The 109,075-nt window shown below is 38.5% G+C and overlaps 2 protein-coding genes across 2 annotated transcripts; one reads left to right on the top strand and one right to left on the bottom strand.

Annotated features, from left to right (window-relative positions):
* Positions 1-876: 876 nt before the first annotated feature.
* Positions 877-19,617, bottom strand: OPN3 (opsin 3). Its single transcript, XM_026669320.2, has 4 exons — positions 18,701-19,617; positions 6,166-6,485; positions 4,596-4,847; positions 877-3,143 (listed from the first exon to the last, which is right to left on the bottom strand). The coding sequence occupies exons 1-4, from the start codon at positions 19,071-19,073 to the stop codon at positions 2,880-2,882; spliced, it is 1,209 nt and encodes a 402-aa protein (XP_026525105.2). The 5' UTR covers positions 19,074-19,617; the 3' UTR covers positions 877-2,879.
* Positions 19,618-30,919: 11,302 nt separating this feature from the next.
* On the top strand, positions 30,920-103,964 carry WDR64 (WD repeat domain 64). Its single transcript, XM_087965184.1, has 28 exons — positions 30,920-31,070; positions 32,125-32,255; positions 37,267-37,369; positions 40,793-40,896; positions 42,969-42,998; positions 44,348-44,458; positions 46,413-46,630; positions 49,283-49,417; positions 49,838-49,917; positions 55,093-55,232; positions 60,109-60,235; positions 68,267-68,415; positions 68,854-68,977; positions 69,437-69,609; positions 71,842-72,021; positions 72,310-72,437; positions 74,267-74,359; positions 77,550-77,640; positions 81,856-81,895; positions 82,862-82,998; positions 84,029-84,134; positions 85,405-85,466; positions 86,434-86,543; positions 88,266-88,454; positions 90,528-90,627; positions 91,809-91,889; positions 102,187-102,279; positions 103,735-103,964. Exons 1-28 carry the CDS (start codon positions 30,920-30,922, stop codon positions 103,843-103,845), a joined length of 3,297 nt encoding a protein of 1,098 aa, XP_087821310.1. The 3' UTR covers positions 103,846-103,964.
* Positions 103,965-109,075: the final 5,111 nt, after the last annotated feature.

Below are 109,075 nucleotides of genomic sequence, written 5' to 3'. Positions count from 1 at the left end.
GCAGTGCTGATCTCCAGCCTGTTCAGAGTTCAAGCCATTTGGTGGTGGTAGTGGTGATGGCAGTGTTTGGGCCATTCAGTGGCGTCGGTGCCGCATGGCCTGAACACTGCTGCCGCCAAATGGCTGGAACTCTGAATGGCCCAGAGCTTGGTGAGGTGGCAATGGCAGCAGGAGTGGTGGGGAGTGTGAAAATGGGAAGCCTCCGGCCACCACCAGTTCTGCACTCTGCCAATTCACCTGTTCTGACCGAGGCTTCCCCAACATTACAAAGCCAACTCCTTGTCCTGATAAGCCCTTTTTATTTAGTTTACAGTGAATCCCTCTCCAGCAAAGTCCCAGCCAATAGTCTTTCAAGATATTTCACAATTAAAGACCTTTATCAGGCTTGGAAAGTTGCCAGGCTCTTTCGCTTGGCAGGCGGGCACGCACCCGCAGCTCGCTTTCCCAGCTCTGCCCAGCCTGCACGGCTCTGGCGCGGCCCTGGCGGGATGAGCAGAGGACCCGGCGGGGAGGTGCTCACTGCCTTGGCAAGAGCTCCAGGCGCTCTTTGCGCTCTGCCTGGCGCCAGGCAGGGATGGCGGCTGGGCGCTTCTCCCGGGGTGGGCCGATCCTGCACTGCGGCCCTGGGAGATTCACCTCCCCATGTGGGGTTGGGCTGCCCTCTCGGGCAGGGGAGGCTTTGTCGTACTGGTAGTAGGGCATCGTTTCTAAAAGAATTGGCTTTGCCTTCGAAGGTGAAGGGAAGGTGGCGACAGGAGCACCTGAAGCCGAGTGTCTCCGCCAGGCTCCTGTTGCAGGGAGGAACCCTGGCTGGCCGTGCGTGGCTGCGCCAAACACCGCGGCATTGCTCTAAATGCCGCAGCAGCACGGGGAGAAGGGAAAGCAACGGTGGCGGAAGGTCTCCCGATACGAAGTGCCCCACCAACGCCGAAGTCAATGCAGGCAGCACCATATCTGGGTATGCAACAAAAGTACTTCCTAACGGCAAGCCCCCCCGCCACTCCCCCCATTTTGCATGTTTAATATAGGCCTTAATTTGGGGGGAGGGGCTTAATTTGATTTTATGCCTATAAAACATGCTGGGACTTCCTATTGGGGGAGGCCGTATTGTTGGAGAAACATGGTAGAAATTACTGCAACACAGGCTGACACATTGAGTGAGGTAAGGAGAAGGGAATTCTTATTCAAGTTTGGCACATTTTTTTCCTGGATTCAGCTATTTGACAAAAAGAAACAGCTGACAATACTGTACAGTATTGACAGGAATCAAACATGAAATACTTTATTATTCTAACATATCCTGTCTTCATATGGTAATGTGTTGTAGAGATAAAATTGAATAACTCACCTGTAATTTAAATATAAAAACTTCCAGAACATGTGCAAACTCATACTGAAGGCACATTGTCAGCTTTGGAATCTGGGTTTTTCTGGAACGCTGACAGATATCTCCGAACACATGATTATTGCATATAAGGGCACTTAACCTAATGCGTGCTAGTTTTAATAATCAAGATCAATCTCAAAAGTTAAAATAAAAATACAATAAAATTCTTACCTTTGCACAGTATTTAGACGTATAAAAGATAATATAGTACAGCATTGTGCCCATAAGCTACTTCATTCTGCTGGTCCAAGCAAAAACATGGGAGGGAAATGTGTGCTGACTCCAGAGTAACTTGCTTACATGACTACAAGACAACCACCCACACTGACTGTATAGTCCTCAGATGCTGTTTGCTCATGTGACAGCGGTCGTAAGCATGCGTTGCTTGTGAGGTACCAAATGTTGCTCATGTCACCACAGAGGCCTTGTGATTGCTGAAAATAGCTGCTACTTCCAAAGTAGATGAGTGCTGGTTTCATGATTCCAGAGGCCTTATAGCAATTAAATAGATATTAAGCAAATGGTTGCTCCATGAGGATTACCTGTACTGGATTGGAGAATTAACTTTCTACAGATTCTCATAAAAACACATCCATTTGTGACTATGGTTCTGGAGATTCAGAATGATGGTTTCTACCGCCAATGAAAATCCTTTCCTTATTCTCCTGATTAGGAACAATAAAGTAAGGGTATTGAGTGTCATTTGGCTTTTAACCTCACAAAATTACTGATTTCCTGGATTTACTAGGGCAGGCCTCCCAAAGTTTATTTAAAACATGTTTCAATCACAAAATGATTTATTGAATTACTGCCCAACACCACAGGAAGAATATCAATTTTCTAGTCAGGATTCCTGAAAGTTATAATCTGACATGTCTGGAAGATACCAAACTAGAGAAGGTTGGTCCATCTACAGGACCATCTATTTTCATACCAAGTGGCTGTGGACATTTAAGAATACAGTGCTACAGTCTGAAAACATTCATCAACACCGTCAAGCACAATTTTAATTAAGAAAATACTGGTCATCAAATGTGTCACATTTTTTTACCTTATGCTGTTTTTAACAGTGGAAAACATGCGCACCATGAGGCAATTTTCTATGGCAATTGATTTCCTCTACTTTGTGCATGTTCCTGCATCTACATGAGTCATAAACCAGCCTAGCAAAGTCACAATGGTGTATTTCCTACAGGGGGTTGAAGGTAATTTAGAGACAATAAAGAAAAAATAGGTTTAAAAATCTATCTTTCAGGCATATGTCACAATCTCAGGTGGTTACAACAGAGCTTTGAGTCACCGATACTACAATTCAGTACAATTCTGCAGAATACCTCATTAAGGTTTGTAGGGCTCCCCTCCTTGGCCAATTATTATAGAAATGCACAAAGAAAAAGTATTTCATATAAGATAGTACTGTCTTGCAAATTGTGCCACTCAAAGTTTTGTAAACAGATGTCACCCTAAGTTAGAACAATTTCTGGGCAATCTGCTATAAAGGCTTCACTTGGATCACATTTGCTTTTGTGCCTGTGTCTTTCGAACTGTCATCTATTTCTTGCATTTCATCATTGGTGATAATGAAAATGACAGAGGAAGAGCTGAATGTCACTTTCTTCTTGGGCCTGTCCCTCGCCTTCTGTGGCCCAACAATGGGCCTTACTGGCTTTTCACTCCTGGTTGCCGGCTTTCCTTTTAAAATCCTCTGAAACCGCAAGAGGTGAACACAGACGAGCTGCATAAGGCACTGTCGAAACTGAAAGGAAAGAAAACTCCACTGAAAATCTAATATTTGGATGGAATGAATGTAATATATTTCAGAAACAGGGTGACATGAGGATGACATAAAATCAGCCATGAGTTTTTGGTAAATTCAAAAACATGCTTGATACACAATCAGATGAAGGCCGATCAGTTAGATTTCTATTAGCATCATTTGACTACTGGCAATTTTTAAAAAAACTATACAGCTCTCTATATAACAAACATTATTTGTTCCATTCTGGATTAACTTTATAAACGTTGTCTTTTTAGCTGATGAATGTCCCTCTCAGACATTTTGTAACGTTCACCCAATTCTACAAATATTTGCAATAAGCATGGAGGCTAATCTGCTTCATAAAATTTGAACAGCACAATAAAAAAGAGTAAAAAAGAAAGCTGAAATGCCCTTGGCATTTCCAGGGAAAGCAGGGAAAGTCTCTATTTTAATATCAGCAGTCCTTTACCCAGGACTGCTGATAGAATAAACTGACATGGTGTAAAAAAGTTTTATGTTTCTAAAATTATTGCCCTCAATGTCCTATGTTGTGATTCCTTGATTATTTTTCGGCAGCTTTCAAATGTTATGTGTCTGTGTGTGTGTGTGTGCAAAGAAGAAAGAGATACACCTACAGGGCTTGTTTTTTATTTTATCTGGAGATGGTAACATTAAAAAAAACATTTAAAGAATTGCTAAACTTGCTAGACCAGCACTGCATTGTTAAAAAATACTCTACGTCCTACTGCTTAAATCACAAATTGGAAAGATCCATTGCTTCCATAACCAACCACTCTGGCTGTTTCCTTCCTGGAATCTACCATGAAGCCCTCTGCCAAACTGAATTAGCTAAGATTCTCCCTTTGGAATAACTGGTAGGGAGTTACAAAAATGAACTATAGAAATGGAACTATGGAAAATGGGAAGTGAATTATGATAAAAATATATATCTGGGAACAGAAACCAAAGTAGTCCTGATAGCTGTCGAGTCATCCTGAATTCTAGGAATATCTTAACATTTTTTTCCTCTTTTTTAGAGGTCAATGCCCTGGATTGAAGAATGGCAACTTGGAGCTTCCACTAGCCCTGTTTCTACTTAAGATATGATGGACTACAATTTGGATCCCCACCAATATGTCTATTGACTTATGGCTTGGGAGTTATAATAGGATGGCAACTTAGGGAGAAGGTTAAGCAAGTCAAACCAACCAGTTTGTGATGGGGTGAGATTGTCTACTAGGAATTTTGTCTTGTTATTTCCCCCTTTCCATAAAGAATCACTTGATTTGAATCAAAACAAAAGCTAATTTTGTTGTTTATATACTTCAACTATCAGAACGGAACATGCGTTTGTAAAATGAAGTATTAGTTTCTTCTAACATTTGAGAAAGTTGAGAAAAAAGAACTGAATGTGATTTTACCATTATTAGGTTTCTTTAAGTGACTTACCTTTCTATTCATGAAAATAAAGATAATTAGGTTGTAGGCAGTGTTTGATTTGGCAAAGAAAGATGGGATAATAGCCACTGTTGGAGTTATAAGGTGACCATAACCATAGGCTATTAAAAGAGAAACCACAGCATATGGCATCCAGCAAAGAAGAAATGTGGTTATCATTAAAAAACACATTTTAGCCACTTTCGTCTCATATCTTAAGATTTTGATCACATGGACAGTTTGCAAGCCTTCCACACAATGAAACTGGAAATGAAAAGAAAAAGATTAAAATACCTCATTTAGAATTCTAATCATATTTCTCTCTCTTGAAAAAATTGAGATCTTGTCTTTCTGCCACAATGTATAATGGGACTTTTCTTGGGACAGGCTATCACAGTGTGATAATCATCACTTAGAATGGTAAAACAAGTCTATGTGGTTTTCCAATCAGCCAATTTTCTCCAGGCCAAGAATTTATTTGAAGAAAACATTGGGCTGGATGCTGGAATGAAGGACTGGACAAAAATCACTCAAGATTCTTTTTCTCTTAATAAGATAGCTCTGGATTGCAGTGACTGGATTTATGAATCAGGCTAAACACAAATAACATTGCAGTATTAAATAAGACACTCTTAAACACATTTCATTTGCATCAGGAGGACTGAATTATTTCTATATATATTTATATGCTTTGATCTTTATGTGTTCCTTGGGAGCGTTATTTCTCATTTATCACTGAACAAAACAGAACTTGGCTATAGGAAACATGTCAGAATTACTTTTTAGCCATCTGGCATCTTCCAAAAACTATACCATAATTTTCCAGCAAACATGGTCTTTGGCCACCTTGCTGGTAATTATAGTAATAGCACTTAGACTTATATACTGCTTCATAATGCTTTACAGCAGGGGTCTCCAACCGTGGCAACTTTAAGACTTATGGACTTCAACTCCCAGAGTTCCTCAGCCAGCAAAGTTGGCTGAGGAACTCTGGGAGTTCAAGTCCACAAGTCTTAAAGTTGCCAAGGTTAGAGACTCCTGCTTTATAGCACACTCTGATCAGTTTACAGTTCACCATATTGTCCCCAATAATCTGGGCCCTCATTTTACTGACCTCGGAAGGATGGAAAGCTGAGTCATCCTTGAGCGGGTCAGGATTGAACTCCTGGCAGTGGGCAGAGTTAGCCTGCAATACTTATAACCACGGCTCAGCAATAGTTTTGGGAACATTCTCAGAGTGATAGAGAATCAGGATACACACAAGTTTAATAAAGTATTAGTATTTTCTCAATTATTTCTTCCATTTCTTTTTAAGACAGTAAATTAACAGAACCCCCATGCCACCTCTCCCAAAATATAATAAAATATATACAGATCAAATTCAGCTATCATTTTTAATATCAGGAAAATATGTGGGGTTGTACATTGTCAGAAAAACTAAGACAAATTATGAAAACATATATATAAGTAATAGCAGGCACACAATAAACACTTTGTCATGTTCTAATCAGTGTTTAGCCATAAACATTGTATTTGCTTACTGAAAAAGTCTAGAGGCAAGCTATTGGTTTAACAAACTCACCATTCGTACTGCATGAAGAATATGCCCATAGCAGAAGACCACAATTCCAAGTGGTACTACTAGACAACCAAAAAAGAAAAAGAGAACAAAGGAAGTATCACTGGGTTCTCTTGAACTCCAGTCGACTGAACAACCTAATCCATGAAGTTCTAGTGTGTAGTGGTTCCAGCCAAGAAGAGGTGCTCCTGTCCAGGCTAAGGAATAAAGCCAGATATACGTGATTGCTCTCCAAGACCACGAGAAATCAATCACTCTTGCATGTACTACTCTAATGTACCGCTCATAGGCCAAGACAGTGAGAGTCATAAGCGAAACAATTCCTGCAGGGAGATATAAAACAAAGCAAGCATTATACAATAATTTTTAAATCGTCTGGTGTAACTGTCCTGCATACAAACATATGGATTTCTAGGCTTATTTTATTGTTCTATACTTATCACTCTATATGCACAATAAAATATATATATATATATATATATATATATATATATATATATATATATATATATATATATATATATATATATATATATATATATATGGATCTTTGGTTATTCGGTTTTCTCCCGCGTAAGATTCAAAGTATCTAGGCAACGTTCGATGAAGTCTCATTCATCATCTTCAGGCTTGCTTCTTCGGCTCTGTGCTTCTCAGAGTGATGTGATAGATATATATATATTTATATTTCCCATTATTGGGAGAGCTGCAAGCCAAGAACATCATTCACTAATCACCACCATAGAGTTAATTCTTGAAATCAAATATTGAAACATCAGATCACCCTTTTCTCACTCAATGCCCTCCCAAAATGTTGGGAATGCAACTCCAAAGATTCTCTAGTCAGAAGTAATTTCTTAACAACTCAGTTAATTAAGAACACAATTAAAATACATGTATTTCAGAATGTCTGTGAAATATTGCAGCTTACTAATACAACAGATACCATTTACAGCAGCTTCAACTGATATATGTGAACATGAATTTAGGTAAACTCTGGGAAACAGTGGGCAGGGAGCCTTGGTGTGTTATGGTCCATGGGGTTGCGAAGAGTTGGACACAATTTAGTGACTGAACAACACCTGATTTACTGGATTACAACTAACCAGTAGCCGTGGTCATGAAGAATAACGTGAATTGTAGTCTAACAGCTAGGAAAAGGTTCCATTTTGCAAATATCAATTAGAAAAATTGAAGGTGGTTCATTTCTTGACATAATGAATGTGGAAGGTGGTAGGGTGACTGCATGTAACATTTGGGGGCAGGGGAAGAGCAGCGTTATATACATTCAGCCTGCCATTTTTTTTTTAAAGAAGTACATACATAGCTGCCACCCCAAAAGACTTGCCAAGCATCTCAAGCCTTGTCACAAAGGCCAGCTCCAGCATTTCCATCTCTATGCTAACTGAAGAACAATTTTTTTGACATTCCATGTATTTCTTTGAAGCTGATGACGATGTTTAATTTATTAACAGAATCCTTTTCCCTCGATGTGCAGATCGGTTCTATATACAAATTCTAATTGAAAAAGCACATTTCACTAAAGCCACAATGAATCAAACCCCATTACATGTTAGAAATTAAATCTTTTTTGAATTTGTCAATATGGGCTAACTTAAGACTGGTGAATGCCCATTTTACCATAACTGTATGATACATATTAATTGGAATAGATAGAAATCAGAGAAAAATAAGTAATCTAACAGTGGACATGTTGGGAAGGGAGAAGTTCTATATTTAGGTTTGAATGATAAATATATCAACGAAGAATCAATGGATCTTTTATTTATTTATTAAACACATTTATATGGTTTTCCAACTCAGTGACTCTGGGTAGCTTACACCAGCTGTCTCCAACCTTTGCAGCTGGGGGGTAGGAGAGAGGGGAACTGGACTGTGAAGAGTGGTGGGCCAATGCGCATGCACGTGTGCATGCAGCCCTTGCGCAAGTGGGCCAGTGCGCACACACACAATTTGACTTGCACAAGTGGTGAGCCAGCCTCAGAGGTGGTATTCAGCAAGTTCTGACCAGTTCTGGAGAACCGGTAGCAGAAATTTTGAGTATTCAGAGAACCGGCAAATACCACCTCTGACCGCCCCACCCCCAACTATTCTCTGCCTCCCAAGTCCCAGCTGATTGGCTGGGTCTTCTTTAGTTGCCCTGCACAGGAGAACAGAGCTGGAAAGCAGGCTAGTGGGGTGGGTGAGGGAATGGAGATTTTGCAGTAACCTTCTCCTGTCACGCCCACCAAGGCACACCACACCCACAGAACTAGTAAAAAAAACTTAAATCCCACCACTGGCCAGCATGTGATTGCCATTCGTGCAAGTTGAGCTGTATGCACACACGTGTGCTCGCTCTGGCCAGCCACTTACACGGCCCAATTACAAAAATGCCATTGGCTCAGTAGTGGCCTGTGAGGTTGCAAACCACTGGCTTAACATTGTTAAAAAAAATAACTAAATAAAGATAGCTTATACTTAGTGAGAGAATACGTGTTTTGTTAAATAATTTAATCTTCACAAGATTTTCTTTAAGTACATACCCTTAATGCCCCAATGCTTTCCAAAATTTAGGAATGCAGGAGATAAAAATAGCTTATTTTTAAGCAAGTACAATGTTCTAAAAGCTTCAGTGCAGGCTATGCCCTATTAACTTTTCTACATCAAAATCAGCAGAGCTTCTGTTTTGGGCTTCTGAACTTGCCCAACCTTTAAAAGATGTCTCCATCAGCAACTTTTAAACTTTTTGTTCTATCATTTTAACTGCCTCTCCTGTACGCTTTCCTAGTTGTTCTAATTAGACTCTGCTTGCAATGGACAAATAGCAGCATGTAGAATCTTATAACTTTCCTCCTGCAAATAAAGCATTTTTACATTGTACTTATTTTAACTGGAATGAATCTTTGCTTCCAGAGGATTCAGCCTAACTATTCATACTGCCCAATGCAGTCATGGTAGAAATCATATCCAGAGATTTAGTCCATGAAGTTAGCTCAAATTGTTTAAAAGGTCTTGCTTATGGGTATCAGATTCTTTTGAGCTAACTAGGTAGTACTGGATCTATATTATAAACTTAGCCAAAATTCAGACATGATAGCATGGCATGAATAAGATCCTAGCATGTCATTTATTCAACTAAAATGGTTAAGCCAACCATAGTTAAGCAAGAAGTTTGAATCAGTAAGTACTTTGAAGTACCTGAAGTACCAGTGATTTTCCTAATAAGTTAAGTCTGCTTCTCTTTTATGTGAATTTTCTATTTCTCTAATATCAAGCAAACCAACAATCTTTCTACATTTTGCTTGGAAAATCAAAGCTTTTTTTGAAGCTGAAACTATGTCAATACTTTTAAACTTTATGTTGTTTATAACTCTGTTTGCATGGCACGTAAACACAGAAATATAATTAGACTTGGGACAAAGGAAGTTGGCTTTTTATTTAGAACAGCCCCACAGTTTTTTTGGGTTAAAATAATCTTCTCCAGTCAGATAAGTTTTTGAATGAAGAAGAGAGTCTTAGTAAAGTTACTCTCTTCAACTACAGGACACAAAAAATCAGAGTGGCTTTGTGACAACAGGACTATGTGGAAAAAACTAACACTGCTAATTTTTTGTCACAAATAAGCCCTTAAAACCAATGGTGGGATTCAAAATTTTTTACTACCGGTTCTGTGGGCATGGCATGGCTTGGTGGGCGTGGCAAGGGAAGGATACTGTAAAATCTCCATTCCCTCCCCACCCCACTAGCCTGCTTTCCAGCTCCGTTCTCCTGTGCAGGGCAACAAAAGAAGACCCAGCCGATCAGCTGGGACTCGGGAGGCAGAGAATAGATTGGAGCGGGGCCAGTCAGAGATGGTATTTGCCGGTTCTCCAAACTATTCAAAATTTCCGCTACCAGTTCTCCAGAACTGGGAAGAACCTGCTGGATACCACCTCTGCTTATGTCCCACTTGTAACTGCAAGGAAGCAGGCATGAACACAGCCATGGGCACTGGACCCATTTGCATATCCTATATTCTGGAACTACCAGATAACATTCCATTAGGGTGTTTCAGCTGTAGGATTCAATGTGCAAATACAATGCAGAAATTAAGTCCAAAACCAATTTTATACATTGATGATTCTATATAAAGACTGGCTTGGTTTTTGTTGACAGCGGCTAGGATTGTATTTGCTAAAAACTGGAAAAATGAGAAAATGCCATCACAGGAGGAAATCATTAAGAAAATATTGGAATGTGCTGAAATGAGTAGATTGACATTTGAAATTAGAGAACAAGAGGATAAACAATTTTATAAAATTTGGGATCTTTTCTATCAATGGTTAGATAATAAAATACAGTAATGAAATATGTAGATTTTTAGAAAATAATAAATATATAAAGATGTACTTCTTTCTTATTATATCTAAAAAATGATTTTAGGATAGATTTGGGATGATAATATGAACTGTTATAAAGTAAACTATGATTATCTTGTAAAACATAAATGAATTAAAGTATAGTCAAATGATTGATTAATAATGATACTAAGGTATTTAATTTTTGATTGAAAATATGAGATTATATGCAATGCAATTGTAATTGAAGACTATGAAATGGAAGCACAAAACAATTTGTAAACCAACCGGCACACTGTATGTACATATATGGAAGATAGCTTGATGTTTTTATGTTTTGTTTGTTTATGTTTGTTTTTAAAAACCAATAAAAAAAATTTTTTTTAAAGACTGGCTTGGTTTTTATTTAAATAAAAATGTGTATATTTGGTTTCCTTCGGGATACTTATCTGGATTCATGATTTCCTAATGGGGTCTCTGAACTAGGCCACACATCTGGAATAGGGTAGCTGATAATTGCATGTCAGCTTACAGCTGAGACATTGGCTATGCCTATCTTAGAGAAGTCTCTGGATAGAAATGACAGCAGTTTTCAAGTATCTGAAGGCTATCAGATAGAGGATGAATAGAGCTGGAAGGGACCTTGCACCTTCTAGTGCAGCCCAGTGCTCAAGCAGGAGAACCTGTACTATTTGAGATAAGTGGCTGTCTAATCTCTTTTTAAAAACCTCCGGTGATGGAGCCCTCATGAATTCTGAAGACAAGCTATTCCACTGGTTAATTGTCCTCGCTGTTAGGAAGTTTCTCAATTCCAGGTTGCTTCTGTCTTTGGTTAGTTTCCAAACATTGTTTCTTGTCCTGCCTTCTGGTGCTTTGGAGAATAATTTGACCCCCCTCTTCTTTGTGGCAGCCCCTCAAATACTGGAATACTGCTATCAAGTCGCCCCTAATTCTTCTTTTCTTTAGACTAGCCAATCCCAAATCCTGCAGCCATTCTTCATGTTTTAATCTCCAGGCCTTTGATCAGATTAGTTGCTCTTCTCTGAACTTTTTCCAAGGTCTCAACAGCTTTTTTGTAGTATGGTGACCAAAATTGGTTGCAGTATTCCAGGTGTGGTCTTACGAGGGGTTTTTATAAAGCGGTACTAATACTTCACGTGATCTTGATTCTACGCCTCTGTTTATGCAACTCTGTTTATACATTTGTTTAATGTTGTTTCAGAAAACAGAACAAGAAACAGTGAACATACATTGCAAGGAATGAGATTTGGTTGAACATTGCCACAAAAGGGCTGTAAAACACGGCAATAAAAAGCTATGGGACATATTTATATAGAGGCTTGATGGAATCTACAGTTATAGTTTTGTGAGCTGGACAAGAGAAGATGACTCCCAATCCTTACCTTTCCATGATTGTTTCTGGCATTATTATAGATAAATGAAATTAATTCATATGCACCTAAACAAATAAACAGGAAAATGTCTAGAAAAAAATGATCTGGAATGAAAAGCAGATATTATTACTTCAGGGCAAAAGAAGGTGTGAGGTGGTGGTTTATGATCTGTCCAACCTCTTCCTATCAAATGCACTTTCTCATGGCTACATCCGTGCAATATACTAGCCTATGTTTAAAAATTAAGTGGCTCTCAAATATTAATGCAATATTTAAAAACAAATGTCAACGTTGCAACACCTGTGCCATCTATGCAAGTCTGTTTAAAAGAAATTGAAATATTTCATTTCAGTATCTTAGTCAAGCTGATTCAAGGATACCTGATGTATGAGTCTGATCATATGGCAGCTGATTACATAAAAATAATAAATTGATACCTAGAACAATTTTATTTAAGCTGCAAATCCTTTTAGTGTGGAGAGGCATGCAAACAAAAGAAATACACTTGGATCACTACCACAGACTGATTCTATCAATGGGATTTATTATAAAAAAACATTATTGCTTTATATCATCATGACTGTCTCTTGGCACTTTAAGTTATACAACACAATTACACATCTTTCTTGAAAATAGTTCAAGTAAGTAAGTAAGTAAATAAATAAATAAATGGACATTTACAAGAAACCACTCACATCCTTCATTAAAGGTTGAGTGCATGCGAAGGATTTCTACAAAGTTGTATTTCACTGGAGAATTCAACTGTGCAAAATAATTTGTATAAAAGACACCATGGGGAATTCATTATAAACTTTTGCTCAACCTGTGTGACTCCCTTATAAGTTTTTGCCAGAGAGTTAAAGTATTTCTAATGTAGATCCTGAGAGCATGCAGGGTTATAGAAGAGTGGCAGAAATGTTCATTCTGGTTCTCTTGGGAAGTTTCCTCTATGCAGGAACTGTACTATTGGATTTCACTCTTTGATTTCTGTATTGTTAAATTAATTTGCAGTCTTCACGTAACATGTATTCATAGACAATATACCTCTCTAATTATATTGCTTGTTGATTTATCTCTCTAATTACATTGCTTGCATTCATTCCCTTAATATTTTTATATCTCTGGTAAGAGATACTAAAAAGGCAAATTTTAATCAGCTGTCCTTGGTTAATTCTTGATAATATAAGTTATTGGAAGATCCTGGTAACTTGTAAGTTAACTGCTCTATAAATTCAAGCATCCATAGACAAATATCAACAAGCTTTTAGATAAGATTTATTTATTTATTTACTTACTAGGGTTTCAATGCCACTGTAATCCAGCTCATAAAATCACCACCAGTAAGTAGATTAAAAACAATACAGCAAAATAACCAACGGTTGATTAAAACAAAACAAAAAACCCCAATTATAGTACAGGTAGACCTTAACAACAATTGAGCCCTAATATTCTGTTTCTAAGCAAGCCAGTTGTTAAGTGAATCACAACCCAATGTATGACTTTATCCATCATGGTCATTAAGTGAATCATGTGGTCATTAAGTGAATCTGACATCCCCATTGATTTTTGCTTGTCAGGAATTCCCTAGGAAGGTTGCAAATGACACTCCCATAACTCCAGGATGCTGTAACCATTGTAAATACATGCCAACTGCCAAGCACCCGAAGTTTGATCATGGGGGGATGCTTCAATGGTCATAAGTGTAAGAACCAGTCATAAATCAGTGTTTTCAGCATTGTAACTTTGAATGTTCCTTAAACAAATGGTTGTAAGTTGAGGATTATCTATAAACTTTGTGCCAAAGCAGTAATGAAACATAAAAAACATACAAAACCAATTCTACTCCCAAAGCTCTTTGGAATAACCATATATTAATGGCTTTCTGGAATGTGAATAGGTAGGTAGCTAGTTTACTATGGGTGAGGCATCCTTCCAGATAACACTGTCTTAAGGAAGTGTCCTAATGAAAGCCCATTGTTTCAGATTTTACTGAATGGGCAGAAACCGCTAGCACACCTGGTCCCAAAGATACCCGCGTTCCAAGCCACTGTCCTGTTCTAGACTCAGCGAACACAAATTGTGTTGCAGATTGTAACTGTGGTTTATGGATGGGATTGCCATTCAAAGAACTGAGCAGTCACACAAGAGCTCCATAAGAAATACAGGAAAAATAAGATCTTGCTTAGTAGTTCAGGTGTAGCACCAATTGTCCAAAGAGCACCCAGGGTCCAAGAAATCAGTCCAAAATCACTGCCATTAAAGAAAAGAGATGTTAGAAGGCAGGTAACCAATGGCATGCAGACCAGGAGAAAGGAATGAAGACAGTGTTTAAGGACTGTCAGTTTAAGATTCAAATACTAGAGGGTTCCAGCTATAAGGCATAAAATCCAAAAGCAGAGGGAGAAATGTAGATCCGATATTGAAGAATTGTTTCAAGTGGACAGTAAAATCCTAAAAACTGACTGACAGCCTGCTGACAACAATTTGTTGGATCAGGCCCTCAGCTGTTGACTTAAATTTGTCAGAGCAGACTACTGCACCTATGCAAGTGAGAAGTTGCACATTAAATTGTCTCAGGAATATAACTGGTGACAATTGCAGATTCAAAGCAGAGATATTATACCCCCCAAAATGCTATATTTTGGACTCACTGACATTCCTCAGTACAGTAGTCTTCAAGGCAAGATTACCTAACAGCACATTGTTATTTTTTCAAATAGGAACTCAGTAAGGCATGGTAAGGAGTAAGGAGACTATGGACAAAAAGTCAAAAAGGAATAATACAAATTACAAGCCTTTGCGGATGACCTGGTATTTATTATTGAGGACCCCTTAGAGACAGGAAATGAGCTGATTAAAGAATTGGAAAGATATGGGGAAATATCTGGCCTTAAAATTAATAGACAAAAAACTAAACTTTTGACTAAGAATTTGATGAAATTACAGAAAAAAGTATTGGAAAGAATAATGGGACTTCAAGTAATAAAAAAAATTAAATATTTAGGTATCTGGCTGACTGCACAATGCAATACAATAAAAGAGAATAACTACACGAAACTCCTAGAGCAAACAAAGATAGATTTAGAACTATGGGTCAAATTACAATTATCACTATTAGGAAGAATAGCAGCAATTAAAATGACTATTTTACCTAAATTTTTATACTTATTCCAAACAATCCCCATAAAATTAGAGAAAAACTTTTTCAATGAGATGAATAAGAGTATGGCAAAATTTATATGGCTAGGGGAAAAAAAACTAGAATCAAAATGAAAGACAATAGAAGCACAGATGACTTAGGATTGCCAAATTGGGAACTTTATTACAGAGCAGCGGTGCTAATTTGGACTAAAGAATGGATTAATCTAAATAAAAACAAATATTAAGTTTAGAGGGCCATGACCTGCAAAAAGGATGGCATTCCTTTTTGTGGGATATAGGAACCAAAAAGCAATTATATTTCCACAGACACTTGATTAGAGATTCATTAATACAAAATTGGATTAAAATTAAAAGGAGACACTATATGAAAATTCCGATTTGGCTATCCACAATGGGAGCTTTGACACATCCCAATGTATCTATGATACATCCCAATGTAAATGACTAAATATAAAGATGTTTTAGATGAACAGGGAAAATTAAAATCGAATCAGGATTTGCAAAAACAAGGGATACATATTGACTGGTGGCCGTATCTTCAATTACAAACCAGACATAAAAAAGACATAGAAGATTATGAAATATATACGGAATTACAACAATTGGATAAGATTTTAATAGGCCCCAACAAAAAAAAAATACAAAAATTTATAAATATTTATTAGAAGTAGAATTAGAAGAGGAAATTGTTAAGGGATGTATGACAGCTTGAGCTCAAAATATAGGACATAATATAAATTTAACAGAATGGGAAAGTATATGGAACCAAAATTATAAATTAACAAAATCCTCAACATCCAAAGAAAATATTTATAAGATGTTCTACAGATGGCATCTACCTCCAGCAAGACTGACGAAAATACACCCCAACATGAATCCGGCATGCTGGAAATGTGGTAAGAAACAGGTACTTTCTATCACACGTGGTGGTCTTGTTAAGAAGCCCAAAAATATTGGCTTAAAATAAAACAATGGTTGCAAGAAATTCTTCAGGTCTTGGTGTGTTTGGGTCTTTTCCCATGTAAGATTGGGAGTATCTTGGCATTTTATATGGGAAATTACAATCTTACACGGGAAAAGACCCAAACACACCAAGACCTACATACCTGTACCCGTGAAAATCTACAAAAACATATACATATTATATTATATTACACATCTTAACGGCTGCCAGAATATCCTATGCACAATGTTGGAAACAAAAATGTTTATCCCATGAACTGATCATTCAAAAAATTATGACCTGTGCTGAAATGGACAAACTGACCCTAATGTTAAATGACAAGGATGAGTCTGAATACTATAAAATTTGGGATATGTGATATAATTGGATAAAATTAAGACAGATAGAAAATGAAGAAATTTAAGATAAGCAATTTACTGAAAATTGTATATATATGTATAATATTGTATATATTTATAAACATGCACAAAAGATGGAAATGGATGAAATGGATGTTGCAGAACAGTTAATGTTAAGATTAAGTTTTTGTTTTGTTTTTAAAAGACATAAAAAAACAACAGTTTATTCTAAAAAAATACGATTGGAGGTTTTTCCCACTTCGATATTTAAAATTGAATAGAAGTCTTAGATTACATCAGGTGAGACCAGGATACTGAAGGCAGACGTTTTTTATTATAATCTTCTCTTTTGGCAACATGGCTGTACTTTGTTTCTTATTTTAGAGTCATCTTTGTTTCAGATAAATATCACATATTACAAAAGAGATGAAACAAGGAAATAATGAAAATGGAATATGCTTGTTCAATATTTCAATTAAGCATTCATCAGAAAGTCCATCTGATTTTCTGAACTGTTTTCCACACCCCTGGGTTTCTTCCACCCACATTAAAAATTTATTTGGATCAAATAATTCCACTAGTTGCATGTAGCTGACAAGTTTTGGTAATGACAGCCTAAATGTTTGAAACAGGAAGGAATGGTGGACAGCCACAATAATTTGATGATGGAACACAAAAGCCCCATAGAAAAGATTGTAGAAGGGCTTTATGGTGAACTTAGAAACAGCAGCTAGTGCATATGGTGTTAGGCAACCTTCCAAGTCTAGAATGCTCTTGAAAGACTGGACTATAACCTCCATATCATACACAATTATCCAAGATAATAAGGACTAACACAACATGAGGTTGAAAAAAATGGTGTACAGTGTATGTGATATTAGAGCCTGGCACAATGACTACAAACTCTAGCCATTACAGGAAAAAGTCAATAGAAGAGAGTACTAATAGGATCTCAGAGTAGACAATATTATAAGTATCATATGATTTATTCTCTGTCAGTTGGTGGTGATTATAAGAAATGTTTGGAAAATGACAAGTTGGTGAGAGATCTATGAAGATGCACAACTCCAAAGGTTTGTTCCACAGACTGATATGACCTGCATAGCACTGTTGTGGAGCAGATTACAACTTCCATGTTGATTCCCAAATGAAGAACAGGTGTGTCTGATAAATGGACACTGCTGCCCTGATTGCTTTATGCCTGAAGCCATATAGTGCTTGCTTGATGGAACACCAGCAGTCTTTCTTTCACTAGGTATGAGAGACTTCCCCAAGGTGAGGAAACACCTGCATTATTAGAAAATGAGATGTGAAATGAAACTGAATGATTAATGATTAAGCTGAATAGGGGCTAAGTATAAAAGGGGGATGATATGAAGCAAAGATATACACAAGAGAACAGTATGAGAGACAGCAGGATCAGAACTGGAACTCCCAGCTTAACCAATAGGTTCCCTTCTTCAAGCAGCTTTCCAAAAATTCACACCTGCTATTTACAGTGGCAAATTAGCCTAACACTTGCTTTTGTACATTGTAGAACGTCTGAAAAATGGTAAGAAAAATAGCTGTTCCCACCTTCAGCCTATACAACTGGCAATCTCAGTTACTCCAAGGCACGGCTGTGATAAGGCTATCCTGACGGATTGATCATGTGCCACTCAGTGGTTTTTGACTCCTGGAGACCCCATAGGTTTTCTCAGGAATGACCTATGAATGAACTGGGTGATTTAAGTAGAAGAGATCAACTAAAGCAGGCAGGCCAGTTATCTTATGAGGAGCAAGTAAGAGGATAGAGTAGAATGAACTGGAAGGGACCTTGGAGGTCTTCTAGTCCAGCCCTCTGCTCAAGCAGGAGAACCTACCATTTCAGATAAGTGACTGCCTAGACTCATAAAAATATCTAGTAATGGAGCACTCACGATTTCTGGCGGCAAGCTGTTCTACCGGTTAACTATCCTCAATTATGAAGTTTCTCCCTAAATTCCAGATTGCTTCTCCCTTTGATTAGCTTCCAACCATTGTTTGTTGTCCTGCCCTCTGGTGCTTTGGAGAATAATTTGACCCCCTCTGCAACCCTTTGTTATAGCTACCTTGATATTAAAGAGAGGCTCGATCTGAACCCTTAAACCCTGACTTGTCAACATTAGCACTGACGCGCATCCGAGCCCATTTCGGCACTGAAATAAGAAAACTTTGCCCCGGCGCAGAGGTTCACTTTTTTTGTATATATTCGCGTCCTTCCAAATCTTGCCCCGGCCCCTCTGCACGAATTCACAGAGGGACGGGCGGCGACCCCAGAACAGGCTGGAGCTCAGGGCTCCCCAATCGGGTTCCCCTTACCGAAGAGGCTGTTGCTGAAGCCGTCCCACATGCAGCCGGCCTCGTCCCAGGCCCAACCATTCCTGAGGCAGGAGAGGAAAGTGAAGCTGACGCCGAAAAACGACACCAGCAGGTCGCTGAGGCTGATGTTCACCAGGAAGAGGTTGGTGGGCGTGCGGAGCCGCTTGAACTTAATGTAAAGCCCCAGGACCAGCAAATTGTTGCACAAGCCCACGAAGCCGATAGCGGCGATAAGCAGGGCTAACAGATGGTAGGTGCTGGCGCTGAACGGCCTCCCCGAGTCCCCCGCCGCCTGCTGCCGTCGCCGCTCCAAGTCCTGTTCCCCCGGCGTGGGCTCCAGGCTGCTCGCGCGGCTGTTGTTCCCGGAGTACATAGCTCGAAGTGGATGCCGGGGGAAACTCCATTCACATGCTGAGGGCTGCTGAGGATCGCGCGCAAGATTTGCAACCCGCTCGAATCTATTGGAAAAGCGAGCTCCCGCAGCCGCTCGTTACTGCCGCCGTCCGCTCCCCCGAGCACTTCTTGGCGCCAAAGGCTGAGCGAAGGAGGAGCGAACCCTTGGGAGAGAGCGTGGAAATCCGGACGCGATTCCCCTCCCACCCCGCCACCCCCGGCGCGATCCGCCTCGTTAATGGCAACTGAGCGATCAACCGTGCGTGGACGAAGAGGGTGACAGGAATGGAAAGGGAAGATCTTCGAATAAGGCTGCAAGGACGGCACCGTTGCAACTCCTTTGCGCAAGTTGGGCACGATCGCCGAAACGCGAGGAAGGGGAAATTGCCGGCGCTTGCGCTAATAAAAGCGAAACGTGTGACTTGGTGTTGACGATTGCTTGTCTTCCCCCGGGCTGTGAGGTTTTTGAATTGCTAACATTTCGGGCATCTGATCGTGCGTAATGATGATTGGATCTTCCCAATCTACGGTAGTAGTTTTGCAACTTGAGGCACGACGGCTTCCCTGATTGTCAGCAGTGAGGCAAATGGAATTGTAGCACTTCTTTGTCACTCCAGTTTAGTAGTCTGTACACAGACTATACACAGACAAAAAAAGTTGTGTGTGTGTGGGGGGAGAGTCCATTAGAACGACATGATCTTCCTTTAATGGAAAAGAAAATCTTTAGATTGAGCTGTCGGACGATTTCATGGTGTCATCTTGGCAACAGTATGAAAGTGGCATGGCACTGCTTTCCTGGAATGTTTTTGATTTTTCAGGGGAGCTCAAAGTTTTGGTACCTTTGATGCTGTCTCGTTTAAATAACCAAATTGGCTTATCCAGCTTAGGTCTGATTCCAGACAAGGTCAGCAAGGAGCGGCCAACTATTAAAATAAGTCCCCTTTAAAGCCATCCAGCCATATGTTTTGTAGTAATAGCAAGCCATATTATGAATTGCTATATTTTTCCCATCAATTTTTCAGTGTTATTGGCTAATTCCTGGATTTTACCATTGATATAGGAAAAAAGAAAAACTTACCATATAAGTATTTAGAATTCCACATATCTAGAAAAAGTAGGTGTTTTGCATAAAGCTAAACATCCTAAAGATGAGTGAATCCATCAAATTTGATCTGATCAAGGTTTCACACTTTCCTAATGATAAATTTAATGTTTAATCAAAACATTGAATGCATTTTTGTGAGCCATTTTCCTTAACAAAACCCCTTCTAGGGGAACCTTGTTTCCTCGTACCATGCTAGCATTTCAAACTGCATCAACAAATAAAGAAAAATGCAGATGTTTTATAGAATTGCATCTTAAATCTATTTGGAAATTGAGTAATTTTTTGAGTAATTTTTTTTATGGCTTGCTCCTTCATTTTAAAATTCCAAAATGCAACTTATTGTCATACTAAAGTGTTGACATAGCCCAGAGTTTTTCATTGAGTGTTGTTCATGTCGATGAGATGTGACTTTTGTCCCCTTGTCGTAGCAGAGAACCATAGAGAGCAGAGGCACAGCCATAAGTCTCCAGCCGAGTGAACTGAGGCAAAATAACCCGGTGAAGCATTTCCCAAACTCCAGAATTAGAGCCTTCTCTAGTTTATTGTAAGAGCCAAAGTAAAACCATCATTTTGCACTAGTTCTCTCTCTGTGTTTCTGTGTACATTTTGGTGGGTTTGGAATTAGGGGGACGATGCTTCCAGAATAGTTGGTGTAATGAGTATTGAAGTTTTCAAATCAAACTTTTCCAACAGAGGTTATATGAATACATCTATGCCTTTTTCTTGACAACAGTATGCAAGAGGTTTGCCTACTGGGATGTTTTTGATTTCTCACCCCTATAGCCCCGATATTCCCTGTGTTTAGCTTCTGAGCCCAGAGAAAAACAGCCATATCTGCATAAATATATGAGCACAATAGCAATATTTTTTATCTCTTCCCTAATTATTCTCAGCATGGAATTTGTTTCTTGTTTTTGGTTGGGGGGGAGGGATACAACAGATACATATTATTTAATAAAAGCACCAAGATAAATTTTTGAGTCACCCATAGACATTTGGGCTGAATTAAATTTTTACATTAACTCAGATTTTTTAATGAAGGTTATGTTTAACTATATACATTGTACCAGTTCCATTCCCATTAAAAATGAAAAAGTGCTAAATCTCAATAAAGATCCTTGTGTAGGGGGGAGTAGAATATGTTTTTGCCTGTCATCATTACAGTAATATTTTCATTTATTCCTACTTTTGTTTTCTGTTCCTTAACAATTAACTATTCATAAGGTAACTTTTCCTCTTACCCAGGGACTGTTCTGTTTATTTAGGCATCTTTGAAGATGGATCTTATAAAAAAGTAAATCTTTTTTGGATTTCCCTGTAACTGTGTTACTAAGGTGTATGTGTTACTAATAGGTGTAACATCCTATTTTGGACACATTATGCAAAGATCTAGCTTTCTGGAGAAGGCTCTAATGCTGGGAAATGTGGAAGGAAAGAGAAAAAGAGATCAAACAGCAAAGTGGATAGACTCGGATACAGAAACAAAGGGTACGGTATTGGAAGAGCTAAAAGACCAAGTAAGGGACAGATTATTATGGATCTCTCTGGTTGCTAAGAATCAGCAATGACTGGATGCATATAATTGTCCAAACTTTTGGATTGCCTGGGTCACATTGAATAAGGAGGAATTATCTTGGGCCATATATAAAATATGTAAAATAGTTAATGTATATAAATCACAACTTTATTATTTTTATCTATTTATTATCTTGTGGGGTGCATTACTGTCTGTTCAAGGCTGCCTGTGGGCCATGGGTTGGACATGCCTGATCCAGGAGGTAGTATTCAGCAGATTCTCACCAGTTCTGGAGAACCGGTAGCGGAAATTTTGAGTAGTTCAGAAAACTGGCAAATGCCACCTCTGAGGTGGAGATTTTACAGTATCCTTCCCCTGCCACGCCCACCAAGCCACGCCCACAGAACCAGTAGTAAAAAAATTTGAATCCCACCACTGGCCTGATCTAAGCAAATGTTTTCTATCCTTATACCTACAATACTGTTCTGGAACTGAACTTTTTTCCCTTTTTTAAAATTGCTATCACACTACACATTGGTATAATACAGAGGCTAATATTTACATTATATTATTTACAAAAGTCTAGGAACTCTTGGAGGACTTTTTTTTTTATTGAAAATGGATGAAGATGAACTGAGGATTTCTGGATTTACTGATTAAAAATAGCTATAAATGGAGAGAAAGGAACTACATTATGCACTTTTGAAGGTGGGGAATAGCTGTAAACAAGACCAGAAGTTCCTTCATTAAGGGTTTTTCTTTCATTGTTTTCAACTTTTTCTTTATCTTTTTTCTACTTCTATATTTTTCCATATTCATTTTTAGCTTTTTTAACAAAATAAATGCTTAATAAATACAGATATATGCTATTACCTATTTCCAATTTTTGCTAAAATGACACATTTCCACATAAACATTGGATTGGGATTTAAAAGATCAATTTCCTTGAAAGTTGCAGTGCATGTCATTTAGCCTAATAAGTGCTTTTCTGACTGTTCTTACAGCAGGAATCTGGATTAATTTATAGTTATTTTTATTTTGTGGAGCTCCATGTCACAGAATTTCTGAATGTCATATCTTCAAAGATGACATTCAGAACTTGGAGCTCTACAAAATAAACAGTAAGACAAACTCAGCACAAAATATTTGATGTAAAAAAACATACTCTTGAAACACTTGTTAGTGCTATACGTTTCCCGCATCCTATGTCTAATCTCTGTGAGTATGGGGAAGATCTCTCGAAGGCTCAGAAAGAGCACATCAGGGAATTGAGAGGATCATTGGGAATAGTTTTGGGTTTGGAATTGGCTTTGTAAAATACTCCATGTTTTACAATTGTTCTTATGAACAACCGCCCTATCACCCCCGAAGAAGGTTTGCCGCTTTACCATGCGGTATGCGTTTGTTGCCGACGGCACCTCCAGTTAAATCTGGGGACTGTCTGGCGCTAGTAATACTTTGTCAGAGGATAAGAGTTTACCTTTAAGGGTTCAGGTGGATGCTGTTACTGCAGCTATTCAAGAAGCAAAAGAATAGAGGGAACTATCAGGAGATGATTTGGTGGAGTTTGGAGTAGAAGTTCAACTTAATCCAGTGGAAATTGTCATGGATGCTGCATTAAATCCACAGCGGGAGTGGGAAGCCTTTACAGCTCAGAATTTTGAGGGAAGTTAAGCAAGCAGCAAAAGAATATGGTGTTAGAACGCCATATACTCAGGCATTGTTAGAAGCAGTTGGTTATGGAAATAAAATGATTCCAGCTGACTGGAAAGCTCTGTTGAATATGATTTTAACTCCAGCTCAATATTTGGTGTTAGATCAGAAATGGAGACAGTTGGCAGTCCAGAGGGGAACAGCAAATGTTACCCCAGATCAGCTTTACGGAGCTGGTAATTTTACAACAGTGGAACAACAGAGAGATGGTATGCCTGAGGAAGGGTTCATTCTTCTCCCACAAATAATTTTTCAAGCCATAGGGTCTCTCCCTGACGGCGAAGGTGGTGAGAAGACCTTTACTAACATCAAACAAGGGAACAATGAACCTATGAAAATTTCATTAGCAGACTGAAATTGGCTATTGAAAGACAAATTGATAATCAATTCGCCCAGAAAGAGTTGCTTTTTAAGTTAGCAGTAGAACAAGCTAACACAGATTGCAGAAAGATCTTAAATCCACTGGTAGCAAGTGGAGAGAGAAATCGTAGATTTGATTAATGCATGTAGGAAGGTTGGGAGTCAGTCTTTTAACATGGAAACTTTAGCTCTGGCTTTACAAACAGGACATGCTCAGAAGGGGAATTGTTTCAATTGTGGGAAGCCTGGACATTTTAAAGCGCAATGTCGGGCTCCTGGAGGGGGTCAAAATCAGCAGAATAAGAGATCAATGGGACAGGGTGTTCGTCCCTAAATCAGTGTGCCCAAAATGTAAGAAAGGATACCATTGGGCATATCAGATGCTCCTACAGTTTTTACTGATGGGGGGAAAGTTTTTGGTGCTTGTGTTTGGAAAGATAAATCTGGAATTTGGCATACAAAAGTGACTTCAGAGCAGAAGTCTGCCCAGCAGGCAGAACTTGCTGCTGTAGTTTTGGCTTTTCAAAATTTTCACAATCAGGATTTTAATTTAATAGTGGATTCATTGTATGTGTATAATTTGTTACCCTTTGTAGCAGGTTCTTATTTGTCTCCTGGAATATCACCTGATATTTTAAGATTGCTTTTGTTGTTACAAGGATGTTTGGAGCAGCGTGTGAATGTGTGTTTTGTTGCTCACATGCTACGCTCAAGACCATGTTGACTAAATTAAATAAAAAAGGAGGGAAGCTCCTGGGGCTTCCGGCCATTCAAGATCAATTAAATCTAGCTTTATATACTTTAAATTTTTTAAATTTGTCTGGTAACCCTCTGAGAGCGCGGCCAGCAGGCATTTTTCTTCTCCTTCTACAGATGCGGTGAGACCTCGGGTGTTGGTGCGGTTCCTTCCGGATCCAGCATGGTTTCTGCTGAGCTGATAACGTGGGACGTGGTTATGCAGCAGTTGAACATCTTGGTCAAATTCGTTGGGTTCCTGGTCGGTGTGTTCGGCCTGATCATTCGCAGGCACCTGTGAAGGAAGTTCCGGAGGAGCAGGATGGCGCATCTGTGGTTCCTGATCCTGCTGATTCTGCCTAATCTGTCCTGGGCTGCTCGGGTGCGGAGAGAGCAGCGACAGCATGTTCAGCGTGCCGGAGATTTGGGCGATGATTTGTGGACAGATAATAATTACATTAAAGATTTGCGCTCAACTGCCAAAAACTTGAACATCACCAATTGTTGGTTGTGTATGCACCTTCCTGGGAGAGTGGGAGAAGGACTGACTCTACATGGAGTTCCATTTAATCGGTCTACTTTGCAGACCGGAAAGCATAACATTTCATATGCCATGAACTTCACAGTCAAGGTGAAGACTGCACTGCAGTCTCCAGCACATTTATGTTTCCAAAACATTACAAACTCACAATTCTTGGGGAATCATAGTGTCTGCAATTACACTATTAAATGGACAAATGGTTCAGAGAACAACATAACTTGGGTAAATGGGAAAATGAGTCTGACGCATTTGGCCAGTATCAATATCTAGACATGAAACAGCTGATGCAAGCGGCAAGTCAACAAGGTTATGTACAGCTGGAAGGGTTTTGGTTTTTATGTGGACTGTGGGCATATCGACAAATCCCTGCAAATTGGTCAGGGACATGTACTTTGGGGTTTGTCATTCCGGTTATCTATAAGTTAGATACATTACCTCCTGAGGTTCGGATCCGAAATCATCGGAATTGATTCGGGTCTAACCATGGGAGGTAATCTATGGACACAAATTTCTCGAGGTCTTATCCCGCCTTTGGGAATTGCTATGAATTATAGGGATATTCATATTTTAAATAATTTTACTGTTGCTATGTTTAATGATACTATAAAGAATATTAAGATGATTAATGTAGAAATGTCTGAAATTCGTAAAGTTACTTTGCAAAATCGATATGCTTTAGATATTATGTTAGCTGCTCAAGGAGGAGTTTGTGCTTTAATTCATTCACATTGCTGTGTTTTTATACATAATTATGAGCCAAACATTACAAAAACTGTTCAGGACATGGAAGATCGTATTGCTCAGCATCAATCTGGAGCTGATGGGTTTAATGCATCATTCTGGGACAGTCTGTGGTCCTGGCTTCCTGATGGATCATGGTTTCGCTCCTTATTGCAAGGGGTTGTTATTATTATTGCTATATGTATCTTATTATGTTGTTTTATTCAATGTATTCCTAATCTATTACAAATGTGTACCTCAGTCTTCCGGCGTGTGGGATCAGGTCATGAAGGAACTGTGTACTATGCCACTAAAACACCCCCTATCTTTGAATAAATAAAAAAGGAGGGAATGTGGTAATATATTTTATTAATCATTTTATCATTTTCTGTAAGGCCTTTGTATAACTAGCAGTAAGTCTAGGAAGATGTGGGCATTCTTGGTGGGGGTAGGAGTATCTTTGCTCAGAGTGCCTCATTCTGTTTTGATTCTGCCAGTTTAGAAGGAATAGGAAAATGGGTGAAAGTTCAAGGTACACAGTTGTGCTTTCTCATGGGACTTTCCAAACTTTCCCATGAGACTTTCCGTGGCTGTATGATCTCATCCTAGCAAGGTAACATCTGGGACTTTCCAAGATTGTGTGTTCTCATGCTGGTGAAGTAATCTCCTGTTGAGGTCATTGTTTTCTGAATATGCAGACTGTATTTTGCTTGTGTTTTTTCTCAATAAATACTGCTACCTGAGTTCTCTCAGGGTTGGCATTTTTCTCAGAGACAGTTCCCTGTGTCTCATTTCAATGTCAAACCACCATAGTGGAGATTTTACAGTATCCTTCCCCTGCCACGCCCACCAAGCCACGCCCACAGAACCGGTAGTAAAAAAATTTGAATCCCACCACTGGCCTGATCTAAGCAAATGTTTTCTATCCTTATACCTACAATACTGTTCTGGAACTGAACTTTTTTCCCTTTTTTAAAAATTGCTATCACACTACACATTGGTATAATACAGAGGCTAATATTTACATTATATTATTTACAAAAGTCTAGGAACTCTTGGAGGACTTTTTTTTTATTGAAAATGGATGAAGATGAACTGAGGATTTCTGGATTTACTGATTAAAAATAGCTATAAATGGAGAGAAAGGAACTACATTATGCACTTTTGAAGGTGGGGAATAGCTGTAAACAAGACCAGAAGTTCCTTCATTAAGGGTTTTTCTTTCATTGTTTTCAACTTTTTTCTTTATCTTTTTTTCTACTTCTATATTTTTCCATATTAATTTTTAGCTTTTTTAACAAAATAAATACTTAATATATACAGATATATGCTATTACCTATTTCCAATTTTTGCTAAAATGACACATTTCCACATAAACATTGGATTGGGATTTAAAAGATCAATTTCCTTGAAAGTTGCAGTGCATGTCATTTAGCCTAATAAGTGCTTTTCTGACTGTTCTTACAGCAGGAATCTGGATTAATTTATAGTTATTTTTATTTTGTGGAGCTCCATGTCACAGAATTTCTGAATGTCATCTCTTCAAAGATGACATTCAGAACTTGGAGCTCTACAAAATAAACAGTAAGACAAACTCAGCACAAAATATTTGATGTAAAAAAACATACTCTTGAAACACTTGTTAGTATGTCTAATCTCTGCTTTGTAAAATACTCCATGTTTTACAATTGTTCAGTGCTAAAACATTCTTAACACAGAATATAGATTAACTGGTTTCTTACAGGACAGATGAATGATTTACAAAACAAACCAGAGGTGGTATTCAGCCAGTTCTGACAGGTTCTGGAGAACTGGTAGGGGAAATTTTGAGTAGTTTGGAGAACCAGTAAATACCACCTCTGGTTGGGCCCGCCCCCCTCTCTTCTCTGCCTCCCGAGTCCCACCTGATTGGAGTCCCAGCTGAGGTCTTCTTTTGTTGCCCTGCACAGGAGAACGGAGCTGGAAAGCAGGTTAGTGGGGTGGGGAGGGAATGGAGATTACAGTATTATTCCCTTGGAGTAGGGTGGAAATGGAGATTTTGCAGTATATCCTTCCCCTGGAGTGGGGTGGAAATGAGGATTTTATCCTTCCCCTGCCACGCCCACCAAGCCATGCCCACAGAACCAGTAGTAAAAAAATGTGAAACAAACCACTGCTTTAACTGCGTTTTCCTTTACATTAGCCCAAGGGTCTTCAAACTTGGCAAGTTTAAGACTTGTGGACTTCAACTCCCAGAATTCCTGAGCTAACATGACTGGAGGAGGAATTCTGGGAGTTGAAGTCCACAAAGCTGTCACGTTTGAAGACCCCTGCATTAGCCCTTTCTAAAGGCTGCATTGTACTTCACTATCTGCCACATAAATCATGTTGGTACTTTGTTTTTTAATTTGTCTCACACGTTTATTCTTGGCTAAAGTTGGAACACTGTAAGTATATGCATCATAAGTGCTACAAATTCTCAATAGAATTAAAGCCCCCTGATTTCATTGGTGCCCTCTTGTAGATAAATGAGAACAGCAGTGGTCCATGAGTTACATCCTGCCTGCAGGTTGGATGTTATTATTGGGGAGAATTGAAACTCAAAACCTCATTGTTCCCTTGGATACAAGAAGAAAGGAAATCAAAGCATTTTGAATGGACTTGACGACTGCTATTCTTTCTCTCTATTGAGTATTCTCAAGAAGGGAGACTATTTGTGCCAGTATTTTGAACTGTTTGTTTGCAGAGCACTTATGAAATTAGACTGAGGGTTGAATGAACTTCTTGGGTGATAGATTTTCACCCCTAACTCTAATTATTCTGAATTAGTAGTAGCAAAGCTCTGAAAGGCATATTTGCTTTTGTGCCACATTTCTCTCAACTTAAGAACTATCATGGAAACTATCTATTAGTTATGAGAGGAAAGAGATACCAATATTTTTTTCTCCAATTGGGTACATTTTTATACTGAAGAGAAATTATTATGGCATGTTAAATATCAACAATAGAACTCCATTTAACATTTGGACTGAAAATTCTTTTACACAGATTTTAGTATAAATCATTTGGCTTAGCATTAAAACTACCGTCCCGTTAGCTAGATCAATAGCAATAATACACAGACTTATATACCACTTCATAGTGCTTTACAGCCCTCTCTAAGCAGTTTACGGAGTCAGCCTATTGCCCCCAACAATCTGAGTTCTCATTTCACCGACCTTGGAAGGATGAGAAAAGGATGAGTACATATATGAAAGGATGACATATATGAAAGATTCTGAAACTAGTTGAAATGCACATACATACAGATGCTAATATCCTCATACGTTTCCCCTGTTTAAATGAGTAGCAGTAAAATTTGTGAATAAATAATATAGAGCAACCTTGCCCAGTCTGGTGACTTTAATACATAGGTACCTGAAGAGGGTAGAAGGAAGGGAAAGTGACAATGACTATATCATGATGGTACATAATCTGTGTCACTTGTACAATGCCATTGCATAATAATTTAGTATCATTGCAGTTGTTCTTTCAAAGGTGACAAAGTCTGAAACCACTAATTAATACACCCGTATGCTGCAAGACCATGACATGAAACGACCTATATGCATTATCAAAATTATTTCATTTTCCCCCTTTTAATTGTCAAAATGACACTGCAGGTTGTGAGAGTTCTGACTTTTTATAAAGACCAGGGTTCAGGGAAGAAAACTAGGTGAGATGCTCCACAGAAGATAAAGAGGAGACAGCAACTTCAAAGCAGTTGCATAAGACATAAGAACATGGCTTGTAGGCCTTGTAGACTTCTGGGGAAGGAAGTTTGAAACTCAGGTCTTTCATTCTATGGGCTTGGATGTGCTGCTCTATAATGGGTTGTTCTTGTATTATAATTAGGAAGACAGTTCAGTATAATTCTTATCACTTTGTAAGATTTCCTTCAAAGATAGGAATCATTATTATTAGAAGATAGGTTGTGCTTCACTATTAGTCTCTACAACACAACCACCATGTACTTAACAGTACTCACCAAATCTAATCTTCCATCACTGAAACTGGTTGGAATTAAATACATTATTGCTCTCCTCTAAACCTTTCCACCAGATCATTATTTACTTGCTTAGGTTTAGAGGAAAAATATTTATGATAAGATTTGACTGGCACAGTAGTTAACCATCAACCGACTCTTGGATGCTTATAGAGGAACCATAAGATAACTATGATTGGAGAACACATGTTGCACAAAACAATGGTCTTATTTATAATTTGTGGATTATTAAAAAAGCTGTGGTTGAGTTCACCAATTACATAAATCCTGACATGTAAACCACAATGCCTAGGTTTGGGTAACATACTAAGTCAAAATAAAGTCAGCGACATTATGTTTGTTATCACAACATAACAGTGGTTAATTAAACCATTATTTTCTCAATCCTGTTTTCTCATTTTCCCTGGCTATTGATCATGCTGGTTGATGATAGTGGTTGTAATGCAGCTCATCTGGAGGATATTAGTTTGAAGAAAGCTATGAAAACAAGACACATTCTTTTATTTCTACCTCTGCATTATATCAGCTTTCCTTGAGCTGAGGAATTTGCAATTCCCAGTATTGCCAACCAGCACAGCCAAAGCCTATTCTGATGGAAGCTATTACCCCGATACATCTGAAGGGCAGCCATTGGGAAACATTGTACTGTAGTAAATTATTTAATTTAATCTACTGTACCGTGGCCTTCTTTATTTTTCTTGCATTACAGCAAATGGTCTACAACTGTATTACAAACAAGGATGTTATCTCTTTGCAATTGCTGAAATAAAATTAAATACATTTTTACATGATATTTCCCCTTAAACAGCCAATTTGCCTTTTGAATTTCCTATCATTTATCTTTGCCCTGAAGGTACACTCCCTTATGGCCATCAGCTTGCCAGTTTGGTTTGTGATCTAGATTGGCCAATAGACCAATGAAACTGAGGGAGGAGTTGTGACATCAGGTATTTGATGGCACATTGACCCAACAGCTACTGCAAGTTATCATTTTTCCAGTCACCAAAGCAATACTTAACACCACAAATTTTATTATTAGGAATAACAACAGAAGAAAATAATCTAACTGACAAAAGAGCTTCTTTGTGTTTTGTGTTTCTCAGTAGCTGTGATGTCCAGAAGAAAAATTTACAAAGAAGATGATTTTGACCTACCAGGTGGAGACGTCTTTAAAAGATCCTTGCAATTGTTTCAGCAACTGGTTGACAAAACAGTGGCTCAGAAAAGGGAGGAAAGATTAGGCATGCGTGTAAAGGATTATGGTAAGGAAATACTTCATTTGATCTATTGTTCTCTGATGTACATATCTACTTCTTTATTAGTTCATTTTTGGATGGCTGAAGAAGGCAAAATACAATTACAGAGAGGTGGATGGTGGCAAATAAAATGTTACTATGCAGCATAGTGCTCAAGCTGTAACTCTGGAGCCCCACGAACAGAATATTAATAGGACAGTGGTATTACTAATAAAGTATGGCATTTGACTTGGATATGTATGCAAACTCTTAGAAATTAGAGAACTGAGCAGAGGGTCATAAATCCTTTGGAATAGAAAATTCCATCAGACTGGATTGCTACAGAATTACCTGAGGTTTAATGCTGATTTTAAAGCATAACAAATTCATTTGAGGGGGACAACAAAAATCTTTCAGCAGCGTTAAATGGAATTTTTAAAAAATTAGCCCTTTTTTGTGTGAGATATATGGGGACCCTACACACTTCTTAAACAGTCTGGCAATTTTTTTATTATGTACTCCAAAGCCAAAGGTTTCTTTTTATACATTTTCAGAATTTCCAAGATTTTTAATAGCAGCATATATTGATAAGATTTTGGGGTTAAAATGAAAATTAAATTTAAAAAGATTAATAGTGGATTTCTACGCAAGATAATCTCTTTTTTTTCTACACATGCTAGAGAGACGTGGTAGCTCACTGGCTAAGGTGCTGAGCTTGTCGATCAGAAAGGTTGGCAGTTCAGCAGTTCAAATCCCTAGCACCGCGTAATGGAGTGAGCTCCCGTTACTTGAAAGTATGTAAAAATGCAAGCAGAAAAATAGAGACAACTTTGGTGGGAAAGTAACAGCATCCCGTGGGCCTTCAGCATTTAGTCATGCCGGCCACATGACCATGGAGACGTCTTCAGACAGCACTGGCTCTTTGGCTTTGTAACGGAGATGAGTACCGTCCCTAGAGCCAGAAATGACTAGCACGTATTTGCAAGAAGAACCTTTACCTTTACACTAGAAGAAAAAATTAAATGATGTGTTAGTCTTTGTGGTTATATTCTGTGAGTGCATTATTTTGTTTTCATTGCAGAAGGAATGGATTATGAGAAATTCTTTGATGCAGTCGTGAGTCTTTTTGGTCCAGATGTGAAAGCTCAAGATGTTAAAACCTTCTATAGGAAGATTAGCAACAACCCAGATATGCGGACAGAATGGTGTGAGGTAAGAGTTACTTTTCTTTTGATAAATCAACTTTTTTGATAATATCATTCCTGACCGATCTGCAAAAATATGGAAAGGCAGAAAGAACAGGAAATGAGGTAGAGAAAGGCATGGGTGGCATAGTAAAAGTTAGAAGTTTCACTGTAATAAAGAAGGAGAAGGAAGGATAAAACCACAATGGCCTGGAAAGGCTTTTCTAAGCGAGAAGAAAAGGGAGAAAGAGAAACTCAAACTGGAGGAGTCTGCCCTAGTAAAAGAAACAGGAAATGTTTCTTCTAAATGTTTTGATTAGTGATATGCAAAAGTTTTGAATTCTGGCTCTCAAATTGGAAACATCCTGTCTCAAATGCAAAACAGCTTTTCACACCAAGACTGTCCTGTTTCAGACTTTGAAGTCTGAGTGTTTTAGATTCGCTTCATTTTACAGTAAATGAGGAACAGCTTTTAGACTGTTTCACATTAAAAAAAAAAAACCTAATCCTCAATACTATAGTTTGATGGTTTGTCCATCTAGACTACCCTATAGTTAAAATTCACTGCTCCCAAGGTGAAAAATTATGCCTTTTGCAAATTTAATCTACATCTTCAGCAAAGAGATAGTCATTCCTTTGATCATTGCATCGAAATGAACTCCAAATTGTTCTAGTCAGCTTCTGCCAAGGAAACAAGCAAAACATCTGAAATCAATTGTTAAGGGAGTTTTACTTTAAAGACTTAAATCAACTCAGCTGGAACTAATCCTGTTTATTTCCTCTTTTGCTTATTTTCCTTTCATTCCAGTAACAAAACAAATACACAGGGACTCAGGCCACTTCCTATGCCCAGGGTGTCAAATTTGTGGCCCGCGCGGGCCAGATGCGTCATACACTGGTCATGCCCACCCCACCGCACCCCAGTTTTCCAGGGGAAAAGTCACAATATGTTACATGACGACAATGTGACACTGCAAGTTTGACACTCCTGTCCAATGCTATCCTACAATGCTGAAGTCATCTACATAATATAGTGATGTCAGAATAAGCCCAACTACATTGCTTCAGTAGGAGACATACTGCATCTTATTCAATGAATCCATAGATCAGTAATATTTATACAGTACTGTAAGAATCTTCTGCTAGTAAAGTTTTCTTCTATTTTCTTATGGATTATGTTTCTTAAGCCCACATCTGTGGTACCCAACTAATAGTGTTACAGTTATAGGCTTATCAAACCTGCAGATGTTGATCCCAATCAAATCTTGATTCATTGATAAAGCTTGTTCCATAGAATTATTATTTTTGGCTACACTGTCATCTTTTGAGAAAGTCTTGTGCCTTCAACTGTCTGTAGTTCTGAGTGGACTATGATATATGGTAGAGTAGGCAGTGATTTGAGCTAATAATAGAAAATTGAAGCACGTACAGTTTTGCTAACAGTACAATTTAGGTCATTTTTTGCAGGGTGGTTGAAGTAACCGCTGTTGAAACATCAGCTGAAAATATTTGCACTGGTGAGGCTATTCATTTTTAACTTTTGGTTTTAATAAACAAATAAAATGGATATAGCTTTTGATCAAATGTTTTTTTTCAAGGTAAATCTAAAGTGAATTTTACCCAAAAATATGCGGTACAATAAATGCACTGTGAAAAAATTACAATCCCAGCAGTCACAGTCATGGAGTTCAGCATAATTTAAATAAGATCTAATACTCATGAAAAGACATTTCATCCCAAATATAGTACAGGTAGTCCTCAACTTAGAATAGTTCATTTAGTGACAATTCAAAGTTACAACGGCATTTTAAAAAGTGACTTAAGACTATTTTTCATAGTTACAACATTTGTAGCATCCCAATGTTCATATAATCAAAATTCAGATGCTGAGCAACTAGTTCATACTTATGACCGTTTCTGTGTCCCAAGGTCAAGTGATCACCTTTTGTGACCTTCTGACAAGCAAAGTCAATGGGGAAGCCAGATTTACTTAACAACTGGGTTACTAATTTATCAATTGCAATGATTCACTTAACAACTGTGGCAAGAAAAGTCGTAAAATGGAGCACAACTCGCTTAACAAATGTTTCACTTAACAACATAAAATTTGGGCTCAATTGTGGTCATAAATTGAGGGCTACCTGTATCAATGACATTCTGCAGTGTTCTTTTGAGGTTGTATCAGCCAGTTCACTTCTTTCAGTCAGTTCACTTTAATCTTACAGTTTAGGATCTTCAAATATGTTTTAGAGCAGGGGTGGGATTCTACCAGTTCGCACCTATTTGCTAGAACCGGTTGTTAACATCCTAAGCAGTTTGGAGAACCGGTTGTTAGAAGAAATTACTGGCCTAATCCTATAAGGAAGGCAGGAAGGAAACATTCTGGTGTTGCTTACAGAAACTGCCTCTCCGTTAACCCTTATTACATTTTTGGCAAGACTAGACTTCCTGTCTCAGGAACCTCTCTGGAGTTTTTCTTTCCCTCTTTTGCTGGTACTTTGCTTGTGTGGAGTGACCATTCAAAGTTACAATGGCACTGACAAAAGTGACTTATGACCATTTTCACACTTACGACTGTTGCAAGCATCCCCACAGTCATGAGAGGCCAGGTGAGGAAATGCGTGCCTCGATGTGAGTGATATTGAGTTGGTCACGCCCAGCCAATAACATGACCATCAAGCCATGCCCACCAACTAAGCCACGCCCACAGAACTGGTTGTTAAAAAAATTCAATCCCACCCCTGGTTTAGAGATTGAAGCTGCTATTTCTGGTTTAGAAAACCATTTAGATTGGATGTTCTCTACAACCAAGATTTGGAAAAAAAAACCTAAGTGTGCATTCTGACATCACAACGTTCATCCAACCTTTCATATTTTGAAACCAAATTCAAGTTATGGAATTTGTGTCATGGCATTGCAATATATTTTCCTCTACTGACATAAGGTTGCGTAAGAATGTAAGTCATTTTGGATTGGTAGAATACAAATATTAAAGAAATGCTGTTGGCTTTGATATTTGGCTTTGATATAAGAGATTGAAGCATTCTCAAATGCCTGGAAAAGTTGCTGAATGGGGTTAATAACATACTTTTTGTGAGTATTTTGCTGCCATGGGAATCAAGGGTACAAGAAGAAGATGGTACTAAAAATAAAAACAGTATGCCAGGCCTCCAGAAGTCTGGCATTTCCACTTTTCTGTCTTGCATTAATAACATTTATTAGTGCATTAATAACATTTAGATGTGATAAATATAAAATGTGTTATAATAACTATTAAGTGAAAGCACTGGTGTTTTTATTTTTCACTTTTCTATTGGATTTGCAGCAGGGCAATGTATTTATAATTGTTTATAAAACTGTACAATCAATTTTACTTTTTAGAAGAAATTGTGCTGCTAATGGAATTTTAGAATCTTTCTATGAATTTTGCTATTCCTTTAATCTCAGAGCACAATTCTTCATATAATAGTAGGATTAGCATAAATCTGGTCAGATTATCTATCTATCTATCTATCTATCTATCTATCTATCTATCTATCTATCTATCTATCTACCTACCTACCTACCTATCTATCTATCTATCTTTAGGACAGTTAACATATTGATTGAAAGCAAGAAGACTATAATATATTTGATATTCAAACATTCAGATGCTAATCTTCCACAAGCCACTATCTTTCAAGCAAAATGGTTTCTTAGTTTAATTCAGATGTCATTTTAACCCATACTTGGGAACAAGATGCATAATGTACTAAAGGTAAAACACACAACACTTTGTACAAAGACCATGCACTTTATCCATAAGTCAAGACAGTGTTTATGATATCTCTCTTCCCAAGTTTTATTTACGACCAGACAACTTAAGACACACTGGGTTATTATTTCAGAGACATAACCTTATCTAAACAAAGAAACAGGATGTGCATGGCCAGGCAAAAAAAGCAGTGGGAGCAGAGGTGGCATTCAGCAGGTTCTGACCAGTTCTGGAGAACCAGTAGTGGAAATTTTGAGTAGTTAGGAGAACCGGAAAATACCACCTCTGACTGGAGATTTTACAGTATCCTTCCCCTGCCACACCCACCAAGCCACACCCACAGAACCGGTAGTAAAAAAAGTTTGAATCCCACTACTGAGTGGGAGTGGGAGTGACTTCCGATTTCCTACTAGCTTCCCCATTGACTTTTCAATAGGTGGCAGAGAACATTGGAAATGACAATCGCATAACCATGGCAGTCCAACAGAACTAAAACAGTCACAACTTTATGAAATTTCAATCTCATGGTAGTCTTGTATTCTGAAATTTTAATGCATTCTGCAAGGTAGCCCATTTAAGGTATGTTGATTCAAGAATGGTTGCCTTATGATAGTAAATTTAGTAATTATAAAAAGAAATAGATTGTCAGCGTTCCAGCAAAACTCCATTCTACCCAATAACTCTTGAGACAGACATCTCTCAAAGGTTCCTTTTATTTGGATAGTAACTGGAACAACTGTGGAATCCCGAATCTGAAAGTTCCGGGCTTCCTTACACTAAGTAAAAACTACAAATCCTTTCCCTGCATCCATCATCACATCACATCACATCACATCACATGGCAAAATCACCATCTGTCCCAAGTTAAGACTTTCTTTCACTATGCACAACATGACCTGACCTTGAATCAGAAAAAGAATGTTATTATGTCTAACTAGATATACTCCAATATATTCCCCCCTCCCACTTTCCCAGGCTCAATTGTGGCAGCCTGGGAGCATCGGATCTCAATATGGCTTCCAAAACTGACATAGACATGAAACACATTGTCTAAACTGGCTTAGGTTTTATTCATGTCATGAACTTTTCCCCCTAATTATCTGTTCTAGAATGTACAGGGTATTAAAATACTTATAGAAGTGTAAAGACTCGTCCTTGATCTTTAGACCTATTATCACAAACATTCCTAATAATGATGTTATTTCTCATATAATATCCACATACAAATATTTATTTTTCATGACTATTTAAATTTTCATATCATACATTTTTGGGTTTAATTTAGATCTTTGGATACTACATGGTAGACGGTGATATTCTTGCTGCCCAGCTTGATGAAGAAAATATGGTTTTCCTGGTATCCAAAAAGCAACGGATTGCAAAAGCAGGTCTGGTTTTCAATGTTCCATTCCCAAATGAAAGTTCAGCCTCGTTTATTAGTATAAGCAAAATAATGTATTCATAGTTTATAGTTACAATGGTTAAACATATTTTTCACATTATTATATGTTGTGTAATATATCTTTTCTTTAATCACGTTTTCTCATCACTTGTTTTATTTGGGATTTTTCCAATCAGAGTGGAATATATGTCAGTTTTATTTTGTTTCCTATGCTTGATGACTATATTCGTACAATATGTTTAACTTGGATATTGAATAGTCTAGGCTCATGCAAAATATTTAAACTTGCAAATGAACTGTGTTTGTACAACATACTGAACAAAAAAAAATTCACTAATCAAGCTTAACAACTTGTGCAACTGCATTTGTTAAATGTTTATCTAATCTAGTTAAATATATATAAATATAATAATGGGGCCCATTGTAGACTTTGGAGTTTTCTTAAAATAGGTTTTGAGATGATTCCTTGATGGGTTTTTTTTAAACCAAATAGTACTTCAGATTAAATTTTGCTAATATTGCATGGGCAACTCTACTCCAATCTTCTTTGATATCAACAAAGTAGGATTGTCAAAATCAATCAATAGTCTTATTGTTATTAAACAATAATTTGAATCTAAAACATTGGGCTTATTTGTTTGCTTGCTTTAAAAGTATTTGTTAAAACAGACTAAACCAAACTGGTAATTCAGCAGTCATGTTAAAACTAAATTCCAAGAAGTGTTTTCCCCTAAATAATGCACTAGAATAGAATAGTCAGTCCAAAATAGTCTGTCATAAATGTGTCTTCTTATTTATCTTTACAAGCCAGCAGAAATGAGAACAGAATTCCAAAGATTTGAGGCCACCAATGAGAAAGCCCTTTTCCTGGTATCATCAGCTCTTCCTACATAAATTGAAGTCCTCCAGATACATTGGACTTCTTCTAAAATTCTCAGCTAGCAAACAATGAGGAAAAATTCTCTAGAGATTCTCAGTCATCCAGGTCATGGTTGTTTTTCAGGAGGCAACTGGACTTTCTTGGAAGTCCAGTTGCCTCCTGAAAAACCACCTTTGGGATGAGGAAAGACTGTACTAAATTAAAGTCTGTCAGAAAACAAGACTCATAAGTCTGATTTTGGGGCTTCAGCAAGCTTATTCAGATATAGTCAGTTCTTCATATAATGTAACATAAACCGTGTAGTATTTAACATTTGAATTATGTTTGGACATACATGTACGTACAGTATGTATCTGGACAATATATAACATATGCACAAAACTGTCACATTCCTAACCATCACATTTATTATAATCTGCATAAGCATGCCTTATACTTTCACCACCCAAGAGGACATGATACAATCTTGTTTTTTTTTCCTGTTGAGGATTGACTTGTTTGATAAGCATTGCAATGTTCTCACAGATGTTTTGCACCCATCGAACAAGCCAACGTTTAACTCCATACTTGTACAAAAACATTGCATAATCTATTCATTGTATCTATTCACTTTCTTTAAATCAACCGTTTGCTTTCTTATATTCATACATTTTTAGTAACCTGATAAAGAATTGTCATCTGTTTAATGCATAGCATTTCCTGAATTTTGTTCAATAAATGGCTCAAATAACTGCTTCATAAGCAAGTTAAGGTTATATTTGAACATATTTCCAACTATGCCATTTATAATATATATGCAAAGTCATATTGAATTTTCAAAATTCTTACATCATTTTTGACTTTCTTTGCATTAGTTTTTTTTTCTTGATACTAACATTTCAATCAATCAGAATAGAGCTGGAAGGGACCTTGGAAGTCTTCTAATCTAACCCTTTGCTCAAGCAAGAGATCCTGTACCATTTCAGATAGGTGGCTGTCCAGTCTTCTTAAAAACCTCCAGTGAGGAAGCTCCTACAGTTTCTGAAGGCAACCTGTTCCACTGGTTAATTGTCCTCACTGTTAGGAAATTTCTCCTTAATTCCAGGTTGCTTCTCTCCTTGATTAGTTTCCATCCATTGATTCTTGTCTTGCCTTCTGGTGCTTTTCCAAATTTATAGCATTTATTTTAATTCCATTGCTCAACATATTGCCATTCCCACACTTCTCTAAAATACTCCTTGGAGCATTCTGTTGTCTCAATTTCATCCTAAGTCATTTCATAATTTTTATTTTTTAATTCATTCACTGCCCTGGAGACCCTTTGCTTAGTCTTTTTCATCCATGCCCATAGTAATTGTTTATTTTCATCAAAATTGTTCTGCATCTTCTCTGCTTCTTCTAACCATACTATTTTGACTATATTCTTTGCATCTTCTTTCCTGTTTATTTTAGCTCACAGGGTGTGTTGAAACAAATTCATGCTTTCTGACATACAGTAGATAACAGCTTTATTGAGGCTTCTTACAATTTATTCCTCTCCTATTCCAAGTTGCAGTTTCTATGTAACATGGTCAACATCTGATGGGCCCACAGCCAGACATCATGGTTTAGCCAGCGAAGGTCATGCTTTTTAATAATATAAAGGGTAGATTAGGTTTACTATGTAAACATGTCTGTGTAGTGTGCAGCATTCTCTGGTAATAATAAGGATGCAATATTGATAATTTTGGGGACATATTTGGTAGTATGGCACATGTGCAACAAAGTCAATTATATCTCAATCAGGATGATATTCATGTTAGGATCTCTTCTCTATATATTACTTTTTAATAGAATGTATTTTTACCATATTCCATTAGCCAGGTGGCACACACAGGTGCTTCATCCATCCATCCATCCATCCATCCATCCATTCCTTCATTTATTCATTCATTCATGTACTGATATGCTTAGGATACCAATATACCCTGTTTCTCCAACAATACGGCCTCCCCCATAGGAAGTCCCAGCATGTTTTATAGGCATGAAATGAAATTAAACCCCTCCCCCCCAAATTAAGGCCTATATTAAAACATGCGAAATGGGGGGGAATGGTGGGGGGGCTTGCCGTTAGGAAGAACTTTTGTTGCACACCCAGATATGGTGCTGCCTGCGTTGACCCCGATACGAAGTGCCCCACCAACGCCGAGGTCAACATCCAAGCTGTCGCCGCCTGCCCGCCCGAAGATGCAAGGGGGGGCGAATTAAGTCACCCCCGAAAAGACGGCCTAGCCATTTTTTCGGGGCTCAAAAAAAAATAAGACCCGGCCTTATTATATGAGAAACACGGTATTACATTAGTGCAATATAATATGAATACTTGGATTCCCAAACAGTGATTTTGAAAACATTTTGGCTTGTGTGTATAATATTTTTACCTGAATGTAATCAAAACATGTGTCATTGCTCCTAAATCAGTTAATCAAATGTCCTCCAGGTTAATTAACTCCCTGCCTTTATATGTATTGACTAATTCCTAGTTTAAATTATCTTTTGTTTATCTTTTTGTAGGAGTCAGGAGAGGTGATGTAATACGATGCATGGTAAAGATACCTCAACTTGATTTTTTGCTAACAGCATCTCAGAAAGGAATGTTGTCTATTTTTTCTGGCCAGGTGATTTTGAAATATTGTTTTTCTTTATTGAATTAAAATCCTGCCTAATGTGGACTGACACTTAAAGAATTGTGAAAGGCATTGTCCTGTCCTTATGTTTGACTTAGAACTTCATAAGAAAGGAATATGATTTCAGATTTTCAGAATCTGAAAATTATTTGCTTTGATATATTATTCTGGTGCAAAGTTATAGAAGCGATATTCATAAAAATAAAAAACCAGCCATTATAAAAGTTTCACAATCATATTACTAATAAAAGTTCTTAAACTTTGTAAATGTCAGCAGCTCTAGAATCATTAGGAAAACATTAGGAAAATTAGAGGATACCTCCAGGGGTGGGATTCAATTTTTTTAACAACCGGTTCTGTGGGCGTAGCTTAGTTGGTGGGCATGGCTTGGTGGTCAGTGCTATTTTTAGGGCTGTTTCTTATAATGAAAAATTAGGTGAAAAATTCATTAATAAAATAAAGAAAATGTTTTATCAAAAGAACTTGTGGATACAATATCTACTGCTCACGAAGTCCCGTTATTGATCTGTAGAGTATATTGGAGTAGTCTTAATATACAAGATACATTTTACTACTATGGATTGGAGCATTCTATTTCCATTAGCAGTAAGACACTACTATTTATCTTTTCTTTATAAAAGTCTGCAAAAACAATTTCTAAACAAAGATAGACTACTGAAAGTTGCACACAAATAGCAGTCAAGTCCTATAGCTAAACAAAAATGTGTACAATATTTTTAAAGGCAAAAAAGCAAACAACTGTTTTTTTTTAAAAAAAAACTAAAATTTTAATCCATAGGGAAAAAGCCAGAAGAAAATATTGTCCAGCTATTACAGGCAGGATTTTTTTAGTGTCATATATTTCTGTTAAATGTGTAGCTTTATTCCTAGTGTATTTTTAAAATTTATATCATTCTATATTAACTATTCTTTCTCCCCAAAATGGTAAATATTTTTAGTTATAAGAACTTCCTTTAAATAATTATCCAATGTTCATAGTTCATAGGAAAAATAATGTAATAAGGGTTAACAGAGAGGCAGTTTCTGTAAGCAACACCAGAATGTTTCCTCCCTGCCTTCCTTACAGGATTAGGCCAGTAATTTCTTCTAACAACCAGTTCTCCGAACTGCTTAGAATGTTAACAACTGGTTCTAGCAAATAGGTGTGAACTGGTAGAATTTCACCCCTGGATACCTCACAAAAACAAAACCCAAGACCTCCACACTGTCTGTAAAATACTTCTCTGAAGATATTTTGAAACTGGAATTCCATTTTAAAATAATCCTCTTCCTTGTTATTATTTATCTTTTGATGATATTTGCAAAAGAGAAAAGGTTGTTAATCCTTTGTTATATACTCCTGCTTTTCAACATGAGGTAGGTACCAACATGTTGATAAGTTAAAATATTCATTTTAATACGTATTCATTAATAGCAGATAGACACAAAACTAAGGGCTTGTCAATCACTTCTCCACTTTATTTCATCTGCTTTTTCCTCTTCCCCTTTCTAATAATTGTCATCAGAGAATAAGCAAGTGTTTGGATTTTTTTAAACTATTGAGTACAGCTTCACGACCTCTTTGCCTCCTGTACTTTAAGTAACTGCAAATGGGTAAGTGAATACTGTGCAAGTTAAGCATCCTTACAGCAAAACAGGCTGATTAAATACAAAAGGGATCAAGATTTCTACACATCAATGTTTATGCAGAAGAAGGAATTTTTGGAAGCATAATTTTCATGGAAGATCAGTAAAACCCTTTCTAATATAGTCACGAAGGGACCTAAAATCCTTCATTCTGGCCATATTATTGGAGAGTAAAATTATTTTGCTGTAACCAGGGTTAGCTGAACAAAGCATAATGGCCTGATTCCCTTTGTGTGGTGTTAATCATGGTCAACAAATCCAAACAGGTAAATCTAATCATCTCTCTAAGCCAAAAGAAGACACTGTTGCTTCATGTGAGAATTGTGAAAATGAATGAGAATTTCTGCCATATTTTACTTGAGCGGCTACTGTTTCCTTTCTACTTTTTTCTGACTGTCTTATTCTTGGTTTTCCAGATGCGAATACTAGCAAGCACCATCATCCCAGTAAGTTTGCATTTCTCTCACATTTGGTTCAGCTAATGAAGCCATTTAATTCATTAAAATGTTTCTACCGGTTCTGTCCATCTCTGTAGAACTGGTAGCTCTGAAGAGCAGCAGACATAGAACCAGTTCTATGTCTGCTGATGTTTTTGCTCACCCGCCCGCCCGGGATCTTACCTGACCTTTATGTCCTGCTTTTTCAACTTCAGCTGCAGAGCGAGGCACAGCTGCAGTTAAAAAAGCAGGAAAAAAGTATGCTGCTCAGCTGTCCAAGCACCAGGCTGATGACAATTTACAGGCGCGCACACAGCTGTGCACGGAAGCACATCGTAAATCACCGAACTGATAGTTAACCCTGTCGGATCCCACCCCTGGTTAATACTACTTTATTTCTCAATTTCCTATATAAATTTACATTTTCAGACAAATTATGTCCTTTTCATGGAAGATACGGCATATAATATCTTTAAATTATTCCTTCTAAAACCCAGTTATCTTCCAGAAAAAATGATGGAACTCATAAAAATCAAACTCAGAGAAGTTCCTGAACTTATCTCATTTTTCTGATATCTGACTATTTGTGATAATTAATATCACTTCCAAACTCATCCAATTTAGAATTTGCCCAAAGGATTACAAGACTTGATCCCAACCTCGCCCTCAAGGATAACAGTACCCTACCAATACATTATTTGGTGTCCATCAAGTTGCCAGGCTGATCTTATTTTATTACATTATTTTAACTTACAAAACTATGGTGAGCAAGCATGCTCAAATCAAAGTATTTGTCTGAAGCATAATAACTCAAGGTATACTGAGGAAAACCATACTGGGAGGCTACAACCAGTCCTTCGTTTGCCATTGAGTATAAGGCTATTTTGAGCAACACTTTTCATGGTAGCCATTTTATGAGACTTCCCATAACAAGTTCTAAAGATGCAAAGTGTATCCACTGTTTTAAAAAGATTGGAGATGTATGGACAAAACAACTGACTTGCTGAAAGCTCATTTAGAATTTTAACCAAATAAAGACTTCAGATGGGGTTTGGAAACAAAATGGGATAACATGTTCTTACAGTAGAAAGCTTTGGTTCACATCCTGGTTACCATATCCCTATCTTATTGAAGTTTCCAAATAAACATTTAAAATGGTTCTATAAATAATATACAATAGTCAGTTGGGGTTTATTTTACCACATTTCCAGGTCTGCTTGACATCGGAATGGGACAATTTGCTGCAGGCAGTTCTTTCTTCTTATATATAAATTACATTTGAAAGTTCTTTGAACATCAGTTATAATTAAGGCGGTTGATTAAAGAAGTTCATTTTGCCAATATTTCTTTTTCATCAGGACAGTTCCTGGATCACTGGATGTGACTACCTTGGTCAACTGAAGCGTGTTGTTGGTGTGACAGAAAGAACTATCATCATATGGGATTATAAAACACAAGGGAGTGCCCTGGTATGACACTTAGGGATGGGTATGTAGTAAACATAAGGACATTAGTAAATCAACACATGTAAATGCAAATTCATTCAAAGGTATCTCTCTTTGGTGTACCTGTCAGCTTTCAAGCTCAAAAAGAAACATTGATAGAGATTGATATTGTAACCCTTTGGCATGCACAGAATACCTAATTTCTCTAAAAGTTCAATATAAGGAGGAAACTCTATCCTGCATTACAGGACAGTATTAACATTGAAAATGGCCCCCAAAGTTGAGATTTTCCCCATTTCCCATTATGTGTAACAATAAAATTGTCTTCAAGTCAAACTAACCCCAAGTACTGCTTGGTAGCAATATCACAGTGACTTTCCTTTTTTTTTTTTTTACTTCTCATTTCTTACCTATTCTTACCTGGGGTTCCCTGGAGATGTTCAATTTAAATACCAGTCAAGTCTAACCTTGTTTAACTTCCAAGCCAAGATATAATCCACCATCCTCTAAAACCTCCTTTGGGTAGATTCAGTAATGTTGTGATATGATCATACCATTTTACTATTGACCTCACCCCTTTCCTAAGAAGTCTGTAGGGCGCGTGCATAAGCGCACCAACGTGCCTACCGTCCCTGTCCTATTGTTTCTTTTATTTTTTTATTTTTCTTATATGTATCATAACTATCATGTATTCATAACTATGTTTTTACTTATACCTATTATCCTGTAAGCAATTGACAAACCAAATAAATAAACAAATAAACAAATAAATAAATAAACAAACAAATAAATATTACTGCTCTAAATTGTTTTTTGTTGTTTATGGCACTTGGGTTATACATTCCAGAACATAGTTAGAAATGGACGCTAGAATATTCTTTTGGGCCTGAATAATTTATTGCATCTTCTATTTTATCAGCTCAGACTAGTGTTGGCCACATATCCTACTCACCTTCAGACTATTTTAATTCATCCCACATGTGCTGCTATAGCTCAAAAATTGGCTCAAAATTCATTTGCATTTGACTGAAACAAACCATACTGATTATTTTACATCAGGCTTATATTTTTAAAGTAGCTGCTTTTAAATCTTACATTTTTTAAAAAATACCACTAGTAGTTATCTTTTCAGACCAAGTACGATTTTAATTATCTTCCAGTTGTCAATTGAAACCACAGTACTATTTTTAGGGCTGTTTCTTATAATTAGGTGAAAAATTCATTAATAAAATAAAGAAAATGTTTTATCAAAGGAACTAGTGGATACAGTATCTATTGCTCACGAAGTCCCGTTATTGATCTGTAGAGTATATTGGAGCAGTCTTAATATACAGGATACATTTTACTACTATGGATTGGAGCATTCTATTTCCATTAGCAGTAAGACACACACTACTATTTATCTTTTCTTTATAAAAGTCTGCAAAAACAATTTCTACACAAAGATAGACTACTGAAAGTTGCACACAAATAGCAGTCAAGTCCTATAGCTAAACAAAAATGTGTACAATCTTTTTAAAGGGAAAAAAGCAAACAGCTGTGGTTTTTTTAAAAGAACTAAAATTTTAATCCATAGGGAAAAAGCCAGAAGAAAATATTGTCCAGCTATTACAGGCAGGATTTTTTTAGTGTCATATATTTCTGTTAAATGTGTAGCTTTATTCCTAGTGTATTTTTAAAATTTATATCATTCTATATTAACTATTCTTTCTCCCCAAAATTGTAAATATTTTTAGTTATGAGAACTTCCTTTAAATAATTGTCCAATGTTCATAGTTCATAGGAAAAATAATGAAGATGGATGAAGATATCATTTTGGAACTAAGTAAATACAATTTAAGGATTGAAACTGAGTCAAGAGAATTGTGTGACATTTCATCTAAAGTCTTTACGCAAAGTTCTGAAACCGATTACTGTTTTCAGTGAACTAATAAGATAAATGCTAAAGCATATAATGAACAATTGCTTGTTTTTGTAGGATAATTGCTGTATAATCAAACCCATGGAACATTGCCTCCGCTCTGTTTGTGCCATTCCTCACCCATCAGAACTTCTAGTGAAGGATGACATCTTGCTGGGGGATGATGGTGGATTTGTTACTTTGTTTACGCTTACCAGTGATGACTTTGGTCTAAAACAAACTAAATCTAAAAAGAAGCGGTACATGTTGATAATAGATTCTAAAAAATTCAAAAGGTGAGTTCATAATCTCTGAAAATTCCCATTTTTGAATTTTTTAATTTCAAAATTATAATTTTTAAAATGAGGTTGTGAAAGAAAACAATTATGCTTAACACGTACTGTGTAGACCTGTGATGGCGTGCCAGAAGTGACACGCAGAGCCATTTCTGCTGGCACACAAGCCGCCGCCCGGAACAGACCCACTGCGCATGCGCATGTGCCCCCCGCCAGCCAGCTGATTGTCGGGTATCTGCCACGCATGTGTGAGGGGAGATGCGCACACAGGAGACACGTGCACATGCGTAGGGCGGAGTGTGCACAGGGGGTCATGCACGCATACACAGAGGCGTGCAGCATGGGGTCACATGCACATGCACAGAAGCACACAGTGCACGCATGGGGTTTGCGCGTGCATTCACGGGTGCACGTGCATTGCATTAAGGGTGCCAGGTGCACATGCGCAATTTCCAGCACGCAATGATGAAAAAGTTAGCCATCACTGGTGGAGACAAATAAGTTGGAATTTTCAGGATAAATTTTCTACTTCAAAGATTCAATTTTAAAGTGCTTATAATGAAGGTTTCAACTAGTCAGCACTGCTATTTCTAAGAATATTCTATTCAATATTCTATTCAATACCATAACCTAAATTAATGTTATTGTATATGACCTTCAGCTATCACGGTTAAGTATTCCAACTCTGGTAACTAATATAAGGATTTTTTCCACCCTGAAATAAATAAATAAAGTGTAGAATATAAGAGTCATTCTAGGTCTGAGCAAATGTTCAGCACATCTGGGAATTTCAGAAGATATAAAGAGGCTAGCTCTTTTTTTATTATTTCTCTCAAGCAACTGGAAATTAAGGATGTTGGTTTTATGGCATTGAGGCAATGGAAACATCATGACTATTGATAGCCCTATTCCCCAACTATTTATCTAGTTCCCATTTAAATTCCCTAAATTAATAGGAAATCTCAACTTTAGTGGCAATAAATTCCATATATTAAATCCTGCATCATTAGAAGAACAATTAAACAATACACACTGCAGCTACAGCAGACAAGCTTTTTCCATGTAAAAAGAGGGGAACAAGAAAATATATTCATGAAGATGCTATAAAGAGTATCTAGCTAATATTGTCTACAGTGAGTTATGGGAACACATCTATAAATATGGCATAGCATGTTTAATAGAAATGTAGTTTAAATGGCCATTAAAAAAGAAAAAAGATGCTATATAACGTCACCATTTCCACTGTCTAACATCTCAAATACAAATCATGCTAAACTAACTTTGTCTTATTTTTTATAGATTTACTAGCTTAATAGATCAGGGAATGCCTTAGATATAGTATTCTTGGATCTCAGCAAAGTCTTCAGTGGAACATATTGACTCTCAATTGTCCTCTAGAGCAGGGATGTCAAACTCAATTTCATTGAGGGCTGCATCGGGGTTGTGTTTGACCTCGGGGGGCCAGGGTAGGTGTGGCCAGCTCAACATCACTCATGTCGGGGGAACCTGTGATGGCCAAGTGCTAAGGCAGGACTTCCCTCAGACCCTTCCTCCCTCTCATTATAATCTCCTTTCTTCCTTCCTCCATTTTCACTGGCAGAGGAATCATGAACCGGTCCTTTGCTGTTTCCAGGGCAGGCCAGATTTAAACACCCTATGGGCTAGATCTGGCCCATGGGCCTTGAGTTTGACACTCTTGCTCTAGAGGAAGACCTTATACTGGTTTCTGAGTTCCATTGTACCTGCTGATACTGTGCTGTTTGGATCAGAGTCTTTGCTAAGTGGTTTTTTTCTCACTTCTCTGTCCCTTCTGGATAATTTCAGCTGTCTTACCCAACAGCCTCTTCTCTTCTCTTCTCTTCTCTTCTCTTCTCTGAGAGTTCCTTTGCTTTCTCCTCTCAAAAAAGAAATATGTTTGCACTTTTAGCAAATGTACCTGACTGGATCCTCTTCAGGCAGGAAGACAATTTTGCTTTTCTTGCTATCCATAGTGCTTTCTTATTCATTCCCCCTAGAACACTTACACATCAATCCTCCCTACTTTCCTGTTATAGACACAAGCTCCCAGAAGTTCTCTTTTCCCCCTGGGTTGAACTAACCTGTACTGAAACAAGAGAAAAAAGAAAAGAAGACAGAGCAATATATCTATATCTATATTGATATCAATATGTATCTTTTCCCTTGAGCTCTGCTACCAAAGTCATGTTTTCTCTTGGTTCACACAGCAATAGATTCACAGTTGACTGACCCAAATAATTTTTTCTCAATGACTGGGATGAGAGAAGTTGAAGAGATATTATAACTTTTGGCATGGTACATATAAAAAAGATCTTAGTGTCTTTATTGGCTATCAGCCGTGTCATGCAGTTGCAACAAAGCAAATGCTAGGCCCAACTCAAATACTGGGTCCAGAAAGTAAATGTTCCATTCTACTCTGCCCTGGTCAAGCCATGCTTGGAATATTGTGTCAGTCTTGGGCACTACATTTCAAAAAGCACAGTGACAAATTGGAGTTTGTTCAGAGAAGGGTTACTAAGGTGGTTGAGTCTTGAAACTAAGCCCCTTGAGGACCAGTGGAGCAACATTACATTCATTTTCAGATATATAACCAGATGTGCCTTTTAAAGTAATGTTTTGTTTTTTCACCTCTAGCATTAAACGTAAACTGCATGATGACTGGGTTATAAGAGTAAAATACATTCCAGCTTTGAATTGTTTTGGATCCTGTTCGTTTGATAGCATTCATTCGTTGGTTTTGGATGACCTGAAAAGAATTGAAGACAATTTGTAAGTTTGTGTTTTTATAAGGCACCCAGCTCAAACAGAGTACTAAAAATATGAATTTTAACTATCCAAAACCCAATAAAGAGATTGTTCATATAATTGATCATTTTACCAAGTAGTGTTTACAATTGGTTCTGACTTGATTTTAAAAAATGCAAACATTCCTTTCTGCTCACTATAATTTTGCTTATGTTTCTGGTAATATTGAAAACTGTTACCTTCAGTGACTTTTTGTTTGAAATATCATACAAGTGATGTTGTTGGTTGCGTCTTTGATAGAAATTTGAGTCCTAGCACAAAGTCTTTTATAGACTTAGATTCTGAAATCAGTTTCCCAGGACTACCATCATATAACTATGGATTTAGGAAAAAAGCACTGATACCTAGGTGTTTGTATGATCAAATGTCTTGTTACAATTACAGACCCGTCAGGGAATTTTCGATACCGAGGGGTGTTAACGCTTTCACGTATTGTGTAAAGGCCAATATCATTGTTACAGGAGGTAAGTAAACTGCAGTCTTTGTAATTATCTTGAATGCTTCTTGCTTCTGCAAAATATTCATTTAGTATAGGTAATTCTTCCTATTTGTAAGAGAATCAAAATCAGTACAGGACTGCAAAAACACTCTGTCCTCAGACCTGGGAGAAGAGCTAAAGGTTTAAAGATTTCCAGATCATCACCAAGGTGGGAGTTTCACAGATATCTGGGGCAGTATCAATCCAGAGGGCTGGCACTGTAATGCAGAACCAAAGTAGGTATCATGTATTATGTAGGAAGACTAGGGCTACTTTTTTTCATTTAACAGATGTAATTGAACTTGAGGTTTTGTCCAGTGGGGTAAATAACACTTTCACTTCTGCAGGTGGCAGGAAGACATACGTAGATAATTCTGAAGCAGAGAAATGTTAAGCTGAGTCTGAATAAATGAGTGGTAGCCTCTTAGCCTTTTGTTGACAATCAAGTGTAATATTGAATAAATTGATGCATTTATTGGGGGAGGAGGGGGAGAGAAAGAAAAAAGCCAGGTGACAAGTGTGGCTTGGCGTGAGCAATTGTTCTACATTAGAATGTCTCCAAATCACTGTTTTTAATTAAGCCATTAGCTTAATAGTTAACGGACACATTTAGAATACACGGTTCACTCTTCCTTAGGGATGTATATCTATTTGTAACATATATCATCCCATTCTACAGGCAGACAATGTTTCCTCTTTGCACCATGGTGGCGCAATGGTTACAATAAAGTACTGCAGCCTACTTCTGCTTACTGCCAGCTGCCAGGAGTTTGGCAGCAGTTTGGCAGTTCAAGTCTCACAGGCTGAAGGTTGACTTAGCATTCCATTCTTCCGAGGTCGGTAAAATGAGGACCCAGGTTGCTGACTCTGGAAACCACTTAGAGAGAGCTATAAAGCACTGTGAAGCGGTATATAAGTCTAAGTGCTATTACTATTGCTTTGCAACAAGTCATTTTGCACATAACTAGTAACTAGTTTCTTAAAATCATTCATTCTGTTCCCCCAACCTGGCCTCTGTCTTGGCAAGATATTAAAAGAAGCTTCAAAGTATTACAACATTAGTTCAGCAGAGGACAATTGATAGCATATTAAATCATTAAAATGGATTTGGAGGAAAGACAGGTCAGAAAAAATATTTTAAAGATTTTATGGGGATGATTGTGCTTGTTCAAAGGGTAGAATTGAAAGAAATTCTGTAAATGTTAGTACCTGAAAAAAAGTAATGAAAAAGGAGTTAATTCTGTCAAAATGTTGAAAAATGGTCAGGCTATAGATGAGGGAGAAATGTTAAAATATGGGTGTAGTTTGTTACTGTTCCTTATTGATGACTGTCTATGTGTATATGCCTTTTGATTGGAAAAATGTTATTTCCCCCTATATAAAGGGAAAGATAGCAAGAGTAAACACAAAGAGTAGAGGCAGATTAATTTCTTAATTATACTGGGAATGTGTTTGGCAGAATTTTGACTGAAAGGGTGTAAGGAATGACAAGTAGCAGAATTTGTAAGTATATTAAAACTTTAGGCTGAGCTGACCACAGGTCCACAACCCCCATGCTGCAGCCCATTACCAGGCAGCTGCCTGTTTGGAACTGGGCGGCACAAGTGGTAGGCAAGCAATACTTGTACTCAGCTCTACTTGCACTGCATATTATGCATCCCCTCTCCCCCCCCCACCTCCCTGCCAGTCTGCCAAGCTGGAAATGTTGGGGACCACTGATATACACCATATTTTTTCCCTTTACTAAGTCCCTGAGAAATGAATGGATGTGAGGAAAACGGGACATTTGTTGATTTATAGAAAATGCATGAAAAAGTAAATAAATTTTAACTATGCAATAACTTGCATGAAGTTTGGTTTCTGAAAGCTATAAGAGCCCTATATGATGTATACAAAGCAAGTGAGAATTGGTGGAATGTTTAGTATAAATTGTTCTAAAATGTCTTCTGTTATGCAGCTCTGACAAATTGTTGTCCCATCCAAGTTTTTTTTTAAAACAACTTTCTGAAAATGAGTGCCTTTATAACTTAATGGGTTGTTTTCAGTTGAAAACTTGAAGTGTCTTCTAATCCAGGGGTCTCCAACCTTGGCAACTTTAAGACTTGTGGACTTCAACTCCCAGAATTCCTCAGCCAGTCTTAAAGTTTATTTATTTATTTTTTATTTTTTTATTTGATTTGCCAATTGTTTACAAGATAATAAGTATAAGTGTATACATAGTTGTGAATACATGAAATGGGTACATATAAGAAAAATAAAAGAAGAATAAGAGAAACAATAGGACAGGGACGGTGAGGCACGTTGGTGCGCTTATGCACGCCCCTACAGACCTCTTAGGAAAGGGGTGAGGTCAATAGTAGACAGTCTAAGGTTAAAGTTTTTGGGGTTTGGGGAAGAAACTACAGAGTCGGGTAGAGTATTCCAGACATTGACCACTCTATTGCTGAAGTCGTATTTCCTGCAATCAAGTTTGGTGCGGTTAACTTTGAGTTTGTATCTATTGTGTGCTCTTGTGTTGTTATGGTTGAAGCTGAAGTATTCATTGACAGGTAGGACATTGCAATGTATGATTTTATATACCATGCTTAAATCAGACCGAAGACAGCGTAATTCAAGGTTTTCTAGTTCTAGAATTTCAAGTCTGGTGGCATAAGGTATTCTACAATGAGTAGAGGAGTGGAGAACTCTTCTTGTGAAATATTTCTGGACTTTCTCAATTGTGCTAATATCAGATACGTAATGTGGGTTCCAGACTGATGAACTGTATTCGAGTATTGGTCTAGCAAATGTTTTGTATGCTCTGGTTAAGGTGATATTACCAGAGAAAAAGCTAAGTTGCCAAGGTTGGAGACCCTGAATCTAATCTAGTCATCATGCCCAGAAGAATCATGAGGAGTGGCAAGGGATAGACAAACAGTGCGTTTGTTCTCATTCATATTAACAAATTCTGAAAGTGATTAATATAATTAATACTTAGGAAGTTTGATTGCCTTCAAAGCTCTTATGTAGTCACATCAAACCCCCCTTCAGAGTAACATTGATTTGACACACATTGCTCTTTGAAAAATGCAAGGGATTGTGCAGTTGCTTCTTATTTTTTTTCTATACTAAAACTATATCCCCAATCTAGATGCTCTCTGGAAATAATATAGAGATAATATGGCCAATGAATATGCTATTAGGGAAGAAGACAACATTAAACATATGCATTAAGTGTAGGAATCAGATGGGCATCCATTTAGTGACTGGGGCCATGTTTAATATGTTTGGGGTCTTATGGTAGCAGTGGCTAGATAGTGATACATGGCAGATGTTTATGCTTTCTCCCCTAGGTTTTGAAAAGGGATGGGAATCCCAAATTAAAAAACAAAACAAAACTGAAATTCAGTAATGAACTTCATACAGTAATCATTACTTGAAACTCAAGTAAACAATTCAAGTGCTTGGTTAGCACTGTTCCTCCTTCTTATCCATTTCTGTAGCCACAGCCCAACTCAGCCTGTGCCTATAATAAACAGTTGGACAGTAAGTTCCTTTAAAGCAGTACAAGGCTACCTCTGCCTTGCTACCAAAACTGCTAACTTAAATGGACCACAGCCAGCTAGTCCTAACAAATGAAATGGGTATGGATATGGCAATCTTCCTGATCAATAACACATAGAGCCTTATGAGATACTCTGGTGGTTTCTGATGACCTGATGAGCATCCCATTCTCCCAGTGATCAAGCTCCTAGTTTGAAATTGGAGAATGATAGACCAATGGTACCATCTGCCCTACTTTCTGCTGTGTAATGGGGCTGGGTTGTTAGGGAGCTGTATATATTACTATGGTATTTGCAGCTCCAAGACAGGTGTGCTCCTTTGCCACTGTGTGTGGATTGTCAAAGAATACGATTGAAGGATGGTGTGCATGGGGTGGACAAGATCCAACCAGTCCAGAAACTTTGTACTGCCTGAAGTAGAATAAAAAATGATACTTCCTACTCTTCTTTCATGAAAAAATATATCATCTAAGGAAAGAAAAACCCACCTCCAACACCCCATTAAGATAAATTAAATAATTTTGTTTGACTGACAGCAAGATTATTGTTGCTGACAGGAATTAGCTCATTTCAAATATTAATTGAACTCATATTAATGATAGTTTAATTTTACCTCGGTGATATTGTTGTTTTAAATTTTGTTTTTTATCATTTGTATTTTTGTTTAGCCACCTTGACCAGACAGGATAGGAATATGGGCTTCTAAATTACATAATAAGAAAATAATGGTGGTGCAGTAGTTAGAATGCAGTACTGTAGACTACCTCTATTAACAGCCAGCTGCCAGCAGTTTGGCAGTTCAATTCTCACTGGTTCAAGGTTGACTCAGCCTTCCATCCTTCCGAGGTTGATAAAATGAGGAGCCAGATTGTTGGGAGAAATATGCTGATGCTGGAAACCGCTTAGAAAGGGCTGTAAAGCACTATAAAGTGGTATATAAGTCTAAGTGCTATTGCTATTAACCCATAGCTTTTTCACAGAATGCTGAACAAGTCACATTACAAGAAACCTGAAATGATGGGTTACAAATCAGTATGATAGATTTAAAATATTGTTCTAGAGCTTGAAAGGCAAAAAAAAAAAAAAAAAAAATCTACCGCCACCCAACATTTCAGGTTTGAGGAACAGAAAAACAAAACAATTTATTTTTTGGTAAAGTGTATTGGGCAAAACAACTAACCAGAGCGTCCTTATTTTATAATGCTCTGCTATAGCAACTGAATACAGTACATCACCCATAGATGGGTAACTCAAACTGATCACTGCAAATCTTTTCTAACTTTCTAATTAGATCTGAAAATAGTTACATATTGGTTTAATACAGTATATAGACAAAATAAACAAGTATTCAATTCATTGTTGGCTTGATAAGTCTTATGAACAAGTCAATACATATACTAGCTGTGAATTGTTAAAACATTGTATTTTCTTCATGGCTGGTCTAGTTCTACTTCTAGGTCTTTCTGGCTGGTCTAGTCTGATGTTTTCCAGATTTATTAGTCTTCAAACACGTTGACTGGGAATTTAGGAGTGAAACCTTCCACATCTGGAGGACAGCAAGCTGGGAAATACTGCTTTTCATAAATAAAATAAAAAATAAATGATCCATTTAATTCCAGGAGAAGATAAAATTCTTCGTTTATGGCATCCAAACATCAACACCAAACCAGTGGGGAAATTGATAGGACATTTATTTAGTATCACTGAGATTGTCACCAATGAAAAGGATCAACACATTATCAGTCTTTCTACTGCAAAGGTATGGAATTAACCTTGACTTAGTGAAAACCATATGCTCTGTCAAAGTGACCTTTTTAATGCTATGAATTATAAAATATTCTTTTTTCCTTATAGGCTCCAGATCTGAAATAAATGCAATATAATTCCATTCCCATTCACTGAAATACATATTATGCATTTGTTTGTACAGCATCATTTATTTCTATCGGTCATAATTTTAAACTAAAAGACAAGACAAGATGCTGACAATATTAAGAGGATGCTACAAATGTCTCATATCTAAGAAAATCTAAGAACAACCCCTCTTATCATTCATCAAAATCTTTAACAAAGTTTTCTAAGATATCTGAAACATGGTTTTATATTCTTTTTCACCCCATCTTTATTATTTTTAGAAATAGCTCAAGATTGTGAACAAACCTAATAATCCTTCCTCCAATAAAAGAGAATGTTTGAGCTCAGGGTTGAGATGAGTAGTCCTTGCATTTATTAATGTGTTATATTTAGCAAAGGGAAGTCCTGAATATTTTAAAAAACTTTAACTCTAAAAAGACCTTTGGTTACAAGGCTGAACAAATGTACAAGCCATGAAAATTACGATTAAAATATGCATAAGATTAAAGATTCTATTTCTATTTTAATTAAATAGTTGCTGTCCTAAGTTGTTTTCATTTCAGTGTTCTTTTGGGGGGGAAATACCATACATTTGCTATACTTGTTTATCCTCCATATCCAAGCTTATAAGATGTCAACGGTGGTCAATTTATGTATGTTTCAACCTCTTCATTTTTATCACAGACATTCTACATATTTTTGGGCAGCAATTCCCAGGATCAAGTCAGAACAACCAATTGTCAGGGATGCTTGGAGTTGTAATTAAGCTATATCTGCAGGGCCTTACATTGCCTCTTCCTGCTTTCGTGGCAATTTGGACTGTACTTTATTGAGAACATTTGGTATAATGGTCTCAGAAATTATTGGAGCAAATAATGAAGGTTTTTCTGCCCCCAGCAAAACTACATAGTTGTAGGATTTAAATAATAATGTGATTTTTCCCCCCCATATCTCACTGGTTTCCCTGAGCCAAGATCTCATGCTTTGCTCTGAATATCTACACTACCTAAGAAGAATCTTATAGACAGTGGCACTTACATCTAAGTTAATATGCAAAAGGATTGCTAGGACGAAAGACTTAAAACGATTCAGCTACAAATCTAGATAATTTGACATAAATAAGCAGTCCTTTTTCTTCCATTCAGTCATGTCCAATTCTCAGATATTTGCCTGGATAAGTCCCTGCAGTTTTCTTAGCAAGGCTTTTTTTCTTTCCCAGAAGTGGTTTGCCATTGCCTGCTTTGTACGGCTGAGAGAGAGTGACTGGCCCAAGATCACCCAGTATCTAAGGCAGGACTCATGGAGTTCTGGTTTCTAGCCTGGTGCCTTAACTACTGCACCAACTTGGCTCTCACTCACTGTTTGTAACCTCACATAAAATGATGATGACTTAGCTATATACTAATGTATTTTATGATACTTCTTTGAGCGTGCCTTTTAAAAGTAAAAAGCTCTTCCTTGCCTTATATCCCATGCGCTCGTCTAGTATGTATAGTGAATTCTCTTTGCAGATTCTGGTAAGGCCCAGGGCAAATTCTGTTTTTTCCCCCCCAGAACCAAAAGAGTGACTTCTGTTGCTATGAATGCTGCAGAACCTCCCTAGGGCAGTTTATCATAGTCGTCTCCAAATGTCCCATACAAATCTACTGGAACCTCCCACCATCCTTGTATCGGAATTCATGCAATCATGCATAGATGCACTGAAATAGAGAGTCTGGCACTGAGCATCTGGCAATGTGCATTTCCCAGCAGTACTCACAACAACCTTAGTTTAAATTGTTCATATTTGAAAAAGTCGCTGGCAACCTTTATCCCAAAGTGAGGACAGAAAGCCAAATAGAAGGTAGAAAAATTGCCTTTGTGGAAGGTTTTTCTATGTAAATTTCCTGTAACATGCTGCAGAACAAAATGCTACTTTATGGAATAGCAAGGCCTTTGGAATCAGTCTGTGATTCAATAATAGAAAATAAAGACAAAGTCTCCAAATCAGGCTATTTTCCAAGATAAGACAAGATTGACTAGATGCTATTCCTACTGTCTATAATAGTGTGCCAAATGCTTAATTTCAACGTCAAATTTTTGACTTGACAATACTACGTACAATATACTTCAGTGTGAATTCCATTGAAGGTTAATGTTGACCCTATTGTTTATTCACTAATCACAGTTTGTGTTTTACAGATGATATTGAATGTTGAGCTTTAAGATCTTAATTTAAACTGATAGTAGGTTTCCATTTAGGAAAAGAAAGAATATATTATAGTCTTGTTTTGCTTTGTTTCAATTTACAGAAATATAGCTAAATATGATTTAAAAAACAAGAAGTTACTAACTTTGATTTAACACTGATTAAATTTATTTAAATTGCTTAATCTATTTCATGCCAAATTACAGGAAATTCTCATTCTGTGTATAAAATGTAATGCATAAAAGAAAGTTTTAAGTCATGTGTACTGTGAAACAAGCTTCAAGTTGTTCTTTTCCAAATATACTACTGTGTTTTATTCCATGAGATAAAGTTAAATTATATTTCTATATACCGCTGGGAAAACAGACATCTTTTTTCTTATCTTAATTGATAGAAGTTATTGAGATATTCAGAAAATAATTCCTCTCCTAATTTATATGCTGTTCATTCCCAGAAGGTTCTAGTCTGTCTCCTTGCAACCCCTCCTAAACCAGGTGGAATAAGTGGGTCAAAGGCTTTCCTAAAGCCCAAGAGGACATAATTAACTGATCTTTGTAGAATGAGAGTGTGGTCAACTCCTTCTAAGGGCCTGTCAGATGGCAGAAATGAAAGGACAGGACCTGGAAGGAGTTGATTCTATTTAGACATGGTTTGATGTTCAGAAGAACACATACGAAAGTATTTCCTCACTTTGTAGGGCTTTAAAGATGATAATCAAGGTCTGAATTGTTTTTGGAAGCTGACCAGTCTAAAATCAACAACATGCAAAATGTTTTCCATATTAGATTCCGATATGAATTTAATTATCTCAACCCTACTTTCTGGATCTGGGAAAAAAAGTGCCATAAATAGGTAGGTTGTGGCAGATGTACTAATATTAAGCTACACCAGTAATGGGCAGCCATCTGGCTCCCAAGCTCAGAATCTAAACAGATTAACTCTTTATCAAAGAACCCCCAGAACATTAGCAATTTAATAAATTGTATATGAGTCTTTTCAAATAAAAATGCTTTTAAGCCAGACATTTCAAAAGGATATCAATATTATAGCATAGCTGCATTTATCATTAAACATTTTAAGAACTACAGTCCTATCAAAATATAATCACAGTTGCTCAGGATATGGGAATGTATTTATATCTTCTATTATCTATTAATTTGCTACTGGTTTACACAGTGCCCTAGGAGAGGTGTTAATTATACCTCATGAATTCAGCGATCCGCATGTTTTTTGGACTGAAAACCAGGTATGGCTATTTAGCAAGTTGAGTAATGATACACTAACTTTTTAACACAATTAGTCAACATTATGGAACTTTGTTTTGCCTGCTGTACTGTCTTATTGTCAAATTGTGCCAAAATTCAATTATATTGAGGTATTAGACTTCTAAGGCAGTTATTGCTTCTGAATACAAATAATTCATTTTCTTAAGAACCAACCTGATTACACCCAGGTAGTCTTTTTCTGATTTACATTTTCACATATATGAAAAAGGTGCAAAATTATTCAGTCCAAGGTACCATTAAGTCAGAAAAGCATTATTTATATTCTTAGGAAGCTTCAGCAATCGCAGCCCCATTTGGGAAAAAAAGGAGAACTGCCTTTTGCCATATATAAGCTGGATACTTTCAGACTGGAAAGTGTGTCTTATTATAATGTTGTCTACCTGGGTGTGAATCACCAGTTTTCTGCTACCGAAAGAAAACTAGCAATCTGAATTTTACTATTTTGCAAAAATAGTAATCTGTACTATTGTTGTTAGGAAAAAGGAAGAGCAACTAAAACTTGTTGCTTTCACTTTTTGCTGAATATCCCTTCTCAACGTTATTGAGTTCACATAGTTGTCAGCCAACAGGAAAATAAAAATGTTGACCAGGATCCCCCCCCACCTCTCTCAGGGACTCAGTTTATGATGGTTGGAAGCAGGATTTTTCCATTCCTCTCAGTGACCTTGTTAATTAGTTGTTAATAATGAGCTTCTCACAACATTTTAATTCTCTGCTTTTCCTAATCTGTCATCTGAGATGGCTGTCTCCTTTGGCCTGATGAGGCTAGCTCTGGTCTCTTCCATGGAAGTGGAGAATGGTAATCATGATCAATCAGTCAATCTTTATTGTAGTCTCAGATCAGTACAAAAAAATTCCTGGTCCATGTGTCAAGTTGTGTCTGATGCTGTTCTGTCTGCAGCGCCTTAATGGCAGGGGATTTGGGTTCTTCTCTAACACAAAAGGAGTCAAACTACCTATGGTTAATGCTCAACTTACACTCCCAACATCTAGTTTTGCTCTATAGTTTGGTGATGAAGTTAATTGAATTTGGGCTGATTATTTTCAGAGAATCGTGAAAATAAAAAAAGGATATGTTCTAATCTGTGTATATTCTGAATAGCAGAATATAAATATAACAAATATGCTATGATGGGATAAGCAAACAACAGGAAGAACGCTAATATGCATTTCCCATCCTTTAGTTTTGTTTTGTATATTGTATGTTGAGGCGTTTATGCAGGGAAGTACAAGGAAGTACAACATCTTTTGATCATTTTGTTGTGGTACTTAATAATCGCACATAATATTTCTTGTCATTTCTTCAGATTTTCAGAGTGTGGGATATCCAGACACTTTCACTGATGCAAGTGTTCCATGACTCTCAAGGGGCACGCAGAGAATCACAGATTTTTGCTATGGTATTTGATAGTACTCACGGAACACTTATTGCAGGTGGGTATGAGAAAAATATGTGGCTATTGATTATAAACAGGCACGCTGATATGCTGGATCAGAACCAACAATACCTTTCTGATAATGGAAGATGATATTTTAACCTAAAGATCAGTTTCTCCAACTGCTCTGCAGTCTTGAGAACTTAACTTCTCCAAATATTCTTCAAAACATTTCAAAGCCCTTCAAAGCAGCTTTCAGGCTTATGAAAAATTGTTCAAGGAAATAATGGTAGAAAAACTAATTTGTATGATGGAAGTCTATTCACTTAACAGTGGATTTTGCGTAAAATTGTAGAAGATTACAAGTATCAATGAAAAGTGATGCCTTCATAATTTTATTTTAAATAGGAATATATTAAAAATGATACAGGAAAATCATCCTTGAAATTAACTCTCTTGCCACCTACACTTTCCACTTTATTTGCTACTGTTTTCTTCCAATAATGGGCAAGTTTCATAAAGCCACCATAAAACAACTGTATACCTTTCCTGACAGAGTTTTTCACCTCTTCACTTGAGTCAAACAGAGGCTCCACAAATGCATTGTTTCAATTTTGGAAAAAGATGGAAGTCATATGGTGCCAAATTTGGACCGTATGGTGTATTCTACAGAGAGAGCAGCTTGTGAGGTACGAGATCTGGTGCTGTCATGTTGCAGCAAAAATTTCCTTCAGCACTTTCAAACTTTTTATTATTGTTTCGAAGGTTTGAGTTTTGCAATGTAGTGCTCTGAATTGACAGTTGGGCCCAGTTGAAAGAAATCGTGTGAATAACATCTGAATCTCAAAAATTTGCCATTTTCTTCTTCCTCCTCCTCCTTCTCCATCTCCATCATGTGAAGCTTTGTGATTATATTTTGTGAACTGACATTTCATTTCTGGGCCATAGGCTTCCAGTTCATAAACAGTAGCAAAATAATCCTTTCTTATAGCAAGACTCTGCTAACTGAAGTGGAAGAACAGGTGATAAATGATGCAGAGTTTAGAATGCTGTTGCTTGAATTTGTTGGTAACTTGTAACATTGAAGGCATTATATTTCATTCAATTGTTTGTGTCTGATCTTGCAGCACAGTTAATTGTTTAAACAGTGGATACTTGTGTAATGTTCAGAAAAATTGTTTGAAAGTATTAAAATAACACTTTTTAGAAATCTATTATATAAATAAGGATGGCTATTTGTTATGTCCCACCTTCAAAATCAAATAAGCAACGCCGAAAGCAGTCGTCCTCAAAAGCAAAACAAACGAAGAGGAGTTTCAGAAGATAACGGCTGCTATTATTCTCAGTCTACAGCACATTAATCCTGGCTAAAATCCACAAGCCTCCGAGCTTTGACCGTTGCTTCTCCACGTAAATTAAACGCTTTGTTCCTGACAAATTTTCAAACTCAGGCGGATCCTTTTATAGTTATTAGGGCAACAGTTAATTTCCCTAATTACTGACTTGCCCGTCTCCTGCGTTCCAGCTGGCCTTGCCTCTTAAAGCGGCATCTATTCCTGACATCTAACCAACAATTCTCCAAGTTCTCGTCTCCACTTGAAGACTCTCTTAAAACTTCTCTGTCAGCCATTCCCGGCTGATGATCAGATACTGAACCAGAGGAGGTCGAAGGTCCTGACCATTCTACTAAATCAGGTCTGTCCTCTCTTGTCACGTCCATCTCCTCTTCCTGATTATCATTCCAATCACTGAGCCATGCTGGCTCATATTTCTCTACCATGTCCTCCTCACTTGAGCTCATATCAGCCACAGGAGCTGAATCCAAGTCCGGAGCCACAACACTATCCCTCACCACAGGGCCCTTCCCCGGATCTGACGATCTGGATGCGGTTTCAAGGAAACGTTTATGAAAGTCCCGAATCATATCTGGAGCATGAACCGCAGACACATCCGTCCATGAGCAAATCTCCGAGTCATCCACTCTCCTCCCGACTAAATACTGGAAACGCGACCCTTGAGCCAACGCGAATCAATAACGCTGACCACCGTGTCATCAACAACAGCCTCCTCAGGGGCGTCGATGAGGGAGTCGTACCAGCAGAATCACACAGATGACACTCCGGGGAATCAGGAACCAAAAGAGATCGATGGAAAACAGGGTGAATACGCATAGAACTTGGCAAAGTGAGTCGGTATGCCACAGGGTTAATAACCGCCTCAATCGGGAAGAGACCAATGAAATGATGGTCTAGCTTCCTAATAGGGCGATTGATCCTCAGATGTTTTGTGGATAACCACACCTTATCACCCACAGCTAACGGAGGCGTTGCTCGACGTGATCTGTCCGTGAACCGTTTATAATCGTCTTTTGCCCTGTTAAGTTGTTATACTACTAAACGGTGGACCGCTTGTAGTTCTTCCAGAAAATCTTGGGTCTCAGGAACCAGGGAATCCATCATCGTTAATGGGAAGAAGCGCGGATGATAACCCACATTCGCAAAAAATGGCGTGACACGAGTGGAGGTGTGCTGCGAGTTGTTAAAAGCGAATTCTGCTAATGGGAGATATTTCGCCCAATCATTTTGTCGCAGATTAACGAAACACCTCAAATATTGGGTAAGAATACCAATCATCTTCTCCGTCCCACCATCAGTTTCCGGATGGTGCGCTGACACTAAGCATACTTGAACTTGTAGCGCCGCCATTAACTGTTTCAAAATTGCGCCGTAAACTGAACCCCACGATCAGAAACCACTCTATCTGGCAGTCCATGCAAGCGAAAGATATGCTGCAAAAATAGCTGGGCCGTAGTGCGGGACGATGGCAATCTCCGACAGGGAATGAAATGAGCCATTTTAGTCAGCATATCAACTACCACGAGCACCGTCGTGAAGCCCGACGAGGATGGTAAATGCGTGAGAAAGTCCATGGAGATCGCTCCCCATGGTCTGCTCGGAGTCAGCAATGGTTGGAGGAGTCCAGGGGGCGCACCCGACGCCGCTTTCACTTGCCTACACTAAATGCAAGAAGCGACGTAAGAGGACACATCATGGCGAACCCGAGGCCACCAAAAAGTCCGGGTGACTAAATGCAATGTTTTATGAAATCCAAAATGACCAGCAGCGCGGTTATCATGACATTGTGTCATGATGAGAGCTCTCAACGGTCTGGTAGGCACATATAACAAACCCCGATGTCTGAGCAGACCTTCTTCAAAAGACCATGGAGAATCAGTACCAACATCCCCACGCCTCTGCTGCGTCCACGCATCCAAACGTTGCGCCTCCGTAGGCGAGCCCGCAAATCTACTGGATCTTGCAGTACGGCCAAAGATTCCGGTGGTAACACTGTTCGTAAAGGAAGAGGATCTTCGCAGCAAATATACTCAGGCTTCCGAGACAACGCGTCTGCCCTCCGGTTCTGTCCACTTGGAACATAAGTAATGGAGAAATTGAATCGAGCGAAAAACAACGACCATCGAATCTGGCGTTGATTCAATTTCCTAGCTGTGTTTAAATGTTCCAAGTTTCGATGATCCGTCCGTACCTCTACCTTGTGCCGAGCCCCTCTAAATGATGTCTCCAAGTCTTGAAAGCAGCCTTAATGGCCAACCTTTTCCCAGATGGTGTAATTGCGCTCTGAAGCGGTGAGCTTCCTAGAATAGTATGCGCAAGGGAAAAGAGGTGTGCCATCCTTTGAAGCTTGTAATAATACTGCTCGATAGCGACATTAGAAGCATCTGTCTCGACCACAAATGGACGATTCGGATCAGAATGCCTCAATATCGGTTCGGCTACAAATGCTTTCTTTAAAATGTCAAAAGCCTGTTGTGCGGAGGCCCCACACAAACGGAACCTTCTTACGAAGGAGCTGAGTTATGGGGTCCATTACTTTCAAAGTCCAGAATAAAAAGTCCGATAGTAGTTGGCGAATCCCAAAGTCGTTGTACGTCCTTGACTCGACGAGGGCTTCCCAACTACACAAGGCCTCAACCTTTTTGGGTCCATAGCAATGCCTTCGGGAGAAATGATGTGCCCTAAAAACTCTATTGACGACTGAAAAAAGAAACACTCCAGTTTCGCGTAGAGTTTATGCTCCCGAAGACGCTGAAGCACTTGACGAACCTGCTGAAGATGTTGATCTCTGGACCTAGAATAAATCAAAATGTCGTCCAAATATATGACAACAAACTTATCCAGCATGTCCCGAAAAATATCATTCATCAAATGCTGGAATACAGCAGGAGCGTTGGTCAGGCCAAATGGCATGACGGTGTACTCGAAATGACCATAACGAGTGCCAAATGCCGTCTTCCACTCATCCCCCTTGCGCATCCGAACCAGATTATAGGCCCCACGCAGATCTAGTTTAGTGAAGATAGTAGCCTCCCGCAACCGCTCCATCAATTCCGGAATGAGCGGCAAGGGATAGCTATTCCTCACGGTGATAGAGTTCAGGCATCTATAATCACAACAGAGACGAAGTTCTCCCGACTTCTTCTTAACAAAGAGAACGGGCGCCGAAAGAGGGGACAACGAGGGTCAAATAAATCCCCGAGCTAAGTTTTTATCTAAAAACTCTCGGAGTGCAACTAACTCGGGCTCTGACAAGGAATATAACCTCCCCTTTGGCAATGGAGCGCCGGTATCAAGTCCACGGGACAATCATAAACACGATGTGGTGGTAATCGGTCTGCCTCCTGTTCGCTGAAAACATCGGAGAAATCCGACAGTTCCGAGGAATCGAGACAGCAGGAGCGGCGATGTTTTGGCCCGTGCAGACATGCCTCAGGTGGTCCACACATTGTAGGCTTGGAAAAGAAATGGCGTTCTGCGCCCAAGCCACCAACGGATCGTGCAAACGCAGCCAGGATACTCCGAGCACCAAAGGGAGATGGAGGTTTGAGGTGACATAAAAACTTATCGCCTCCTCATGATCCCCAATAAGCATGCGTACTGGCTGGGTGGCAAAGCGAATAGGTCCCGACTTAAGTTCACGCCCATCTACGGTTTCCACCTTCATGGGGGATTTACAGGAATTAATGGTACTCCAAAATGTTTCACAAAAGCACAGTCCATAAAACTGGTTGTAGCCCCTGAATCCACCAGCGCCACAGCGGAATTCCTCCTTCTGGGACTGCAAAAATATACGAGTGTCCAACAGTAAATGCCGAGGAGGACCAGGATTTACTTCGGCAATTTGGGATGGGGTGTAGGTTGTGCCCGACCTAGGGTTTCTCCGAGGTCGGGCCCACCCCATTTCCCGACGGGCCAGGAGTGGTTTCGGGCACAGGTCTCCGAGTCCCTCTCTGAGTACAAGCCTTTGCAAAATGTCCCGGACCCCGCAATAAAGGCACAAGCCTTCCTGGAACCTTCTCGAACGTTCTCGCACCGTTAAGCAAGGCGGAGTGCGCCTATCTCCATCGGCTCCTCTGCTTGAATCTTGGGTTGAAAACTCTCATAGGCGTAATGCGTGTGCGAGGAAATGCAGGTGGTTCCACAATGGTCCGTTTACTCCCACGTTGCTGTAAGCGAGCTTCAATACGCAAACATTGGATTATTAATGCATCCAAAGTTGAAGCCCGCTCTGCATGGACTAGCTCATCCTTGATGGCATCAGACAAGCCTTCCTGGAATGCAGCCATATGAGCCGGTTCGTTCCAGTTAGAGTCCATGCACAACAAGCGGAATTCTGCAACGTACTCTTGCAGGGAACGTTTTCCTTGATTAATGTCCATTAACTTTCTGTCCACAATTTGTAATTTAATTGGGTTCTCAAACATTACTTTCATTTGTTGAAGAAACCCCTGAAATTGTCCAATAATGGGCTATCTTGCACTAATAAGGGAGTAGCCCATTTGGCAGCCTGCCCAGTTAATAAACTAATTATAAATCCCACCTTAGCCCGGTCGGTTGGGAAGTCTTCAAGCCTCACAGAAAAATACAGTTGGCACTGACCCACAAATGTCGAAAACATGTCCGTTTGCCCAGAAAATTTTTCTGGCATAGCTACCGGGCTTTTTCTCAAGGGAGGGGCAGGGGGAGCAGCAGCAGCAGTACCTTGTAAATTGGTAACATAATTCAACAGTTGAGTTACCTGATTCTGTAACGTTACGTTACTCTGAAGTAATTGATTAATCTGTAGTTGTTGCTGCTCCACCAATTGTTGCAATTGGTTTGAATCCATCGTTGCAAAGATGGTCTGTTAGGTCAGGAACAAAAATGTTATGTCCCACCTTCAAAATCAAATAAGCAACGCCGAAAGCAGTCGTCCTCAAAAGCAAAACAAATGAAGAGGAGTTTCAGAAGATAACGGCTGCTATTATTCTCAGTCTACAGCACATTAATCCTGGCTAAAATCCACAAGCCTCCGAGCTTTGACCGTTGCTTCTCCACGTAAATTAAACGCTTTGTTCCTGACAAATTTTCAAACTCAGGCGGATCCTTTTATAGTTATTAGGGCAACAGTTAATTTCCTAATTACTGACTTGCCCGTCTCCTGCGTTCCAGCTGGCCTTGCCTCTTAAAGCGGCGTCTATTCCTGACATCTAACCAACAATTCTCCAAGTTCTCGTCTCACTTGAAGACTCTCTTAAAACTTCTCTGTCAGCCATTCCCGGCTGATGATCAGATACTGAACCAGAGGAGGTCGAAGGTCCTGACCATTCTACTAAATCAGGTCTGTCCTCTCTTGTCACGTCCATCTCCTCTTCCTGATTATCATTCCAATCACTGAGCCATGCTGGCTCATATTTCTCTACCATGTCCTCCTCACTTGAGCTCATATCAGCCACAGGAGCTGAATCCAAGTCCGGAGCCACAACAGCTATTGTGCACAGTTTGAGTCATCATGCTTCAATTGTACTATTAGGCAGGAGGCATTAAAGAGTTATCAAGATATTTAAAAGAAGCTTAGGTAACTTTGCTATGAAGAAAGCAACGTATGAGAATTCAAAATTAGAAAAAGACATGTAAAGGGTACATTGAATGTATAAATATACCTACACTGGATAGAAAGACAACAAAATATTTTTAAAGACAAATAAAAGATATTTGAAACAGATAAAAGAAGGTGATATTGCCAAGGGTGTTGCTTTCATGCCACAGAATATAGCTGCAGATTCAGATGCTTACTACTTATGTATCTATGGCAGAGTAGGGAATTCATCAGAGGTATTTAGTCTGTCCCCAAAACATCGAAGTATACATGCTGTAGACATTCCTGTGGACAACTAGTACATAAACAAGCAAAGCAACATGAAGACCATTCTGCCTTTATTTTGCAGATGTGGTACTGATAAACCCTACATTCTCTCTTTATCTGGGAGTCCCCATAACAGAAAAACATCATTTCCTGAGTGGCCAGCTCAGCTCATATTCAGTCAATGACTCATGAATGTAATCAACACAGCTTGTATCCCATTTTCTATGCCTAAACTTGCGTGCAGAAGACAGAATTTCCACTTTTTGTATCCTGAAATATCTGCACGCAAGGCTGAACTCTGCAGAGGTGTATTGCCCAATCTGGTGTGAAACCTGACAATGCCATCCACATGCTCGTAAAAAGATTTCTCCTACCCTATTTTCCTTCCTGCTGATCTGAGACCTTTCAGACATCCGCTGGGATTTGGCCACTGTAACGTTGTCACATTCCATTGCGCTAGCTGAACATGAGATATTTTTTCCTGCAGTTTGCATGTCACAAGAGTTCTCTTTTCAGCACTAAGGGCTTTGTATTGTGATTTGTAAAATAGGAAAAAAGGAAGTAGAACTGTGGCTTCCAGCCTGTCAGATATTCCCTGTCCTTGCTATAGACAAATTAAAAACAATCATCTCTAATTTTCTATAGCATAAGTTTTAAGGGTTTGGTGTTTGAATGCGTGCATGAAACAAGTTTTTGGAAGAGTAAATGCAATACTATAGTGCACAAAAACTTATTAATAATTTAATTTGATCAGACATATAATACCATCAAGCTGCATACAGTAGCAAGAACATGCAATGTGCTTCCTTAAGGTCAGTCTGGCATCAAAACTTTGAAATGAAAACGTAAGTATTTTCTAGACTTAATGCAACTCTGTAATACCCAGGATCGGCAGTCATCGATATTTATCCTCTCACTCGGATGATACAAGACACTAAACAAGTCCCCCAGACCCATGAAAGGAGCATCAACGTGCTGGTTTACAATAAAGTTTTTCACCAAGTTCTAAGTATCTGTTCTGAGTCTATTGTAAAGGTGAGTATAAATTTTATGAGTAAAAGAAAAGATCCTCCTCTCCCCACCCCCCTCCCCGGTTTGGACAAATACATTAACTAGGCTACTAGGGTATTCTTTTCACAATCACGTGCAATTTTAAAAGCTATTTTCGAACTTGTCTTTCCCAGTGATGGGTGAGACGGGATGAATAAATTACTTCATTTCTTTCATTTGGGAAAAACACTCGAACTGCAAGCCCAAAGGAATTACTGAATTTTTCTTTTAAATCAAGGAGAAATTGGAATACTTAGTTTCAGTATTCCTTTCTCAAACTCAATCAGTTCTTCTCATTCTTCTATTTTAAGACTTAGTGCATACATTTTTTTGAAAGAAAAAAAGTAATACCTGTTTGGGTTATTTTTGGAATCTCTTGTAGTTAATCTGCTGAATTGCGTATAATCTCTTTTTTATGTTTAGGTCTGGGAATTGGAAACAGGACAGTTAATATACCAGATTGAAGATGCTCATGGGCCAGGGGTTGAGTTGACATGTGCAGCAGTTGATAAAAATGGATTTCATCTTGCTACTGGAGCATGTGATGGTAATGAAATTAATTAGTCCCTAAAATAACTCTTTTGAGATCATTTGCTGTATTTTTCAAGGAGCCATAAAGCTAGTTCAATAAATCATGCTTTCTGGGCTCTGTAGTTTCATAATAAAGATCAGTTGAGAATTCTTTTGAACTTATAACATTGTCTGTGCACCATGTACAGTAGTGGCAGATAGTCCTTAGTAATGCATTGGAGAATAGTCTTTTCACGCAATCGTTATTGTTCTACATCAGGGAGTACCCAAACTTGGCAACTTCAAGACTTGTGGATTTCAACTATGCTGGCTGGAGAATTCTGGAACTTGACGTCCACAAGTCTTAAAGTTGCCAAGCTTGGACACCACTGTTCTACATGTATTTCATATAAGTGCAAACTTTGTAGTCAGTAGCACACAGCTGTTAGTTATTTCTATGAAGAGTGATGTTCCTTCTGTTTTATTACACATTTAGGGACTGTGAAAATATGGGATTTTGGAAGTGGGCAGATACTTAAAATTTTGCCCTTAGGCAGGGAAATCACGGTCAATGAACATTGGCTGATGCAGATGGTCTACTTGAAAGCCAGTGAGAGTAAGCATGTGATCCTGGTCTTGGAGTACAGCGGGATGATCAAAATTGTTCAGGTTTGAGTTTTGATCGTTACATCTTCTATTTCATTTGCTTCACTTTGTTCTCAATTTCAAAAATCAAGGAACCCAGTCTCTCTTAACTATGGATTTCCACATTTGTTGGGACCTCAATTCCCTATGACCATGTTTGCTATTATGTAAGATGTAATCCCAACCTAGAAAGAAAGGCCCAAATTAGGGCTCAGCTCTCAGGAGTGTGAAATACTTCCTCTCAAGTATTCACATCCTGATATTCCAAATACATTTGTGCAGAATTACAGTTTTAATATATCAAAGATTAAGTCCCCTTTCAAGCAATTAGAGTATAATTAAATTTCCACAATTCCAACATATAAGTGGTTTACATATTTATTCTATTTATCTTTATTGATTATATCCTGTTTATGACTTCTGGTTCTAATCCTCTTAATCCCATCAAGACTTTTCTGATCTCTTGTACAGGGAATCCTTGGTTAATGACTCAGCACTGGTAGCACTGAACAAGAAGTTAAAATAGTACTGAACAAGAAGACTTATGGTTCATGGTCATGTGATCATGATTTAGGCATTTGGCAGTTTGTTGACATTTAACGAAAATTGTGGCATCCTGCAGTCACATGTTCACCATTTGCGACCTTCTCTGTTGACTTCCAACAAGCAGAGTCAATAGGGAAGCCAGCAAGAGGTTGCAAATGACAGCCACATGTTGTCATGCTTAATGACCAAGTGGGATTTGTTTAGTAACCACAACGAGAAATGCAATCCTAAATCCACGCAACCATATGGCATTGCACTTTACAACTCACCATGTAGCAATGAGTTCCTGGTCCCAAGTACCACAATTAACCGAAGACTTCCTGTACTTATTTAAATGTTTGCTTAAAACTATGTACATTTGCCAACCATCCCCATCAATTTATAAATAATTATATACAGTACATTCTAAGCTAATAAGGCATTAAATACTAGCACAAAACTTCTAAAATGCCCTCTTAAGTGGCCTGAGTTTAAAAAAAATAATCTGTAACCTTCTGTTGGCTGCCACTTCATGCTTGCCTTTTGCTATCACTCAGTGCCAGAGCACCATGAACTCTAGGGGACTGGATGGGAAGCGGGAGGATTCCAGGAAAACGAAAAGTTCACTATATCTCCTCAACCAGCTAAGAACAGAATACAGCAGCATACCAACCCACGCTTGGAGCGACCCTTCTGAAAACATCTTCTTTGAATTTGATTGGGCATTGGGGAGGCCAGTATGGGGAGGTACCTAAAGGACGGGAAGTTAGACTTTAGGATTTGGTCATGCAGATTTCAGCTCTGGCTTTCACTTGACCTCTAGGAAACTATACCTTTCTCAACAAATGGAATTAAGGATCATTCTTTCTTAGAGGCTCAAGCTGAGGCAGGTCTTTTTAAACTACAACAACTCAGCCTTAACTCACTGAAACCTCAGGAGAAGACAAACCTTATATATTCTTAGTGCAGATATACCCCATGTTGGAGCCTCTGAAATAATGTATCAAGAAGATGTACAACTATTTTCAATCCCTAATAATTTATTTAATAAGGGCATGCTAAATGTATTTAATCCCCATTTGGCTGCCTATTAAATGAGAATGCAAAATGTTTCCTAGGTATTGTGACTAGTATTTTTATTGGTAATTATCTTTTTAATCATCTAATTTAGGCATTTTAGAAGAGATTTCTAGAAACATGTTTTTCACCAGATGCTTACTTCAGTCATTTGTCCTGAAGACATTATGTTAGATTTGATTTAATTAATTAAGCCTCAAAAGCTGATTGAGCTCAGAACTGCCTCTTGGAATGCATCCCCTTACATTTCTAACCAATGCTGCATTCAGTTTCTGACATACTGCTTGCTGGTCATGAGTATTTGTGCTGACCAGAAACTTAAAAGCCTTCGTCAATGATACCAATGTGTTGTGTAGCCCTCAAAACCATCTCAGTTTCCAAACTGTCAAAGTATTCTACATAAACAATTACTTTGATGTGAGTCCATCTCCCCAAAGGTAACTCTGTGTGAAATGTCCAGATGTGGATGTCAACCAGTAGTATAACTGTTCATAGCATTTACTGCTAATCTTGGATCAACATAAATATGTTCTAACATAAATATGTTCTAACATAAATATGTCTGGTGTATATAATATTCAAAGTAATTTACAAAGCTAGACATTTTCCCAGATTGATTGTCAATTAATCTTCTTCAATTCTTTGTTCACCTAGGCTAATCAAGGTGAAGCTTACATGTCCATAACTTGGGAACTTCCTGAAGCTGTGTCATTTGCTTTACAAGGCTATCCACTCATTGCCCTAAAACTGTCTCCCAATGTCAAAAAAACCAACGGTTTTTTTCCAGATGTTCAACTACTGCTTGATACCGATCTCACAAACACAAATGCAGAGGTGAGGAACTATTGCATTTCTAGATATGTTCTAGAACACATGAAGAAAGAGAAAAAAAAATTCTAAGAAAGTTATTTCTATCTGAGGTCCACAGCAAAAGTAAGCAGTCAAAAATGAATTTTTGCTTTCTATAAGTTCATCTGGATATTGACAAAGATTGTTGGAAGGAATTGTGAAGCTCTTGGTTGCCTTTCTCTGTATTGTTTGTCTTTGATTGTCCATCTGTTCTGGTCGGCTATTCTTTCCCAATCTATGTCCGTCAGATGCTTTGCTTTGTGTATTTTTCAGCTACCTCCTAGGATTGAAGTCAAGTGCTTTGATTTGTTAAAAGTAGAAGGTTACAGTTTGTTAGCTACAGCAAGTGCAAATGGTTCTATCATCATGTGGGATTTTGAAACTGCCACAGCCACACACATGTAAGTAAAACACTTTATCCTATAATGGATGTGGAGAGGCAGTGCTTATGTCAAGTCATCCAAGATAAATGCTGTTTTAGTGTCCAGTCTCAAAACAGTTCCCAATGTGAGAAAAGGAGAAATAGAAGTATTAAACTAGGAATAAGCTGCTGGAACCCAGAGATAAATCTGAATTGTTGATTGATTATTGTAAATCCCCCTAAATCCTGTTCATAATGATATGCTTAGTTGAGTCATGGATAAAGCTATGGTATCATCTGGTCAACATAAACAAATCAATAGTCTTAGACAAAACAGCCCAGGGTTGACTTGGGTTAAGCACTCATTCCCAAATCAACCATATTTTCCAAAAAGAATATTTACAGATTTTTTTTCATTCTACCTCTGACTTGGAAACGAACTAGACTAATCCCACAAAAGAGGACTGATGTAGGAACTCCTCTCACTTATTAATGTACTTTTAATCCTAGTCCCACATAGGAATAACTTTCTCTTCTGCTGCTACTGATCTTCATTGAGCCACCATAGATTCTTTTTCTACAATCAAAAAAAGACAGGAAGCTACAGTTTCCCAAAGAGACAAATATGGCTTTTCCCTCTTTGACTGGGGCAACCCTGGAAGCATCCAGGACTAAGTTATTTCCCTGAGATACCTCAGCCATTTTGTGTCCAAAAAAAATGCACTGTCAGAAGTGAAGATCTCAATTATTGTCTCTGTGCATAACCTGAGTCACAGACAAATAGCACTGAATGGGTGAGATGCATAGTCGAAGGAACTTTGGCTCTGTAAATGAGAGTGTGGTTCAGCAACCTGTTTGCCTCTACCCAGGCTTACTTCACTTGGGCAGAGCTACTGTGCCAAGTCTCTTGTTCTTGCTTGTTCAGAAGTGTGGGGGGGGGGATGCAGGTTAGTTTTGCTGCAATATAAGAAATAGCTGTGTTTTCCATTTTCAAGAGTTTCAGTGGAATTGTTCCCTTGAGCATATTTTAAAATTCTGCACTAAAGGCAGAAGAAATAACTTTGGCTTTCTGTACCCTATTTAGCTGAACTTCAAAACCATTTCTCCTGGAACTACAGTACCTGTAAATAATTTCTTTGCTGCTTCATCCTTTTCTGCTTCAAGTAATATTTATACAAAGAATGGATACCAGACAGTACCATGGCCTTATTTCTTCACCAGTTTTGCTTTTAATCTTCTTCATGTTGAAAGTCTCTTGGAAATGCTAATTGAGATTGCTTCTCTCCTACTAAAGTGGATGAATAATTCTTACCCCCTGACTAAGAAAGCAAAGCTTCTAAAAAAGAGATAAATGGATAGGCCCCAAAGCAAATGTCTTCTTTTGAAAACCAGTCCCAAAACACAGTTGAGTGTGTGGGTAGGTGGGTGTTTTTAAGTCAAAAGAGCTCGTTCTTAGAATTACGGGATTTTAAGCAGCATAAAAAAGTTATCCCAAGCACAAAAGCAAGATTTTTGCAGAAGTAGGTATTTGTAATTTAGGCAGATTTTATTGAGTTCACTGAAGGTCTATGCATTATTGAAATGCTAAATTTGGAGATTTAGTAATATAAAGTATTAATTCACTTAGTTTTAATTGGAGATTTTCAACCTGGAGGAATTCTACGACAGCATTTTTAAGATGAGCCAATTGTTTGCACTATCATTTTGAAAATGTAACTGCATGAATTTGAAAATATGAAACCAACTTACAAATTCTTTAAAATTTATAATTATTCTGGCCATACTTTGAGGGGGGGAAATATGTACTATTTAACAATATATCTAACAAATGTGGAAAAAAAACTACAGGCAAAGTATCTTCATTTTCAGGTTCAGAGCTCGACATGCTATTCACTCAGATAGACCTGAATTACGTAAAATCAACTGGTTACTATTCCTGTATCGAGATATTATGTCTGAGAGGTAAGCCAGTTCTTTATAAAAAAATGTATACATTATGTTAGTGGGCTAAGAAGCTGTACTACTTTTCTTTTTCTGTTTCTCTGTAATGTTTTTCACTAAAATCTTAGTTTTCCCTCTATTTATTTTCAGTCCTGCCACTTCACCATACTCTTCTATTTTTTTTCATTAATTTAGGCCCTGTTTTCTTGTGAATCTTCTAAGATAAATACCAAATCATCTGCGAATGCCTGTAACTTAAACTTTTCCTTTTTATTTCCATTCCTTTTATATCCATATCTTGTCTAATATTTCTATTTAGTACTTCTTGTATAAATAAATTTTATTAAATTTACAATTAAAAACATATCGACATTACATACACAAAAGGGAAAAAAACAAAAAAAGAACACTCGGTCTTACAAACTGGAAAGAAAAGAGAAGAAGAGATGTAAAAGAAAGAAAGAAACAAGATGGAAGAAAGAAAGAGACCAGATGGGATTCCGGCAGAACTATATAAAGCAATATTGGAACTAGTAGGACCACTGATGCTGGAAGTGTTTAATGAGGTACTTCTGGCAGCCAAGATGCCGGACTCGTGGAGGGGGGGCGCTGATTTCGCTAATCCCGAAGGAGGATGCAGATCATAGATACATCAACAACTATAGACCGATTTCACTTTTAAATGCCGATTATAAATTGTTTACTTCTATCATAGCTAATAGAGTAAAACAAGCTTTAAATCCACATATACACGAAGATCAAAATGGATTTCTTCCGTCCCGACAAATAAAGAACAATTTAAGAACCGTTATCGATGTCCTAGAATATTATGAAGCCCACCCGGAGAAACAATCCGCACTCATGTTTTTAGATGCTGAGAAAGCATTTGATAACTTAAATTGGCACTTTTAATTCAAAAATTTACAATATGAGTCTTGGCACCAAATTTGAAAACATTATAACAACTATTTACAACACACAACAGGCTAATATACTAATCAATGGCGAACAAACAGATCCAATAAATATAGAAAAAGGTGTCAGACAGGGCTGCCCTCTCTCACCTCTTCTTTTCATTTTTGCCCTAGAATCACTCTTAACACGGGTTAGACAAAATTCTGAAATTAGAGGAGTGAGGGTCAAATCAGAAGAATATAAACTACAAGCGTTTGCTGACGATATGGTTTTCTTTTTGGAGGAACCCATGGAAAAAGGTTATAATCTAATAAAAGAATTAGAACAATTTGGCACAGTGGCAGGATTAAAAATTAATAGAAAAAAGACGAAATTAATGACCAAAAATTTAACAGAAAACCAGAAGGAAGAATTAGAAACAATGATGGGGATACAGGTAACAAAAAGGGTCAAATATTTAGGAATATGGTTAACACCACAAGGTAAATCACTCAAAGAGAACAATTATGTTAAACTACTTCAACAAACAAAGAAAGATTTAGAATCCTGGAATAAGTTGCAGCTTTCCTTATTGGGCAGGATTGCCTCGATTAAAATGAATATATTACCAAAATTTCTTTATTTATTCCAGACAATCCCAATGAAGTTGCCAAAAAATTTTTTTGAAGAATTAAATAAGATCACACTTAAATTTATTTGGCAGGGGAAAAACCCAGGATCAATGTAAAGGCCTTACAAGATGCGAAAAGTAGAGGGGTCTAGCCCTTCCAAATTGGGAATTATATTATTCGGCAGCTATCTTATTATGGATAAAAGACTGGGTGAACTTACTTAACAAAAGAATTTTAGCATTAGAAGGGCATGACCTCCAGAGAGGGTGGCATGCCTTCTTATGGGAAGTGGGGAAACCCAAGCAGTCTTACTTTCATAGACACCTCATTAGGGACTCATTATTAATTAATTGGAAAAAAATATGCAAAAAACACTATCTAAAAATTCCGATCTGGCTATCAACAATGGAGGCAATGGTACACCCCAATAATTTGGTCTATTTAGTACTTCTAATGTCAATGCAAATAGTAATGGCAACAAGGGAATTCCTTTGTTTCTTGAGCATTGCTTCTTGTAACAAGAATTAGTAGGCAGAATATGATATTGGATAGCCAAATTCGATCCCCATAAATCAATTCAGATTTTCACTATTAATGGCCACTGCTTGCTAAAGGAAAATGTTACTCTGCATGTTCTTACATGGAATGGGACAACTTACCATGGCCAACTTGCCATGGCCAACTCGCCATGGTACAATTCAACAAGTATAAAAGTTAAATTAATTTCAATGGAACCATGGTCAATATTAATAAAAGAAAGAAAGTCAATCCAGAAATACGAGTTACAAACATTTTCAATGAAAATAGGGTCACCAATAATAAAAGTAACTAAATGAAATGATGAATATAACATTTAGTTGTCCCATGGCAAGTTGAGTGTGGTGAGTTGTCCTAGACCGGTCCTTATATGTATAAGTATGGACCTCTCATACTATTTATTCTTGACGTTAGCAGTGTTAATTCAGAGTGCAAAAAAGGACTAAAAACAGTAAGCCAGAAAATTTAAAATTATTGGGTTAAAAAAAGACAAAGAAAACTAGCTCAAACTAGTTTCCATGGGTACAGATCACTGAACTTCTCCACATCTAAACCATCCTTGGTTCCACCATGTGCATACTTCCGACACAGTTCTAAAGAACACTGAGCATTCTTTATACAGTTATGTATAAATCTCTTAAACAGTGTACTGAACCATTCTCTTAAGTATACAGTAAATTGCAATATACAATCAATTTTATTTATCATGTTCACTCCTTTATCAATTATTAGCTAAAGAACAAAACCAGTCTGCACATCCTATGACAGATATGAACCTGCAGCACAAAACTCAGCTTTTGTAATTTTTTTGCATCCTTTCTGTCTACCATCAACACGTTTGCTGTTTAATTTACAGCCCAGATATATGCATCTGAGGCTGCCCTGGTATTACTCAAATTCTGAATGATTGAAATAGTGACTTCAATTCCCCTTTCACTCCAAATATTTGCTATTTATAATGACTTTTTTTTAGACAAAAGCTTTTAGAAACCTACCATTCTGCCTTTAGAACAAGCCCTTGTGGTAAGTTTATTGGGTGGGGGGGGAGCAAAAAACAAAAAAACCAAAGTGAGCTATGATGGTTAATACATTCTTAAGAATATTCTTAGTATTTTCAGACACTTGAGATTTCTTTATTTTCTGTGCAGGTGTACAAGTGAATGTTCTTCCTATTTTGAAGCACAAAGTGAGGATATGCCTACACAGGAAGCAGATTACAATGTTTCATTGTTAAAGATGGTATGTTCCTTTTCAGAAGGGAGAATGGTAAAAAATAGTTGTTGCAGTTGTTATTTTTATTTTTTTGGAAGGAGGGGCATAAATGTGTTAAAAAGGCAGATCCACAAGTAAAAACTATGGTCATGAATTTCAAAAAGTGATTGCAAATCATTCTTATATCATAGTATCCTTCACAGAGCCATGACTCATGGTTTGTAAATCATAGTTATATATATATAGTCTAGGCTTTGGTGGTTTGTTTCACAAATCATGGTTAAAACAATCCATAGTTTAGTATATGTGATTTATCATGAATGTCTAAATCCACACAAATGATGATTGAGTTTAACCATGGTATAGGGAAACAGTGTAATTTCAAGGCATGGTCTCTTTCTGTAAGAGTCTGAAGACTTGTACCAGGCTTGGGGTCTCCATGGGGGAATACCAAATTGGAGGTGGCTACTAGACTAATTGCAGACCCCACCTTCCTCCCTGGGCTTCCTACTCCCTTTCTGTCCTGACCAAGGCTTCTGAGACCGTAATTATTCACATGCTTCTTTTAAAAACAAGTCTTGTTTTATTGCAATGCTGGGAATTATTTTCATTCCCAGCTGGCAATGACTTCTCAAACAGTCCCTCAAGATAAGCACCCACCTTTCTTTTCTGTGAAGTGCTGCCAATAACAGAAGTGTCCAATGAACTAGAAATAAACCAACCGAAGCACAAAGAGCTTCACGAATGAATCTGAACTGAATGAACGACTTTGCTTCCTGCAAAGATTTTGTCACCTTTGCCTGTCCTTTATACCTTATGAGAGGGGCAATCACCTCCCAGCCTTACTCCTTAGTCGCCCCTTTTGTTTCCGCTGCTCTCAACTTCTAGCAGCTCTGTGCACACGCGCACTGGGAACAGGCTCCCCTGGGTCCTCTGCCTCACTGCTGCCAGACTCCGAAGGCTCTGGACGCAGCACCCCACTCCCAGATGGTCCTGGCCCCACCTCTGCATCGGATGCAGGATCCTCGTCCAAGTCCTCTCCAAACTCCCAGACTGATCCCCTTTCTTCCCCACTGTCCAATTCCGCTGCCATTTGCACAGGCTACCAGCAAACCACAACGCTCTCTTCCCACCTTTTAATTCATTTTGCTGTATAGATATTTCTCAACTTATGATTACAATTGAGCCTAAAACGTATGTTGCTAAGTGAGAAATTTTTTCAAGTGAGTTTTGCCCCGTTTTAACAACTTTTCTTGCCACAATTGTTAAGTGAATCACTGCAGTTCTTATATTAGTAACATGGTTATTGAGTGAATCTGGTTTCCCTGTTGACTTTGCTTGGCAGAAGGTCGCACCAGGGGATCCTATGACCCTGGGTTACTACAACCCTCATAAACGTGAGTCAGTTGTCAAGCAGCCGAATGTAAATCACGTGACCGTGGGGATGCTGTGACGGTCATAAGTGTGAAAAATGGTCATAAGTCACTTTGTTCATGCCATTGTAACTTTGAACGGTCACTAAATGAACTGTTGTAAGTCAAGGACTCCCTGGATTCTCATTATTTTTTATTGTTTCATTGTTCCTATTTTTACATTTGTTTATAATTTTACATTCTACTGTTGTAAGCCCCCCAGAATAGCCCCCCCCCCATGGCAAGATGTGCAGCAAATAAATTTAATAAATAAATATTAAATAAATAAATCATTTCTGATCCAGGTTACCATCTGTCTGGGTCTCAAACTTTCAACAAAATTGCAGACTATCAGCCACCTTAAGCCACCATTCTGAGATTACACTAAACAAGAAGTCACTGTTAGCTGAAAATAGAAGCAAAAGTATGCCAGAGGACAAGAAGAGTGCATTCTGTCCTCAGGCAGGCTGTGACTAAATATAGATTTTTATGGCTTTAAGATTGAGCCAGCTCTTTTGTCTTTATTTCATTTACCGTTAATCATGATGAAGGTTCATAGCATACCAAAAATCTTCTGCACTTGTCTGTGATATTTGGATTGATCTTAATAAAGTAATAAATTATTGCTGATGCACATGGGTTATTGCTGATCCATGCTGGATGTTTGAGAAAGTCAAATACCAAAAATAAATGACTGTGCTTCATTGATTATACAAAGGCCTTCAATTGTACCAACCATGTCAGGTTCTAGAATATGCTTTTAAAAAATAACAATTCCAGAACAGCTTATTTTTCTCATGAGAAACTTTCATGCAGGTCAGGAAGCCACAGTCTGGATAGAACGTGGCTTCAGGTTGGCAAAAAAGTGCAACAAGATTATATTTTCCCCTTACTTACTCAACCTATATGATAAATATATATCAAAAGAAGCTGGATTGGAAAAAGATGAGTGTGGTTTTAAAGCTGGAGGAAGAAATATCAATAGCTTAGCTGTCAATGACACTACCTGATAGCTAAAAACGAAAAGAATCTGCAATATAAATCAAGGAGCATATGAAAAAAAAAGTGATTAAAATTAAATGCAATGAAGACCAAACTAATTATTATTATTAATATCATAAAATTTATTTGCTGCCCATCTCACTACTCAAGGTGACTATGTGTAGCTAATGACAGCAGGTACAACAACCAGCCTTAAAATTGACAATGGAAGTATTGATTAATCATGACAGTAAGGAACAAGCAATCCAGAAATACGTTACACACTAGCACTTGGTAGAGCAGCCAGGAAGGCCTTGGAAATTTTGTGATGTGTCTGTATTGATAAAGATCAGTATACTGCAAGCCATGGTGTTCTCTGTGACTCTATGGGACCAAAGTTGGATAGAAGTAGGGTAAGTAAAATATTAATGCATTTGATCTTTGGTGTTGGAAAAGACTCAGTGACAGCCAAGAAAACATACAAATGGATCATTGAACAAATGAATCCAAAACTCTCACTCAAGTCACAAAGAAACAAGCTAAAATTGTCCTACTCTAGACACACTATGCAAAAACTAAGTTCTCTGTAGCATATTCTAATGTTGGAAAAGGTAGAAGGAAAAAGAAGAAAAGTATGACTAGCAACAAGTTGGATGGACTTATTTGCATCATTGGAAATGTATTGTTGGAAGGCCTAAAAGATAGGTTAGGAACAGATAGGTAGACAAAATGTATGTGGTCACTTAAGATTCAATATTAACTTGATGGCACATAATTTTAACAAAGCCTGCTGTGAATATGAAAGCTTTGTTATTGCACTTTCTTATATTTTCTTGAGGTGATTTCATCCAAGTTTACATTATTCTAATCCAACCTCAGGGATTCTTTTCTGGTATCTGTGGAAATATACATAAGGGAAAAAAAAATAGAGTTATCTGAAAATGGTAGCTGCAATAGCAACTGCGTGCGAAATGAATGCTCAGGGAGAATTTTTTTCATGGGAATAAGATTCCTCATCTAAATCAGGATATCTCTAATATGCCATAGTTTCCTTTTCATCAGAACTGAAAAACTATTTATAAAATTTTGGAAACTAATAATTTAAACCGTTAGACAAAATTGGACAAAGCCCCAAATGAAATAGCTCTAGAAAAATTAAATAACAACAAACAAAAACCTTACATGCAATTTATCATGATGAAGCATGCAGATAAAAACAAATATAGGGTTGGAATCATTCTTAGAAGCAGCAGAAATAGAATATAAGCTGAAACTTCCTAAGGACCTGTACTTTTCAAGCAAGAATCAAGTACAGGAATGAATCTGCTGGAAACAGTTCAATCTTCATACAAACCTTCTCATTTATTATGTAGAGGAGAGCAGGGAAGTGAAGCTTTTATTTTATTTCGATAGAGAATAGGGTAAAATAATTTGTATTAGCCTAAAGTTCAGCACTACTTCTATTATTTTCTCAGCTGCTAGCATTATTACCTACTGTTCCCACAAGATGACTGGTTGGTATAATTCTTTAAAGAAATTAGCAGCAGAAGGAGCATTGGACTGCTGTATCACATACTGAGACCTTTAGAAAGCACATGAGATTTTGGAGTGTCTGAATTTGGGGATATAATTATTTGGCCATTTTAAATTCTCAAAGCCCTCTAATGCAGGCTAGAAGAGCATTCACCCCACCTTGTGCACATATTCTGAAAAAATCATGTTTTATTTAATTATGAGAACATTTAAAAAAGATTGTGTTTTCTTTATTGAAAGTAATCAGCAGGATTTATTTAAGTTTGAATTGGATGGGAAAAACCCTACTTTCTAAATTTCTGTTGTTTGATTTCAGAATGGCATTAAAAGAGACTCTGTTTGTACAACTCTTTCAGGTATGAGTCAGAATAATTTTATTCCTTTAGATAGTAAGCTGTATTTTTGAGAGTATGTTTAAGAAATTCTTTTTAAAAAAACTGCAACAGCTAGTTTATTTGAGATTACTTCAATGACAGGTAAGGAAAATTGCAATTAATACTGCTGTATCAGAAGTGCTGAAGTCAGAGATGGTATTCAGCAGGCTCTGACCAGTTCTGGAGAACCAGTAGCGGAAATTTTGAGTAGTTCAGAGAACCGGCAAATACCACCTCTGACTGGAGATTTTACAGCATCCTTCCCCTGCCACGCCCACCAAGCCACGCCCACAGAACTGGTAGTAAAAAAAAATTGAATCCCACCACTGGCTGAAGTGCTTGAAAGGTGGGCATAGATACATTAATAAATCTAATGATATGACATGACAATTATGTTCAAAGAAAGAAGAGCATGAATATTGTTTGTTGAATGATGTTCTGCTTCAGAAAAAAACCTCCACATTCTTCCCCTTCAGGAAGCAAAGGAATAATTTCCACAAGGTCTACATCAGTTCCAAAGGGAAACATTTGAAGAATTTATTTCATAACACACATCTTAACCTTGATCTTGAAATGCTACGCATGGTTGAAATTGATTAAATGGAAAATCACTATGAAATCCTAGGAAACTGAGAAGTTGAAAAAATATCTGGAAAGAAACAATGGCATATTGTTTTCATGTTGTTGCCATCATGTTGTTGACTTCATAGGGTCAACAGGATTAAGTTTGAAGTGTTTCCATGAAGTCAACAGGATTAAATTTGTCTTGATAGAAACTTGATTATTTATGTAATAACACTCTTGATGGATTTTATTTCAATAAAATTTAAGTGAATAGTGGAAATAGAATATGCTAATACATCTCATGATAGAACACAGGAAACAAGTTATGTTCAAGGGAAGAAAAATATGAATACTGTTTGGTTGATGACTTATCTTCTGTTTTAGAAGCAAAGCTTCCAGATTCTCCCTCAAGCAAAGGGGCAATATCCAATATATTATCATTTGGAAAACATAATTATCATTCTATACCCATACTTGCCTCAGCACATGAAGATGGTTTCATTTATCTGTGGAGCATTATGGTAAGTTGTTTTATGGAACTGGACTGAAGTAGTGAAGAAGAGTTTCAGTTACGTTTTCATCCAGTCAAGGGACTTTTCTACATCTTCCATGTTTTCCCGTTTTTCTATTGTCTCCCAAACACATCAAACTGTACACACTTTTTTCTATGCCACTGGTGGTTCATTTGACTTTAGCTTAATGTATTGTTGCCCTGTCTCAGGCCACATACTTGGGAGGTGGTTCCAAATGTAACAGAGAAGTCTGTGAAACAAATGAACAAGTAGCAAAGGAAATGTCAGTGCAAACACATATATACGCACTAGAGAAATCAAATCCTCAAATATCTAGCAAGATTGCCTTAAGATAACTACGAATCTGAAACAGTGGACCCATCACTTGAGTGGTCAAGTGAAGTCAAGGCATACGAAGTCTGGGTAACCAGACAGCTGTTGCCAATAAGGAGGCTTCATCTGGCTTCTCTTCTTTCATTGAAGCAAGCCCAGCATTGCTCACTTGAGTCTGTCTCCTTTCTTGTGAGTGGCCTTACAGAGTGCCTTTGCTCTCCTATTTACATGGTGAACCCTTGCACTGGGAGCAAATACTTGTAGCAGCTCAGATTCCTCATCTTCAGAGATAGATGACAGCTGCCTCCTGGTTCTCCGGCAGCAACATAGGAATTGAGTGCTCATTGTTGGCATCCTCACCAGAGTCTGAGCTGGCCATGACATGTATGAACCCAGTGTTTTTGTTTGTGAACAGTAGTTTATGTCTAATGTGCAAATCAGGCCCTTATACTTGAACAACAAACATTGTTTTAAAAAGCCTTAGCTTGGTGTGATGCATGAGCCCAGTGCAGCACACTGAGTACAGTATAATTTACTTAGAAAGAAGTAGGCATATGGTTCTGCTGTAAGCCAATTTAATGGCTAAAACGGAAGATTTGGAAAAAGGGTTAGATAAGAGAATGGGTATGACTCATGCAATCCCAAAGGCCTAACTGCAGAAAATTCTGATTTGTGAAAGGGTGATTGTATTTCTGTTTTTGTAAAGGGAGATCTACTGAAAGAAATTCTGCCATACACAAAACATCCTCCAATTCCTTTGACAGCACTTTGTGCCGATGGGGCTGCCAAAATGCTTTATGCTGCTAATAAAGGTAAGCTTTATTGCTCAGTATGATTGCCATACAGTATAGATGGGTTAAATAAATAAAATAAATAAGTACTTTTCCAGGCCTTTGAATGATGCTATTATATCAGTTATATCTTAATGTACAATTGAATGGTTTTTTTTCCTAAATGTAATTCACACTGAATTGTTAAAACAGTAGGTATATAGACTTTCTAAATCAACCAATCATGTGTGTAAAAATATAATATAACTAACTGTATGCAAAAGATTAAGCTGGTGGGGCAAGAATCATACCCTCTCAGAGAACCTTTGTATAAACACCATGCCATTGTCTCACAGTTTTAAGGCTGAGAAGAGAAGAACCAAATTTCAATTGACTCATAAGGACAGGAGAGAAAGGACTAGAATTTAAACCAGTGGTGGGATTCCTTTTTTTTTACTACCGGTTATGTGGACGTGGCTTGGTGAGCGTGACATGGCGTGGCTTGGTAGGCGTGGCAGGGGAAGGATACTGTAAAATCTCCATTCCCACCCCACTGCAGGGGGAAGGTTACTGCAAAATCCCGTTCCTTCCCCACCCCATCCCTTTCCAGCTCCGTTCTCCTGTGCAGGGCAACAAAAGAAGACCCAGCTGGGACTCGGGAGGCAGAGAATAGATAGGGGCGGGACCAGTCAGAGGTGACATTTGCCGGTTCTCCAAACTACTCAAAATTTCCACTACCAGTTCTTCAGAACTGGTCAGAACCTGCTGAATACTACCTCTGATTTAAACCCTGAAATAGATTTTGGGCTCTGCAGGAAGGAGACTTTCTGCATCTGTGTGACTTCTTTCTTACGTTCAGTAAAGCAACTTATCCAGACATATGGAGTCTACGAACGTCTGATCTAAGCAAATTTCTCAAAACAAAGTGGGAAAATGAGATGTATTGCCATGATACACACAGCATTACACTGTGTAAGATAATAGCAAGATTCCAGTTGATGGCAGTTGAATCTGTTTTTCATAGTAATTAAATAAGATTTTGGTAAAATGAAAATGTGTTTATAGTCTTAAACACTATTTTAAATTAGAAAAATGGGTTTCTGTAATATAAAAATAATTCATATTAAACTATCTTCTTTAGTCAAAACAAAATAGTCATCAAGAGACCCTGTTTGAATTGTAAAATATCATTGTTCACTTGATACCTATTCTGCTGCTTCTTAACTTACAGGATTGTCTTAGGAACAGCCCTTGGCCAATTCTGTATTATGAAAAAGTTCTAATTTTTTTTAATAGATGATTTGTTTTACAGAGGGAAATGTTATTCGATGGAATATTGGCTCATTCCTAGAAGATCAAAAAGATCCAAACAGGGTGAGCAAAATGCAAAATAATGTCTCCCATCCTCCAGTTCATTTACATGGATTCACACATAGTCCATGTTCTTTGCTTATGTACATTACATATAGAATTAATTTAAACACTGAAAGTAAACGAAACATAAGAATTGTTAATGATTTGTATAATTCAAGAAACATCTATAGGAATGAGAATGGTTTTCAACGTGGCTTACTTGCAGAATTTTTATTTCTCAAAACTGCTAAATTCACATTTGAAGTTACTAAAATGTTTAAAAATCTGGTATATATAGATTAAAATTGAATTATTAATTTGGTTTAGTATACTAATAATCGAAGAATTATTAAAAATTAAATACTGGCATGAAATGATTATGTGATTGTCACAAGATCAATCACAGGCTTTTACATATCAACATTTTAATGAATTGAATGAAGAGATGAATGTTTAGTTCAAATAATTCAAAAGACTGCCAAGAAGAAGGCAGAAATAAAATGTAAAGAAATATTAATAAATGAAAGAAATAGGCACAAAGCAACAAAGTTTAACAAAAGCAAATGCAAACAGGTTGTCCTCGGTTAAAAATGGCATTTAGGAAAGTTTGATGTCATGTGACTGCATCACTTAGCATGGTTATCTGAGTTTTCAGTTTTTATATCAAATTAACAATTTGAATGTGCTTAAGTTCTCATATAAAACCTAGGATTTGAGTCTCTATACCTTTTTTCATAACCTGTCAACTGCGTGAACAGTTTCATTTACCCATCAATAGTCCCCAGACTATCTGGCATTGTCTCACATATATATACAATTAAGACATATGTGGACGTATTTTGTCCACTTTTGGCTTGGCATGATGTAAAAATCACCTACTGAGACTTAGTTGTGTCTGAATCTGACCACCATGCTTTGTTCAAGTGTTAAGAATTCTGACTTAATTATGCATATGAAGACAGCTAATGTTAACTTATATTTTTTGCAGCATGTAAAGCAACAAATTTGTTGGCGGGCTCATTCTGCTAAAATAGTCAGCCTGTTTTGTGATGATGAAAAATGCCTAGTGGTGACTGCATCCACAGATGGTTCTGTCAGGTTAGTTATATTTAGCTGTTGCCGTTGATTTGAAAGTTTTTTGACTGAGGTTCTCAATCCCAGCATTAACCAGCCTAGACAGTTCTTTACTAAGTGCCCATTAACTCTGGAGTTGATCATGCATCCTATTAATGGGGCTTGGGACCCTGGGAATTTGGCCATGCTGACCTCTCCTGATGGCAACTTAGCCACTACCGTATACACAGGTGTGTGTGTGTATATATATGTATATATATATAAATGTGTGTGTGTGTGTGTGTGTGTGTGTGTGTGTGTGTGTGTGTGTATATATATATATATATATATTATATGTAAGTTTTTATATGGTACTTACATGTATGGTATTCAGCTTTGTTCGGTTATTTTCCCATATCATTATAGTTGTGCTTTTAAAGTTGTAGCAACTGTTTAGCAAAATCTCATCTGCCATCATCAGGCTTCTGTATTGTGTTCATCTGTGAGTCAGACTTTACAGTTGTTTCAGTTTTAAATTTGGGGCTAGCCCACTGCTGTGCCAGAATGGTTTTTTTCTTCATCCTGATTGGTTGGGAGTCTTGGTCTTGTTTATTGGTCTTGGAGTTTGCTGTGTTCTGCTTGATTGGTGTTTCTAATATCTTCTGTCTGTTTTGTGGCTTTTTTTTGTCTTGGTTGGCTGGCAACATTGTGTTCCTTTTAGTGCAGCTTGGCTCTGAGTAAATGGATGGCTATCATTTGTTAGGAAGCTAGGTTTCATCTGGGTGCCTGGTTGGGGTGTGTTTGAGCTGGAGGTATCAGGGGGGGATCTGTTTGTGCCCAGGTGTTTGTCTGGCTTGTGGTGTGGAGATTTTTTTGTTTGTGAGTGCAGGCTTCCAAATAATTGACAGTCTGATGGAATCATCTCTACTATTCATTTCTTGGAAATGATCAAAGATCTACACGTGGAACAAGAAGATCTGCTTGTAAGTTTCGATGTAAGTTTCGACTGTCAATTATTTGGAAGCCTGCACTCACAAACAAAAAAATCTCCACACCACAAGCCAGGCAAACACCTGGGCACAAACAGATCCCCCCTGATACCTCCAGCTCAAACACACCCCAACCAGGCACCCAGATGAAACCTAGCTTCTTAACAAATGATAGCCGTCCATTTACTCGGAGCCAAGCTGCACTAAAAGCCTCCAATACAGGAACACAATGTTGCCAGCCAACCAAGACAAAAAAAGCCACAAAACAGACAGAAGATATTAGAAACACCAATCAAGCAGAACACAGCAAACTCCAAGACCAATAAACACAGACCAAGACTCCCAACCAATCAGGATGAAGAAAAAAACATTCTGGCACAGCAGTAGGCTAGCCCCAAATTTAAAACTGAAACAACTGTAAAAGTCTGACTCACAGACGAACACGATACAGAAGCCTGATGATGGCAGATGAGATTCTGCCAAAACGTTGCTACATATATATATATGTAGAGGAAAATGTTCAGGGCAGATCTTTTTTTGTGAGCCAATTGTTACCAAAGTGTAGCTGATGAAATGTTACAGTTGCCACCGTGGCAATTATCTATATTGACCTGAATTGTCAACTATTAATACATTGTCCTGAAAGGTACTCCATTAAAAATTATTATAATGCCGATTGTACTTGATTAATATTTTTCATAATATTGTTTGAAACATCTCATCTCTTTTCATGCTGACATTATTTAAAAAATATTTCTTGGTTGGATTTCTTTAATAGACTTTGGCATTCAATTCGTGGAGTCTACTTTGGCTATTTTGGACAGCGCAGAGTGTTTGAAATTACTGAATCCTCCGATATAATTTTGCCCTGTGATGTAAATGAAATTCCATTCACAATAAAAGAAGAATCCAAGTTTTTGGATAAAAAGCAGAAGTTTGAATATCCTCTGTTTTTTGACAGGGAAAAGTGAGTTTGCACATCTGCTTTGTTGAAAGTATTTGTTTAACACACTTTCAAATCAGAAGTAATGGGAATAAGAGGCTCATTAGTATTATGATTAACTAGACAGCCCAGGACCTGTTGAATCATCCTTTCCACATAAATAGGGCTGGCACCATTTCCTCCCTTCCCCTTTCTAACCTTTAGCTAGTGAACCTTCCTCTTCTTCCTCGGCTGATCCAAGAATTGCTTCCCCTTTGTGGCGGAAGGGGAAACAAGGGGACCATAGACCACGAAGAAGACTGCTACCTGCTCTCCATTCTGGTATATTCCCAAGAACCATCTGCCTCTACGGAGGGAGAAGTTTCACCAGTTGACCATTCGTTTCCCCCCACCAACAGCTTACTTTGTCAGCAACCATCTGAATCTCTCCCTCATTCCATCCCTCACTGCCTATTACCATTAAGAAATTTCAAATTTTGGTTTCAGTTCCACATTGTCATTCATCCATTGGCCCATAACAATCAAGTGACCAATGCTGACTGCAGCAGCACAGAGGCAAAATTTGAATCCAACAGGAGTAAGTGGTGCTAGATTTAATTTAGTCCTATGATGTACCATTTCACCCAACTGAAAATAATAAACAGGAAAAATTTAATAGTATATATAGATTTTGCACCAGATGTACTGTATTTCACACAATCATATTTGTATAAGGAGTGGCACATAATGTCAGCTAATTGAGTTTCTGTTAACTTTTTGGTGGTCCTTTTATATTAATGCTGTTAATAAGATCCTTAATTTTTCCCAGAAATGTGCTCATCATTGATCATTCCTCTAAAATAAATCAGGAATTGTTTTGTCTCAAACTCAAGGTTAATCGCACCAAACTTGATTGCAGGAAATGCGACTTCAGCAACAGAGTGGTCAATGTCTGGAATACTCTACCTGACTCTGTGGTTTCTTCCCCAAACCCCAAAAACTTTAACCTTAGACTGTCAACTATTGACCTCACCCCTTTCCTAAGAGGTCTGTAGGGGCCATGCATAAGCACACCAACATGCCTACCGTCCCTGTCCTATTGTTTCTTTTATTTTTTTTATTTTTCTTATATGTATCCATGTATTCATAACTATGTTTTTACTTATACCTATTATCTTGTAAGCAATTGATAAACCAAATAAAAATAAATAAATAAATAAATAAATAAACAAACTACCTGAATCTTTTACTTTCATCTGTGGTAATCACCAACTGCCTCTCCTTTTTGGCTTGGTTTTTCTGTGTCATTGTTAGGAGCCACATAATGGGAAATATCATTTTTTTTCTCACTGTGATGTCAGACAGCAAATATTATTTACTGAAGTACTGTTTGCCTGTCAATAAAATTATCTCCAATAGTTTCTGCCCATCCAGTACGTTCCAGAAGAACGACTGCGCTTCAGGTCCATTAAACACTGTCACTTTGTGGGACCATGGAAACATGCCTTCTCTGATGCTGCTCCCACCCTCTGGAACAGTATTCCCCCCTCCCCCAATATATAAGGAAGGGACCCTCTCTCCTGGGGTTCCGAAACCTTTGAAAACCTGGCCTGGATCCCAGGCCTGGGTTGGTGTTCATGATTTGTGTAAGGCCCCTGCTTTGTTTTATTGTATTTGTTGTTTATTAGATCATTTAAATCTAGGCTAGCTATCCAATTTAATGGTTTTAACTATTATTGGTTTTTTTTATAGTTTTGCATGCCACCCAGAGTCCACTGGGGGCATGCAGCCAATAAATAATTTGTATTTGTTAAAGAAGTGTATTCCATGCAAGAGTCTTGCCTGGGTGTATTTCTGATTTAAAGCAATCTTACAAAGGCACAATCAGGATAAATAGCCATTATATTCAATGAATATTATTCTTCAATAATTATATTTTAACAGGGCTTATGCCTAAGCAAACTGCAGCATTAAACTAGCAGAGCAGTACTATTTTTTTTCCTGGTGACCATATTAAAATTGAGGTTAATTGTATTCATCACAGACATAATTATGAAACTGAGTGCTTCCTTTGTTTTGCAAGTAACATATTGCTTCTCAATTATATCTTTTTAATAGATGGAAGACTATGACCAAGTCATCTTTAAACTTGAAAAAGCCTAGCCGACACGAAGTTGATCTGGATTTTAAGTTTTTCAAGTCCCTGGCTTCTCCCAAGGTACTCACTGTTGAAACTTTATTTTGCCTTACTGCAGTGTTCCTCAAACTCAGCAGCTTTCAGATGTATAGAGTTCAACTCCTGGCTGAGAAATTCTTGGAGTTGAAATCCACACATCTTAAAGTTGCTAAGGTTGAGAAACAGCATCTTATTGAAAAGTTTAGTTAGGGGCAATGACACAGTCAAATCTTGCCTGGCTATTTATACGCCAGATATCTTAATGGGGGAGGCACAATTCTGGATTCTGGATTTTGGATCATGCTAAGCAAGACAGTAAGATTAGAAAAGCTTTTGGTTTTTCCAACTGTGTAATATTAAATTTGAGAACTATTATTCTGTCAGATTATGACTCAAATTATAGTAAGCAATGCTTCAATTCCATACTTCTGAAGTACTTAAGAAAAATGTATGCTTTACATTGTATATTGAAAGTAGCACCAACATTCCTTTATTTGTTCAAACAAAGTTATGTTGAAATAATGAAACAAAGAAGAACGTTGCTGTTGTGAAATTCCTTGAACTCAGCTTTTGGTGACTTTGTAGACACTAGAGTGTGTTTTGTTTTTTTGGAACATTACAGAAACGGTATGCCTTGCCATCTTCTGGGAATTCTTTTACTTCCCAGTCTAGTCTACAAGTCTACAAATACATCTAGCCACCATTATTTTTGCTAAAGAAGCTGTACTGTACTTCAATGAAACAGGAACTGAATCAGTGGTGGGATTCAAATTTTTTTACTACCAGTTATGTGGGCATGGCTTGGTGAGCAAAGTGTGGCATTGTGGGCGTGGCTTTGTAGGCGTGGCAGGGGAAGGATACTGTAAAATCCCCATTCCCTCCCCACTCCTGTGGGAAGGTTACTACAAAATCTCATTCCCTGCTTTCCAGCTCTGTTCTCCTGTGCAGGGCAACGAAAGAAGACCCAGCCGATCAGCTGAGACTCAGGAGGCAGATAATAGATGGGGGCAGAGCCAATCAAGAGGTGGTATTCACCAGTTCTCCAAACTACTCAAAATTTCCACTACTGGTTCTTCAGAACTGGTCAGAACCTGCTGAAAACCACCTCTGAACTGAATTCAACTTAAAGCAGATTTTAGAAATAAAAAATTAATATATTAAATACAATACAACTGAGAGATAAATATTTTTGGAACTCAAATTATATTATTTTAATATTGCAGGTCAATAAAACCCCTTTGGAAAGTTTTAAATCTGGAAACAAAGAAGCTGGTATTGTATTTGGAGCTATACCAATCTATAGGGTGAGTTCAAAGTAATCTGCTTAAATGGAAGCTTCATAAAAACAAGAACATTAAAATCAAGCTATTATGAAAGTTATTTTCTGTGAATTTGCCAGTATTTATTTATAAAATATTTGTAATACTTGATAACATTTTCCTTGAACTATTAATAGTGTTGACCTAATATTTTTCCTTCCTAATATAGAATGAAAGTTTTTATCAAGGGGGGCTCATCATTAATAAGATTTAACTTTGTATAAGACATTGCATATTAGAATGGACAATAAATACCTATACTGTAACTACCATAATGATTGGCTGTCTTTACCAAATCATCTGAATTAAATTTACAGCATAACCATGAATATCTTTTCTCAGGAGTAAGTATATACCCTCAGCAGAATATACACATTTAACCAGAAGTTCCACTGAATTCTGAGGAGACTTGTGAAATATTATGGAGTAAAAGGCAGATTTCTTTGAAGAGAAACCAATTTTACATCTTAGCTTAAGCCATGTCATTTTACTGCTTTCTATTCTTTTGGAGCACTTTTTCAGGAGACTTGATTGTCCTATCATAACAAGCTGAATTAAAAAAGAAAGAAAGAAAAGCCATGATGTTTGCTTTTGGGAGGAAATCAGTAACTTCCCAGTTGAAAACTTTAACATGGACATTGGTTTAAATCCAGAAAAGCTCTGCTGCAATTCTGGAAAAGATTTTTTTTTCCTCTGCTCCTATCTCCTGCAAAATTATAGAACTCCAGAACAAATTTTCAGGGAGCAGAGCATGGAAGTAGATTGGAGACTAAAATATTATATGTGAAATACCTCCTTGTTTCTCACTGGAACTATCATTATTCTACTCTCCTCAGTCACCTACACGTACAAAATTATCAAGAAACTGCTAAATCTCTGGGTAACTTAAGACACTTTACAGTTTTCCATTTTCCATTTCCAAGTTATTAACTAAAGAAATGTTATACCATGCTTTTTGTGGCTTTTGATAAAGCTACTGGTTAAATAGGATTTAACACATAAAGAGAATCATGTTATTAGTAATGGGGGTAACTGGCTTGAATTAACAATTTATAGAACAGCATAGAGCAACATACTTTATATGCAGGGCTGCATTGGCCTGGATCTGGAACTTTCAAACATGAACCCTTCCAATCTAACTCCTCCCACCTTGAAATATATTTAAAAATTGATTCACACCTCTATCTACTATTCTGTTCGACAGCTGATTACCTTTGCAGGAAACAGTATCAGTGAATGCTAAAAAGTCCCACAGCTTTTTTAGTGGATAGTTGTTTAATATTTGCTTCAGGAAGAATGTCTGTAAGAGTACACCAGCAGCAAGAGTACAGAATCCTTTTATTTAACAAGCAAAGAAATCTCTTCTGTTTTAGGAAGTAGAACTAAATCAAACTTCTGCATTTATTTTTACTCAATTGCCAGTGTACAGGGGACCATAACCTTCTACCGTACTAGGTAAAATAGAAAAATGTGGGTTAGACATCACCAGATAGATTCATAACTGACTGACCAACCACACTCAATGTGTAGTCCTCAATGGAACTGCATCTACATGGAAGGAAGTATGCAGTGGAGTACCCGAAGGCTCTGTTTTAGGCCCAGTACTCTTTATCATCTTCATCATTGACTTGGACAAGGGGATAGGTGGGGAACTCATCAAAGTTGCAGATGACACCAAGCGGGCTGGAATAGTCCACATTCCAGAAGATAAGGCTTAAGATACAGAAGGATCTTGACAGACTTGAACATTGGGCGCTATCTAACAAAATGAAATTAAATGGTGAAAAAAGTAAGGTTCTACATTTAGGCAAGAAAAATCAAATGCACAGGCACAGTATATGTGGTACCTTGTTCAAAAATAATAACTGTGAGAGGGATCTTGGAGTCCTAGTGGACAACCATTTAACTATGAGCCAGCAGCGTGCAGCAGCTGCCAAAAAAGCCAACACAGTTCTAGGCTGCATAAACAGAGGGATAGAATCAAGATCACGTGAAGGGTTCATACTACTTTATAATGCCTTTTTAAGGCCACACTTGGAATACTGCATTCAGTTTTGGTCATCACGATGTAAAAAAGATGTTGAGACTCTAGAAAGAGTGCAGAGAAGAGCAATAAAGATGATTAGGAGACTGGAGGCTAAAATATATGAAGAACGGTTGCAGGACCTGGGTATGTCTAGTCTGATGAAAAGAAGGACTAGGGGAGACATGATAGCAGTGTTCCACTATCTCAGGGGCTGCCACAAAGAAGAGGGAGTCAAGTCAAAGTGTTCTGTACGGTCATTACCATTCTTGCAGACCCGCGCCGCGATTGGCTAAGACGCGCAACGAGCTGATTGGCTGAGCGAGCCGCACGGATTGGCCCGCCGCGAACCCCCCGCGATTGGTAGAAACTAATCGCGGGAGATTCAAAGCGGTGCCATTGGCCGTGGCCGCCGCGGCTAGAGAATAAAGGCCGCCGCTTTCCTTTCGGAACCCGAGCCGATCTCGGGACTAATAAATGAGCTGAACTGAGTCACTGGTTCCCGAGTCTCCTTTCGCGCCGGACACGACACTGGCGACGAGGGTGGGATCCTAAGACTGATCCCCATCGTACACGTGTCCGGGGAAGCGAGACCGACGAGATGGCCAGCATCGCACCGCCCGCACCTTTTAACCCGGCTACTGAGGATTGGGAATCGTACACAGACCGATTCCTAATGTTCCTCGAAAGTAACAACCTAAAGGATGCAAACGGGCAGAAGAAAAGGGTTGTTTTCCTCACACACTGCGGGCCCGCAGTGTTCCAAATGGCGAAAGCCCTCGCGAAGCCAGAGGACGTCAAGACAATGGACTGGGCCGACCTCGCGCCATTACTCCGAAACCACTATGCCCCCGACGTGCCCACCCTCATCCGGCGGCACGACTTCTATCGACGAGACCAGTGAGCGGGCGAGAGCATCGGAGACTTCGTGGCTGCCCTACGAAATCTCGGAGGCATGTGTGGCTTTACGGACATGGACGAGGCGCTCCGAGACCGCGTTGTCCTGGGACTCAGAGACCCAGTCCTCCAGAGCCGGTTGATGGCCAAAGGCGATATCGCCCTCACCGACGTCCTCGCTGACGCCACCGCAGCCGAGGCTACCCGGAAGTCAGCAGCCCGAATGCGGAGGCCCGACACCGGGGACCGAAGCGCGACCGCCGAAGCAGGCACGGCAACCGAAACGCGCCCCGAAGCAAGCCGCCGAGAGACCACCACCATGGTGACCTCGACTCCGCCTCCGACGCCACCGACGAGGAAGAGGACGTGCATCGACTCCAGGCAGACCGGGACCGGCGCGACCGACGGAGTCGTAAGTTGGGGCAACCGTGTGCCGGGTGCGGGGGCGACCACCCTTGAGCAGAGTGCCAGTTTTTCGACACAATATGCCGGCACTGCGATAAAAGTGGCCACATCGCCCGAGTCTGCCGACTCAAGAAGAACTACAGCCCCCGACGACGAGATGACAGCAACCGGAGGCAAGACGGCACTGCCCCCAGGCCCAGGGACCGCCAAGCCGAGAGCCGATGGAACCGAGACGGACGGAGCCGACGAGACAGCGGGAACAGGTGGAGAGAGGAAACCCACCAGACGATCGTTATCGGCCACTCCTCCAGCACAGACGCCCGGAAAGTATATGTGGAGGTGGGCATCGAGGGCGAGCCATGCAAAATGGAGGTGGACTCCGGGTCCTACCTTTCAATGGTCGCATGGCGGGAAATAAAGCGCCTGGTGCCCGCCATCCACAGGAAGGGGCTGGAAAGCCAGAGCCTGATTATCAAAGACTACCAAGGAAATCGTATACCGGTAGTCGGGACTGGCCAGTTCGAGGTGACTTTCAAGGGGCGAACAGCAAGGCTTCCCCTAACGATTGTGGACCGAGATCGCTCTAGCCTTTTGGGACTGCAGTGGTTCGCGCCGCTCGGAATCGAGGTGACGGGAATCGACCACGTCCAGGAGGCCGACTGGGAAGAGCAGCTCGCCAGAGACTTCCAGGAAGTGTTCGACGGCACCCTAGGCAAGTACCGAGGGCCCCCCATTTCGTTCAGCCTAGACCCCAGCATTCCCCCCATTCGCCTGAAACCACGGCGAGTACCATTCGCGCTTCGGCCAAAAATCAACGAGCAAATAGACAAGCTCGTCAAACAAGGGGTCCTCGAGCCAATCGACCATGCCCGGTGGGAGACCCCCATAGTCACCCCCGTCAAGCCGGATGGGTCAGTAAGAATTTGCGGGGACTATAAGGCCACCCTTAATTGCGCTCTGCAGCAAAGCGCCTACCCCGTCCCAGTAGTGCAGCACCTCCTACACTCACTGGGGGGAGGCAAGGTCTTTGCGAAGCTCGACCTGGCACAAGCCTATCAGCAGCTGCCGGTCGACGCAGAAACGGCCGAGGCACAAACAATAGTAACCCACCGGGGGGCTTTCCGCTGTAAGAGACTCCAGTTTGGAGTCAGCGTGGCCCCAGGAATATTCCAGAGCCTCATGGAGAGACTCCTGCAAGGAATCAAGGGGGTGGTGCCCTACTTCGACGATGTATTGGTGTCGTAAACCAACCAGAAGGAGCTAGAGGGTCGCCTGAGGGAAGTCCTAACCAAATTCAAAAACGCGGGGCTGAAGGTTAAGAAAGAAAAATGCCAATTACACACCGAGAGAGTCGAGTTCCTGGGGTCCCTCCTTGATCGGCACGGAATTCACCCAACCGAGGAAAAAATCAGAGCGATCAAGGAAGCCCCCAGACCGAAGAATAAAACGGAACTACAGGCATTTCTAGGACTACTTAACTTTTACAATGTTTTCCTGCCCCAGAAGGCGACCGCGGCAGAGCCTTTGCATAGGCTCCTGGACAAGGCGGCTCCATGGACTTGGGGGAAATGCGAGGAAGCCGCCTTCAACTAAACCAAGGACCTGCTCACCTCGGATGCCATCCTCATCCAATACAACGAGACCCTACCGCTAGCTGTCACATGCGACGCATCACCTTTTGGCGTCGGCGCAGTCCTCAGCCACACTCTCCCCGACGGGAAGGAAGCACCCATCGCCTTCTTCTCACGAACCCTCACCAAACCAGAAAGGAACTACAGTCAGCTGGACAAAGAGGCCTTGGCCATCGTTGCCGCTGTCAAAAGTTTCCACGAATACATCTATGGCCGAGCCTTCACCATCATCACCGACCACAAGCCGCTGCTGGGAATCCTGGCAGGGAACAGGGCCACCCCGAACATTCTATCCCCTAGAATGACAAGGTAGTCCGAATTCCTTGCAGCCTACAGTTACCGGCTCACACACCGACCCGGAAAGACGATCTCCCACGCAGATGCCCTGAGCCGCACGCCGCTACCAGACTTCGACACTGACCCAGCACCCACGACGACCACCCTCAGCATAGAGACTCTGCCCGATCTACCCATAACCGCGTCAGACATTGCCCGTGAAACTAATAAAGACAAACGTCTGGCACGGGTATTGCATTGGGTAGAGAAGGGGTGGCCCGAGAAAGACAACGACGAGACTTTCCGGACATTCCGGAACCGACAAATGGAACTGTCGTTGCAAAAAGGGTGTTTACTTTGGGGGGACCGAGTTGTTATTCCAGGAAAATTATAGGGAAAAGTCTTGGAATTGTTGCATGAGGGGCACCCGGGCATCGTTAGGACAAAGGCCTTAGCCAGAAGTTACGCCTGGTGGCCAGGAATGGACAAGCAAATTGAAGCCTGGGTGGCAGCATGTAACAGATGTCAGGAAACCAGACTCAGCCCTCCCGCCGCCCCGATCCTGGAATGGGAAACCCCTAGGGGACCATGGTCCAGGATCCACATAGATTTTGCCGGGCCCACAAAAGGACACACCTTCCTCATCACGGTAGACGCTTACTCCAACTGGCTGGAGGTAAGCAACATGAGGACTACCACCACGGAGGCCGTCACCAAAGAACTCAGCAAACTATTTGCAACCCACAGCCTCCCAGATGTCCTCGTATCCGACAACGGGCCTCAATTTACCTCGCTGGAATTCAAAAAATTCCTAGCGGAACGGGGGATACGACACGCGTTGACAGCGCCGGTACATCCGGCGGCGAACGGGAGGGCGGAACGGATGGTTCAATTCACGAAAAAAACCATCCAAAAAATAGAGAACGGGGAAATCCAAGAAAAAATAAACAAAATGCTCTTTATACAACACATAACCCCGAATACGACAACAAATAAAAGCCTGGCAGAACTATTGATGTGGAGGAAGTTAAGATCCCCACTCGACAGACTGCACCCCACATACAACCCGGAAAAGCCCCCAAACTCCTCAAGCAGAGACCGAACCTTTAAAACAGGCGACACGGTATATGCAAAAAACCTCACCGGAGACCCACTCTGGGTACCAGCAACCATAACCCAAGTGACAGGTCCCCGTTCGTACCGCCTACAGACAACCGATGGACGAGCATGGAAGCGACACATCGACCAACTAAGGTCAAGAATAGCCACGAGAAATACAACCGACACGCAAGCAGAAACAAACACAGAAGGGAACCCCCCCAACACAAACCAAGAGGGGAGGGAAGGCCCAATAAACCAAACACCATCAGAAAGAAACCAGGAATACTCACCGGCAAGCAGCCAACTCGACACCTCACCAGGAAGAAGCAGCCAGGCCAGCTCGACGAGCCCGGAAAGACCAGGCGGGAGCAGCAACCGCAACTCGACCAGCCCGGGTAGACTGGGAGGGAGCTGCGACAAAAGGCCCGGCTCAGACTTCCAGATGGTTCCATCGACAGGACGAGGAGCAACACGGAACCCGACCGAACCGGCCGAGAACCAAGCACCAACTAACCTGCGCAGGTCAAGTAGACAAGTACGAAGCCCCGCCTACTTACGGGACTATGTTACGTAGGACCCTACCAAGAGGGGAGGGGTGTTCTGTACGGTCATTACCATTCTTGCAGACCCGCACCGCGATTGGCTAAGACGCGCGGCGAGCTGATTGACTGAGCGAGCCGCACGGATTGGCCCGCCGCAAACCCCCGCGATTGGTAGAAACTAATCGCAGGAGATTCAAAGTGGTGCCATTGGCCGTGGCCGCCGCGGCTAGAGAATAAAAGCTGCCGCTTTCCTTTCGGAACCCGAGCCGATCTCGGGACTAATAAATGAGCTGAACTGAGTCACTGGTTCCCGAGTCTCCTTTCGCGCTGGACACAACACAAAGCATCTGAGGGCAGGACAAGAAGCAATGGGTGGAAACTAATCAAGGAGAGAAGCAACTTGGAACTAAGGAGAAATTTCCTGACAGTTAGAACCATTAATCAGTGGAACAACTTGCCTCCAGAAGTTGAAAATGCTCCAACACTGGAAGTTTTTAAAAAGATGTTGGATAACCATTTGTCTGAAGTGGTGTAGGGTTTCCTGCCTAAGTAGGGAGTTGAACTAGAAGATCTCCAAGGTCCCTTCCAACTCTGTTATTCTGTAATGTAGATCAGAACCACTGCATGTTAGTTGCAAAAAATATAACCTTCTTTAACCTCTATTTAGCCTATGAATTATCCCAAGGCCTTTGGGTGAATCCCCAGCATTTAGCCCTAGTGGGTTAGGCCATGTCCATCATACATGAGTAAATCAATAGCATAAGTTTAATTTTGTCCTAAAGGACAAGAGTTGGCCAAATTGACCTGTTTAATTAGAGAAAAGATAATATCCATGCTTATTTTTGACTGAAAAATCCCTTATGTAAAACAGAAAAAAGGATCATATGATCTGTGGTTTTGCTGATTAGATAGAATAAATTAAAGAAAGAGAATCACAACATAACTTTAGAGAAAGAGGTAAATATATAATTCTACTTGTAGAATCCACTTCTTTATATCTTCTTTGCTTTTTTCCTTTCACCTTTCATTTCTTTTTGCACTTTAGTTCTTTTATTCATTTATTTTCTTTGTTACTTTTAAACTTATTTACTTTAATGTATTAATTTTCACTCTTGTTTTTATAAATAACAATAAAATTATATTTTAAAAAAATTATCAGGCAATAGCTGCAGGGGAAAAGCAATTGGTTAAAGAAGACGGGTTGTAACAGTAACTTTGAGGATTAGAAAAAGAGCCACAACTAAGACAAAGGAGAATCGTGTCTGAGACATTTTCTCAAATTACAGTTCTGCTTTGGACTCAGTTTTGGTTTATCTAACTCTTGTCCCTTCAAGAGGGAGACTTGCCATCTCAGTTTGGCAATACAGTATTCTTCATGCTGTCATAATTCAAGGAGTCTAGGAACTATATTCAATATTTTTAAAAAGGATGTTTATGGCCCACAAATTGTGCTGCATAATTGTGAAGCATGTACGGAGAAGGCTGGACTGTAAGCCACATATGGTGGCTTGGTCTTTGGTCTGCCACAAGTACTGATGGAGCCATCTTAATTGCATTCCTTAATACTGATTACCACCACTATTAGCATCATTTGAGAGAGAGGATAAAATCTGATAATGGGCTTTAACAAATTCTCTGTCAACTAAAAAGATACTCCTTTGGTCTTTTTAGCTGCTGGAAAAAGGGAGTGGGGGAAAACAAGGCATTCCTTAAATGCCTAGATAATCACCCCGGCAGCCCAAAGTTGTTGGATCGTAAGAAGGTTGTTGGAGTGTAAGAGGTTTCTTGGAGAGCATGATGGATGGCTCTTGGAGATGGATGTGTCCCATTGGAGAAGTCACATCCAGGGGGTGGGGGGAAGACCAGGGTCAAGGGGGAAATGTATGATGTAATTTAGTATCAGCTGCAGTCAGCCATGCGCCAGCATGGCAACTTCTAATAAATCAATTTTCTTTTCTCTGAGATGCGGCTAGAGACTTTTGATTTGAATGGAGGTGGATTTGTTGGAGCCCTGACATTCTGATGAATAGATGGGTTACAATTTGTTGATACTTTTTAAAGGACTTTTGCAAACTGCATCAAAGTTTTTAGAGCAATATGTTGTGAACCTCTGATATGATTAATAGTTTAAAATGAATAATTAAGGGAGCACAGTGGCTTAAAATAAAGATCAGAATAAAATTGCTTCCTAGCTCTTTAAAAGTAATAAATGCTGTTTTATTAAGCACAGCAAAATTACCATTTAAGTTTTGCAGCAAAAGACTATTCTTTATGTAATGGGCAAATATTGGATGGATATAGTTCTGTGGCCTAAAAATCTTCCTGCATGCATCTTGGCTTAGATATCTAACCTCAGTGCAATATAATCCCATTAAAACATAGCTTCACTAGCAGAAAGCCATAAAAGATTTAAAAAAAAACTTCCTGTAATCAAGTTAAACTCTTTCTGAGTACATGGACAAAGCTGTCTTGGATGTAGTCGTTTTCTGACTTCCTAGTTTAGACTACAACCCTAATACCTGAATTTCCTGGTAGTTAGTCACTGACAAAATACATAGTAGCTCGAACTCAGCATACCTTTGGGGGAATGAGACAAACTCAGAGTTGGGTGATTTCAAATAGAATGAATTAAACTTGCTCATGAAAAAAAAAGAAAACACATGATTAAGTTGCAAATATGGTAATTGTAAAATGCTGTAAATAAACAACAAAACAGAACAAGCATTTGTACATTCTTTCCACTAATGACAGTATAATTGATGGTTTTATAGAAAAGAAAAGCAAAAGAAAAAACCCTACACTGTTTGTAGCATCTTGAACATCCATGATGTAAGAATACAGGAAATTAAACTTTCTAGATGATAGGCAAATTGTTTTGTACAATCTGAGATCTGCAGCTTCTAAGGAGTTATAGACCATCATCTGTTTTGTGTTTGCAGAAGATTCTCCAGGGTTTTATTTTTTTCAAAAAGATCCATATTTATGACAGACACTTGGGCATTTGATATTGTTGAGCAGAGAATAGGGGCGGGGAGAGAGTTTAGGTCCATATGTAACTGATTTTTTAAAAACTATATAAATGTGACAAGTCATTTAAAAGCAAAAGAAGAAAACTGCATGGAAAACTGTTAAGTCAAAGTAAACACTTTACCTCCGGATAAGGATAGTAATATGAATGTTTGGTTTGTATAAAAAAAACCCAACACACTATAAATCTTTTCCCAGACACATTTGAAACAAGCACACTACTGATGGTTGTAATTTTGAATGGGGTAAACATTGAAAAGCCTCTTATAAAGGTGATTTCAAGACACCAGTTAATAGATTCTTTTTCTTTGTTCATATTCCTTTATAAACTATTGCAGCTTTTCACATAATTCTTGATTTTTCTGAATTACTTGAAAAAGGTTGTAACACCTCCAAAGCTGAAAATAGCTTCTGCTGATCAAGATGGTTCTTTTGAAAATATGGCCAAGAGAAGCAGACTTATTCAAATTTCCGTGAGTTAACTATTTCTTCTATACGTGTTAAGTACATGAATGTGAGCTACCCAACTATGCTCAAAAAGCACTAAGGACTCCACAGTTCAGCCCAAACTAAATATATAGTCTTGCCTACTGAAGTAGACAAACTGTTTGCAGATATGAAGGCTACTGTATTTCCCTTGTTTTTAACCTATTAGGTTTTTTTTTTAATTGCTAGATTTTGGTTGGAGACAGCAAAAATTCAATTTAGGTTATATTTCTTCGAGAGATGATATATCCTCACAGCAATCAATAAAGAAGCCAAAAACAATTCCACTATATGGGATATAGCCATACCTTTCATTCTGGGAAAAAATAAATGTGAGCAGTTGGATTATCATAATTAAGCTTCGGAATCAGTTTTAGTAGCCCAAGTAGCTGACCTACATTGGAAAATAGGAGAAGTGCAAATCTGTTGACGCCTTTATCATTTTCAGGATTTTTCATTATCATCAAAAATGGGGTCAGGTTAGACATCAAAAACATGATACTGTGAATTTAATCTTATCAAATAATCAGTTTCCAAAAATAGGGCTTGGTCATTATGGCTCTATCCTGTTGGCCTTTAAAATATGAAAAGGGCCGGTCTTATACACACATATAAGACATCGAGAAAAGATACACAGACTTTTAGCAATCAATTGTATTCATTTCTGTCTATATATGACACACAAAAACTATAAAATTCTTAAATTGAACTTTTGAATGTCATTTTCAGATAGATTTGTCCAATAATTCAAAAATCCAGAGAAGAGTATAAATAGGGAAATTAATTATTGGCAATGAAGGCTTACCACAAATTCTAAACAATGTTGTGTTTCTTTTGTTGGGCCAAACTAGGCAGATTGGGAATAGTTTAATGAAAAGAAGGATTAGGGGTGACTAGTGTTCCATTATCTAAGGTGCTGCCACAAAGAAGAGAGGGATCAACCTATTCTCCAAAGCACCTGAAGGCAGAACAAGAAGCAATGGATGGAAACTAATCAAGAAGAGAGGCAAACTAGAACTAAGGAGAAATTTCCTGACAGAACAATTAGTCAGTGGAACCACTTGCTTCCAGAAGATTGCATGCTCCAACACTGGAGGGTTTTTAGAAGAGATTGGACAACCATTTGTCTAAAATGGTGTAGGGTTTCAAGCTTGAGCAGGGAGTTGGACTAGAAGACCTCAAAGGTCCCTTCCACGTCTATTATTCTCTTAGGTCAGGGATCAACATATATTTGGGAAGCTCAAGTAGTATTAGTAGTACTTTATATCAGTTTAGATTAAGAAACAGATTTTCTAGTAAATAAAAGTTTGCATTTGCTGTTATTAACCTTGAAATTTAATAACTCATACAAATAGAACAGTATTGTGTGTTTACCCTGATCAGTGGGTTAGCTGGCATTCAATCTGATAGAAACAAACATTGCTCTTTTTTTTTTTTTACAGACATCACGTTTATCACACCCTCGAAAAGGTGTAAAAACCAGTCAGACCACTGATGCCCGTTCCTTCCCCCCCACTGCTCTCTGTACAACTCTGGAAATTGTGAAACAGTAAGAAGTGTTGCAATGAACAAAGGTGAAAAATAAAAAAGACTGGCAACCACACATACACACGCTGTTAATTGAATCTTGTATCAAGCAACTCACACAAACACAAACCTGCGTCCATTTAAATTCACCAGCTTATGTCAACTGCACAAAATACATGATTCTATTTATTTATTTATTTAAGATTTATATGGCCTTGTGCCATCTCTGATTGTAGATGCGCTCCCCAACCATAAAGGCTGGCATCGGTGGTAATAACTATGTGGCTCGGCTCCTTGAAAAGTTGTCCCCTGCTGATGGCTTGGGACTGCCACCACTGGAAGGTTCAGATAACCAGAAGAGGGATCAGGACCTTGATCAATGAATGGCTCCTGCCTGACCTCTAATAGGGTAGGAGGAACCACTCTAGTCGAGCCCATGGGACGATGGGTATACAAGATACCATCTTGCCCAGGAGCTGTGACAGTAGAGATTCATATACCCAACTCACACACAATGACTCCCAGTGGCGTACAACATTAAAAATCAACACTATAGAAACTCCAGAGGCCTCCCCATCCTTTCATGGCAGTGATGCTTGGTTGGCTTTGAATCAACCTGGAGTCTCTAGGCCACTGATGAAACCATGTTTTCAAGGACTTCCAGAATAGTAGTAAGGAGCAGGCCAACTTTATTTCCATAGGAGTGATATTCCAAAGGGTCCCATCAGTTGTACGTCCTTAATAGATGGGAACAGTAACATATCCTGCATTCCCATTCTGATGAGCTAGGTAGATGTAGCCGGGGAGAGGTGATCCTTCAAATACAAGTGAACTTACAACCATTCATTCAGTGACTGTTTAAAGTTACAATGGCACTGAAAAGTGACTGATGGTTTTAACATTTGTGACCATTGCAACATCCCCATGGTTATGTGATCAAAATTCAGGTACTTGTCAACAGGCATGTATTTATGACAGTTGCACTTCCTTGGGAGTCTTCCCAACCGGCTTCCCACGAACAAAGGCTGGATAAGAGAAAGAAAGCTTCCAAAGGTATGAAAAAGAGGAAAACAAGTTAGTTTTACTGCATTACTGATATTTTAACTGAGCTTTATTCTTGATAGCAATGCTATTGTGCTACATGAAGGAATGTATACATTACATACATACATAATTTTGCCTGAGGGTCAGAGGTGGTATTCAGCAGGTTCTGACCAATTCTGGAGAACTGGTAGCAGAAATGTTGAGTAGTTCGGAGAACCAACAAATACCACCCCTGACTGGAGATTTTACAGTATCCTTCCCCTGCCACGCCCACCAAGCCACACCCACAGAACCGGTAGTAAACAAATTTGAATCTCACTACTACTGAGGGTCCCTCATTTATATGAGCAATTTAGTCTATTCCAAATCTAAACCACTCTTATCAACACAATTATGGTTTGCAAGAATGTGGGATACTTCACCATTTTCAGTATTTTTATTAATCATGTTTGTTTTTATTTAATTGTTTATGCTTAACAAATACATATGGTCTTAGTTTTTCCTCATGGTATATCTATAGATTATGTTTGAAGGCCATTAGCAGTAGGTATGAATGTTTTAAATTTTGGCTCTGAGGAACCAGCATTACAGGTCGTCCTCGACTTACAACAGCTCATTTAGTGACCGTTCAAAGTTACAACGGCACTGAAAAAAATGACTTATGACCATTTTTCACACTTCAACCGCTGGAGCATCCCTGTGGTCATGTGATCAAAATTCTAATGCTTGGCAATTCACTCATATTTATGACAGTTGCAATGCCCTGGGATCAAGTGATTCTCTTTTGTGACCTTCTGAGAAGCAAAGTCAATGGGGAAGCAGATTCACTTTACAACCATGTTACTAACATAACAATTGCAGTTATTCACTTAACAACTGTGGCAAGAAAGGTTGTAAAATGATGCAAACACTCACTTAACAAATGTCTCAGCAACAGAAATTCTTAGCACAGAAATTTGAGGCTCAATTGTGGTCATAAGTTGAGGACTACCTGCATTTAGGTATGGTTAGATTGTCTTATAGGCTTTGTAGATTGTGTCATTATCAGCTGATAAGCCTGTATGGAAGAATCATATTAAAACATTTGGCAATACTATATTTTGTGAAAGACTGGACTAGAGCAACTAACTCAATTCAGCTGTATTTATTTATTTATTTATTTATTTATTTATTTATTTATTTGATTTGCCAATTGTTTACAAGATAATAAGTATAAGTATACATAGTTGTGAATACATGAAATGGGTACATATAAGAAAAATAAAAGAAGAATAAGAGAAACAATAGGACAGGGACGGTAGGCACGTTGGTGCGCTTATGCACGCCCCCTACAGACCTCTTAGGAAAGGGGTGAGGTCAATAGTAGACAGTCTAAGGTTAAAGTTTTTGGGGTTTGGGGAAGAAACTACAGAATCGGGTAGAGTATTCCAGACATTGACCACTCTATTGCTGAAGTCGTATTTCCTGCAATCAAGTTTGGTGCAGTTAACTTTGAGTTTGTATCTATTGTGTGCTCTTGTGTTGTTATGGTTGAAGCTGAAGTATTCATTGACAGGTAGGACATTGCAATGTATGATTTTATATACCATGCTTAAATCAGACCGAAGACGGCGTAATTCAAGGTTTTCTAGTTCTAGAATTTCAAGTCTGGTGGCATAAGGTATTCTACAACGAGTAGAGGAGTGGAGAACTCTTCTTGTGAAATATTTCTGGACTTTCTCAATTGTGCTAATATCAGATACGTAATGTGGGTTCCAGACTGATGAACTGTATTCGAGTATTGGTCTAGCAAATGTTTTGTATGCTCTAATTAGTAGTGTGATATTACCAGAGAAAAAGCTACGTAGGATTAGGTTAACAATTCTTAATGCCTTTTTGGCTATGTAGTTGCAGTGGGCTCTAGCACTTAGATCATTAGAGGTGAGTATTCCAAGGTCCTTTACAGAGCTTGGGTCATCAACAAGATCTTGACTATTCAGCTTGTATTTTATTTTCTGATTTTTTTTGCCAATATGTAAGACAGAGCATTTATTTGTTGAGATTTGAAGTTGCCATTTGTTTGTACCCCATTTGTATGGGATAGAACCTGTTTTAAGATACCTTCTTAGGAGATTCACAAAGAGACTTGCAAGTTTCCTGAAAGCAGAAACACATTTTGTTTTAGTCCAAGCATGGAATCGAGGATTCAACGATCAAAACCAGGCTGCAGAAATTCAGAGGGGCGTAATCAGGGCTGTTGGGGGTTTGCAGGGGTTCAGGAGAGCCCCTAGCTAAGATTATGTGCAGTTTGGAGAACCCTCAAATCCCACTCCTGGCTGGCCCTAACCACTCTACCCCGCCCCTCCCAGGAGTCCTCACATGGCCCATTTTAGATGCAGGTAAGTGTACGGTGCGCGCAGAGGCTCGGGGAGGGTGAAAAACGGGCCTCCTGAAAATTTGGGAAGACTGGAAATGGGGCCGTTTCTGGCTTCCAGAGAGTCTCCAGAGCCCAGGGAGGCCATTTTCGCCCTCCCGGAGGCTCGAGCAAAGCCTCCAGAGCATTGGGAGGACAAAATATCCCCCCCTGCCATGGTGCAGGAGGCCGACAAGGCTACGCCCACCATGGCCACACCCACCCGGGAACTGGGCAGAAAACCTTTTGCTAAAAATTTTGAAGCCCACTCTGACATTGCAGCAACACCTTGAGAGTTAAATTTTTAGGCAGTAATTTAACTAAAAATCTGTAACTAATGCTCTTAATAGCACAGAAGCAGCAGATGATACAGTATATTAAAACTATTATTTCCTTCTTTGAACTAACATACAGTATTTGCCTACTTTCTAATTCATTGCCCTTTTTATCTCAGTGATAATGAAGAGATACCTATGAATATATTTTTGTCCCAAGTATGGGTGTGCTACTTGACACTTCCGAAAACAGAAATCATTTTGCAAGAAATGACAGTAACATACAAACTGCTCACAGGAAAATAGTAATAAGAAAAGAAAGAAAAAAAAACGATTCTTCACCAAATCTGTCTGTTCAATAAAATATACTGTACAAAACATTAAACTCTTTAAAAATTGTTCCACCTTTAAGCCTAATACATAGTTGCAAAGTTTATTGAGTAGACAGTAAATTTAAATTAGCAGGCTGTACAATGTGTAATATTATTTTCGGAGCAAGATGGAAATTAGTTTCAGAATGACTGTATGACTCATTTGCAGTGAGAAAAATACTTAGGTTCAGAGTAAATGTATGCAAGCATTCTATCTAGAACACATCAACCTTTTGATTTATTAATATGGTAACTGTTATGTTGTGATATCTTAAATTTGGGGGAAAGTGTTTGGAAAGGCAGCAAGCATTTTTTTAAAGGAAAAAATGTTCTTGTAACTGAAATAGTCCTGCCCTAAGGCAGAATTTAAACAATAAATAAGTAAATGAAGTACATTAATTGGGGCTCAGAATTACAACAGTTCTACTTTTTTCTGTGTGAATAACGCACCATCCAGCTTCATTATATGACCCTAGAATGATTCTCATTATAAAAAGCCGTCTTTATTTTTATCATACCAGGAATAAGTAGTAGCATGGTGTCATCTTTTATTCATTTTCTTTTTTTCAAACCTAAGAAATTCATTAAAGCGTTTTTTGTACTGCACTCTTGCTCCCTAATTCTTTTATTTCTTCATCTTGCAGCTTTTCCAGGTACAAAATCCTTTTAGAAATCCATACAATTCATATTTAAAGTTGTGCACATATATAACCCAAATTTAACCTTTTTTTCAAAAAAAAAAAAAAAAAAAAACAGCCCTAGGCCTGGAAACCTAAAACCTCTTCATTCTATTCATGGTTATATGAATTCCTAATGCACATGCAATAAAAGATGCTAGAAAAAAATGTGCAGAAAGATTAACACTGAGAAAGTTCAATGGAAAAATGAAAGGAATTTGGATACTGTTACAAAGAGTACTATAAACTACAAGAAAAATAATATAAGAAGATCCTGGACTAACTACACATTTCCACTGAAGGGATAGTGTAAAGAAATCCACATATTATTCCTCTCATCCTTCCTAGTACTTACCTCTTCCCACTTATGACTATAATTGTGTTGCTCATATCTTTACAATTTATATTGTTTTGTTTCCTAGTATGATTTGATTGCTTATTAGTAACCTATGACTATCACTAAGCGTTGTATCTTATGATTCTTGATGAATATTTTT

The sequence above is a fragment of the Notechis scutatus genome, chromosome 1 (assembly GCF_049901735.1).
Source record: "Notechis scutatus isolate UNSWTSFEM ecotype Mainland chromosome 1, rNotScu1.2, whole genome shotgun sequence".
Lineage (NCBI taxonomy): Eukaryota > Metazoa > Chordata > Lepidosauria > Squamata > Elapidae > Notechis > Notechis scutatus.
This window is presented reverse-complemented; position numbering and strand designations above follow the sequence as displayed.

What these genes read in the sequence shown, in the direction of transcription:
- OPN3 (XM_026669320.2), bottom strand. Translation starts at nt 19,073, where the DNA reads ATGTACTCCGGGAACAACAGCCGCGCGAGCAGCCTGGAGCCCACGCCG. An exon ending in CTTCAGCAACAGCCTCTTCG is followed by an intron (nt 6,486 to 18,700) that starts GTAAGGGGAACC and finishes ATCTCCCTGCAG; the next exon opens with GAATTGTTTCGCTTATGACT. An exon ending in TTATTTTCATGAATAGAAAG is followed by an intron (nt 3,144 to 4,595) that starts GTAAGTCACTTA and finishes CTTTCCTTTCAG; the next exon opens with TTTCGACAGTGCCTTATGCA.
- WDR64 (XM_087965184.1), top strand. Translation starts at nt 30,920, where the DNA reads ATGTCCAGAAGAAAAATTTACAAAGAAGATGATTTTGACCTACCAGGT. An exon ending in CATGCGTGTAAAGGATTATG is followed by an intron (nt 31,071 to 32,124) that starts GTAAGGAAATAC and finishes TTTTCATTGCAG; the next exon opens with AAGGAATGGATTATGAGAAA. An exon ending in TCACGGAACACTTATTGCAG is followed by an intron (nt 60,236 to 68,266) that starts GTGGGTATGAGA and finishes TGTAATACCCAG; the next exon opens with GATCGGCAGTCATCGATATT.